This window comes from Macrotis lagotis, chromosome 1 (assembly GCF_037893015.1).
Source record: "Macrotis lagotis isolate mMagLag1 chromosome 1, bilby.v1.9.chrom.fasta, whole genome shotgun sequence".
In the NCBI taxonomy this organism is placed as follows: domain Eukaryota; kingdom Metazoa; phylum Chordata; class Mammalia; order Peramelemorphia; family Peramelidae; genus Macrotis; species Macrotis lagotis.
This window is the reverse complement of record NC_133658.1, coordinates 361921299-362040689: the sequence shown is the minus strand read 5'-3', so window position 1 is coordinate 362040689 and position 119391 is coordinate 361921299. Positions and strand designations below refer to the sequence as shown.

At 41.7% G+C, this 119391-nt stretch overlaps 4 protein-coding genes and 1 long non-coding RNA gene across 10 annotated transcripts; 2 read left to right on the top strand and 3 right to left on the bottom strand.

The window, feature by feature from the left end:
* Window positions 1–5840: 5840 nt before the first annotated feature.
* On the bottom strand, window positions 5841–27326 carry GRK6 (G protein-coupled receptor kinase 6). Of its 5 annotated transcripts, none has more exons than XM_074212255.1 (16): window positions 27225–27326; window positions 23069–23164; window positions 21007–21119; window positions 20625–20702; window positions 18945–19045; window positions 18658–18750; window positions 18274–18337; window positions 13699–13839; window positions 12686–12876; window positions 11918–11955; window positions 11745–11834; window positions 10658–10866; window positions 10427–10564; window positions 9853–9990; window positions 9557–9691; window positions 5843–8494 (listed from the first exon to the last, which is right to left on the bottom strand). In XM_074212255.1, the coding sequence occupies exons 1-16, from the start codon at window positions 27274–27276 to the stop codon at window positions 8441–8443; spliced, it is 1731 nt and encodes a 576-aa protein (XP_074068356.1). In that variant the 5' UTR covers window positions 27277–27326; the 3' UTR covers window positions 5843–8440. The 5 variants fall into 5 exon arrangements, with proteins under 5 accessions (XP_074068359.1, XP_074068356.1, XP_074068358.1 ...); XM_074212257.1 differs by lacking the exon at window positions 27225–27326 and adding an exon at window positions 26682–26773 and having other exon boundaries at window positions 5843–8496; XM_074212256.1 differs by lacking the exon at window positions 5843–8494 and adding an exon at window positions 8773–9233.
* A 19320-nt stretch (window positions 27327–46646) lies between these two features.
* Window positions 46647–59371, top strand: F12 (coagulation factor XII). 2 transcript variants are annotated; one of them, XM_074212251.1, is made up of 14 exons: window positions 46647–46734; window positions 48150–48192; window positions 49869–49968; window positions 51031–51101; window positions 51428–51535; window positions 52477–52611; window positions 53818–53922; window positions 54398–54563; window positions 54801–54955; window positions 56649–56883; window positions 57165–57301; window positions 57462–57605; window positions 58878–59026; window positions 59104–59371. In XM_074212251.1, exons 1-14 carry the CDS (start codon window positions 46678–46680, stop codon window positions 59263–59265), a joined length of 1767 nt encoding a protein of 588 aa, XP_074068352.1. In that variant the 5' UTR covers window positions 46647–46677; the 3' UTR covers window positions 59266–59371. The 2 variants fall into 2 exon arrangements, with proteins under 2 accessions (XP_074068352.1, XP_074068351.1); XM_074212250.1 differs by having other exon boundaries at window positions 49848–49968.
* Window positions 54510–59457, bottom strand: LOC141505940 (uncharacterized). Its single transcript, XR_012473725.1, has 3 exons — window positions 59090–59457; window positions 58901–58999; window positions 54510–58211 (listed from the first exon to the last, which is right to left on the bottom strand). It is a non-coding gene; the product is annotated as an uncharacterized LOC141505940 (long non-coding RNA).
* Window positions 59458–59487: 30 nt separating this feature from the next.
* PFN3 (profilin 3) lies at window positions 59488–63320 on the top strand. Its single transcript, XM_074212253.1, has 2 exons — window positions 59488–60044; window positions 61962–63320. Exon 1 carries the CDS (start codon window positions 59605–59607, stop codon window positions 60034–60036), a length of 432 nt encoding a protein of 143 aa, XP_074068354.1. The 5' UTR covers window positions 59488–59604; the 3' UTR covers window positions 60037–60044; window positions 61962–63320.
* Window positions 63321–73541: 10221 nt separating this feature from the next.
* SLC34A1 (solute carrier family 34 member 1) lies at window positions 73542–92248 on the bottom strand. Its single transcript, XM_074212249.1, has 13 exons — window positions 92142–92248; window positions 91536–91673; window positions 91112–91267; window positions 90709–90837; window positions 90098–90241; window positions 88188–88299; window positions 87227–87422; window positions 86528–86623; window positions 83344–83413; window positions 82769–82936; window positions 78894–79010; window positions 78621–78745; window positions 73542–78083 (listed from the first exon to the last, which is right to left on the bottom strand). The coding sequence occupies exons 2-13, from the start codon at window positions 91645–91647 to the stop codon at window positions 77580–77582; spliced, it is 1929 nt and encodes a 642-aa protein (XP_074068350.1). The 5' UTR covers window positions 91648–91673; window positions 92142–92248; the 3' UTR covers window positions 73542–77579.
* Between the last annotated feature and the right edge of the window lie 27143 nt (window positions 92249–119391).

The window sequence follows — 119391 nt, the reverse complement described above, 5'->3', positions numbered from 1 at the left end:
CTCCCCCCTTGCCTGCCCCCTACTCTCCGCCTTGCCCCCTGCCCTCCTTCCCCCCGCGGACCGCGCTACTTACGGCCCCCGGCATCTCCTCTTTCTCTATGTCCTCTTCTGGACGCCGGGCCGGGAGTCAGGGCCGGGGACCTGAGGGGGCCAGGGTTCCCGGGCCGGGGACAGCCCGGAGAGAGCGGGTTCCAAGCGCCAGTCTCGAGCTTCCTGCGCGCGGGCGCGTGCACCAACACACAGAGTGCACACTCACACATGCATGCACACACACACCCATGCACAGACAGACAGACACTCACAAGCCCGGAGCAGAGCGTGCGCGTGCCCAGCCCGGAGCCCGCGCGCGCACCGCGAGCCCTCCCCTAGCAAACCCCAAAGCCCACACCCTCCCCGAGGGAGGACTCCCCAAGACGCCAGGCTGGAGAGAGCGCACGGCTGGCCCCGGCTCTGATCTCGCCCTTACAGCCCCCCCCCCCCCCATACACACAGACAGATACAAACAGACACACACAAAACACAAAGGCACACACATAGACACACAGACACATGCAAACACAGACACACAGACACACACAGACAGATACAAACAAGACACACACACAGACACGCAGACACAGACACATACAGCCACACACACAGACATACACACAGTCACACACACAGACACACAGACATCAGACACACATAGACACACAGACACATAGAATGCACACACAGACACAGACACACAACCACACAAATAGACACAGACTCACACACACAGACACACACAAGCACAGGCACAGACACACAGAAACACACAGATAGACAAACACATCAGACACACAGAGACACATAGGCACACACAGACATAAGACATACACAGACACACATAGACATGCACACACAGACACAGAAACACACAAAGACACACAGACACATAGACACACATAGACACAGACAGGCACACACAGACACATGCAGACACAGACACACACAGTCACCCACACACAGACAGACACAGACACACACACATAGACACAGACACATACAGACATCAGACACACATAGGCACACACAGGCATCAGACACACACAGACACATAGACATGCACATACATGCACATACAGACACACAAGACACAGACACAGAGACACAGGAGAACAAAGCCACACACACACAGACACAGACAGACACGGACATAGACACACACAGTCACACACAGACAGACACACACACACAGACAGACATAGACACAGACACAGACACCCCTCCCCTCCACAAACCAGCACCCATTTGCATTGCACCTGCACCCACAGCATGAGGGCTGGGGGTTGGGGGATGATGAAAAAGAAGGGAAAGTTTGGAACAAAACAGAATGGAATAGGTTGTCAGTCGGTAGTGGATCCAAGCAACCTGATGTTTTGTTGATCAGCCTGGGCCGGGGGAAAGAAGAGAGCAGGTAGAGTGAGATCTGTCAAGCATCTCCTACCAATCTGTGGGTCTTCTTGATTAGCAATCAGCTTCTCTGCTTACAGCTGGATCACCATTTATTTCAATAATCCAAGTCAATTTGACAGACATTTATTAAGAGCCTGTGATATGTGAGAGCTATACTTGAATCCCTGCCCTCAGGGAGCTTATAGTCTAGTGGAAAATAGTGTACACAAGAAAATTCAATATAATTCAACTTGTATTCCCCAATTATGCGAATAATAACTTTGCTGATCCTTGACTCCCAACCAAGGCCTGAAGCCCACTTCACTCCTGACCCCTTCTGGTCCCTGAGCCTGCTAGTCTCCTTGACCTCAGAGACCTGCGGCCCTATTCCTAATTCCCCATCTCCCTTCCCAGTCAGTCTCACTTTTATCCCCCTTCTAGGTCTTTCCTGTTCACAACCTGGACCACAAGAGGGCGCCCCTAGAGCTTATTTATAAGGGGGAAAAAAACCCAAGAAATAATGTCAGGGCAAAATCATTAGAAGTATGAATAAATCTATGGAGTCCCAGACAAGACAGACTTCAGGTTTCTAAGTTTCTATAGTGAAACCTACCTCAGTCCTCCCTGACTTCTGATTCCCCCTCATAAAGGAAAACCACCAATTTCCTCAAGGGTGCGGAGGTACCCTATCCCAATTGGTGTTCTCTCATCTATGCCCTCTGGACCAACTTCACTGGTCTATTCTTCCAAATTCCAAATTCTCGGCCAATCAGAAAGCCTGCTGATGACTGGGGTAGGCTTGCGGTGGCCCCACCCAGAGTACTCCTTTAATTCCTTTAGCTAACTGATATTTTTAGGATCATGGGATTTGAGAGTTGTATTGAGATTGCCATGGCTAAAGATGGCACTTGCCCTGTCTCCTAGCTAATAATCTTTATATGTTTACTTAGGGTGAGCCTTAGAGAGGAGACACAGACTGACATCTGAATTGTACTCCAAGCCTTTCCAACATGGTTGAAAACTTGCTGGAGCTTGTGCTCAACAAACATAGTTTTCAAGATCCTGGAGTCATCCCACTAAGGAAGAAGCCTCATGGGGAGGAGATGATCTATGGCTCTTGGCAGCATATCTCTGAAGAATAGTGCAAAGGGTGAGTATAAATGAGATCATTGTCTGGAGATGGATTTGGGTCAGTCATAAAGTCAGAGCTAAAGACAGAAGGATGGACAGCCTGTATATGCCATTGGTACCCATGAAATGATAAAAAAAAATCTAATGTGGAAGTTTTTGATTTTTTTAAAATCATGGGTTCTTTCAGTAGGTAGTTTGGTGAAGCCTGTGAATTCCTCAGAATAATGTTTTCAGATGCATAAAATAAAGTACTTAGTAAACCAACTATACCTTGAAATAATCATCAAAATATAAACAATGTTCAGATACTTTGCAATTTATCTAGGGATGCCCTTTCAAGGAGCTCTATAGACCCTCAAGTGAGTGGACCTATTTACAGTAGGGCAGAGATAAAATTCTTACAGGATGTGGAGGTTTGAATAGGTTATTCCATGCATGATCAGAAGGAGTTATTCCATTGATGATATCACAGATTCATCGATCAGTTTTTAGAGCTGGAGAAGTAGCAATTGTCATCTAGGTCAACACTCTTCCTAGGAAACAAATGCCCAGAGACAGAAAGCTACTTGCCTACAGCCAAATATGAAGAGAATGACAGAATCAAGTTTTGAACTCAGGTCAAACTGCACTTGTCATGATGAACAAAGAAATGCAAACAAATCAGAGTGCTTTCAACAGACTAATAGGTTACTCCCACAGTTCAGAAGATCCTCCTTGACAAAGGATAACCCAATCCCAAGGGGCTTGCATAGTGGATGCAGAAGGAGGATGATTCTAGGGACATGGCAAGCATCTTGAAGTAGGAAACCAGAGATGGGAGGACAGATCCAAGTTGGCTAGGCAGGGAAAAGAAGCCAGATCAGGTTTGATGGAAAGGAAGTTAAGAATTGAGGTACCAAGATCCCAAAGAGGACAAAGAACAGATCCTAGAGGAATAAGGGAGAAAGGTGGGAGACTCACAATGTAAGAAATTGTGCAAATCCCTCACCTGTTTGAACCTCAGTTTCCTCAGTTGTAAAATGAGGATGAACTTGAATGTCACTTCACATGCTTAGAGTAGACATCTCCCTAACTCACAGACAGATTTGAGGCCTGTTGGTTCTCCTCAACTTAGATTAGCCTATCTGCTGAGGTGGTTTTACTGAAGTGTGGCTGCTGCTCAAGCTGCTAATTCCTGGAGCCACAGTGAGAGTTGGGCAACAGGTGGACACCAAAGTGGATGACAGTTTGAAAAGGGTTCAGCAAGCCCTGATGCCAGAGATTCCAGTTCTCCCTAAATACCCCATACTCTAGCGTTTATATTCTAAATGACACTGTGATAAAGTAATTTTTACAAATATTATCTCATAAAAACTAACACCCCCAATATTATCTCATTTTACCCCTATTGAGGTAGGTGCTGTTTATTAAATCCCTATTTTATAGTTGAGGAAATTGAGACGATCAGAGGTTAAGTAACTTGCTCAGGGTCACACAGCTGTTAGGTATCTGAGGTCAGATTTGAACTGAGTTTCTCCTGACTTCAGGCCAGTACTTTATCCAGTACACCAGGAGGTGAGGTGAGGTTACTGCTACACCAGGATTCAAGTCAGGCCTTTGAAGGGGAGGAGGAGGAGGAGTTAGATAGTTTTGCCCTGAAACACACTCACCAGCCTACCCAATTCTTAGGCATGTGGCTATAATTTCACTAACACTTTAGGTATACAAAGCACCTCTCGCTCAATAGCCCTGAAGTGAATAGTATAATTATCACTTCCATTTTGCAGATGAAAAGATTGAATCTTCACTTGCCAAATGTCACACAATAAATTAAGCATTTGACCAGACCCAGGTCAGAGCTTTCTCCACTATTTCTCTAGGGGTCCCCAGTCAAGTACCCAAAAACTTTGATAAAGCCAGGGAGGCAGAGGATTACTCTGATCCTGATGCTTTCAGGTTCATTCAGTCTTCTCCAAAGGTCCATGCTAGGATCTAACCAGAGCCCTGGCTAGGAGCAAAGAAAGCCCCTTTTCCTTAAAAGATGTGGTTTTCTTTAAGCAACCAGTGTGGGCAATGGACCCACTGTAAAACACTGGGGGTAGGGGTGAGATTTGAAGTAGCAGATACACCTTTGTTGCACACAATCATCAATAGAACCTGCAATAGAGCCAGAAAATATATCCTGGGATCCTTGAGCTATTTCCCTTCACATATGCATGAAGAAGGAGAAATAAGTTCAGACTAAAAGTTAATACTTGATTGGGGGAAGCTAGGTGGTGAAATGGATAGAACACTGGCCCTGGAGTGAGCAGGACCTAAGTTCAAATCCAGCTCCAGACACTTAATAATCACCTAGCTGATATTGAGCAAGTCACTTAACCCCAATGCCTTGTAAAAAGAAAAAAAAAAGTTAATATTTCCAAGACAGAACCATTAGAGTAATTACAGGACCTTCAAGGGATAGTCCAGCATAGTAGCATGAACCTTGGATTTTGAGTCAGGAAGTCTTAGGTTTGAATCTTAATACTTAACTATGTGATCCTGGTTAGGGGGTTTCACTTATCTGGTATTCAGGTTCCTCATGTGGAGAGAAAGTGTAGACCTTCCAAGATCTCCTCTAGATCCCCAAGCTCCTCCTTCTTACAGGATGTAAATGAAACCCAGAGAAAAATAATTTGATTACAGCCATACAGTGTAAAAGACAGGGCTGGGAGTAGATTCTTGGACTCTTGATGGGGAAATTAGACTGGGTCAAGGAGGTAAACATAGGGCTCAAGGGCTCCCTCAAAGGTAGGCAAGCTAAGAGAAGAGGAATCTAGCTGCAGTGTAACCAGGAAGACAGGGAAAACTTTGTTTTTCCTTCACACTCTTAGACTGTGGATTGTGGGTTTTACAACCTCAGTGGATCCTTGGAAGGATGCTTTGATGTCAAAGTGGTGGTGGGAGTGGTTGATTCCCAGCTCTGACAGTTGACAACTTTCTCAATCACTTCACTTAAGAGGGCATCAGCCCAATCTATATTTGAGTGGGAATGCACAGTAATGGGCAGTTCACTACCTCAGGAGGGAGGTCATTGTATAGGTCTGCTTATCAGAAAGTTTTCCTTATGTTGACCAAATTCCTTGACTTTTATCTCACTTCTTCCCAGGCCAGACAAATCAAATCCCTCTTTCACAGGAAGTTCCTTTTTTAAAGGATGATGATATAACCCTTCTGCTATCTCTTAAAATATCCCCAGGTTTTTTGATCATTTGTTTTATAGAATGTGGCCTCATCAGTCTAGATACCTTCTGTTCCCCCCCCCCCGCCGCCAAGATATGGTGCCCAGAACCAAACAGTAGAGATGTAGGGTTTAATAATATTTACATAGAACCATATAGCACCCATCTACTATGTGCCAAATGATTTACAGATATTTCATTTATCTTTACCACCACAGGAGGAGTCAGGTGCTATCATTCCCATTTTACAGTTAAGGAAACTGAGGTTAAGGGACTTGCTCAGTGTTAATCAAGTGTCTGAGGCTGGATTTGAAGTCAGGTCTTCCTGACTGCAGGTCTAGCTCTCCATTTTTTGGCACTACCAGCTGCATTTCTCTACATACAGAACCATCCTCTCTGATTAATGCCATCCTAGACCATATCCTGTTACACTGCTGACTCATTGAACTTGTAGTCCCAAGTCTACTACTCTATAACCTGTGCAATTTTTGGAAGCTCGGTAAAGTTCAAAACTGCTCATTTTAGCAGTGAAATTTCACCAAGTTCTAATCATGATTAAACCCCAACCATCTTTCCCCACTCCTGTTAATCTACCAGTCCTCTACACCTTTTCTATGAGATGTTCATAATGCTTAGAATCTTTCTTCCTTTCCCTTTTCACCTCTTAAAAACGTCCAAAGTTGATAATCCTCCCAGGAACAAAGCCTCCTTGACAGGCCAGCTTCTCTCCACAAAAATCACAAAGCTCCTTATTGTGAAACTAGTCCTCCATTTGTTGACTAGTGTGCTATATTGGTGGCACATCCCCAATGTTGACTATAAGCTTCCAGGGCCTGGTAGTAGAGTTTGACTTGGATGTTCTCTCTTCCACCATCCTGAAGAGTGTTTCACATACACAATGTGAATGTATTACATTTTACCTTATTAGGCCTATGCTTTAATATCAGATGTTTTAACCTGTCAATCTAAATGCACCCATGCTCACTTGCTTCCTGTCATCACATTCATAGATATGCCATCTATGAGAAAAAAACACAGCCCAGAGTCGAGTAAAGATGACGGTGTGGGGATTGACCTGCTTCTGGTTGGTGGCGCTTCATTAAATCTGTTGCTCACATTGTTGTGAATCCACTTGGTATCATTTAACTCACCTCTCCACAGCCCCCCCCCCCACTCCTGCCCACCTTTTCCTGTGGGGGGGCCCATCCCAGCTGTGCAAGGCCATCGGCCATGGTGGGGATCCCAAGAAAGAGGCAGGCTGGGCAGCTGCAGTTTGTGCTCTTATCATATTCACGTTTGCATGAAGGAAACAACAGAGACACTGGGTATCGTACAATGAATAAAAGGCATAAAAATCAGTCTTTACATATTGGAATATCAGTGCAGTGCAAGCAAATGCTACCACAGATATGGTGCCATATTGGGTAAGTCACAGTCCCAAGAAGCCTGGCTCAGTGGATGACAGGGCCCAGGCCAAGGGCAGGCACGCCACACGCTCAGAAACACGAGGAAGGGGCAGATTATTGCTAGGAACTTACACTGGGACAAGTGGATACTGTGCAATGTGGCTGGAATGTTTTAAAAACTCTCCTCTCCCCCCAAATCCTGGAGTGGGGGGGTGGAGGGTGGAGGGTGGAGTGGTGGTGCTGTACTAGGAGGGAGAAGAACCCAGGCCCACTTCTCTGGTCCCTGGCAAGATACAGAAGCCAGAGACCACCCCCCCCCCCCCAGGGGAGAGAAGAGGCCTCTTTGCTCAGTCCTGCCAGGGGGGTTATGGAAGAGATGCCTTCTGGGAAGACTAAGGGTGATATCCAGACAACCCTCCCCACCCCCACCATGTACTCCTTGCCAGAGGGTATGGCCCCACATGGTCCAAATCCCCAGGCAGTGGACACTGGGTCTGTGGGGGATCCTAGGGGTGGCAGCCACAGGCTAGGTCTTGCCTTCCTGAATGTGCTACCTCTATCCCCAAATGGAGGCTTATTTTGGGGCCTTAAGTTGCCCCAAACTTTCCTATCTGGAAGCAGGCAGGGAGGGAGTTTCCAGAAGTCACAAGGCTATGCCAAGCCACTGGAAACAAGGCAGTGGGATATGTAGGCACAACTGTCACTAGTTCACGGTGGGTGACACAGTGAGTGTGATGGGGGAGGGCCTGGGACCCAAACTAGCTGCCCAGCAGCCCTTGTGGGCCAGGTGGGGCCCTTTGGTTTGGCAATAAATCTTCCCCTTCTCTGCTCTGACCCAGGGAAGGGCCACAGTGAGTATTGTGGGCAGTGGTGGGGAGGGAGATGGCTCCTCTGCCCAATGATTTAAAAATCTACAGTTGATATATACATACATACATACAGATATATAAATATATAAAATTCCAATGATTCCTAGGGGGCAGGTTTGCCACCTCTAGGAAGGTGTCCTAGGGTACTCCGTCCAGGCTGGGTAGGAAGGAGGAATGGAGCAGATTTCTCCTCCCTGCTCCACCCTCCCCAACCCCCAAGGGTGCAGGAAAAGTACCCTGGCAAGCCAAAGATTTAGAACAATCCTGGCCTGTGCAGGGCTTGCTCGGCTCTGAGGCACCTCCATGGGCCTTTACAGACATCTTTAAGGACAACTGTGCAAAACTGTAAACAGGGCAGGTGGGCAGCTGCTACCGCCATCCGCCAGCAGGTGTAGGTGTCAGGCCCTCTGGGCTAGAGGCGGGTGGGGGACTCTTCCTCACTGTCGCTGCAGTTCCCACAACAGTCCTAAAAAAGGGAAGGGTGGGAGGAGGAGACATGGGGAAGACAGAGAGGGAAGCAAAGCAGGCAGAGTTGAACACGGATTCAAGAAGACTGTGCTCCCCACAGGTGCTGCAGATGTGCCAGCCCCCAGCCCTCAGGGAAGAAGCAGTGGCTACCCCGGGAAGACTGGAATGGGGGGGTGCTGAGGCCAGTTTTGGAACACAGTTAGGGGATGATGGAGCCAGGGAAGAGTAAGGAAGAAGTGGTGAGGAGCAAAGGGACCTAGGCCCATCTGGACTTCCCATGTGGTCTGAGGACCAGAATTTGGTCAGGGACCTGAAGGAAAGAGGACTACAGCCATGGGGGGATTAAGAGACAGAGCAGCAACAATGGTTTCCAGGCTACTGGTCCTAACTGGGAGGTGACAGCCTGAGGAGCCAAACTGTGATCTGGAATGTATTCACATTAGAAAGGAAGACTCCTTCCCCAGTCAAGCCACTATCTTCAAAGGAGGCATGGCAGAGTGGGATGGGGAAAGAGCAGCTGAACTCCTTCCCTGAAGCCTCTCCAACCAAGCTGGCGAAGGCAGGGCCTGGGCAGAAAGGGCAGCCAAGCAAGGATTAGTTGCTCTGGGGGCATTTAGAACGAAGCAGTGGGCGGGAGGGGGGGTGGGAGGGCACCAGGCGAGGACTCCTCTTGCCCACATCTCGACTACTGCAGCAGAAGGGATTAGGCCCCGCCGGGACCCACACACTGCTCACCTCTGGAAAGAGAAAACACAGCATGAATGAGGCCCCGGCAGGGAGGGAGGGAAGCCTGAGGCAGAGTCTATTTCCTCAGCCTCAACTTTCACACAAGGGCAGGAAAGGGAGCTTTGGAGGGGACTGTAATCAGGGTGCAGTCCCAGAGCAGGAGCAAGTTTGGAGGATACCCCAGGATAGTCACTTCCCCAAGGGTAGAGCCTGACTCTTGTGGGAGTCGTGGCTCAATCAGGACTGGTAGACCCTGGGAATGCCTAAATGACCAGCTCCAGAGGGAAGGTCAAACAAAGGCCACCTGAGCAACCAACACATGCCTACTTATTACCTGTCTACTGAAGAGTCGCTGGAGCAAGCCCTTTTTGGGCTGTGGGGAAGGCAAGCCCTTCCAGTCAAGGTCTGGGGGAACTGTTCCATCCATGCTGAATATATTCAACTCCTTAAAGCACTCTGTTTCAATCATCTGTGGCCAGGAGACAAGACCATGGTCAGGGGGCAGGACAGGGAATAGGATTCCATGGGGTCATGGAGCCTGGTGAGGCCAGGGGAGAGTACTGCTCATTCCCCTTCTTTCTTCTGTCCTTGTCCACTCCACTCCACCCCATGCCAGGCAGGCCAATGTACCTCATTCTGCCAAGGGATGGGCACGCTCCCTGTGGCAAACTTTTGGTAGAAATCATTGTCTGTGGACTCCAGTTCGACACCCTTGACTGTGGAGAACTGCTCAATATCCAGGACATCTTTGCAGTAGATAGCTTGGGGCTGGGAGGGAGAAGAGATAAGGGGGGTGTTCACTGGGTGATCCAGCAAGGCCAAGGAATGGGAAATGCCAACTGGTATAGAGGATGCATGGGGCTCCATAGCCTCTGCCTGGCGTTGGTCAGCGCCTTCCTGAGCCACAGCTGGCCAGACCTGGGGAAGGCTGGAAGCCAGGATTCGAGTCTGCAATCAGTCCCTGCCTTTCAATCCCAGTGTTCCAGCTTGTTTTCTTTCCAGTCACCCAAGGCCTCTGGGCTTCTGATCCCCTTCAGTTGTCAACACCAGTGGCCAGGAATAGAAGGGGTCCAACTCTGCTGGCCCTTGGTTGACCTTGGTGCAGCCCACAGAGCTGGAGCCCAGCCCAATCCTGCCCTGGTCAGTCCCTAAAGCTGGCTCCCACTCTGGGCCACCCAAGACAGAGGAGGGGTTAAGCACTCACATCGGGCTTGAAGGGAGGCTCAAGCATCCCAGCTTCCAACCGCTTAAAGTTGATGCGTTTGAAGATGGGATGCTCCTTGACTTCCTGTGCACCACCCCCGCGGCAGCCGAGCCTTTCCCGGGGGTCTTTGCACAGAAGCTGTGGAAATGCAGAGAGGTCAGGACTCCTAGGTTGGAGGAGGGAAGGAGGAAGAGCCTCCTCTGCCCCAGCCCTGGAAGCCCTACCACGTACCGAAGTACAGAGAGAACGGGCTTTGGATGAGAACTTGCCCGAGTATTCTTCCGCTACCTCCTTCACCAGCCGCTCCACTTCCTCTCGCTTTATCTTCTTCTTTCGCTGTTGGAAGGGTGACTGGCCCTCGATCATCTCATACAAGAGGCACCCCAGGGCCCACCAGTCTGGGCTGAATGTGTACCGCTCATTCTTCACCACCTCGGGGGCTGGGGGTGACAGGACACAGTGCTACATCAGTGCCAGGGTGGGGGGTGGGGTAGCCTGAGAGTCAGAAGGAACAAGGCTCAGAGAAAGGAAGAGACTTGAACAAGGTCTTAGAGCCATGAAACAGCAGAACCAGGGTTTAAACTCCGGTCTCTGGTTTCACATTCAGGGCTCCTTCTGCTTCTATTAAGCTGTGCTGTCTTATCCCCAGGACAGGTAACACAGGCTTAGCCTGGGACCTCGAGTTGCCCCCAGTTTGTCTTTCCATAAATAGGGAGGTTGGGTGTTTTCAGCAGCCACAGGGCCAGGTCAGGCTTCTTGGATCAAGGCAGTGCCACCCATGGATACTACTGCTGCTGGTCCACCATGGGCAGGGGGAGGGCCTGGGGCTGAAGCTAGCTGACCACTAGCTCCTCTGGCACAGTATCATAGAAAACAATTCCCTTGAGGCATAATGAAATGACTGCAGGATAAAGGCCCTCAAGCTGAACATCCTCAGGGCCAGGGGGTGAGCCCCTCTGAGAACCAACATCTTTCACCCAATAATAACGTATTTTCTTATTTGTTCTTTCTAGTTTGTTACTATCCCTTGTCCCTCATGGAGAGAAGGGTACAGACCAGACAAGGGTGGAGGTGGCCCACAGAGAGTCAGTCTGTCAAGAGACCAAGGGCACAAGAGTCTGTCTGGACTCAGCAATGATGGGCAGCAGTGGAGAGCCCAAAGGGGAGGGGGAACTAACAAGAATGGAGGAAATAGAGGAGAGGAAAAAGGCAGTTTTGCTGAAGATGAATAGGCTGACCTAGCTGAGTATATCTAAGCACAGGGAAGGTGCACCAGGCCAGAAAAGCAGCCTCCACCCATGAGAGAGAAGACACTCACCCATGTAGCCCACAGTGCCCACTCGACCTTTCATGGTCTGACCTTCAGGCACATACACAGCCAGTCCAAGGTCAGAGATCCGAATGTGGCCTGAAAAGGAGGGGATGGTCACAAATCATCTAGAAGAGCCAGCCTAATACTCCTCACCTCCCCAGCACCTGCTCCCCACTCACCATGGTCATCCAACAGGATATTCTCTGGTTTCAAGTCCCTGAGGGAGAAGAGGAAGGATTATTGTTCCACCTGACATAACTAGAACCTTGAGCATTCCCCAGTGGTGGGTAACCCTGCCCCTCTCTGATCCAGGCCTGGACCAAGTTTCCTGCCCAGTACCAGTCCCAAAATGTTCACAGACTGGAGGGTTGGAAAGAGCCTCACAGAACTCACAGGCTATTAGAGCTAGAACATGATGGAGACCAATTAGGCCAACCCCAGCTAGGGATGAGGAAACGAGGTGCACAGTGAATGAGTGACTCGTCTGAAGTCGCTCAGCTGATGGAAAAAGGACTCAGGCCTGGCTTGTCTCTGCCTAACCAGAGTTTGAATCCTGTCTAGTATGTTCTTTCGAGGGGACAGCCAACTTCTACTTCTAAGCCTTCAGGGATTGGGAATTTTGTCTCTAGGCCCATTGCATTTCTGTACCATTTTAATTTTTAGGAAACTCTTTATATGAAAGACAAATCTTCTACTTCCCTGAACGAGTCCAAGTCCTCCTCTGGGGCCCAAAAAAAGAGTCAATCCCTCTTTAATGACAAATCTTCAAAAACCTAAAGCTGGAAAACTCCTGAGAAAAGGACCTGGAATGGAGCCCCAGAGAGGGCCTTAGTGGGTGGTTCTAATCAGTCACAATCTCCAGGCTAGCATTCCTGCTTCCTTCCATGGATTCTACTAGGTGGCCATGAAGCCCTTCCTTGGACCCTCAGGCCTTTGTCCCAGCCTACCTATAAACAATCCGTTCTCGGTGCAGATCCTCCAGGCCACAGCAGATCTCGGCTGCATAGAAGACTGCACGGGCTTCTTCAAAGCCTGCTTCGCCCATGTGATAAATGTGGAATTTGAGGTCTCCCCCATTCATCAGGGTTAGCACCAGGCACAGGGCGTCCTTTGTTTCATAGGCATATGCCAAGCTCACCTGCAATACCCAGCAAGTGACATAGGTGTAGTAACAGGGGAATGTTAGCCCAGTAGCCTACACTCTCCTCAGTAGCTTCTGGGTTACCCCTTGTCTTGGGCTCTGTATTTAGATGGCTACATGAACCACACACTGGTGGAAGCTGGAGACCTCCTTACTTTAGGATCAGAGGTTTGTGTCAGTCCTGGATGGGCCTGTCTTTCTAACAACCTCACTTCATAGTAGAATCAGGGAGAGACCCTTATGGATACCAAGATATCTGGAAGTTGTTGGCCCAAGGCAATTGGCAGGGCACCTAGGTTTCCCTTCTTGAAGTCTCAGATTGGGAGGTGGTCAAGACTACATTGATCCCAACACTTCTTTCCCAAAGTGTGTATTTGTGTTTATGTGAATGTGTGTGAGAGTGAATGTGCCAAGCCTTCCTTGGAAAGCAGAGCTAGATACAAGCATGGCATGCATAGTGCTGGCCAGTTCCCTGTGGGCCAGATTATAATTGCCTCATTCACACACTTCCCAGGTGTGATTAAGAAACCACCTTGGGAAGTGAGGGAATGGATGCCTTATGCAGAAAGACCACAGGTTTCCCCAGGCTCAGAGCCATGGCCTCTTGGGTAACATTTGGAGAGGCTGGCCCTGGGGGAGACCACTGTGCTGCTAGCATGGAGGAGTTGTTGTCCCACATGTATCTCAGATAAAAAGGCAGCTGAGGCTGGCAGAAAAGGGCTGGGGCTAAATCAGGGTGGAAGAGTCATGCCAAGGGCAGGCTCAGAGGCCTCTCTGGGAGGGGACTAGGGGAAAGGAAAAGGCCTCCTCTGTACTTACTACAAACCTACTGTTCACTTTCTCCAGGATCTGCTTCTCATTCAGGGCCATGGCCTCTCCTTTCCTCTTCTTGATTCGCTTCTTCTCTAGCTTCTTACAGGCATACATCTTGCCTGTTGCTCGCACCTGGCATGCACAGACCTAGGGGATGGAATACCCACTGAATATGTGCTCCATTCATCCCCATAGGATCCATCTTCTGGGTCTTTCTGGAAGCCCCCAATCCAACCCCCTAACCTCAAAGGAAGAGGCAGTCTGTGCCCCCTCACTCAGTCTCAGACCCATCTTCAATCAGTTTCCAAACTCCATTTGGTCTACTGAGCCCTGAACATCCCAGAATCTAACAGAGAACGAGGTTCTTTTCCATTTAAAATCTATTCTGGCCCAATCGAGTAGGGAACCAGAGTGAAACATTATTCAGTAGAAATAATGATGTCAATGACTTATGATCTCATCAATGGGATATTCTCTAGCACACCTCCTCTATTCTGCCTTCTCATCCTGTGTGATTTTTGTCCAAGTCTGGCTTTTGGTCCTGCACATTAGAGCTATCCAACCCCTCCGGAAGTCTTTTTACATCTCCTGGGTACAGATGTTGCACTTGATCCATCCAAATGTTCTCCATCATCTGGATGATGTTCCTTCTGTTATTTTCTGTGCAGAGGTCATTTGTGTGTGTGTAAACTGCATCTCTCCATGGACCTTGGCACATACATTTTTGATTCTTTGGTAACTGTGGTATATTAAGATCCACAAGTACAGAGCACAACTAGTAGAATCTTTGTCTTAAACAGTTGAGGTTGTGTGTTAGGGAGAAGCTTAGGGTCAATGAAAGGATCTAGTTATTAAGCAAATGCATCTTGGTCTTCTCTCATCTTCCTAAATCTTCTTCAATTATGGTTCTAGCTCACAGTCCATCCCAGTACTGATGTATTAACTTTACTGCACTTGTCATTCATGTGGTTTTTCTTATATAGAGAGGCAATATGATATAATGGATAGAATTGACCACAGAGCTAGAAAGAACTAGGCTCAAGTCTCTGACACGCACTTGATTGTGTGCCCCTGGGTGGGTCTAGAGACTATAAAGTGGCAGAGGTGCTGACTAGTACTTGGAGAGGGAGTTTCCTCTTCTGAGAGTATACCATACTAATGAAATCACAAGTTCAGCCTTTTAACTCTATATGGATTGTAAGACCCATCTCTTTTGAATAAGGAATTGATCAAGGAGTCCCAAAATGCACCAGGGCTGGATTAATTGGCATGCCTTTTGTAAATGTGGAACAGCAAAGATGAGTATCTTTGGCAGGCACTCATCTTCCCATTTTTTGTCTTGTTGATGTGAATATAACCATTTGTCTCAAGAATGTTAATACTGGGGGCAGCTAGGTGGAAGCTAGAGAACTGACTCTAGAGTCAGGAGGATTTGAATTCAAATCCAGCCTCAGACACTTAATAATTACCTAGTAGTGTGACTCTGGGCAAGTCACTTAGCCCCACTGCCTTGCAAAAACCAAAAAATAAAAAATTTCTCCTAAAAGAACGTCAATACTGAGGTAGTTCAGTTATATGAATATCAATGCCATTCACTAGTGACTGGACAAAGGTCACAATTTGGAAGAATTATAGTTAATATTGATAGAAAATCTAAAAACTGCCTAGAAAACACCTCTTCCTTTTGAATGCTTTGCAGGGCATCTCCACAACCTTGGTGAAATCCTTGAACAAGCCTCCATGACCTTCCTATGCTATGGATGTTAATAATCCATCATCTCTGTAGATGTATATAGCAAGGTCCTTTACATAGGGATGGGGCAATGCTTGTTGGAAGAGTGCCTTTAAGGCTGCATCTTACTCTACCAAGCCAAGTAAGTTTGGACTTACTTTTCTATTTTTGGTATCAATGGGTATGACCCTTGGCAAATGGCTTTACCTATTTGCCTCAGTTCCCTCACCTGTAAAATAGGGGTTATTGTCAAATGAGATAACAACTGGGAAGCCGCAACCACAGAGCTGGGAACATGGGAAGTGCTATATAAACATTAATTATTGTTATTAATTATATGACTTTGAAGAAAGGATCTGCTGTGGGAAATTGCATTCCCTTTTCTGTTAATATCCCATGAGATTTTAAGAAACCATTTTAGGGATCTTCTTTCCCTTACCAGGCAGCTTGTGGGATGCTTCTCAGATCCTTCGGAGCTTCTCAGGATCCTGCAGCTTCCAGCATAGATAACCTGTGTGTATCTTGGCCTGCTCCAGACACTTTTTTCCAGCTTCATCTTCTTAAGTGCCATTTTCATTCATCTTATAGAGACTGAGGTATTAGGATTTAAACGTGGTGGTTTTACTGTCATTGATGAAAATGGATGATCCTAACACACCTGCTCTACTTATCTACTCTATTTGTTGTCTCAGGCCAAGGTTTCTAAAGACAGGTTTCTGCCTGTACTGCTTTTCAATGTTCAGTGAGGTGATGTTGTTGGTAATCTGCCATTCTCCTCTGTAGGGTTTGTGAATGCACTTGGTGTTTGTATTTTAAACCCCTTCCATCCTGGCTACTGTGACAGGAGATGCAGTGCTTGTTCAGTAAGGCCTTTTTGTTCTAGGTTTCTTTGGCCTTCTTGTGGTGGTGATTGTTTAAAAAAATGGTGAAAAATTGAGACCCCTGGTTCCCTTCTTGATATCAACAACTTGCTGAAAATAAGCCAGGCTGAAGTTGGTGGATATGTATCCGGCCCTTCTCAATTTTGGCTTTTCTTCCACGCTGGTGTAGATTTTCGATCCTCCCTCCCTAGTGGATGATCTGACAGCACAAAGGCTAATTTTGATATGATTCCCATAGCAATAACCAGCTGTTCCCTGTCAAGGTAGTCAATTTCATTTCCTTCTGATGTCGTTGGGTGTCTGCCTCTTCCAACGCATGCCTTCTAACTTACCTACTGAAGTATTCATAATATATAGACATGAGACTTCTGAGGAGTCTATAAGTCTTTCGCCTCTTGTTTCTTAAAACTCAATCATATTTCCCAATGTATTTAGGATTATTGATTTAGACTGGGAAGGACCTCATTGGCATTGAGATCAACTCCATTTTACAGATGAGGAAACTGAGGCCCAGAGAGTTTAAGTGACTTGCTTAAAACCAATGGTAATGAGTACCAGAGATGAGCCCAGCTCCTCTGATACTCTAGTCAGTCAAATATTCTTGCACTGGATCATGCTGTACTACCTTTCCATTCTGAATTGTAGTCACCAAATATAAAGTCCTGGATTGACTTGGTTTGGAGGATCTTATCTAGTTTAACATAAAATTTCACTATTCATTGTCCTTAACAAACTTTATCATATGAGCTATAAGCAGTCTCTTTGTGATGGTCTTTTTGCTTATTCTCATTAAGATCATTACAATGAGAGATGACCAAGCATGCCATTAAATGTTTCATGTTGCCTTTGAATACACAATTAAGTCAACTCTGCCAAGTCTTTATTTACTTCCCAAAGGAGAACCAGTGAGCCACCTTTCTAATTAGGGACAATTTCCATTTGTGATCTACCTTCATTTATCTGAAAAATGTCAATAATTTCAATAACATGTCCATTCACAGAGATCTACTATTGAGAGAACCTAAAAATTAGTGTTTATGGATACTCTAAAAATGGATCTTTACCTCTTCGCCTCCTTTTCTGCCATTCTACAACCATTAATAGCAATGAAAATGGGACCCACAGGTCCAAGAGTCATTTTACATTTTTTTCTTTCATGAATTGTTAAGGTCAATGAATTCATTACCTAGCAGACAACCTACTGGATTAGTCCTCAGGTAGAAGACTCTGTCTCTGGGACTGGATTCAAAGGTGGAAGAGCCTCTGTGAACTTAGGGTCACCTTCAAACACTGATGAGGCATCCCTAGTAGTGGTGGTGATGGTAGTAGTACTAGCAACAGCCACTGCCAATCTTCATTTCTGCTGCTTCTCTAGTGTTTCAAGGTTTACAAAAGCAAAACAATCCTCTAAAGGAGGTAGGGAAAGATCTATTTTTCCCATTTTACAGAGGGGAAATTTGAGGATTAGAGAGTAGCCTAAAGTCCTAAAACTATTAGACTTTAAAGCTAGGATTTGGATACAGATCTTTCTGAGTCCATGTCCCACATCATAAATGAAACAAGGATTCTTCCACTTAGTTGCCATGGTCAAGTTTTCAGCTCCTCTTTCCCTAAATGTCCTGAACTTGTCTCCTCTCCTAATTCCCAGAAGTCAGGCAGAGTGACAGGGGCAGTGCAGGAAAAGGAACAAGGATACACCTTGGTTCAGGTCTATCAGATAAGTAAACCAAACTAGGTGAGAGTCTGAAGACCTGCTGCCACTCTTTCTCACCTGGTTATATCTGAAACTCAAAGGGCACTGGCATTTCCAGAAGTTTTGGGGACTAGTGAATGAGAGAGTGCAGTGGCATATACAAAAGGAAATGTCTCCCTAAAAAGGGTATCAAGCCCCTACTAAGAGCTGGTGCCCTCACTGCCATCCAAAGGATGAATCTCCTCATAGATTCCGTTTCATTCAAGGACACTCACCTCCCCAAAGCCACCCTTGCCTAATACACGGTACTGGCGGAAGGTGTTTTTGGTCACTGGTTGCCTGCAGAAGAAAAGATGAAAGGAGGATTACTAGAGGCTCCTGAGGTGGGGAATGGGGTATCTACCTGGGCATTGTTAAGGTGGCAAGGCTATGGGTGATGCTGGAGAGTAAGGGCAGGGGAGAAGCAAGTCTATGGGTGGAAATGAGGAGGAGGTGGATATTCTGTCTCTACTTTCATGAACCCCATCCAACATCACAGGCTGCCTCTGTTAACTGCCCATTATTCATACTCCCTCCTCTCCACTGCTCAGTACACACACTATGCCCCATGGGACCACACCCTGCCATATTTTGTGTAGGACAGAAGTAGTTATCCTCACCTTTCCATCCATTTCCACTGTAAGAATCGATTGAAGTAGATGCTGTCGAGGTAATCCGCAAAGGGGGCCACGCTCAGGAATTCATGGGTCAGCCTAGGGGTGGGGTGAATGCTGAAGCCTTGGCTGGCTTCACTCATGGCAGGGAGCCCCCAGATAGTGGGATGGGGTTGGCAGCTTTCCTTTTCCTCCTTGTCCCACTCTCTGAGGATGGCACTTGGGCTGTCCCCTCCCTTGTAGACTAGCCTCCCCCCCATTTCCACAGAATAGAGGGACAGGCTGACACTCACCTAGTGAGCTCTTTGAAGAGGTCTTTGCAGGGACCCTGCTCAAGTTGCTCAGCACAGGCACTCACCAGTTGGGAAGGAACTTCGGGGATATGGTCTGTACACTGGGGAGTCCGGTAGAGGCAGAGAAGAGCCATCATGAAGGGCTGAGCTCCTTATCCTACCCTAACCCCCAGGGAGCTCCCACAATAAGGAAGAGAAGCTGAGTTTTCTCCTAAGCCACACTTGCACTCAGGGATTGCAGGCCCTACAAACTCTTAATCAACTATTGGTCAGAGTCCAAACTTCCGATCCCTTCTGGAATACTTTTAGATCCTCCCTGACAGGGAATCATCCATTTTTTAAAAAAAACCATTTATTAACTGCCTTTTTTCTTTCAGGCACTGTGTTTACTGCTTGGGTTACAGAGACAAAAGGTGTGTGTCCCTGGTCTCAAAAAGCCTGCATTCTACTGGCAATTAGGAATGGTCACAGACTTTTACTCATTCATTATATTTGACTTTGTCAATGTTTAACACACTAAAACTATGGATCCATAGAATGACTATATTATACATCATTTTCTTTCTCTTTCTTTTAAAGATAAATATTGAAATAAAATCTCTGGCTCAGTCCTAGGTTCCCAATTGACTGTTTGGTGTATTGGTGGGTACTCATGTGTTAATAAATGGTTCATTTATTATCCAGGGGGTCATCCACTCTTGGCTTCATCTGGTGATGAGCTCACTAACCCCAAAGGTGGCCTGCATCACTGCTGTGCAGATCTATCTGTTAAATCATGTTGGATATTGAGCAGGGGCCTTGAATGAAGCTCCAGGGGACTCTGCTCTGCTCCAGCAAGATTCCAAGCAGACAGCCAGACCCAAGGGACACACAGGGGACAGACCAGGATGGCAGACAGTGATTGCCTTGTCATTTCTTATCTCCACTTCTGACTTTGCACACAAATACTTTATCTGGAAAGTAGTGAGTTAGTCTGACTACTTGGTCTTCATGCATGGGGAGGGGGTAGGCAGGAACTGAAGGGAAAGAATATAATATCCAGTTAACTAAGGATGACCCTTTTTAGGGAGGGCAGTGGGTTTTAATCTGAGATCTTTGAATTTGTTTTTAAAAAATTTTTTTTGCTTTTTTTTGCAAGACTTGTGACTTGTCCAAGGTCATACAGATAAGTAATTATTATTACATGTCTGAGGTCATATTTGAACTCAGGTCCTCCTGATTCCAGGGCCAGTGCTCTATCCACTGCATCACCTAGATGCCCCTTTAAAAAATATTTTTATAACTATTTCAAATTGGTTTCTTTTGTAGTCCTATGCATTTTCTTTTACACATTTAAAAAATGCTTCTAGATATAGTTCATAGGCTTCACTAGATGACCAAAGGGGTCCATAATATCAAAAAGATTAAGTACCTTTTTTTGTGGCAAGAACATTTTAGAAGGTGCTAGGAACTGCCCAGCTCTCAAGGTTTGGAGGAGCTCCCAAACTCTAGGGGTCCTCCTGGTTCCTGTCAGAAAGACTCTAGACTGAATGTTTCCACAATTCTGCCTCCCTCCCTCCAGGCCTAAGGCCAACCTCCCATCACTATCTAAATCAAACCTTTTGGCAATGACAGACCCCCTTCATCTTGAAATGAAGCTCTCTCACTGGCCCTAGTAGGTCCAGGTTGCAATTTACTTACCTTGGGGTTCAGGTAGTTCTCCATCAGTCTCTGGGCAACCTCTTTCCGCTTATCATCAGGGGTCACCTCATATTCAGCCTACAGGAAGAATGACTCTGAGACATATAGGTCTTAGCCTAAGAAAGGCAGGAACTATAGAAGGGGCCAGGAGACTTATACTCAGGGGAGGAAGACATGGTTTTCTGGACTGGCCTTGAAACTAGAGTTCAACAGGGGGTTGACCAAGGAAGAAACTGAAGATATCTCTACCCTGAAACATCTGGTGGTAGAAATGGCTTGCTTAGATTTCCAGGCCCTTGGCCTTGGGACAAGAGACCCTCAGGAGGGCTTGCTTCCCTCACCCTGGTCACAGGAACACTTGGAAGGCAGGGAAAACCCTTACCACCCCATCCAGGAAGCCGATGCATCGGGATAGCTCCGGCCGTGTCTCGCAGAACTGCCGGAAGAGCAAGTGCCCGATGGGCTGCCTCTCACACAGGCTGTGGTAGTCCCGCTCTACAAAGAGAGGCAGCATATCTGTAGCCACCAACAGCCCAGGCAGCACCTCACCTCCCTGCATCCCCAGGCCCTCCCCCCCCAACAGAAGTTGGGCCAGGAGAAACTCAATTCAATTGGACAGGGCTCTTGTGGTGGTCAGGTAATCTGGGATTCCCAGCTCTGAAGAGGTGAGACTGAAGCCTGGTTCTTCCCCTTCTCTCTAAATAAGTCACTTCACTTTTACTTATCCATTGGATAAGGAAAATGCTACTTATTCATCTAAATTCTATGTGCCTATCAGCCAGATGGAGGGAAAAGAAGTCCATGCTTACTTCATTGTAGACCTCAGGTCCTCTCTGACCTGAACAGGCCATGGGAATGAGATGAGAGGAGGAGACCACCTCTGCATCCTGGGGGGGGGGGGTACTTTAAGCATGGTGCCACTGGGGAGGAAGTAGGGGTTTTCTGTGCAGTTTTTGAGAATACAGAGCTCAGGAGCAGAGAGGTATCCCCTCAGTCTCCAATATTAGAGGGAAGGCATAGGTGGCCCTGTCTAGTGGCCTCCAGGAAAGTCCTCTCTCCCCCTTCTAAAACAGACATTGAGACTGTCTCTTCTGATATCCCAGCCTCAGCCCCAGCTTGGGGGGCAGCAAAGAGGGATTTAAGCTTTTGAGGCCAGGTCAGTTTGGAGTCAGGATGGAAGATGCCCAAGAAACCATCACCCAGTAGGGTATTTCTGATCCCCACCAGCTCCCAGGAGCATGGGAGGAAGGCACAAAGCTACTTGCTACTTCTAGGACTCAAGACAGGCTATGCTCCCAATAGACAGCTGGGGTCAGAGCTCAGTCTTCTTTCCACCCATCTAAACTCCCCATCCTATGAGGCCTGGTGGGATCCAGTCTACCTGCTCCCCATGATTCTTGTCAGAGGTTGGCTGGCCTCTCCAGCCCTTTCTCTCCCCTACTTGAGGTGGCTACAGTGATTCATCTGAACCTGCCATGGAACAGTAGTTGGTCAGTTGGCAGGGGCCCGGCCCAAGCACCTTTATGGAGGGTAAACTCATCCTGAGAATGACGGGCCACATGACTAGGGTAAGTGGCAGAGGCAGGGAGGGTTTGACTAGCTCCAGGCTCCAAATCAAGCACTTCTGCTAGACTGTTAATAGTAACAGTGTTCACATTTGTAACGCTTCTAGGTTTACAAAGTATTTCTTTACCACAGCCCAAAGGAGATAAGCAACAAGTCTATGAGGAGTCCTTATGATCTCTGCCTCTGGTCAAACCCGGCAGGGGCAGCCCAAGACAGGGAGCTCCCTGAGGGCAGGGCTGGCCCCCTTCTTCGTCACCCAGGAGTACCCTGCGCAGATGGGATGCCCTGGCTGGGAACACTCCCCGCTCCTCACTGGTCGCACTTCCCCCCTTCTGCCCTCAGAGAGCAGGCCCTGTTCTGAGAAAGAAGCGCTGTGGTCGGTCCCCTCCCTCCCCTTCCCTCTGACAGTCTGCCTTCCTCCTAGGAGGAGTCAACCTTCTGTGCAACAGGGCCAGGGCAGCCAGCAAACACTAGAGCCCAGGAAGCTCTAACTTTGGGGTGGAGCAGGCCTTCCCCCCACCCTGGCTCAGGAACTGAAACCCTCCGGGGGGGGGGGGGGAGGGAGCGTGGGTAGTGCACAGGGCCTAGCTTCCTGCCACACTCCCTCCCTAAATGGGGGAACAGTTTGTCCCCAACCAGACCTGATAACCTCAGCAGGTTGGGTTCAGATGAGCCCCAAATGGGGCAGAGGTGCAGGGGTGACCTGGCCAGGCTCCTACCTCCCAGGCCAGAACCACCGGTAAAATGACAGGCGTGGGGTCACACAGAATAGAACTGAGCTAGGGTCAGGACCTAGCAGTTTCCGTCAGCTTACCCTGGTGCCCCTCAGGCAGGGGCTTCAAGGAGCATCTCCCAGGAAAGCCTGGACCCTTCCTTACCCACACTTTGACGAAGATCCTCACACAGGCTGATATGGGGGAACTGAAGCATCTGTCGCCATTTCTTGCTTTTTCCCTTTCTGTTGCCACCACCACCTGGAAGGGTCATGAGAAGATTAGGAAACAAGGTGATTGGGTTGGGGGTTGGAGGGGGGATGATTGTTCCTTATTCCCTGGGCCTGGGGCTGCAAGCCTCCTCAGCCTCCTCCTCCCCCTCTTCACTTCCTTACTGGGGCACATGCTAGCCATGGTCCACCTCTACCTACATTCTTCCTCAATCCCCTAGGAGCTTCTGGAGGGGAAGATGGGATTTATACAACTTGTACCAGGCCTTCCCTAGGGGAGGCAAGGTTTGGTCTAAGGTTCAGGGTGACTTCTGGGCCCCATGGGAATAAGTGAGAGACACAGACAAATGCTCGAACTTGGCCTGGTACCTCACAAGCCCTACAGAAAACCAAAGGATCATAAAGAATTTTGTTCTACTTATCTCAGATAATTTATTATAAAAGCTTGATTTTTCTGTTTGTGTTTCTCCACTCCCCACCCCCAAATTGAAAAAAATTAACAACAGAACATTGCAGAATAAAAGAAACACTGGATTTAGAAGCTAATTTTAGTTCCATTATTATCTGGGTGATCTTGGGCAAATCACTTTGTCTCTCTGGGCCTCAGTTTCCTCACTTGTAAAATGAGGAAAGTGGACAAGATAATCTCTAAGCTCTAAAATCCTAAAACCCTATGAAATGGAGGAAACAGTGATAGACAAGGGAGCTGAAGCTCTAGCTACTGAGACAAACCCCTCAACTTTCTCCCTTAGGGGATTCTGAAGGAGCTACTAAACAGGGATGGTCTATGGATAGACACTGGACCATGGACAAAGGCCAAGACAGAATGTGAGTGGGTCAAAACTACTCAAGGCTGGGGCAAGGAGCTTCAAAGAGGAAGTGTCTGATAATGTCCGTTGGGAAATCCTTCTCTTCCACCCCTGCCTGTAGGGGCCTGCCCTCCGATGGTTGCTTCACTCAGTAACAAGGGTGCCTGTAGGCTTGGCCCCTCTATCAGCCTCAGGCCCAGTTACAAGGCTTTTGGAACAGAATAAAGGTTTTCCCCTACCTCTAATAGGGTGGGCTATGAGGCCTCAAGAGGAGACCAGAAGAAATGGGAGAGGCACAGGGGAAGCTTCTCCAACAAACCCCCACCTTCTACAGGTCATTCATATGTTTCAACCACCCCATCTTCCCCTTCCCCACAAGCTACTTCCTCCCACCCCTCTTTAGGCCACATCAAGGTTGCTGCAGAAAGTCTCATGCAAATATCCTGTCCCCACCCTATCCCCTGCTTCTTCCTCTTCCCCACCCAATACCTAGGCACCTGTCCCCTTTCTTTCCACAGCATATTCTCAGGGGGAGGAAGAAACTATAGTAAGGGGAAGAGAAAGGTGAGGAGAAAGCTTTTCCTTCTTAGGAAATTCTGGGCTTAAAAATTTGGTCCTTGGGAACCAGATGAATTTCAATTTTAGACTCTACCCTGGGATCCCACAACTGTCTATGTTAAGTTTCACAAGGTTCCTAAATGAAAGAATACCCCCCCCCACACACCCCCATCACAGCTGGAGCTACCATAATATCACTTAACTCTTATCAATTCATTTCCTTCCTCTGGCATTCCAGGTTAGACAAGCCAATGTTCTCACTCACCCAGGCTATATACATTTATGGCCAGAGCTACTCTCACCAGCCCCAAGCCCTAAAGGCATTGAGTTGTCTATAGACCATGGCAGAAGGACCATCTTGGTCAGGGCCCTGGCCCCTCCCCTCCCCTCCCCTTAGGATAGGGGGATGATGAGGCAGAAAAAAGAAACCAGAAGATGTCTCTCAGGGGATGGGAGGAAAGTCTGGTCTGGCTGACCTGATAAGGGAGCTGAGATAAGCCAAGTCAGGCTGCCCAGTGCTATGTGTCAGTCAGATGCCTCTTGGGTGGTCATTTAGCATTAGTGGCCAGCATCCATCCCTCAGTGTACCAGCACATGCCCAAGAAGTGCTCTCTCACCTGATCCCAGCTGGATCACTTGCTGAAGTTGCCAATATAAAGGCCATTACAATCCCCTACTTCTTTTTTGTCTACATCCAAAGTCTATGCCCAGCCCTGGAGCCCTCTGGCAGTAAGACAATCTGTCCACAGTGTCTGTTGGAGAGGTGCTGGGCTCCTGTAGCTAGAGAAAAGGCAATACTAGCCCAGAAATCTATTAAGCAGACCTATGGAGTTGCAGAGGCTGGGGAAGCAAGATAAAGGAGAGAGCTGGGCTGAGGGGGTTAATGGGGGCTAATTATTGGGAAACAACCCAGGTTCAGGTGGCTTGAGTTGAGGAAAAACTTAGAAGGAACAGCAAAGGCAAAGAAGCTATTGATTGGAAGGTCACAGTGCTCTTGGTACCCTGTGTCCAGAGACTTCAAGTCAAGAGAATATATGTGTGTGTGTTAGAGAGAATTTCCTCACTAGAAGTCCCTACACTGATAAGAATAAAAAATCACAGGTCTGTGGCTCCCCCCCCCCCCCTTTCTTTAAACAAGGCTTTGTACTAGAAGGCACTCAGGACAAAATTAAAACCAGTTGATGCCCTTAAGTAGCACAAACCATATGATTCACAGGTTTAGAGGGAAAAGAGATCATTTAGTCCATTTAGCTCATTTTACAGAGAAAGAAATTTAAGTCCTGATATTATATGACCTGCCCAAGGTCATTCAAGTAACAAGTAGGAGAGCTGAAAGATGCAACTGGTCTGGTAATGGTGAAGGAGCTTGGCACCAGCAATGGCCACTACCAACTGGATCCCCATCCTGGGATAAGCAAGACAAGTTACATCTGCCCTGAAGCCATGTAAATCTTTTATTCCCCAACATTTTCAGTAGGTATGTGGTCTCAGCTTTACCTTTGCAGGGAAATGTGGGCCCCAGAGGTCACTCAAATATACACAACCTACCAGGGGGTCCTGCAGATAGCTTGTTGGGGGAGTAGATTCCTTGTCCATAGCATGGTTATAGTTAGACCAAGCTGGTCACTGAGCATTTAGGGTGGACAGGTCCCTGCCTGTACATAGCACTATGATGGTTATGAACTGCTGGAAGAAAAATTAAGATCAGAGATTTAGGGCTGGAAGGATCCTGAGGTTAGCGTGCTTATTCTAATTCTCTTTTATGGATGAGAAAATTGAGGACCCTGGGAATTTAAATGGCTGGCCCAAATTCACCTAGCTAATAAGGGACATGGCCAAGATTCAAACTCTACTCCAAATTTAACATGTATTTTACTACACTACACACACACACACACACACACTGACACCCACCACCAAAGAATGTCTACTCATCCTTGAAAAACTTTCAGGTTCCCACCATATGTTCGTATCGAGCCAGTGTGTCTCCCCCTCCCCTCCCCCCCTTAAGGACCATTTTGGCAGTGTTTGAGTCCTCGGGCCTGCAGCATACCTAAGTGTAGCGGAGAGGCCCCAGCACAGGGCCCGTCCACTGGAGCTGGAAAGCTCACCTAAGCCCTAAGCCAGCTCGGAGCCCCGCTTCCCGGAGGAGTCCCCAGGGTCTCCCCCAGGCGTGCTCACCCTGCCTTTGGCATCCTCCAGAGGTCAGCCTCTACCTCTCCGGTCAGCGGGGCGAAGCCTGCTCCCCCTCCCGGGCAGCCTGGGCCCCAAGCTCACCCAAGCGCCCCAAGTTCCACGGCGCTCGGCCGGAAACAAGAACCCCGGGTACAAAGGGGGGCGCTGCGCTAGAGCCGCATCCCGCGGGGGGCCAGGCCCGGGGGCCTGATGGGGAGGGCACGGGGCAGACAGAAGCCCCAGGGGCCTGAGCCCCGGGGCTGGACTCCCTGCTCTCCTTGGGGTCACCCCGAGCAGCGTCGGGGCGGGCGGGGTGCGGGGGCAGAGGAGGCGGGGGCCCTCCCCGGGGCGCGTGGCCGGCGCGGCGGCGGCCCGGCCGAGCATCCGCGTGTGGCCGCGGGGTCGGGAGCCGCCCGGCCCCGGCGCGCGGAGCCCAGGGCCGCGGTCCCCGGGCGGCTCGGGGCTGGGCCGGGCGGCCTCCGCCTCCGGCCCGAGTCCCGACGCGACCTCAGGCCGTGGGACCCGAGCCCCGGCTGCAGCCCGCCTCACCTTCCCGGGCCTTGAGCAGCACCGTGTTGGCTACGATGTTCTCGAGCTCCATGGGGCCGCGCCGCTCGCCCGCCCGATGCCCCGCTCGCCCGCTGGCTCGCTCGCCGGCCGGGATCGCAGTGACTCCGCCACGGCCTCGGCCTCGGCCTGCCGGGCCGCAGCAGACGCCGCCCGCCGCCGCCGCCGCAGCTCCTGCTGCTGCAGCTGCAACTGCTGCCGCCGCTCCTGCTGCCGCTGCAGCTGCTGCTGCTGCCGCGGCGGCCGCCCCCCCCCCGCCGCCCCCTCCCTGCGGGGGGCCGCGCCGCCGCCGGGACCGCCCTCTCCCCGCCCATGTTTACGTCCCGCCGCCAATCGGAATCCACACGCTCCCCGCGCCGCCCCGCCATTGGCCTGCATTTCCCCGCCGCCCCATCCCTCTTACGGGGGACTAGCCCCGGGCCAAAGGCGTTGCGGGAGGAGGAGGAGGAGGTGCTCGGGGACGTCATCTCAATTCGGTTGGTCTGAGCGCAGGACGCGGTAGCCGGGGTTCCGGATTTCAGGATCCTGGTTGGCCGGTGGTCTGTCAATCACGGACGAGCCCTTCGCCTTCGGAATGTGGTTGGGAGTCAGAGAAGCCCTGCCCATTGCTTGAGACCCACCCCTCGAGCTGGCTTGGCATTCTGATTGGAGAGAGGATTGTCACTCAGTTTCAGGCCCGCATTCTAATTAGAGATTTTCGTAAGGGGCGGGCTCGCTGGAAGGCACGCCCCTGAGCGCCGGCTCCTCTGCCCCGGGGGTGGTTTTTCCCAGGGCTGGGGCGGCGCCCGCCTGGCACCTGGGGGAGGTCCTCCGGTGGCTCACCTCCGGGGGCTCGGCGTCCCGCGGGAGGCGACTGCCCTGCTGACCCCGCCTTGGCCCGCTCCCGGGGGGCCTGGGGGGCCTCCGCCTTGGGCATGCCCCGCTCCGTCAGCTGCAGCGCGCTGCCCAGCACTGCGGAGGATCCTCTTTGTTCCCGGCGCCCTGCACGGACCTCTCCCCGCCGTGGCAGGGGAGTCTGTTTCTCTTGCGTCCCCCGCCTGCCCGCAGCGCCCTTCCCGGAGCACACCCAGGCCTCTCCTGCTCTGCCCAGCCCCGGAGCTCCGGCCCGGAGAGGTCTGGCGGCTGCAGGGACGGGGGTAGCCTGGCTCGGGCGGTCCGGGCCCAGCGCCAGGATTCAGCAGGAACTTAGGGCACTGCTGAAGGGGAAGGGAGGTCGTTTCCATGTCGGCCCCCTCGTGACGTCCTAAATGATCTCATCTTTTCTGGTTTCAGCCTCAGTTGGAGGCCTCTTAGGCTTCCACGATCATCTGGGGTGTGCTCCATCTTCCTACATCTGTGAAGTGGGCATCATGAGCTCATCAAAGTGGGTGGTCGCAGGCTGCATTCTGGGTGGGTCAAAGAATGGTGACAGCTGGAAGGGACCTTAGTGCCCATTCCCCACCTCCATTCATGTCACAAATGGGAAAGTAGAGTCTCACTTTGACTTGTCCGAAGGCCTTGTTTACCTCACCTGTTGAGCACCTTTAGAGTGTGGCTATTAAAAGGGGGTAAGCTAGGGCGGAAAGAGCGTTGAATTTGGAATCGGGAGACCTGGTTTTCTCAGAGCATCAGTTAGCCTCTCTCGCAAAAGAAGGATGAAACTTGAATGACCAATTTCATCCTTAAAACCCTATATAAATGTGATTTCTTACTATTGTTTATACTCAACACCTAGTTCATAATAGGTGAACAGTAATTAAAATGCTTGCTTCTGTTGATTAGAGCCTTGCTAAGAGCAGTTTTAGAATTAGAAAGGAGACCAGCCCCCTATAATTGGAGGAATTGAGTACCCAAAGAGGGATGAGTTTTGGCTTTGCCAAAGGGCATTCAGGAAGTAAGCCTGGCTTTAAATCATGGTTCTGTATCATTGAGTTAACAAGTATTTGTTAAATTTTGGAGGAAGAACTTGGTTCTCTTATTTATTTATTTTTACAAAGAAATGGAGTTAAGTGACTTGCCCAAGGTCACACAGCTAGTAAATATCAAGTGTCAGAGGCTAGATTTGAACTCAGATTCTCCTGACCCCCACACCCAGTGCTCCATCCACAGCCAGCTGACACTAACTGTGTGACCTTGAGCCTGTCACTTAACCCTGATTGCTCCATTTGCAGGGCAAGCTGTAGTGGTCCTGATTCAGATCTGGTCACTGAACCCAGATTGCTCTGGAGGAGAAAATGAAGCTGGTAATTTAGCATAGCACCCCCTCACTCGTGGCATCACCTCCCTGATATCATGATCTTCTAGAATGAAGTACAAACATCATCGTTAGTTAAGTACCTTTGCTATTCAGTCTTTTGCCCTATACTTCCTGACCCCATTTGGGGTTTTCTTGGCAGAGAAACTGCCATTTCCTTCTCCATCTCATTTATGCAAATGAGGAAACCTAGACAAAAGCAAGTAACTTGCTACATGACTAGTAAGAATCTGAGATGGAATTTGAACTCAGGTCTTCCTGACTTGCTTCACTGCACCACCTAGCTGTCAGGGCTGAAATTACAGTGGAAAAATAAAAAGTATCAACTCTCAGGTTTTGCTGTCTGTTGGGGAAGACAAATGCAAGCAACTATTAAAAAGCTATGTACAAGATAAACTGGAGAGGGTCAATTGAGGGAAGATGCTAGAATTAAGTATTGGTTAAAGTCTCTCATAGAAAATGGGAGTTTACCTTAGACTTGAGGGAAGCCAAGTAAGCTAGAATAAAGAGATGAGAAGGGAGAGAGTTCCTGGCCTAAGAGACAGTCAGTGAAAATGCCTGGGTAGAATGTTCAAACTTTCAAATCCAGTGTTCTGTACTGCCTCTAGAAATAGCTGTTGTAGTCTTCTTCACTCAGTGTCTAGGTCTGCTTGGTCACTTTCCTCAAAGAGGGACAGAGGAGGACCCTGAGTGCTAGAGGCTTATAGTACTTGACCAACTGTGTGAATGAGGAGCTTCTGATTGCTCTCTTGGAAGCTCATTTCTCACTGTCCTGGAGAAGGAACTCAGTTCGCCAAAGTTGCTATCTTTTTTCTACATTACTTTTAATTCTAAATAAATCTTTTCTCATACCACATCCAGATAAATAGCTAGGGTTGGAAGATAGGGCACCCAATCAAGGCTTCTCTCCCATTTTGGAATTTGTCCTTGGAAAGAACTTCATATGCAGATATTTCAGGCCAACCTTTCAGGCTTTTCCTTTTCCAGGTAGACAGGAGAGAAGTTACCTCAGAGACTGGGAGCTGTTCTTGACTGGGTTAGGTGCTATATTATAGGGACAACCTTCCATTGGTGCTATTGCTGCTACCCAAGCTGGGCACAGCCAAGGAGGACCTGGGATGGATTTGGAGAGCTGTCATAGCCATGTGGGAACCTGGAGCAGTATGGGAACAGCAAGATGGCACCAAGAGTTTCAGTACAGACCACAGGATACAGCTAATACTGACAGTGACTGTGAAACTATGTTGTGAGACAGCAAGGAGTTCCAACTTCTAGTTTTCTCTCCCTAGTTTTGCTTCTGGATCAACTTCTTCCCTTATCTGACTCACTTTGCCCCAGGTATTTAAAGGTGCAGAGTAAGAGTTATCAGAAGGGGATCTATTGCTCATATACAATAACATTCATGTATTTCAGTAAATACTATGGCCATTAACCATTAAATTGAGTTGATTGCTCACAGAATGTTTTCCTGCTATGGGGTAGGGATTAAAAGCTAAACTGAGATTTTTCTATTTTTGTAATGATTATATTCCAGGTATTATTCTGGGGTTTTTATGGAACCTGGGATTAGGCCTGATGCTCACAGGCTTAGGAAACTCAGGGCAATGAGGGGAGTGGGGTGGGGGTAACCTACTTGAACTCAGAAGTCTAAGAACCTTCTATAACCTTTGGAAAAAAGTCATACATATATATATATATATATATATATACACACACACACATATATATATATACATTACATATAAATATATACATATATATATGTAGTGGATGAAACCTGGCACATGGTGCTGTATTTGATACTTCCTAGCTGATTAACTAATTGATTAATTAATTAGGTGATAGTATCCTTCTACATATGATGAAGTGGATAGAGTGCTAGACCTAGAATCAGGAGGACTTGAGTTCAAATCCAGATTCAAACTTTTTAACTGTGACTCTGTGACCCTGTTCAAGTTGTGTAATTTTGCTTGCCTCAGTCTTCTCATTTGTAAAATGGCAAGTCATCCCAGTATTTCTGCCAAGAAAATCCCAAATGGTATCATGAAGAGTCTAACACAACTGAACAATAATAACAAATGCTTCTGCAAAGGATGCCAAAAGCAGAATTAAAGTGTGAATGGATAAAAATTTGACATCACCACTAAATGTCTTCCTGTCCTTAACACCTGTTACACATAAATGTGTATTGGATAGAGGATAGTCCACAGAAAAGTCAGAATTTGTGAAGGACTCAAAAGAACATATAAAAAGTAAGGTAAACACATAAATCACTTATAGCTCACAAGTTCTCATTAATAGGGGTATTGAATTTGTGTTTCTAGAAGGTCAATACTTTGATACCCCAGTGTATTTCTGGGTCTCCTACCCTTCCAGACCCATAGTGCTATTTTATGAGGAAACATACTTTAAGGTTATTCCTTTCCTACTATGCCTGCACTATCTTCTCTAAGAAGTAAGCTACTCCGGAATTCTCCCTTCTTTCCATAGAAGTCAGGTCCCTTAACTCTCAAATTTGAGGTTGTGAGACAACCCTGAAGGTTTAAATTCCCCCCCCCCCCCCAAATAATTTCCTTTTTCTCATACAAAGGCAGACTCTGGGGTCAAGTTATCTAGAATATTTAAATGTATCTTCTGCACAGGAGGCTTGGGAGAATTGTTCAGAAGGTCTCTTTTCAGGTAATCTGGTCAAACACATGCCTGTTTCTGAGCTCTTCATACTCTAATCATGCCCTGTTTGCTTTCATTTCTTGATTTGGGAGGAAATAGTTCAGATTAAACATTTAGGTTAGAGGAGGGATAGTCAGGCTGTTGGTTCTTCAGGTCCTGTAATTTTTCTCTTGGGCCACATAAGCCCATCCAACTAATCATGTGCATCTGCCCTATGGCAGATGGGGAGAGGAAGAAGAAATCTCTTTTCCCCCTCCACCCCCTACCCCTTTCCAGAATAAAGCTATAAGGGAAATATAGAAGAAAGGATTACCATATTTCCCCATGAATAAGACACACCTTAATTTTGAGATCTGAAATTTGAAAAAAATGTATTACATAAAGTTATTGAATTCAAATTCAAGGGCCTTCTGCTCATAGCTTTCAAGCATCTTTTGGGCAAGTCTGGTGCATTTATGTATGCTTATTCCATTCCATTTCATGAACCTGAATTGTGTCCTCCTTTGAAATCAATAACTTCTTTTTCCTCAGTAGTTCTTGCCTCCTGCTGAACCATCTTTGTGGACACAGGAATTCCAATTGCCCTTTGCTCTTCAATCCATAGCTTCAATTCTCTCTCTAAATCAGGCCATTTTGCTAACTTGCCTCTCAATAGTGTTTCTCCTTTTGGTAGTCAGTCATGGATTGTTTTCTTGGAGAGGGACCAAACTGATGTTCAGTAGCATGATTTCCATTCGAGTTTGAAAACTAGATCACTTTGAACTTGAATGTAGCACTGTACAAAAAATCTTTTCTGAGCCATTTCTGGGCAGAACACAGTAAAACATAAATTAATATACTGGTAACAAATGTGAAGCAATGAGCACATAAACAGTAAGTGGGTTTTTATGGAACAGTAAGTGCAAAAAATGGGAAATGCAAATGCAAAAAATCTACAACCACTATATAAAATGCTCTCAGTTTTTAGACCCCAAATTTTTTTTTAAAAGGGTATGTCTTATACGTGGGAAAATATGGTAAATAAGATATACAGAGGGGTGACTGCTAGGATAAGAGCACAGACTTCTAATGGGTGTAGTTGATAAAATTATCTTGCGGGTAGTACTGATAGGAAATTAACCAGGAGATATAATTTGCCCTCTTAACATGGTGCCAATGTGTATGTCAAGATTCTCCATTAGGGAGGTGCCTTCCTTCCTTACAATTAGTTGTAGGAAAATTCCCTAACACTTTCCCCATCTAAGTTAAATAGTTACTGTCCTAACATGTTAAACTGGAATACTTTGGGGCACATTTGGTCAATATGCCCTTTTCTAGAAAACTCTTTGAGCACTTGAGGGAAGACTCTGGCTGTTGTCCTCTTCCTACTGCCTCCCTTGCTGATTTACACTGAGTCCTAGAAGTATCTAGAAGTATTTCAGTGTTTATTGACACATGCCAAATAAACCATCTATTGAGTGATTCCAAACCATTCAGGCCGAATGGGCTTGAAGCTTACATAGACCTTCCACTCATAATTGTTCAAATTCAACAAAGTTTTTTACCAAGTTCCTACAGTTTCACACCTTTAAGAGTGCTTGTCAGAGTCTGTCCCAACTCACCACAATAAAGCTTAGGAAAGAAATGTTTAAAAAACCCCTAAATTCTTAAGGTAGAAAAAAGCAAAAACCCCCAAACCAACCTTTCATCTGCAGAGGTAAAATCCTCAGGTAAACTCCACAGATTGACTTGTGAAATGAGTCTTTGGGGTTTTTGCCTGAGCTATCTGAACTCATGCCACAGGGATAGAAGAGCAGCCCAGGTCTAAAAACCCCAAATTAGCCCATTTTGACCTACATGCCAGGGCAAGTAGTCTAGCACCAAAAAGAATCTGCTCAAAAAATTATAAGATGATTGAATCCTTAAGATGTATAGGACCTCCCTCAAAGGAATTTGAAACTTGGCACCAGAGAAGAGATTTGAAAAGACAGCTTCCCTCCCTTTGTGGAAGTAAGGGGTCTATGGGTATTGAATACTGAAATAATGTCAGTTTTTTTAGATATATTCATTGGTTTTACTAAATTTTTGTTCTTCTTGAATTTTTTTTTTGACATAAGGGATGACTCTCTGGGAGGATTAGTTTGGAGGCAGAAAAGATTTATTCATTTTATATATATATATGTGTATACACACACATATATATACATGCATTATACACATATGTATTTAATCTCACAAAAATATTTTCCTTATCTAAAAGGGACATTTTAAAAATATATTTTATTTGAGATCTTTTATTTTTACATGATTTAATTTCCTTCTTGTGTTCTTCCCCTTTCCAGAAAGCTATTCTATAACAAATAATTTTTAAAATGAGGAAGAGAAGAAAATCAAGAAAATCAATGAATACATTGATTTGATATGCAATGTTCCATATTCATGGACTTTGTTTCTCCTCACTTCTGCAAAGGAAGGAGAGGGGAAAGTATTAGTGAAGATTTTCTAACTCTAAGTCAGGTAGAAGTCTGGAACAGAAAAAATGTTTCTAGAGAGTAGGAAGCAGGTTAACTGGTAGTCTGCTTTATAGTCCAAAAGAGTTTTAGTCCCTGGAAACAAGACTCTTCTGTCAGCTAAGACAGACAATTGGCAGAAGTAACTTTCCACAAAGAGAAAACAAAGGGTTTTTGTTTTTGTTTTTATCTAGTACCATAACTGTCTGTGGAATGGCTAACCTCTCTCACTAAAAGAGCTAAAACTTAAATTTTTAATTTCTAAACCAAAGAGATTGTTGAAGCCCATGCATCTTCTTATGTGAAAGAAGTAGCACCTTAGCTGAGGACTTCAGATGGTGCTGGAATTCTTCAATCAATTAATAATCATTTATAAAAGGACAGGCTGGTTAGGTGCCAAATAATGTCCTATCCCCCCACAGTGTGGGGAAACAAAGGCAGGGACTGGAAAACAACCTCTGGTCTTGAGAAACATTGTCAGGGACAAGGACAATGGATATGTGCATACTTACACATAATGACATTTTTTATTAAATATGTACATGTCTATATAATACATATATAATGGAATATATGTCACTATATATGTACACATGTATATAATGACACATTTCTTTGTAGATGTGCATATATTCATATGATAAATCTATATAAGGATATTTTATTTTATATATATATATGCACACATATGTCTTTGTATAATGCTATAGTTGATATCATCATTCATAGTTCATATACCCATATAATGACACATATTTCATTGTGGTCATTCAGTTGTTTCAGTCATATTTGCCTCTTCATGGCCCCATTTGGTGTTTTCTTGGCAGAGATATTAGAGTGGCTGAAATTTTCTTCCACTCAACTTACAGATGAGGAAACTGAAGCAAAGTGACTTTCCCAGGGTCACACAGCTATTAAGTGTCTATGTAAGGATTTGAACTAAAGATGATGAGTCTTCCTGACCCAAGGCTTTAATAATCTAGTTATCCTATATTTTATTATATGTGAGTATATATATATATATTTTATGCATAAATATTGAAAAGCTTCAAATAGAAGGATGGCTTGAGCTGCATCTAAAGGAAAACTAAGGAGAAAAGTTCTACCATGAGATCAGCTCAGGGCAGATCAAGGAGATACAGTTCTGTGCTACCCAAGGCACTGCTGACTGTAGTATCAGAGACTTGTTTCTCCTCCGCACATGTGGCCTAGAATGTTGGCCTCTCTGTGAATGTTCCCCGTGGCAAGTGTCCTCTGGCCATTGGTATATTGTGTGTGATATAGGAAACATAAGACTATTTTTCTTACTATTTCATTCAAAAGCTTTTGCTTTGAACTATATCTTCTGACTCACTAGCCAAAGTAAAAACACCTGCGGGGAGGGGTCATGAGTCAGGATTTTTTTTTGTTTATTTGTTTTTGTTTGGTTTTTTTGAGTTAGTGCATACTATAGAGTACCTTGAATAGGAGATAAATTTCCTTAGAGTTTCTTGTACCAAAGATTACTCACAGGATTATAGTATTTGAATTCCTCAAAACTTATGTGCCTTGCATAGGGAAGGACCTTAGTATTTATGGAACTGAATGGAATACAATATTTTTAATACAATTTTATTTTTATACAGTAGATATGCCCAAGTAAACAATACGAAGCATAATTCTCCCCCCCCCCCAAAGTTAAGCAAAAACTAATAGACTGTTTGGACAGAAAGAAATTACTTGGTAATTTTTATTTTTGAAGTTTACCATGGTTTATTTTATTTATTTATTTTTAGGTTTTTGCAAGGCAAATGAAGTTAAGTGGCTTGGCCAAGGCCACACAGCTAGGTAATTATGAAGTGTCTGAGGTTGGATTTGAACTCAGGTACTCCTGACTCCAGGGCCAGTGCTCTATCCACTGTGCCACCTAACCACCCCACCCATGGTTTATTTTTAAATAAATTTTTATTTATTCTTTTTTTTTTATAGCACCAAAATTTACCCCAGGATCTCTCCCTCTATTTCCTTCCCAGAGAGTGATCCCTTTAAAAAATGCTTTTTAAAGAGAAAAAAATCAGCAAAACTCATGAATACATGGAAAAAAATCTGAAAATATGTGCAATGTATTGTACTAAGCACCTCCCATTTTTGTAAAGGGATGATTGAGCATGTCTTCTCATAGCTTTTTTCCTATCATTTTTTTTTTGCAAGGCAGTGGGGTTAAGTGGCTTGCCCAAGGCCACACAGCTAGGTAATTATTAAGTGTCTGAGGTCAGATATAGCTTTTTTTTTAAAGTAATGTTTGTTCTTTATAATTTTACTTTGAATTTCACTTTGAATTTTTTTTGGGGGGGGGGGTCTTTCCATTTACATTGTTGTAATCATTTTGTATAGTTTTCCTGGCTCTGTTTACTATTATTTCATATAAACCTTCACATAGAAAAATCATTTTATATAGATTTTTTCCATGCTGCTGTTTATATTATATTCATCATTTTACAGTATAATAGAATCATAGTAATTTGAAATGTATATATTCATTTAACACAATGTTTATTCCTTCCCCAGTGGTTGTTCCTAAATTTTTGATCACTACAGCAAATATTTTTCTATACATGACAATTTCTTATCAATAGTCTCCTTAGGGTATATAAGCCTAGTAGTAGACTCTCTGGAACAAAGGGCACAGTAACTTTATTTGCACAAATTACTTTTCAAAATGGTTGTAATAATGCCCAGTTCCACCACAGTGCATTAGAGTGACTATCCTCTGAATCAACCTCTCTACCAACTTTTTCTTTCTGTGGATTTATCATGTGTAACAGGAAGAAATATAACTAAGTTACCAAAGAAAGGATATGTACTTTGAGAGGGGCAACTGGGTGGTGCAGTGGATAGAGTATCAGCCCAGGAGTCAAGAGGATCTGAGTTTCAAGTCTGGCCCCAGACACTTACTAGTTGTATGATCTTGGGCAAGTCACCCTGATTGCCTTGCATCCAGGACCATCTCCAGTTGTCTTGATTTATATCTGGCCCCCTAAACCCTGATGGCTCTAGAAGAGAAGCATAGCACCCCCTCCCTCAGATCCAATTCATGTGCATTCATGGCATCAACTCTCTGATGTCATGCCCTTCTTTGTGAACAAAGGATAAACCACGTATTTTGATAATTTGAAACCAGCTTTGTTCATTATATTTAACTGGAGAATAGCTTTTTCATTTACATAGCAGTCATTAATTTTTTTTCGTATCTGCTATCTTTACTCTGCATAGATTCTGACAATTCTATATTCTTTGAATATTTTGTATTTGTTGTTTGTTATGGCATAGTAATGGAGAAGAGAATTGCTATTAAAGACTTCAAGGGGGGCAGCTAGGTGGCACAGGGGATAGATCACCGGCCCTGGAGTCAGGAGTGCCTGAGTTCAAATCTGGTCTCATACACTTAATAATTACCTAGCTGTGCGGCCTTGGGCAAGCCACTTAACCCCATTGCCTAGTGAAAACTACTACTACTACTACTACTACTACTACTACTACTACTACTACTACTACTACTACTACTACTACTACTACTACTACTACTACCAATAATAAAGACTTCAAGGCATATATAGCATATTTATAAAATTCTAAATAATGCTATTTGGGATAATGAGTTGAATGATAGAATCAAGATCTACTCTCCCCATCCTGTGCCTTCTTGCCCATTGCAGAAAAAAAAACAGATAAAAATGCTGTCCTCAGTTACCAATGATCACTATATTGCTTGATATGACCTTTTCTCAGTTCTCTCCTGGATGTCTCTGAGACAGTGAAACTGTTGGCTACAGCCTCCTGGAGAGGAGCTAACTCTACAGCTGAATTGCTTTATCGAATCAGCCTGACAGTGGCTTGACCCATCCAACTAAGACACTCTCCTCTTCAAAGATCCTGCCAGAGTGACTGATCACTGATGCCACACCCAGAATTAACTTAATGAGATTCCTCCAGGCAAAGGACATCAAGGTCCTGTAGTTCATGAGCTGTGAGTTTTCTTAGCCATGTTTCTTCTTTAAAAAAAAATATTTTTGATGTCTTTAGTCTTATTAAAAACTATTAAAAACTGTGGTCTTTTTTATATTAACATAATTTTCCCAATATACTTCCCCTCCTCCTTCCAGAGGGTCCTTCAATATAATAACATTTTAAAAGGCAAATTAAAAAGAGAAAATCAATTTAATACATTGAAAAGGCTGGAACCTCCAAACCTCTGCAAAGGGATGAGGTAGGTATGTCTTCTTATATTTCTTCTTTCAAGTCATGCTTTCTTTTTATCATTTTGCAACATTCACTTTTGATTTTTGTTGTTCTTTCTGTTCATACTATTGAAGTCATTGTGTATATTGTTTTCTTGTCTTCTTCACTGCATCAGTTCATATAGATTTTTCCTTGCTTCTTTGTATTTATCACATTCATCATTTCTTATAGAAAAAATTCTATTGTATCTATGTATCATAATTTGTTTAGCCATTCCCCAATTGACGAGAATTTATTTTTGTTGCCAGTTCTTTGCTATCACAAAAAAAAAATGCTACAACAATTATTTTGGAGTGTATGGAGACTTTCTTCTTATCGATAGCCTTCTTGGGGATCTAATAAGGGAGTCTCTAGGTCTCAGGGTAAAGACCTTTAGTCATTTTATAGTTGGGTAACAATTCTAAATTGTTTCCCAAAATGATTGTTCTGATTCCCAACTCTGCCAACAATCACCAGTATGCCTATGTTCCTACAACTCCTTCAATATTGACTATTATCATTTTTTTAGTTATTTTCTCCCTAATATTCAGGGTGCAAGGTGAAAAAATCAAAGCTTTGTGCTTTTCTTTTTAATAGTGATTTGAAATATTCTCTCATGTGACTTATTAATGATTTGCAATTCTTCTTTTGAGAACCTTTGTTTATATCATCTGACCATTTATCTACTGGGGAATGACTTTTAGCATCTCATACACAAATTTATCTTTATCTTTTATATACTAACCCCTTATCAAAAAAATTTGTTGCAAATATTCATTCATTCATTCATTCCATTCTTCCCTTTTTATTTTAGGCACATTGATATTAACTGTGCAGAACTTTTCAAGTTTTATGTAATCCAAGTTATTTACTTTATTGTTTGTGATTGCCTTTATCTCCTATTTGTTTAAGAATATATCTCTAGCTGTGTGGCCTTGGGCAAGCCACTTAACTCCATTTGCCTTGCAAAAACCTAAAAGAAAAGAGCTCTAAGAATATAAATCCTAGGGGCGGCTAGGTGACACAGTGGATAGAACACCAGTACCAGGCCGATCTGAATCTAAGATACTTGACACTAGTTGTGTGAACTTGGGCAAGTCACTTTAACCTCATTGTCCTACCCCCCCACCCCCCAAAAAAAGAATCTCCTAGAAATATTAGTTGCCATGGGTAGGCCAAGTCAATATAGTGAAAATAACAATTCTGTATAAGTTAATTTATTTACTTATTCAGCACCTATCAAGTTATCAAAGAATTATTTTATAGAGCTAGAAAAAATATCCATCTGGAGAGCAATGGATTAAGAAAGAACTTCAAGGAAATCAATGGAAAAAAAAGGTGAAAGAAGGCAGCCTATATTACAAAGTGGTAATCATGAAAACAATTTGGTACTGGCTAAGAAATAAGAGTGATGGGACAGTAGAATAAATTAGATACTTAATACATAACAGAAAACACACAATATATATATAGTAGTAAATGCCTATGCCAATCTAGTGTTTGATAAACCTAAAAATCCAAGAGGTAAGACTTACCATTTAATGAAAATTGCTGAAAAAAACTAGAAAGTGACTTGGAAGAAACTAGGCATAGACCAAATCTCATACTATATAAATCAAGATAAGATCAAAATGGATAAATGAGTTAGACAAAAAGGATGATATAAGTAAATTAAAGGAGCTTGGAATAATATACTAATTAGATCTATGATAAAGGAAGAATTTATGGTCAAACAATAGAGAGGATTCATAGGAGGATAGTTTTGATTACATGAAATTGAAAGTTTTGCACAAAATTAATGCAGAAATTAGAAGGAAAACGGGAAACTAAACAAAATAAAGGCCTCATTTCTCAAATATATAGGCACTTGAGACAAATTTATGAAAAATATGAGACATTTCCTAGTTGAAAAATGGTCAAAGGAAATGAACAGGTAGTTTTCAGAAGAAGAAATCAAATATGAGAAAAATTCTCTAAATCATTAAAGAAATGAGAATTAGACAACTCTGAGATTTCACCTTACACCTAACAGACTGACTAACTCATCAGAGAAAAGGAAAATGACAAATGCTGGAGGGGACGTGGAAAAATTGGAACATTAGTATACTGTTGGAGAAGCTATGAACTAGTCCAACTATTCAGGAGATCAGTTTGAAACTACTCCCAGCCAAGGGCTATAAAGCTGTGCATATCCTTTGACCCAGCAATAACCACCACTAGGTGTATATCCCAAAAGACCAAATACTCCAAATATAATAGTACATGACCATAAGGGTAATGGGTTTATTTATATAAAAATATTTATAGCAACTCTTTTGTGCTGGCAAATAATTGGAATGGTTGAACAAGTTGTGATATGATTGTAAAAGAATACTATTGATTCTAAGAATGAGAAGGAGGATTTCAGAAAAACTTGAGGTAAATTATATGAATAAATACAAAGTGAAGTGAACAGAACCAGAAGCAGCAATAGTATAATGTTCATCTGTGAAAGACTTAACTACTCTGATCAAGACAATGATCCAAGACAATTCCAAAGGAACCATGATTAAAAAATGCTATCCATTTCCAGAGAAAGAACTGATGAACTCAATGCAGTTTGAAGAATACTTTTCCCCCTTTTTCTTTTTTTTCCTTTTTTTTTGGAGGGCAGTAGTTGAGTGTATTTTGCAACAATGGCTGGTATGATGTTTTGGAAATATGTTTTGCATGATTTCACATATATAGCTCATATATTACTTGTTTTCTCAAGGAAAGGCAGAGAGGAGAGAGAGAATTTGGAACTCAAAATTTTTAAAAAATGAGTATTAAAAATTTTTACATGTAATTTGGGAATACTTAATGAAATTATATATGTATATTCATATTTATAATCTTACCCATAGCTATAAGATATAATCTGCTTCTCTTATAATTATTTTATTGTAGGATCTTTAATATTAAGGACTTGTATCAATTTGGACTGTATTGTTTTGTTTGATTGAATATTGTATGATGTTGGGTTAAATTTAATTTTTCTAGCTCTTTCCTAGCAGTTTTTATCAAATAGGAAGTTCTTTCCCAGTTGATTTATATTTCCTGGTTAATTATACACTTAGTTATTGATTTCTATTATTTCTGATTCTTCCTTGATCTGCTTCCCTATTTTTTTTTTAGGTTTTTGCAAGGCAAACAGGATTAAGTGGCTTGCCCAAGGCCACACAGCTAGGTAATTATTAAGTGTCTGAGATTGAATTTGAACCCAGGTACTCCTGACTCCAGGGCCAGTGCATTATCCACTATGCCACCTAGCTGCCTTACTTCCCTATTTCTCAAAAAATACCAGATAGTTTTGATGACTGTTGCTTTATTTTATAATTTGAGTTCTGGAAGGGATAGTCCCCTGTTTTCACCACATCTTTTCATTATTCCTTTGATATTTTTATTCTCTATCTTTTGTTTTTCCAAATGAATTGCTAAGTATCCCCTTTGACAATTTGACTGCTGTTAACTTAAAAACTATAATTAGCTTTGTTAGTATTGTTTTTTTATTATATTGGCAAGGTACAGCCATGACTCCTGAATATTTCTCAAGTCATTTAGGTTATTTCTTAAAGAGCACTTTTTAAAAATTTCAATTTCATTTTATTTTCAGTTCAAAATTTTCTTCCTAATTCCATTCATTGAGAAAGCAAGAAAAGTAGAACTTAATAAAATATGTATAGTCATGAAAAACAAATGAATTAGCCATGGTCCAGAAAGAAAACAAAAAAAAAAATAGATGAAAATATCCTTAAATCTGCACTCTGAATTAGATAGCATATTTCACTATGAATCCTTGAAATTGTGGTTGGTCATTGTATTGTTCAGTTACTTAGTCTTTCAAAATTAATTATCTTTATAATATTGCTGTTTCTGTATAAATTATTCTCCTGCTCACTTTACTGTCAGTTCTTATAAGACTTCTCAGATTTTTCTGAAACCATCACCTTTATAATTTCTGACAGCACAATAGTAGTATTACATCATATTTATGACAAATTACGGCAGCTAAGTGATGCAATCTATAGAGCACTGGTCTTGGTCTTAGGAGAACTAGAGTTCAAATCCAGTCTCAGACACTTGCCACTTACTAGCTGTGACACCTTGGGCAAGTCAGTTAACTCTGATTGTCTTGAATCCAGGACCATCTCCAATCATCCTGATTCATATTTGGTCACTGGACCCAGATGACCGGAGGAGAAGGTGAAGCTGGTGGCTTAGCATAGCACTCCCTCACTCAAATCTGAATCATGTGTTTGTCATGGCATCACCTCCCCTGAAGGTATGGTCCTTTTTGAGTACAAAAGACAAAACATCATACCAGAATTTGTTCAGCTATTCCCCATGATAGGAATCCCCTCAGTTTCCAATTTTTTTGCCACCACAAAAAAGAGCTGTTATAGTTTTTGTACATATGGATCTTTTTCTTCAGTTTCTTTGAGGGAAAAGATTTATAAGAGATATTGTTGATTCAAAGGACACATATAGCTTAATAGTTTTGGGGGCTTAGTTCCAAATTGTTTTCCAGAATTGAACTAGTTCACAAATCTACCACCATTACATTAATACACCTGTTTATGCACACCACCCTCCAGCATTTGTCATTTTCCATTTTTTGTCATTTTAGCCAATCTAATGAGTGTGATGTCAGAGTCATTTTTATATCTCAATAATTAATCTATTTTAAAACTATTGCTATTATAGTTTTGATTTTCTTCTCTGAAAACTATTATTTTTTTATGACAATGGGGCTAAGTGACTTGCCCAAGGTCACCCAGCTAGGTAATTATTAAGTGTCTGAGGTCTGATTTGAACTCAGGTCCTCCTGAGTCCAGGGTCAGTGCTCTATCTGTTGCACCACCTAGCTGCCCTCAAACTATTCATAGCAATCTGACCATCTATCAGTTGGGGGAATGGCTTTATTCTTATAAATTTGATTAGTTTTCTATATGTTTTAGAAGTGAGATCTTTTTGAGAGAAACTTGCTTGTACAAGTTTCCTCCAGTTTACTGCTTTTCTTCTAAATTTAGCTCCATTGGTTTTCTTTGTGCACAACCTTTAAAATTTTATGTAATCAAAATTATCCCTTTTAGCATAAGGAGCACTTTCAAATTGAATTTCTACAAGTAGTTTCCATGCATTTGTAGATTAAGCTTCAAATATTTTATGTGTTTTTATAGTCATTTGGAACTTTTTTCTTTTTATTATTGCCTTCTGGATTTTTTATTATAGTGAAATACTTTTGATTTTTGAGAGTTTACTTCTGTAGCTTGCAAATTTGTTGAAGCTCTTTTTTAATTGAGTATCTTTGTTGATTTCCTAGGGTTTTTTTTTTTTTTTTTTGGCAAAGCAATGGGGCTAAATAAGTAACTTGCCCAAGGTCATATAACTAGGTAATTATTAAGTATCTTGAGACCTGATTTGAACTCAGGGCCTCCTGACTCCAGATTTTGTGTTCTATCTACTGAGCCACTTAGCTGCCCCTTCTCTAGTGTTTTCTAAGTAAATCATCATGTTATCAGCAAATATGGATAATTTTATTTATTTTCACACTTTTAATTTCTTTCTCTTGTACTGCTCTTGCTTGTATTTCCAGAACTATATCAAATACTAGTGCAGAGAACATAAATCATTATTTCTCCATATTACCAACAAAATCTAGGAGGAAGTGATAAAAGAGACATTACAATTTAAATAACCATAGATAATATAAAGTATTTGGAAGTTCACTTGCCAAGACACTTAAAGAAACTATATGATCACAATTATAAACTACTCCACACAAATAGAGATAATTCTAAATAACTGGAGAAATACTAATTGCTCAGAGATCAATCAAATCAATATAATGAAAATAACCCTACTATCTAAATTTACTTATTTAGTGCCATACCAATCAAGCTATCAAAGAATTACTTTACAGAGCTAGAAAAAATAAGAAAGCTCATCTGGAAGAACAAAAAAAATAGAGGAATAAAAGGAAAAAAATGCAAAAGGAAGGGGCCTATCAATACCAGATCTCAAATTATACTACAGCCTATAATCAAAACAATATGGTACTGGGTAAGAAATAGATTAGTGGAATAGATTAGGTACACAATATATAATAATGTGAATAGACATCCTTGTTTGACTCCTGTATTATTTGGAAGGTTTCTAATATATTTTTATCACATATTATTTGATTTTAGTTTTAGGTAGATAATTCATGATATTTTTATTTATTTTTTTGCAAAGTTGGAAAGTACTTTATTTTTTTTCTTTTCTTAAAGGTTTTATTTATTTTGAATTTTACAATTCCCCCCTGATCTTACTTCCCTCCCCCCACCCCCCCACAGAAGGCAATTTGCCAATCTTTACATTGTTTCCATGGTATACATTGAATTTCGTGATTTTTTTTAGTTTTTGCTAGGCAGTGGGGTTAAGGGGCTTGCCCAAGGCCACACAGCTAGGTAATTGTTAAGTGTCTGAGGCCTGATTTGAACCCAGGTACTCCTGACTCCAGGGCCAGTGCTCTATCCATTGCACCGCCTAGATGCCCCCCCCCCCCCACATATATTGAGACAACCATGTGCTTTGGAATTTTTTTAAAATTATAGCTAGGTCTCAGTTCAAGTAAATCCATTGAAGTTGTTCCATATACTCAAACTCATCTTAAAGGTCTAATTCTGTAAAATATAGCAGTTAATTCTAGCCCAATGTAAATGTTTGGGTTTAATTCAAATATGATCATTTAAGGGGATTTATTATTTGTACTAATCTGACCAATTTGTATGTTTGTGTTTTCCCAGTATTGAATCATACTTACTTCCCTGGTTTAAATCCAACTTGATGAATGATAGTCTGACAGAATTTTAGTTTAAAAAAATTAATAATGTAGGTCTATTCAACTTAGATCAATGTATACCATGGAAACAATGTAAAGACTAACAGACTGCTTTCTGTGTGTGTGTGGGGAAGGTTGGGGGGGGGAATTGTAAAACTCAGAATAAATAAAATCTTAAAGAAAAAAAGAAAATTGTAAAGAAAATAAAAGTTAAGAATTAGAAGGCAGGGGGCAGCTAGGTGGCCTTGGGTAAGTTACTTAACCCTTGTTTGCCTTGCAAAAACTTAAAAAAAAACCCCAAAAGAATTAGAAGGCAGATCCTTGGTGGGATTCCAGAGTTGATGTTTCTTTTCTACCATTCTACCTCCTTACTAACTCTATTTTTATAAATGGATGAAAAAGGCAAGGTATTTTTCCCAAAATCCAACAGGTAGTGAGAGGCAGAACTAGAACTTGGAGTGTGGCAGGGGATCCAGAAAGCCTTGTTATCCTCTCTGTGTTCCTCACTTGAACCCATTTGTGACTCACACCGGCAGGATAAAGAATCCCAGATGGGGCAGCTAGGTGGTACAGGAGATAAAGCACTGGCTCTGGAGTCAGGAGGACCTGAGTTCAAATTCAACCTCAGATACTTAAACAATTACCTAGCTGTGTGAACTTGGCAAGTCGCTTTACCTCATTGTCTTGCAAAAACAAAACAACAACAAAAAGGAATCCCAAAGATTTCCTCTACTGTGGCCTTATTCTCTCTCTCTGGATAAACCTAGCTTAGTCCTGCCCTCCTCAGAAGGCTGATCTTTCCCTCTGTCAAGAATACATTGGCTCTGGGCCCTGAACTTGGATCAGGGGGTGGGGGTACAGCCTGTTTGGAGTTTATCTTTGACTCCAACTCTTCCCTTGGACCTTACCCCATCATATTGATCCAGACACACATACACCATGCAGTTCCTACTACTCCTGGGAACCCTAATGTTGGGTCTGAAGCTGGCACTTATGGTAAGAGAGCCCTGGTAGTGAACAGGGTTCTAGGAATCTCTGCAAAAGGGCAAGAGATTGGGATAGGTGTGTGGTTTTCAAGTTCTGGGAGAAAGTGTCAGATAGGGTGATTCTGAGATGAGAGTTGAGTTAAGAACTCTTTTGGGGGAGGGAAGAGGAACTATGAGGAATCAAATAAGGGCAGAGTTATGGTTTCAGAGAGCTGAGTTAGGGGGTTTGGGGTGGAGAAGGGACTGTATTATAGGTTTCCAATGGAAGAGAATTGAATTTCAAGAAATCCCTAAGGAAAGCATGACCTTTTTGACCTTGGGTCCCTGTCTTTGTCCCTGGAGCTGCTGATTAGCTGTTCACTGGGGAGGGAAGAGAACCAGAATTCCCAACACTCCCTTCCCCTCCACTTTCTTCAAGTATCTGGAACCCAAGATTGGGAAGGCTACTTCTCTGGCCTTTTCACCAGAGAATCCTAAGTGTCTCTCAGTGGGAGACATAAGAAATAAGACACAAAATGGCAAGATGGTAGAAACATGACTAAATAGCAATCTCAAAAGCTCTGGGGTTTTTAGTTCCAGGAAACTCAATATGAGTCAACAGTGTGATATAGCAGCCTAGGAAGCTAATGTGATCTCAGGTTGCTGTAAGAGATGCAAAGTATCCTGAGATAAGGAGTTTGTCCTGATCAAATGAGATAATATTTGTAAAGCACTTTGCAAACCATAGTTGATTGTTATTAATGTACTCTGTGATGATTAGCCTGCTTCTGAAGTGTTGTAAATATTGGTATTATTTTGCCTGGGGAGGAAGGGAAAAAAGACTCGGGTTGGCGACTAGGACAGTTATCTTCAGTTACTTGAGGAGCTTCTCCTGAAAGGATTAGATTTGTTCTGTTTTATTCCCAACAAGGAGAAGTTGGAAAAATGGATATAAATTGCAGAGGTAAATTTAAGTTTGATATAAGATACAGTTTCCTCTCAGTTTGAACTGTCCCAGAGTGGAATGGGTGACCTATGAAAGCAGCAAGTTCCCTCATACTGTAGATCTAGCAAAATCTGGAGTGAGGGGGCATTTATCTGGTATGTTATGAGAGGATTTTGTACAGGTAAAGATGGAATTAGGTAAGAACTCTTGTGATTCTGGGGGTAGGTGAAAGGGTTGGGGTTGGGTTCAGGTTCCCCACACTGGGCCTCTTGAACTTGGGCTGAAGAGGCTAAGACTGGGAACTAAGGAGGATGAGTCAGAGCCTAGAGGGAGAAAAAGAAATGGGGAAGCTCAGGGTCCTGACCTGGGTGTGAAGTAGGTGGGGTAGAAGTGTAGTCTTGATCTTTGAACTGGGGGAGAGAAAGGACATGAGGGGGAACCCAATGAAGAGTTTAAGGGATGGCAGGGGACCTAGCTTCTCTTATTCTAACTTCCCATAGACTCCACCCTGGAAAACTCCAAAAGAACCCAAGACCACATCAGGTGAGTCTTCTCAGCTGCACTTCTGACCAAGTGGCCAAAAGTGGGGTGATGGTGGTGGGGGAGATCTAGGAAGGATCCTCCCTTTCTTGAGAAAGGGCAATTTTAGATAGACACCCAAGGGTGAGTCTGGATATTTTGGAACATTCTAGCCCCAGTCTTTGAGTGAAGGCCCAGGTCTGGAGGCAGTATGTAAATGAGTTGTTGCTATTATTGTAATTATGAGTGGGGAGGGAGGATGACTTTATACTTCCTCAGCCACAAACACCCACACCCCTCAGTCCCTTCTTAATGACTCCTCCCTTCCTTTTTTCTGGGTTTCCCACTCCCCTCCCCCAACTTGGGTTACCAATTTGTGAAAATGGCAAACATCAAGCACCTGTTTTGTGTAGGCAATTGTGCCAAGCACTAGGGTTGGGGGCAGGCTGGGGTGCACCATGGGAAAATCAGGCTCTGGAGACCTATATTCCCATTGAAGCACAATTACTAGTTATGTGAACATGACCAAATCACTTAACCTTTCTAAGATGTACTCAGTTTCCTCATTTGTAATCAGTTCATCAATCAATAAACATTTACTTTGTGCCTATTATACAGCAGGCAATAAATCAATCCAGCATTTATTAAACTCTTGCTATGTATTGGATATTGTGGTAGTCAATGGGAAACATTTATTCTACCTTGAAGTTGTGAGGAAAATATGTAAACTGCAAAGCACTATAGAAACTGAAGTTTATATTATTCTGTTTTCTGCTTTTCAAATGTTTGGAGAATACAAGTCAATGAAGTACAGAGGAATCCCTGCAATCTGCCACCACCCAACTTTTCCAGAGCCATCAGTCATCACTCTGCTAGCCTCTTTTGTGTTATAAAGATCCTTTTCTAGTTCTGACATTCAATGTATTCTCCCAATTCCGACCTAGGAGTCAGAAAAGATTGAAACTTATCCCTCCTTTCATTCAATAAATTCTAGTGACTTACTTTCAGAATGGAATATAAAAAACTGTTCGGTTTTTAAAATCCTTTAAAAAACCTGGTTCCTTCTATCCTTCCAGTTTTCATACACCTACTGCTCCTCCACATACTCTGTGACCTACAGACACTGGCCTAGTTGCTATTGCTTGCACAGAATCGTCCATCTCCTGACTGGACATCTTCATTGACTGTCCCCTTACCACCATCTGCCCTAAAGTCCCATCTTCTACAAGAGACCTGATCCTATCTTATTTTTTTTAAGAGGCAATAGGGTTAAGTGTCTTGCCCAAAGTCATATAGCAAGTATCTTGAAGCAAAATTTGAACTCAGGTCCCCTGACTAAGGCCCTTGCTCTATCCAACTGTGGCTCCTAGCTACCCAGATGCAATCGTCCTTAATCTTAGTGCTTTCCCTGAGATTATTTTCAATTTATCCAGTATGTATATTGTTCATATGAATTTATTTGCATGTTATTACCTCTATTGAGTTCTGTGAGAACAGGGATTGGTTTTGGGGTTTGGATTTTTTTGCATTTCTTGTATCCTCAACAACTTTACTCAATGAAAATACAGGCATATTTTGTTAGTGCTTAACTTTTGTTGACTTGACATATGTCTTGTCCCACTAACTAGATTTCTAGCTCCTCAAGGGTAGGTCTGGGATCTTCTGTAGGAGTTCATTAGGTCTTTGTGGGTTAATTGCAGTCCTCATCACCAGCGGGGATCCATGTTACTTCCCCTTCCAATATCGAGGACAGTTGTACCACAGATGTATCAAGAGGGGCCACCCAGGGCCCCATTCCTGGTAAGTTCCCGGCTTCCCTCTCTCTTCTGGGTTGCATTGTCTTTGTCACAATATTCTCCAAGGCTTCCAAATGAAATGATTATTCCATTCAAATAAACCACCTTTTTTCTTCTGGGGAAGATAGGAGGTGGGTTATAACGAAAGATTTTATTTTGAGTTTTACAATTTTTCCCTTCTTGTTTCCCCTCCCTCATGCCCACAGAAGGCAGTCTATTAGTCTTTACATTTTTCCATGCTATACATTGATCTAAGTTGAATGTGATAAGGGAGAAATTATATCCTTAAGAAAAATAAAGCATAAGAGATAGCAAAATTATATAAGAGAATAGGTTTTTTTTCCCTAAATTAAAGGTAATAGTCTTTGGTCTTTGTTCAAACTCCACAATGATGTACTCCATTGCAGATAGCCTAAAATTGTCCCTGATTGTTGCACTGATGGAATGAGCAAGTCCAACAAGGTCGATCATTACCCGCATGTTGCTGTTAGGGTGTACAATGTTTTTCTGGTTCTGCTCATCTCACTCAGCATCAGTTCATGCAAATCCTTCCATGCTTCCCTGAATTCCCATCCCTCCTGGTTTCTAATAGAATAATAGTGTTCCATGACATACATGTACCACAGTTTGTTAAGCCATTCCCCAATTGAAGTACATTCACTTGATTTCCACTTCTTTGCCACCACAAACAGGGCTGCTATGAATATTTTTGTACAAGTGATGTTTTTACCTTTTTTTCATAATCTCCTCAAGGTATATGGTGTGTTACTTTGATATTCTACTAGTTGTATGGTCTAGGACCAGTCTGAACCTATTTCCTAAACTGTAAAATGGAGATGATATTTACACTCCCTTCCTACAAGGTTGTTGACTATAAAGATTTGCAAATCTTTAAATTCTATCTAAGTGAGAAGGTTCAGTTGTTATCTCCTTGTTCCAGGTCAATAGCCTCAGGAGAGCAGGGATCCTGGTATCCTGCTTCCCTGTAGTTCAGTGGTGGTGGTGGTATCTTTTGGGAATATACCATATGAATTTTTTGACCAGGGATGAACCCCTTTTTCTGCAGGTGTGCAACTACTGACAACTATGATCGGGATCAGCAGTGGGTCTATTGTCTAGGGTTCAAGAAAGTGAAAGGTACTTTGGGTTGAGCAGCACTCCCTCCTTTCCAATCTCCTTTTATTTTCTGATCCATTCCAGACAATTCTTGAACATCTTATCTGTGGCTCCCCCCCCCCAAGCTAGGAATTGAACACAACTCAGAGTTTATCTCTCACTTCTCCAAAATGAGGATCCCTAGATATAGCTTTCTCCAATCCCAATCCTCAGGCTGAGAAAAACCTCCTAGGGTTACCATTGAAATCATTCCATTCTTGTGGTCATTACCCTCCTCCAACCCCTTCTCTATCCCATTCTGGGACTCTGGATCCTCAGTTTTCATATGCAAGGGTCTTCTTCCACAGATCACTGCAAGCACAATCCATGTCAGAATGGAGGGACCTGCATCAACACTCTTCAGGGAGCTCGCTGTCTCTGTGCCCCACACCTCACCGGGAAGCACTGTCAAAAAGGTACCAATTCACTTGAGGTCCACTGTACCTGGCTAGACCCTGAGTTTGAGTACTCAATACAACCACCCCCAGAGGGAGGATGGCCCCAAGATCTATGTATGGTGAATGAGTTTCTACCTTTAGGGACTTCATCCTGTTAGAATCTAGATGGTAATAGAAATTTACATATGTATGTATATAAATATAAATAAATAATATATTATTCTCTATATACATACATAGAGAATATCGTAATTATAAATTACAAAACACTAAGATTTTCAAAGTGCTTTACAAATATCTTGTATTCTCACAACCACCCTGGGAGGGATGTCATATTGTTACCATGATTTTCAGATGAGAAAACTGATTAAGTGACTTAGTCAGGATCACACAGCTAAAGTGTCTTAGTCTGGAGGTGAACTCACAACATCCTGACTTCAGATCCAATGAGCTATCCATTGTGCTACAACAACCTCAGAGATATAAATACCTGGTCAAGGGTCTTGCCTCTTGGGGCCTATTCCTGGCAATTTTTTTTAGGGGGGGTGTTGCAAGGCAATGGGGTTAAATGACTTTCCCAAAGTCACACAGCTAGGGAAGTATTATGTGTCAGTGGCTGGATTTGAACTCAAGCCCTCCTGACTCCAGGATCAGTGCTCTATTCACTGTGCCACCTGCTGCCCCTATTCCTGGCATTTCTTGTCATATTCTCACTCCTTGCACAGCCTTTTAGCATAGGCCTTTGCAGCTAAGCCTGGAGTCAGGAAAACAGCTTCCTAATTCAAATCCAAACTCAAACATTTACTAACTATGTGACCCTGGGCAAGTCACTGCTTGCCTCCTTTTCCTCATTTCATCACTCCAGTACCTTGCCAAAAATAACCCAATGTGCTCATGACGAGTCAGAAAGGATTGAATATCAAGAACCTAATCTTAAGCAGCATACTTTCTGTCCCCAGAGAAATGCTACCAATCTCAACTCAGTCAGTTCTTTGATGAAAATGAGACATGGCTTCTTGCAGAGCCTATGAGAGTGGTCAAATGCTGGTGTCAGGGCCCTGGTGCTGTCTGCAAGAGGCTGCCAAACAGCCAGGGTAAGGATTGGTGTGGCATAGTCACAAAGGCTGGAAGGGGCAGTGTTGGGGGTGGGGAAGGGACAAAGTCCCAAGCCCAAGGACTAAGAACTCAGGAATCAGAATGTTAGGATTAAAAGGTACCATATGTTAGAGCTAGAAGAACAGTGTCAAATATTGATTTCTTAGATAAATCTATATATTCACTTGTTGTGAATTCCTATTTACTGTGTCTGAAGCTTCTGAGTTCTCCATTTTGCCAGCTGTAAAATGATATTTGATTATGGTGTTTCTAAAGAACTTTCAGCTCTGACATTGATCTTTTATTTTCCAAGGTTTTTTTTGTTTTGTTTTGTTTTTTTTTGCAAAGGTCCTTCCAGTTTTATCATTCCATGTTCTGACCTTATTCTTCTCTTGGTTCCTTCCTTCTACTTCTGAGACTAGATTCTAAGGTCCCTTCTAGTTCTTATGTAATGTGTTCTAAGTTCGATTCCATGTTTTGTTATCTAATTTCCCTTTCACTTTTAAGTCTAAGCTCTAAGATCCCTTCTAGGTCTGACCTATTTCCTGGGCCTTATGGCCTTTTCAAGCTCTAACATTATTTATACATCCTAATATTCTAAAGTTCTTGTCCAGTCTAATGGCCTTTGTTCTAGGACTCCAGTCTTCTATACCCCAAGGCACCTTTTAGCTCTAATATACCATGTTCTTTTTCTTGATTTTTTTCTAGTTCTAAATATTCTATGTTCTATGACTTCTATATTCTATATTCCAAATTTCTTCTGGGTTTTGTGTTTTAAGGTCCCCCCCCCCCCAGCTCTAAGGTTCAAAGTTATAAGAAACCTATATCTGATGCTATGTTCTTCTGGCTCTAACAAAAGGTGCCTTCCAGCCCTAACATTTTGTATCCTAAGTTCTAAGGTCTTTTTGAACTTTTAACTTTGACATCTTATATTCTAAGATACAATTTACCTCAAGTTCTATGTCCTTGAATTGTTTCTAAATCTAACATTAAGGGCCCTTCCAATTCTAGACATTCTATGTTCAATGGTCCCATCAAGGTCTGATACTGGGCTCTGGTCTGACCATTGTGAAAATGAGAGCTATTCTAGGACTCTGGGGGGAGGGGGTTAGTTATTGGTAGAGAGAGGTTGGTCAGGGCTGGAGAGGGACACGACTCATCCTTTCTGCCAAAAGATTATACTGAGAACTCTGCCCTCTCTCCAGCCTGCCAGAATAACTCCTGTCTCCATGGAGGGAAGTGCTTGGAGGCAGAGGGCCAGTCTATCTGTCATTGTCCTCCAAGTTATGCAGGGTATTTTTGTGAAATAGGTAGGTACTGGTCCCTTTCAGACCAGGGCATCCAAGGTGGTTTGGAGGGGAGATAGGATCACTAAAGTAAACAGAGGGGAAGAGAAGCACTGAAATATCATCCCCTCTCTCATATATATAAGTTATATTATAAGTTAACAAAGGGAGAGGCATGTGATCTAGTGGAACAAGAACTGGATTGGTTTCTCTTCTACCAAAAAAGGGGATTTGAGCTAGATGATTTTTAAGGTTCTTTCCAGCTTGAAAACCCATTTTTCTAACCTATGACACCCAGATTCTAGTCCCGATTCTTGCTGTATGCAGGTCACTTTTCTCTGAAAGGAAAGAAAAAAGGGGGGGAGGAGGGACAGGGAAAGAAAAAAGGGGGGGACAGGGAGAAATGATAAAAGTAGGGTGGGTCAACTGGAGGAAGAGAGTTCAGTTTGGAGGAGCTCCCCTGGTCTCTTAATTTCTGGATAGTCCCTTTTTATACTAGACACCAGGATAGGATGTTATAATGGTCGAGGACTCACCTACCGGGGTACAGCACAGACCACATTGTCAGGAAAGCATTGCCAACCCTGGTCCTCAGAGGCCACATTCCGATATCTGTCCAAGGAACAGGTGCTGACAAGGGGTTTGGGCCATCACCCCTATTGCAGGTGAGGAGGGCTTTGGGTTGGGGAGGGCTTTCATGAAAAATGGGGGCAAGCTGGGGAATAAGGAGATGGGGAGGAGGTGAGAGAGAGACAGACTCAGACAAAGTCAGGAATGAAGAGGGAAGTGAGGATTTAAGGAGGAGTCTGTGTGGAGCCCAGACCAGGAAAGAGATGAGAAAAAGGACTGGTGGAGATTGTGAGTATGAGGATGGGGTGGACCCTTACCTGTACTGTTTTCAGGAACCCAGACAATGACACTAGGCCCTGGTGCTTTGTTCTCTCTGGAACTGGGATGAGCTGGGAGTACTGTAGTCTGGCCACATGTCAGCATCCAACTCAGAGTCCAGCCATTACATCACAGCACCCAACTACTTCTGCTCCTTCATCTTTCACAGGTAGGGTAGGGGCCAAATATTACCATACTAGGAGGGGACAGAGGTAAAGGGGGTGGACATTCATATAGAAAGAGAAATTCATATAAAAAGTGTGGAATGATAGAGGACATTGGATGAGCACAGACCAGATGGACAGAGCTGTCACAAAGGAGAGAGTAGGCAGAGACAGATCTGAAGGCAGAAGTATACACTGAGATGTAATGGGCACAGAAAGGCACAGGCAAGCAAGATGCCAGAAAAGTCATGACTCTGAGAACAGTCAGGTTATGGTGGGGGGAGTACTAGATTGAGTATAATACAAGCATAGGGCTGACAGTGAAAGTGAGCATAGGATGGCTGTAGAGGGAACAGAATAAACACAGAAAGAACTTTTTAGAGGAACTCTGCTGGACACAGATAAAGAATAATAAAAAGAAAGCAGGCAAACTATTATGGCATGAGATGGGCACAGAAAAGGTACAACACTGGCTCTGATAGAGGGCATAGTCTTTGGGACAAAGAAAAACTTTGGTGCATTGTGAAGAGAGGGCATTGGTGGACACAAGATGGGTAGAGGTGTATGGGTACAGGTATAAGAGGACAGGCATGATAAAGACAGTGATTACAGAAGATACTGATTGGGCCAAACAGGAGGAACACATATTGACAAGACTTGAGCAGAATAGGTAAAGGTGACTGAATGGATACAGGCAAATGGAATGGGACAATAAAGCATTGAAAATATATGAAATACAATCAGAGCAATATAAAGGGGTCAACCCAGGCAGAAGGCACAAGACAGATAAGAGTAATAGAATAGGCACAAGAGGATGTTGATGGGTAAGAGGGAAGTGAGGGGGTGGTCAGCATGGGGATAAATATGTATAAAGGGCATAAAATAGGTATTGGCATGAGACTGGCATTCATAGAAGGCATGGGAATGACCCAAATGAATATGTGATCATAATTATGGTAGGCAAAAAGAGAGGCACAGGTTGGCACAGTTTGAACCCTAAGGGGACAAGACTGGCAAAGAGAAGGATGACAGGTAAGAACATAAGCACCAAGTCAGTCTATGGGCAGGACTAGCAAAGGGTACAAGAAATATTACAGGACAAAAATTTTTTCTCTTAATTTTGTAACTTCCTGGCCACCTAGTAAATCCTTAATAAATATTTGTTCAATTTAATTAAATTGAAAATGCAGATAGTTGTTAGAAGAAATGGCACCATCACAGAATGGTCACAGAAAGAATAGGACAGGCAACAAAATGGGATGAACACAGGAATAAATGGTAGTGCTGGCAGAGGGTAGGCCCAATGAGGGAAACTGGATCAGCAGAGGGTACCTCCCTCAAAACATTAGATGATTTCAAAGATCTCATTCAATTAGTATTGTAACAGCTTTTCTCAGGGGAGGGAATGCATCAGAGTGGCTTCAGAAGGATGGAAAAAGACTAGGAAAGACAAAACAATGGTAGAGGGAAACTAGACCAAAGTCGTCATGGTAGTGGAAGAGGAAGACAGGGAACTCAGTTTGGGGGGCTTCTGCTCCCCATTTAGGGGCATGGGGCAGAACAAGCAATACAACGTTAGGGGTACAGTTATAAGATCACAGTTAAATCAAGGGGGTACACACTGTGAGCATAGGAAAAGGGAACAGCAGTGTTCCTGGTGGGCATCAGTCTTCAGTCTGGTGCTTGGGTTCCTCTCAGCATTTCCCAAGGAGAGCCTCGTGTCCCAGCCTTCTCTGTGGAAGAGTGTATCTGTGACCTGCGGCCAGCGACAAAAGAAGAGGCTCTCTGAATTGAATCGCGTTGTGGGAGGGCTGGTGGCATTACCAGGAGCACACCCCTACATAGCAGCCCTGTACCTGGACCAGATCTTCTGCGCTGGCAGCCTCATTAACTCCTGCTGGGTTCTTACAGCAGCACATTGTCTAGAGAGCAGGTGAGTGACACCAGGACTCCTCGGTTGGAACTACTTCAAGATTTAGCTATTCCTTGGCGGCACTGATCCAGAGGAGACCTGGGAGTTTGAACTTGGGATGGGATGGATACCGAAAGAGAAGGCTTAGGGGTTTCCTCGCTTTCAACCTTGTACCCTTCCCAAGCAGAGGCTCAGAGATTTAGGTTTGAAGATCAGACTTGGGGAGGTGGAAAGCAGGGGTTGTGTAGGACGCTGGGTTTCCTAGCGGTGCACTGCGAAGCTGCCAGTCAGTGCTCCCACAGGCCTGCCCCCGAACTGCTGAAGGTGGTCCTGGGCCAAATGCGATACAACGAGAGCGGGCCGCAGTGCCAGGAATTCTCGGTGCGCGAATACCAGCTGCACGAGAGTTTCCGGAATGACACGTTCCAGCACGACATTGGTAGGTGCGGGCAAACCGTGCCCACGGCCGAGAGGGTGACCTCAGCCCAACTCGGTGCCCCAGTGCTCCCCTTAGACAGGGAAAAAGGGCTGGAGATGCGGGGGGCCAGGCCTCTGAGCAGCACTCAAAGCTCTGTCTTGGTCCATTTCTGGGGTCTTAGCGCTGGTGCGGCTGCAGGAAACAAAGGACGGCGGTTGTGCGCAGTTCTCCCCCTTCATTCAGCCAGTATGCCTCCCCAATACTCCGGAGCCTTTGGGTGACGCTGTGAGCTGCCAGGTCGCCGGCTGGGGTCGCCAGTATGAAGGTAGTAAGCAGAGGGCAGTGAAGAGGTTTTTACCCTTAGATGGGTCTGCTTGGAGCAGAGGAGGCCAGGAAGGAGCCTTGAGGGAAGGACTTGGTGAAATTAGTATGCGATAGATGGCAAAAGATGGTGCGGCCACATAATGGATAAAGTTGCCTTTGAAAACCCAGATTCATATAAAAAATGAGAAAAGTCCCACATGGTTTAAAATATTCATAGCAGCTCTTTTTGTAGTGGCCAAGAATTGGAAATTGAGGGGATGCCCATCAATTGGGGAATGGTTGAACAAGTTATGGTATATGAATGCTATGGAGTACTATTGTTCTATAAGAAATCATGAATGGTTGGATTCCAGAGAAGCATAGAATGACTTACAGGAAGGGAGCAGAACCAAGAGAACATTGTACATATTAGCAACATTATTGTGAACTGATCAACCTTGAACGATGCAGCTCCTCTCAGCAATTCAGAGAACTAGGACTTTTATGAACAACAACAATCACATCCAGATGAAGAAAACAAAACAAAAAAATACAAAATAGTAAAAACCCAGATTCATCTTCTGCCTCTGCTGGGTACTACAGCCATCTTCCAGAGCAGGTGCTAAATCTGCATTGGTGGGAAGAAATGTATTCACTGGGAGTTCACTGTACTGAAGAAATTAAGATGGCAAAGGCCTTTGGTTATGTAAATGTGGACCTTGGGAACCAAATTCAGATTTGAAGTGAAGAGAACTCAGAGACCTCTCTGGATCTGACCTCTATTAACTGGTTGTTCTTGGGCAAATCATTTCCCCCTTTGGTCCTCAGTTTCTCCACCCCCCAAATAAAGGAATTAGACTATGATTTCTCTAGCTAGCTCAGAATTTGATGATCCTATGGCAGAGGGGTAAAAAGGATCATAGATCATCAAGATCCATATTGATTTTCTCATATGATTTGGGAGGCCTTGCTCTGGTACAGGGGAATTCCAGCATTTGTTTGGGTTTTAAAGAGTACTTGGTTCACTCTAGATTCAAAGACTCTGGGAGAGATCCTATTGCTCATATCCTAACTCAGTTTACAATCTGAGAATGACTTTCTTGAGTACAGGACTCAGGATTGCAGTGGGGGAAGAGATAAAAAGAAAAGTAGGAAGAAAATGTGAGTCCACAAAAGAACTGGGAGAAGGGGCTGGCATCTAGTAGCTCCTGACCTTGGAAGGTTCTGATTGAGCTCTCCACCCTGCCAAAGAACAGTCTGGTCACCTCTCCCTACCCCCCTTTCCTTGCTGCAGGGGCCGAGGACTACTCTAGTTACCTGCAGGAGGCCCAGCTTCCGATCATTCCCCACAAGCTCTGCTCTGCCCCAGACGTGCTTGGGTCTGCCGTCAAACAGGACATGCTGTGTGCTGGTTTCCTGGAGGGGGGAACAGATGCTTGCCAGGTGAGCAGATAGGTCACTTGCAAAGGGGAGCTGGGAGGCAAGGGACAGGAGCAAGACACTGACCTGTCTGTGACTAGGGCGACTCCGGGGGACCCCTTGTGTGTGAAGAGACAGAGGGTCGGCTCACTCTGCGTGGAGTGGTAAGCTGGGGTGAAGGCTGTGGGCACAGAAACAAGCCTGGAGTCTACGCCAAGGTTGCTGCCCACCTAGAATGGATCCAGGAGCACACCACCTCCTGACAGACCCTGTACTTAACTCCCCTTGGCCTGGACACACAGTGTCAGTGGGCATCTGGCAATGGGGCGGGCTCAGAATGAAGAATGTGAGACAACATTACTTTGGCTTCTGGGTCTTCTCTTAGCGCCATGGGGCATTTGAGGGGTTTGTCCATTTTCTGGCCCCAAGCAAGTTCTGGAAGAGGAAGGAAATGTTGAGTTCAGAACACATTTTGGTGTCACAGTGGGTGCTAGTGTCACAGAGGGCTCTGAAGTCACAGTGGTAACCAAGAGAACAGCAGTGGGCACTAGAATACCCCTGGGGGGTGAGAGAGCAGGGCAGGGGTCCTCCATCTCCCTGGAATGGGTGACTGGAAGACATACATCAGCTCCATACTGCGAGACCAGCGTATCGATGATGTGGCGGTGGTGGGGCATTCAGACAACCGCTGCGTGTGGGCCTCGAGACCCGGAGGCCTGCTGGCTGCCATTTCCCCGCAGGAGGTGGGCATACTGACAGGCACTGACCGACGCAACTTCTTGCTGTCTGGGATCAGTCTGGCAGGCCGACGCTGCTGCATCATCCGCGACCACCTTTTAGAAGAAGGCGATGGTGTTCTGGATGCCCGGACTAAGGGACTGGATAGTCGCTCTGTGTGTGTGGGATTCACGCCCAAGGCCCTGATAGTGCTCATGGGCCGACGGGGCGTACATGGGGGCACGCTCAACAAAACAACTCACCACCTTATCAGGGACCTGCAGTTCCAGGAGCCAGTGTCCAGGAGCAGGGAATAAATATACATGTAATATAGCCTGAACCCTATTCTGGAAGTGGGTCAAGAGGGTAGGTGGGCTAGGAGCAAGGCCTCTTTCCCTGGCTGTCCAGAGGAGGCAACTCTTCCCTTTTAGAGCAAGGGCTTATTCAGAGTGGTGGCCCTGGAGGTCAGAGATGCTCATCCTTTTGTTCCAGTGATCAGAGAGCCTTCAAGGTTCAGGGAAATCTCACAGCCAAGGCAGGCCACTGAAGGTTTTCAGGCACTACTAGACTCACAGCTCTCTCTAGAACAAATAAATACCGGTGAGTCCAGGGCTCAGCGGAACTTCTGGGGTCCTGGGAAATCAGATAAGTATAGACAACAAGCATTGGGATTAGGGAGTGGAAAAGACTTCTTATAGAAACATTTTTTTTTGAGATTTTATTTTTTTTCAATTAATAGTATTTTATTTTTCTCCAATTTTAAGTAAAGATAGTTTTCAACATTCATTTATGTAAGATTTTAAATTTTAAATTTTTCTCCCTCCTCTTCCCCTTCCCCAAGACAGCAAGTAATCTGATATAGATTCTACATGTATAAACATGTTAAACATATTTCCATATTAGTCATGGTGTGAAAAAATAATTAGAACAAAAGAGAAAAACTACAAAAAAGGAAAAAAGTTTAAAAAAAGTGAAAATGGTATGTTTTGGTCTGCATTCAGACTCTGCGGTTCTTTCTTTGGATGAGGATGGCATTTTCCATTCCAAATCTTCTGGAATTGTCTGATTACAGACTGAGAAGCCCTAAGTCTATCAAACTGATCAGTACCCAATGGTGCTGTTAATATGTATGATATTCTCCTGGTTCTGGGTACTTCATTCAGCATCAGTTCATATTAAGTCAGTCCAGGTTTTTCTGAAATCCACCTGCTCATAATTTCCTAAGCATAATTCAGGGTTGTCCAAAATACGACCTGTGGGTCACATGTGACCTGCAGGGTGATTTTATGTGATTGCCTGTGGATTTGCTAAATGCTTTAGTAAAGGAAGCTGAGCTACCACTGAACTCTCATTAAAATAGCAAATGAAAATATATTGTCTATTTCAATAAAAACTTTTTAAAGTAAGACTGGACAGCCCTGTCATAATTTGTTCAGCTATTTCCCAACTGATGGGTATCCCCTCAATTTCCAATTCTTTGCCACCATAAAAAGAACTGCTATAAATATTTTTGTACATAAAGGTCCTTTTCCTTTTTCTATGATCTCTTTGGTTTACAGATATAGTAATGATATTGCTAGATGCACAGTCTTTCAGGTATAGTTTCAAGTTGCTTTCCAAAATGTTTGGATCAGTTCACAAATCCACCAACAAAGAATGAGTGTCCCAGTTTCCCCATATTCCCCCAACATCATTTTCCTTTTTTTGTCATGTTAGCCAATTTGATAGTACCTCAGAGTTACTTTAATTTGCATTTCTCTAATCATGAGACTGTGAAGAAGGGACCCAGTGACCTCCTTCTTCCTGAGAAAAGTATTTTATTAAGCTCCTCCTATGTATCAAGGACTGTGCTAAAGCTTACGGATATCAAGACAGAAAAATAGTCCCTGCTCTCAAGGAATTTGAAGTCTAATGTGGGACACTATGCAAATAACTGTTCAAATATGACATGTATAGGAACATATAGAAATGTAGATTTATACAGAGAAATTGGAGATAATGGAGGGAAAACACTAGCATTTAGGAAAGTGGAGAAATGCTTCTTGCAGAAAGTGGAATGTTAGCTATGGAAGAAGTTTCCTTCACTCCCAGGCTCTAGGATTCAAAAGTTCCCTCCCTCTCATAAGCTTCCATCTGGGAGTGGGGAGAAACCTAGCTGTTTTATTCTGGGAAAAATAATTCATAATTAAGCCTTTGTTTCTCTTTCTCCTTTATCTTCATTTTCTTCTTCTTTCCTCTTCAGACTATGGGCTGCAAAGTATTGGGAAGAGAAAGATGTTGAACCTCCTGCTTCCTCATTTCTAAATGAAAGTGTTCCTTACTACTAAATGAAGCTGTTTTATTTGCTATTTTACTAGTACTGTCTTACTATCCTTAACCTCCTGCCCCCCCTTTGCTTCTTGAAACCACCTGGTGGCTGCTCCTCCTTCCCTACCTTGCTCTGTGTCCTCATTGGGAACCTTGGTGATCTGAGCAGAAGGGAACATGTAGAATGGTACTGCAATTTCAGTTCCCAAATCCAGTTTTCCTTTGGAGAAACTTCCATGACTTCTAGAGTTGGAATGGACTTGAGATCCTTTACCTGAACAGGAGCCTGTTTTCTAGTGTCCCTAAAAAGGAGTTATCCAGCTATACTTAAAGGAACAGGAAACCCTTTTTCAATGTGTTGGGAGTCCCCTATTGTAGGAAATAACCAATGCTGATCTGCTGATTTCATCTTTGTACCTTTCCCCATCTGGTCTAAATTCTGCCGTGGGTTAAGCTTCAGACTTAGTTATGATCCTGTTTCTTGATCTGGTCAGCCAAAATCTTACAGTCAAAAATTTTAGAACTGGAAAGAACCTCTCTTTTATAAAGGAGGAAATTAAGTTCTAGAAAAGGGAAGTGACTTTTCCATAGTTAACATAAAATTAGTTTCTGAATTGTCCCTCAGTTTAAAACTCTACTTATTGACACATTGTTCTTGGGTCACTCAGTTCTGAAGGGAAAATTCTCCTTTTCAAATTGAATACTCATTTGTCACAAAAAATAATTAGGAAATAAACTGTGGCTACATCTAATAATATATACAACATCCTGTCCCATCTCCCTGCTAAAATAAAACTGATCATACTATTTGACTCAGCAATACCAATACTAGGACTATATCCAAAAGCATAAAAAATGGGAAAAATCTTACGTATCCAAACATATTTATAGCAGTTTTTGTGATAGTGGCAAAGAACTGGAAATTGAGGTACCTATCTATTGGGGACTGGTTGAACAAATTATGGTATATAAAAATTATGGAGTACTATTGTTCTAAAGAAACCATGAATGGTCAGACTTTAGAGAAACATGGAAAGAATTACATGAACTTATATTGAATGATAGGAGCAGAACCAAGAGAACATTGTACATATTAACAATAACAATGTGAGTTTATCAAATATGGTGGATGCAGCTCTCTTGGCAGTTCAGAGATCAAGGACACCCCTGGGAGATCTGTTATGGAGCATGCCATCTACATCCAGAGAAGAAGAAAAAAGACCAAGGAACCCATCTCTCTGCTAAGAGTTATTCATAATTTATTTTTAAAATAATTAAATTTTTGGTTATTCTGAATTTGACAAATATCAGTTTGCATTTCTATAATAATGGAAAAAGTATACTATGAAATCACATCTCATTTTATATACGTATGTATTTTATATACATATGTATTTTATATACATATATATTATATACATATATGTATATATCTTAGTTTTTATAGTATTTAATAACATTTAACATTTAACAAAGCTAACAATTGGGAACAATTTTGGGCTTTCTGCAAAGGAGAATACCATCTGTATCCAGATAAGGAGCTGTGGAGTTTGAACAAAGTGCAAGGACTATTCCCTTTAATTTAGAAAAAAAAAACAGCTTATTGTCTGATCTTGTTACCTCTTAGACTTCTCTTCTCTTTAAGGATATGATTTCTCTCTCATCACATCCAATTTGGATCAAGGTACAACATGGAAACAAAGTAAAGACTGACAGAGTGCTCTCTGTGGGGGGGGAGGGGGGAGGGAAGCAAGATTGGGGAAAATGTAAAACTCAAATAATATCTTTAATAAAAATAAATTTAAATTAAAGAAAACATTTAACAAAGCTATCTCACTATCTACTTTCTTCTGAAATTCTGAACTTCTGTTCAACTTTGAGCACTTTAAAAATACTTCATTGATGATGCTCTTAATTTTTTCCTGTCTTACTATGATTGCCTCCTTGTGCTCCCAATACTCTCCCAAAGTTAAAAAAACTTGTGACTAATAAAGTATATTTTAAAAATATATTTTATTTCATTAACTATTTCCCAATTAGATGTAAAAATTTTTACATTCATTTTTAAAAAAATTTGTATTTTGAACTCATCTCTCACTTCTGCCTTTCTCTACCCTAAGTCTTGCAAAACACACATGTTGCAAAAGAAAATGTGTGTGGGTACACACATATACACACACATACACAGAAAAATAAAAGTATACAAATAAAAGTATACTTCAACCTAGCCTCAGAGTTTATCAGTCCTCTCCCTCAATATAGAGAGCTTTTTTCTGGTTTTTTAAATTTGTTTTTTAGGTTTTTGCAAGGCAAATGGGGTTAAGTGACTTGCCCAAGGTCACACAGCTAGCTAATTATTAAGTGTCTGAGGTCAGATTTGAATTCAGGTACTCTGGACTCCAGGGCTGGTGCTCTATCTACTGCACCACCTAGCCACCCCTAGAAAGCATTTTTTCATCCTGGGTCCTTTAGAATTGTCTTTGATCATTGTCTTGATTGAAATGACTAAGTATTTCAGAGTTGATCATCCTTATAATATTGCTGTATCTGCGTACATTAGTTTACTGGTTCTACTCACTTCACTTTGCAACAGTTCATATAAAACTTCCTAGATTTTTCTAAAACTATTGTCATTTCTCATATCACAATAGGATATCACCACAATCATATACCCTAACTCCATCAAGTTTAGTATCTTTAAAAATATTCTGAATTTAACAGCTAATAAAATGAACATTTCCATATACATAGTAGGACAGAAAACATTGCACATGAAACTGTGAATCTAATCTGATAGCTTGCCTTTTCTATTATTCACATTTCAAAGTAAGCTAGCGATATGTAAAGCTACAATCTTCCATGCCTTTGACTTGACTCTAACCCAAGAAGATAAGAGATAATGCTTATAGGAATCTTTAGCCATTTCAGATATCTTTTTATTTCTCACCGGCTGTACTCATTTTAGACTTCTTTAACTTCTTCACCAAGTCCCCAGGAAATCTCATGAGATCCAAACATCTTTCCTACTCACATCTCATCATACCTTCTGCCCCTCTGATTGAAGAGTGGAGCCATAAACTCCATTTAATAAAGAACAGGACAAACATATTCTCAGACTTCTCGTTTCCCACCTAACGTGGATTTCTTTGAATTCTCCACCATACCTTTTCACCAAATACCTCTCCCACCCCACACTTTTCAGTTTTCTTTTAGGTGTTATCTTCTCCCATTCAATTGCAAGCTTGAGGTTGAGGACAGCATTTTTTCCTCTTCCTTTTCCTCATCATCTTTTTTCCTCCTCCCTTTCTTCTTCTTCTTCCTCCTCCTCCCTTCTTCTTCCTTCTTCTTTTGTGTTCTTTACATACACTATGCACAACATGGCACCTTGTGGTGGTGGTGTACAGTGATGTCTAACCTCATGACCCCTTGTAGGGTTTTCTTGGCAAAGATACTGGAGGGGTTTGCTGTTTCTTCTCTTGCTTATTTTACAGATGGGGCAATGTAGGGTTATATGACTTTCCCAAGGTCACATAACTAGTATTTGATGCTGATTTGAACTCAGGAAGATGTCTTCCTAACTGCAGGTCCAGTGCTCTATCCACTGTACCCTTGGCACAGAGTAAATGCTTATTAAATGTTTATTGACTATTGACTGTTTTGAATAAGAAAAATATCTTAAAATACATGTTAGAATTGGCAACCAAGTCACTACCCCATTTCTCTTGGAATTAGTGTAATCCCTCACAGAGAATTCAAGAATCTAAACTGATAGGAGCCCATGAGACTGCAATTACCATGGAGTAGATGCTAGTTTAATCATTTTCAGGGGGTAAAAAGAAGCTTCTCTCTCTCTCTCTCTCTCTCTCTCTCTCTCTCTCTCTCTCTCTCACACACACACACACACACACACACACACACACACACACACACACACATCAATCTATCCAAAGGGCTTTCCTTAGGGAAAAATATTTCTTAGTATTAGTAGGGAAATTTAACAAGGTTTTAAAAATATTCTTCCACACCTAGTAGTGGAATCTCTGGGTTAAAGGATATAGAGTTTAATCACTTTATTTGTAAATTCCAAATTGCTTTCCTAAATAATCATACTAATTCATAGCTCTAACAACAATGTAACAGTGTGCCAGTCCTTATATTTCTCTTTCAACATTGACTGTTTCCATTTTTTTGTAATCTTTGCTAACTTGCTGGTTGTGATGAAAAACCTGAGGGTTATTTTGATTGTGCATGTCTCTTATTATTAGTTTAGCATGTTCTCTCTCTCTCTCTCTCTCTTTTTTTAAGATTTTTCAAGGCAATGGGGTTAAGTGGCTTGCCCAAGGCCACACAGCTAGGTAATTATTAAGTGTCTGAGGTTGGATTTGAACCCAGGTACTCCTGACTCCAAGGCCGGTGCTCCATTCACTGTGCCACCTAGCTGCCCCGCATGTTCTCTCTCTTAAAATAATATCAACTGTATCTTATTCTCAGAGTTCTAGAAATACTCCTGAGGAATTGGGACAGTTCTACTTTAGTGCTTCCAGCTTCAATATCTTTGTTTACCTATCCCTATTACATTAATGGTTTGGAACATTCCTTTTTTTTTTTTAGGTTTTTGCAAGGCAAATGGGGTTAAGTGGCTTGCCCAAGGCCATACAGCTAGGTAATTATTAAGTGTCTGAGACTGGATTTGAACCCAGGTACTCCTGACTCCAAGGCCAGTGCTTTATTCACTACGCCACCTAGCCACCCCTTGGAACATTCTTTTACATGATTATTAATAGTTTGAATTTTTCTTTTGGAAAATGTCCACATTCTTTGATACCTCATCTATTAAGGGAATGGTCTTTATATTTGTGTTAATTGTCTCCATATTTTAGACATCAAACCATTATCTAAGAAATAGGATACAAAGATTCCTCTCACTAACTGCTTCCCCTCTTATTCTAGATGAATTAATTTTGTGCTTTTGTGTACTCTAAAAATATTTCAATCACTCTATTTTCTTTTTCTTTTGGGGGGCTATCCTATTGCTATTTCCCCCTCATCCTTCCCTACCCCACTTCATTTCCCACTGAGCTACTTTCTGGGATTTCATAATGTCTAGAAAATAATTTCAGAAGATGAAATTGACTTTGAAACTCATACTTTTTCAGTACTCTCTCTCTAACTGAAGAGGATAAGTGGGTAGATATCTGAGAATTTCCCTCAGAAATTCAGTTTGAGGAGGACACCCTGGTACTCCATTTCTTCATTTCACACTCAGTTGCTTTCCTGGACTTCATGATCTCCAGAAAGTCATCATTCTGAAAAATGAAATCAGGTCTGAAACCTGCACTTCCAGCAGCTGTCTTATGCTTTTCTTTGTATCCCCAGCTATTAGCACAGTGCCTGGCAAATAGTAGATGCTTACTTAATAAATGTTTATTGGTGACAAAACTTGACTTTTCCTCTTATCTCTATTCCCTCAAATAAAAAAAAAAGAAATCAGAACCCTTGTGAAAATAGACAGTCAAAGCATATTATCACCACATTGACAATATTTAAAAATATATTTTGCTCAGCACCTTAAGATCATCACTTATTATCAATAAATATAGTCAAACAAAACAATCCACTCTTGGCCATATCTGAAACAAATATCAAGAAGTGTGAAGCAAATTTCATCTTTCCTTGGAATTGTGGTTGGTCATTGAATTAAAGAGTTCTTAAGTCTTTCCAAGCTATATTTCTATAGAGAGGTGTGTGTGTGTGTGTGTGTGTGTGTGTGTGTGTGTGTGTGTGTGTGGTTGTGTTAATTTAATTATTGAGTGTGTCTTGGTAGATGGACTCCCAAAGTGGATTTGAGAGTGTATTCACCTACCACAAATTATAAGTAATGTTTTCCAAGGCTGAGTGGGAAACAGGGTTGCTGTTCCTTCTTCACCTCACTCTCAGGAACAACTGTTATTTTTCTTTATAGTGCTGTTGTTTTAGTATATTCTATTCTCTTGGTTTTGTGCATGCCAATCTGTATCAATAGACATATCAGAAGTATTTCTGGAACTGATCTTTTAATAATTTCTTATAGTACAAAAATATTCCATTAAAATTCATATACCATAATAGCTTTAGACATCTTTTCAATTGATGAACACATTCTAGTTTCCATATCTTTGCCACAAAAAAGTACTTTTTTATTTATTGATCCTTCTCCCCCCCCCCTTTTTCTTAACTCCTTGGGGTAGTAGTCTAACAGTGGCATCATTTCTCATCTGGTTGCTCTTCTGGATTTCATCATGTTCTCCAGAAATTCATCTTACTGAAAGATCATGTCAACTCAAAAACTCTTGCCTCTTTAGTCCTTCCTAGGTTAGTTGTTGTCCTTTGTGCTTGAAGAAGCCCCAAATGACATCACTATGTTGGGGTCAAAGTCCAGTGTTTCCTACTGTGACTGATCAGACTAATTCTAGCTCCAAAGGCTCTAATGCAGATGGGGCATAAAGTCAATAAAAACATTTGGAGTGGGAATATCTCTAAACTTGCTCATCTCACATTTCTTTTAAGCTCTTGAAATTCTATCTTGCTCATAGATCACAGCATTTTCTCTAATGAGGGCATGCTGTGCTGGACAGTTCTGTGCCAGTGTGTCTGCTGAGTTACAATAAATTCCAGAGTACATCAGAGAGACATTGAGAATGTCCTTATAATGCTGCTGCTGGTCTATGTGTGCTTGCTTGTCTTGTGTGAGTTCTCTGTAAAATAGGTTTTTAGGCAAATGTAAGTTTGGCATTTGAACAACATGGTTAGTCCATCCAAGTTACACTCTCCTCAAGATTTTGAGTGCTTGGTAGTTCTACTTGAGAAAGGACCTTAGTGTCTGATATCTTTTCTTGCCAGATGATCTTCAGAATTTTCTTAAGATAATTCAAATGCAAACAATTTAGTTCCCTGGTACGGTACTGGTAGACTATTCAGGTTTTGTAGGCATAAAACAATGAGCTCAGCACAATAACTCTGTAGATCTTCAGTTTGGTAAGCGGTCTAATACTTTGCTCTCACACTTTCCTTCAGAGCCTCCCCAAAATTGAGCTAGCTCTGGCAATTCATTAGTCAACTTCATCATTTATGTGGACATCCCTGGAAAATATACTGTCAGGGTAAATTCAATATTTCTTCATGTGCTGTACCACATATGGATAGTGTGGTAGTGGCTGCTGGAGAACTTTTTTTCTTGGATTTGTCAGGTCAAAATTAGCACAAGCACAGAGACTTGATCTATATTTTATCATATTTCAGTCTCAGAGCCTTCACTGAGTGCACAATCTATGAACAAAAAGTTGTATACCAACTCTCCCTTCACTCTAGTCTTGCTTTATAGACTTTTCAAGATAAATAATTTACCATCAATGTGATAGCTGATCTTGATGCCATTTTTGTCCTTGTTGAAGGTATCTGATAGTATCACTGAAAATATTATGCTGAAAAGCATGGGAACAAGTGCATCGTCTTGCTTCACTCCATTGGTGACTGGGAAAGCATGAAAGCATTGTCTGTTATCCAGAACCTGCATGACATCATGAAAATGATGTATAATACTAGTGAATTTCTCCAGGTAACCAAATTCTCTTTCCACTTGGAGAGGGTAGGAGGTAGTAGATTTTGGAGAGCTCCTCCTAGATCCTCCATTTAAGGAGGAGAAATAGGGCAGCCATTTCATTATTTCCTATCTAGCTACAAGTCTTCATCATTCTTTGCCACCTCCCTCTGCCCCACACTCATTCTCTCCCTACTTTCTTCTTTCCCAAACATGTCTCCTGATACTTTACAGTTTCTTTTTATGAAATCTCCTTTATTAAATTATGAGTTCCTTGAGCGCAGTTTTTTTCCTTTCTTTGAATTTCCTGGCATATTATAATTGCTTAATAAATGTTTGAGTGACTGACTGTGTTATCACTGGGTCAAAGGGAATAGTTCTGTGATTTAGAGGATATAGTTCCAAATACTTTCCAGAATAGCTAGACCATTTTGCTATTCCTACAACAATAAAATAGTATATCTGTTCTTCCATTTTCTTCTCTAATAATTTTCATTCTCTTTATCATTTTTGCCAATCTGATTTGTATGAGGGGAAATCTTGGAGTTGTTTAAATATTCTTATTCTCTTGTGAATGATTTAGGATATAGTTTACTTTTGGGGGGGGAATCGTTTATTTCCTCCTACCAGTTATCTGTTGGGGGAATGATTCTTGTTCTTATATATTTGAATCACTTATCTGTTTATCTTATATATTAGATCTACATTAGGAAGACTTGCTTCAAACATTTTTCCCCCAGACAACTGTTTACCTTAAAAATTTAATTGCACCAATTTTGTGCCAAAACTTTCTAATTTTATGAATCAAAATTGATTTCTATAACTTTTATGTTCCTTTCAGTCACTTACTTGGTCAAGAGCTCTTCTGCCTATAGTTGAAGACATCTTTCTCAATCCTCTAATTTGTTTATAATATGACCTTTTATGTCTGGGACATGTGGTCATTTGAACTCTTTTGTGGTATACATAGTAAATGTTGGTTGAAAATCCAATTTCTGCTAGACTACTTTCCTGTTTTCCCAGGTTTTTTTTTTTTAATGAAAAAGAGATTCTTCCATCTAGTAATTGGGGTCTTTGGGCTTATCAAATACAATTCTACTATTTTCATTTGCTTGTACCTACCTTCATTCTATTATTTTCATTTACTTCATTTGCTCATTTTACTAGTACCAAACAGTTTTGACAATGACTGGTCTTCAGCATAGTTTGAGATCTGGCACTGCTACTCAGTTCCTTCCCACTTTTTTCTATTATTTCCCTTGAGATCCTTGGACTTTTTTTATTCCTCCTGATGAATTTGTTATCTTTTTCTTGCTCTGAGAAGTAATCCTTATCTAGTTTGATTACTATGGCAATGAATAAGTAAATTAATTTAGGTAACATTGTAATTTTTATTATATTGGCACAGCCCAATCATGAGCAATTATATGTCTGTCTTCATTTCTATAGAGAGAGGTGTGTGTGTGTGTGTGTGGTTGTGTTAATTTAATTATTGAGTGTGTCTTGGTAGATGGACTCCCAAAGTGGATTTGAGAGTGTATTCACCTACCACAAATTATAAGTAATGTTTTCCAAGGCTGAGTGGGAAACAGGGTTGCTGTTCCTTCTTCACCTCACTCTCAGGAACAACTGTTATTAATCCTGCCTTCTCACAACCGTTAAGTGTCATATGGGCCAGCTAGCTGCACCTTTTGCAGAGTCATTCAATTATATAGCTCAGTAGAGTCATTGGTTTTGACTCCATGGTCAATTAGAAGACTTTTTGTCATCATACATTGCAATCTCCTCAGTAACATGGAGCTAGGAACATGCTCTCTATACTGTTCCTAGTCCCCAAAGTTTTCATGTGGTAAATTGAACTGGAACCAAATCTCCAAATACCATATACCAACATTTTGGCTGTTTTTTGAAACCCATAAAGACCTCTCTCCCCTCCCTCCAATTGAAATCACTTGTTGCGCTTTCACTGATGGGGGAGGGGGAGGAAGATGGAAGAAATCTTTCTTCAGAAGGATCACACCTGTGCTTCTCTCTCCCATGCAGCTCTAGATCATCCAAGCCCCTGGCAGATACCTGGGAGAGGATAAAGGAGAAGAATCGAGGATTAGATAAGGGAAGAGGCGGGATTGGAGCATTACACAGGCTTTTAAATATAAGGCTGATTTATCGCCCCAAGGTGATGAAAGATTAGGCTTCTGTATATTCATAGAATCACATAATCTCATGGGTACTAGGATGATAGGCAGGTCATCCTGGCCCACTTCTAGCCATCTTTATAGGGCTTCTAATAATTCCAGTTTCTGATTGAATACTTTCAATAACAAGGAGATCCCTACCTTATAGGAACAATGTAATTATTTGCTGGAGGCTCTTGTAGTCAGAAAGACTTTAGCTACTTGCACATAATCTTATGCAGATACACAGAGTCAATCATGGTGCATAAAATGGAGGAGTCCCTGAGGGTGATGCCCATCTTTTATGCCAGATTCTGTTTGGGACAGGCAGGTGTGTGTGTGTGTGTGTGTGTGTGTGTGTGTGTGTATTCATACTTCAGGAAGGTTCTAGGGATTTGGTGAAATGGTACATGTCTGGCTGCTGGTTCTCCATATGCTGTCTATCTTAAATCCTGGGCAACAGAGATGGCAATACTATATAAGTATCTCAAAAACATCCCAGCCCCTGTATTTCTCTTTGTATCTTGGTGAAACTTTGTGTTTGTATTTCTATTTGTATTTCTTTTTGTATCTCAGTGAAGCTTCCAAACAATACAGCTTCTCTTGGTCAGGTTGTATCCTCTTGAAGCAAGTCCTAAAATCTTTGGTTGCCTCCTGATGTCTTTACCTAGCTATTATTTAACCCATTTATCCTCCATAGAAACCATCTGTCTCTGTCTCTCCTCCTTTATTCTCTCTTCTCCAATCTTCCTCCCCCCCCCACTTCAAGTTCTAACTGTCCTTCAAGGCCTAGCATATTCCATATTAGAAATGAGTCCTCACTTCGCAGCACTTTATACTCCTCTTTTGCACTTAGCACATTCTAATTTTTATTATATTTATCTGGTATGTGTCTTGTCTCTCTTACCAGATTATAAATTCCACGAGGACTGGGATTTTCTTATTTCTTTCTCCCCAGGTACTTAGTAGATATGTTTGTGGATATGTTTGACAGATGCCTGATAGAATGGAAACATGAGGACAGCTAGATAGCATATTCAATAAGAAAGTTGGACCTGGAGTCGGAAAGAGCAGAGTTTAGTTCTAGCCTCCAACACTTGGTAGCTACATGACCTTGGGCAAGTCATTTAACTTCACTTTCCACAATTATAAAATAAGAAAATAGTATCTTGAAATGATCAAATGAGACAATTTATTTAGCATAGTACTATAGAAATGCTAACTATTAATAATTGTATTATTGAGAATAAATGAATCTTCTATAATTTTGATCATAATCTTTGATAGTTTTAAGGAAGAAAGAAAGTAGGGGAGCCTTGGGAGGAGTTGGTGAGGACCAGATTCTAAAATGAGAGAAGAAAGTTGGAAAGGTAAAGACTAGGGAAAGTTGGGGGAGAATACTTGGGATAGAGTATACAGAAACCTAGGGAGTCTCATAAGGCCGAGCTGGGGAGCTGTGCATCTGAATTGTGCCCTCTCGCCTGAAGAGAAGAAGGACTTGAGGCAGGGTGCGAGACAACAGCTATGACAGAAGAATAGAATTCCAGACTAGGGGTCTCTAGATAGCAGAGGCTGACAGGATTCCTAAGGGAATTAAGACCTCAGTCTGACTGAGTTAGCTCTTCCATCTTAGAAGGCTAGGCTCTGAACCCATCTTGCCTGCTGGCCTTCTAATGAGAAGGGCAGGTAAACAACTAGGCCTATCCCCAGGGAGGGAGGGAAGGGATCTCTCTCTCTTTCCCTTTCTCTCTCCCTCTGTCTGTCTCTCTCTCTCTCTCTCTCTCTCTCTCTCTCCCTCTGTTTCTCTCTCTCCACACACACACACACACACACACACACACACACACACACACACACACACACACACACACCCTCCATGGGGGGCTTAGCATTTCTCTTGTTTCCTTATCTGTTCCTTGCTCCCTCAAACTTTCAGTTCCCACTGAAATGCCTCCTTCTTCCTCCTTTCCACTTTTTAAGTATTCTCTCACTTCAGTATCTCATGCTAACCATGAACATGGATAACTTTTATAGTCCCTAGAGGTCACCCAAGTTGTCTGGGATGTGGGAACAGATGCATCTTCTCATCCAACCTCCTGGGCTCTGGCCTGGATTGACCTACTCTAAGACTGGACCAAGCTGGGGCAGGTGGATGGGGGAAACTGTGATTAAAGGTAAGAGGATGAAGTTTCCATTGTGCTTTTGGATTCTGTGAATCCAAAAATCCACAGGACTTGGCTCTGTGCTGGCATGGGGAATTTTAATTTGGGTGGAGGGAGCAAATGAATGGCAAGAGGTCATATGTCTGGGCACCAGGATGCTCTCCCTTCAGGATTTCCTTTGATGCAGATTTGTTGCCCTTCAGTTAGTGTGTCCCCAAACTCTCCTGTATATCTGTGAAACCCAGAGTTTTTCTGCTTCCTTGGAAAGGGCGGGGCTGCTTTTAAGAGACTGAAGAAAATGGCATTGGAAAAAGATCTCAATGAAACCTTTTTTTTAAAGGGGTGTCTATTGTGAACTTTGGAGCTGCCCCATATATTAAATTGAATTATGCTGATTTTTGTAAGAATAGAAACCCTCATATCTGTACTTCTTTGGCTTTCTCCTGGTGGGAACTAGGGCTGGGACTGGGTAGGGGTTTTTTCTTTCTAAAGTTTTTTCCCCCTTATCCAAACCAATCTGTTACTCCACAGGAGGCTTCTTAAGTGGCTGAAAGTGGGTCTGACATTGTAGAATGAACCATTGATTGTAGGAATGAAAAGATCAAATTCTAATTCTGTCACTTATTATCTGGCTAACACTAGGCCCATGGCTTTACTAACTCAGGGTCTCCATTTCCTGATCTATAAAATGAAGTTGTATATGATAATCTCTATTATCCCTTCTAGCTCTAAAGTTATAATCCTTTTAAAAATGCTTTGATAATCTAAAGTGTAGGTAGATGGAGTCATAAAGGGAAAAAAGAGTAGTTGAAAGACTTAGTCATCTAGGGATGGTTGGATTGGGAATGGTCTGGCAAGGTTCTGTCATGTTCCACGAGTCAAGCAGGGGCAACATCCAAGAAGGTTCCTGAGATTCAGAAAAGTCTAGAAAAGTTAGTGAGGAGAAGTTAGGTATCATAGTGGATAGAGTACCAGTCCTGAAATCAGGTAGGACCTGAGTTCAAATCTTTTCTGAGACATTTAACTAGCTATGATCACTCAGCTAGTTAAATGACTGAAACAGAATTTGAACGTAACTCTTATTTGAACTTAACCCCTGACTGCCTCCAAAAAAACAGAAGGAAGGAAGAAGGAAAGAAAAAAATGTTAGTGAAAAAGGAAAGGCCCAGGATGTTTGAATGTAACTTAAAAGGTAAAAGTGAAAGCAGATGACTGAGGCCCTTGTCCTGGTCAGTCTTTTTTGCTGATCCAAGGCTTTTATTTGGATTGCTGTGACCCATCTCACCATTTGTGGTAATAAATCTTCCTTTCCTAGTAAAGGGAAGGCTAAGTGATGGACCAAGTCAGTATTGTTATTGTCATTATTCTTATTTTTTTTAATTTTTGCAGGCAATGTAGTTAAGCAACTTGCCCAAGATCACACAACTAGGTAATTATTAAACTAGGTAATTATTATTAAATTATCTCAGGTCCTCCTGACTCCAGGGCCAGTTCTCTATTCACTGCACCTCCTAGCAGCCCCTGTTATTGTCATTTTTGCTATTATTATTATTATTATTATTATTATTATCACTGTTACTTACAGAAAACTGAGAGGCAGTGTGATGCAGTAGATAGAAAGCTAGCCTTGAAGTTAGGAAAACTTCTAGGACTCTAGACCTAGGTCTGGCTTCTTATGGCTATATGAGCCCAGGCAAATCCTTTATCTTCCAGGACAACTCTCTAAGAATACTCATGGCAGAGAAGACAGTAGCTTGGTTTGGTAGAGATGGTAATGAGACCAAAGGTCTAGTGCTTATCCTGCAGTGATCTGCATATGGGGAGATTCCTTTACAAAGGTCCTCTGGACTGGCTTCAAGGGAGTACTGGAACCCTTGGCAGTTTGTCCAGGTCATCAAGGACTAGGGTCCAGGGTGAGGCTTTGTACAGGACCAGAGAGGGTTAGAAGAGAGTCTAGATCTCTCCCTTTTTAAACATATATAAATCATCAAAGTCGTATGCCTTTTTCTTAGTGTTCTTTCCCTCTTTAATTTCCTGCTAAAATTTTGTTTTCAACTCAGCTGCAGTTTAGGGAAATTAAGGGAAGGAATTTTATTTTTCCCCTTGAGCCAAATGGGCTGGGAAAACTTAAGGGAGGGAGGCTGATAATTGGGCCAAGACTTAAACACTGTTGACCTAAGGCCCTCCATCTGTGGAGCCTGGGTCAGGTCAATTAGAAATGAAAGAAACCCTTCAGGGAGAGGAGGAATCTAGAGCCAATGTGGGACCATCTCTTCTTCTCATCTGGGGATCTTTGCATCCTGCCAAGGGATCTCCCACACCCTAGTGACTGCCAAGGGTCTGGTCCTGTCTCTCATTGGTCAACTTAATCTTCTCTGTTCCAGCCTGGAGGGGCCAAAGGTATGAAGGATGAGATAGAAGGAAGTTGGCCAGCCCCACCAGCATTAAACAGGGAAAGTTCTGGGTCCTGAGAAGCAGTTTGATGGGCTAGTGATAATAGCTGAGATGGAGGCATGAATAGAAATATGAAACTGCTTCCATATTCCAACTCTCAGCTCTGTTCAACTTGACTCAGATCTGAGCTCTCCTTTAGTCAGGTCTTAGAGGACATATTGGGTCATCTAGACCAATTGCACAGTGGGAAGAGAGGGGTCTGGTCAAGTATTGGCCAGGAAATGACAAGGTAACTGGGGAGGAGAGAACTCCCAGTGTTGAGAGTGTGCTTATGCATGTGTACATGTATGGTGAAGAAGGAGGAGGAGGAGGATGAAGGAAGAGGAGAGGAGATGAGTAGGATGGGGGGGGTGATAAGGACAAGGATAATGATAAGGTGGAGAAAGAGGAAGAGTCTGGAGGTAATGTCAAGTCCCATCTTCACATTCCATTTCTTGCCTCTTGCCCTCCCTAAGGGCAGGATACTGGGGTATAGGACCTATTGTGCCTTGGATTTGGGGCAAACCTGAGCAGGAGTGCTGGACACCAAACATACTGGGTGGGTTAGGACCTGCTCTCTAGAAGTCATCCTCTAATCCTGCCTCAGGAGCTCTGAAGGGCCATGAAAATCACTCAACATTATTTTATTTAATGAAGGCAGGTCTCTCTTCTCCCAGGTCCCCCAGCATATGAGGACACACAAATGCACACATATAAAATACACATGCACACAAATGTGCAGAAGTAGATTATGTAGATATTCATCTGGCACCAGGTATAAACATGCACAACATACATATGTGCATGTGAATTCTTCTCCTGTATCATGCACTCAGATACAGAAATATGCACAGTCATCAGAAACATTGACAAAGGAACACACAGAGACAGGTATCTGTGATATAATAACAAAGTGGACTGAGTCAGAGACCTGGGTTTGAATGCTGACTCTACCACTAACTGACACTGGGTAAATCTCTCTGTCCTTCTCCAGGCCTCATTTTCCTCATCTATAAAAAGAGGTTGTGGGACTATGGGAGTTCTCTATCAGTTCTAACATTTGATGAGTATGTGTATGTATACACAGACACTAACCATATCCACTCATATGCCCATGCGCATACCCAAACATACATATATTTGCATACACATACTTTGGCATGAGCCCTTTGCAGGAATGGCTCCCAGGATTTCCCCTTAGACACCCATTAGAGCCTAGTAGCATTATGCTGGGAGAGTACCCCAAGCCGTGGGGAGGGTGTGCCTGGGGGGAGCTCCTCAAGATAGACTCGAGCAGGTAGTGGGGGGGAGCGTGGCTCAGGGCGAGTACAGCAGAGGGTGGCACGAGTGATTAACTGGTCAAGGGGCTTTAAGGAGTGCATCCAGTGGGGAAGGAAATCCCAAGTCTGGAGCCACTTGGGCAGCCGGGCAGGGCTCCGAGTTTGGAGTAAGTTGACCAGGGTAACGCAGGCCATCAAAGCCCCAAAAGGGGCCCCCACGCCCACCATGGCCCGCCAGCCTGCCATAGAGACACCAAACACCAGTGAGGGCAACAGCAGGAAGCAGATCAGCAGGTAGAGAACAGCAAACCAGCGATACTTGGCAGTGCGCCGACCCAGGGCCTTGGCCATGTGAATGGGCAGCCGTGTGCATGGGAGAGGGTACCACAGCAAGATGCCCGAAATATTGAAAAAGAAGTGGCACAGGGCAATCTGAAGTGAGGGAAAAGTGAAGCACTGATCAACACAATTTTCCTTCTGGCACCCTTCCCCTCAGCCGCAGGATGTCCACATTCTAGCAAAAACAGGTAATCCAGATTCTAATCTTGTCTTTACCACTGACTAGTTGTGTAGCCTTGATTTAGTTACTGACCCTCTCTGGGCCTCTGTTTCCTCATCTGGAAGATGCTTAGGGAGGGGAGTTTGCACTAAGTATAAGGACCTTTCCAATTCTGATATTGTTGTATGTATGGTATGTTCTAAGGTTCTTTCTAGTTCTAATATTCTATGTTGTAAGGAACAATCTAGGTCTGATTGCCTATGTTCTAAGGAACTTTCAAGCTCTGACATTTTACATTATGCAGTTTGTTCTTTCTACTTCTGTTGGTCTCTGGTTCTGGTACTTTCTAAGCCTCAGCTGCTCTTAGACTACCCATGTCCAGGATAATTAGTACTCGTTCCTCTGGATAACCCCATCCCTACTTCTTCTACCCTGGTCCCAGGCCTACCTCCACCTCCCCCAATAGGTACCTGGAAGGCACTGGAGAGTTTTTCTTTGGGGCTGGCAAGGGCAGCAAGAATGGCAGTGGTGGTGGTGCCAATGTTGGAGCCCAGGGTGAGGGGATAGGCCCGTTCAATGCTGATCACACCCAGGCCTAGAGAGGGGAAGGTGTAGAAGGGTCAATTTCTGAGGGATCCTGAATCACCTTGGTGTTACCAGTCCCTCCCATCCTGGGCTCCCTTTTAAAATTTCCTTTCCTAATTTCCCAAACTTTCCCACCCTCCCAATGCAGGGACACTCACCAATGAGTGGAGTGATGGCTGAGGTGAACACGGAGCTACTCTGTACCACAAAAGTCATGCCAGCACCCACCACCATAGCGAAATAGCCAGTCACCCAGGTGAAAGGATATGGGAAATCTGTAACAAGGCACCCCAGCCCATCCCCACAGCCTGTGTTAGAGCAATGTCAAAGATCATGGAGAATGACTCACTCTAGGATTCAGGGTATATAAAAAAAATGAAGAATTAAGATTTACAGAAATCAAGTGACTTGTCCCAGGTCACATAACTGATAAATAGTAAGGATTTAAATACATGGTTTTTTAATTTGAAATCTATCTTATTTTCACTAAACGGTGTTTGGTTAGTGAAGAAGAGCCCGTTCAGAAACATTCCTAAGAACATTCTGGCATTGGATGGTAACTCAAAAATACATTATAAAAATAGAGGAAACACAACTGGTGGCTGTTAAATTTACCTCACAAAGTGCTGATGGGTCTATAGCTGGAAATTAGAGGGGGGAGATTATAACAATAGCTCACATTTTCATAATGGTCTAGGGTTTACTGAATGCCTGGTAGCCATGAGAATTATTGGTAAGTGACCACTAAGAGTCATTGAAATTGGCTCCAACTAGACTAACCTTATTTCTTCTTTTAGATAGAGTTACTAGTCCAAGGGGATGCTAAGAACATGGGATTCCTGGACATCAGCTAAGCATTTGACACAGTCTCATGGTATCCTTGGGGACAAAAATGGAGTAAATTGTGACTGGATGAAAAATGGAGTTAGATAGAATTACAATTGGTTGAATGACCAGAGTATCCAAACAGTAATTAGAGGACAGTCAGTCTAGCCAAGTCTGGCATCTTTGTTGTTATTGCTGTTCCTCCACACCTGTGATTTCATTAGTCAATGGAACCCCTCATGAGAAAATTCTATCAATAGATACATATGTAGACAACTCATCATTAACCCATGGCCTTAGACAAAACTATTTTTATTTGTTGATGAAATGAGAAATCAACAAGGAGAATTAATCAAGACTGTATAATCAGCAAAGTTCTGACTACAATAAACACAAAAATCAATAGCTTTTTAAATATAATTACCCTTTAAATATAATTACCCTTCAAAATAGCAACAACAAAGCATAAAACATTTGGGAGTCAAACTTTTGGTCTTATAGAGTTGACTAGGGCCTTGAGAAGTTACGTGATTTGCCTGTGGTCAGAATTAGTATGTTTAAGAAAAAGACCTGAACTCAGGTTGTTTGGCTTCATGGACAGCTCTATATCCTCTATCCCTGACTAGAACATAGTATTTAATTGATACTTGATGAATCAAATGGAATTGAACTTGTAAGGAGTCTCTAGTTAAGAGCTTCAGGGAACCTGTTTTTGAACTAGTTATGACAAGGATACTCTTAAGGTCTCATTTTTGTTTTTTGTTTTGTTATTTTTGCAAGGCAGTGGGCTTGTGACTTACCCAAGGTCACATGACTAGGTAATTGTTAGGTGTCTAAGGCTGGATTTGAACTCAGGCTCTCCTGACTCCAGGACTGGTGCTCTATCCACTGTACCACCTAGCTGCCCCTCAAGGTCTCTATTAAAAACATTGGAATTGATTGCGTAGTAAGGGAGACACTGTCACAGGATCACCCAACATGGCTTTCCCTCATCAGAGAGTGTGTTGTGCTCTTTGAACAAGACAGAATGGAAATAGCTCAAAGGAAAAGTGTTCTATATAAGTTTAGGGAATCCACCCCAGGCATTCATGTGGACTATTTGTGCCCATCCTGTGGTAGAGTATTCTGAGCTCTTACTGTTTGATCAGACTTGGTTGGACACTCTCTAACTTCTAACATATTGATGCCATTTGATCTTCTTTGATAATGAAGGATAAAAACAACCTTATGACAACCTTGGTTGATGGTATAAGTATGTAAAAAGATATTCACAGGTTAGAAAGATGGTTCAAATATAATAAAAATAAATTACTACATTTGGATTTTAAAAAAATCTAGCATAGAAAGTTCTGGCTAGCCAACAGTTTATATGAAAAAAAAAACAAAATTAAAATCAAAACCAAAACCTGAGGTTTCAATGGGCCACAAATCAAAAAGGTTTTATGGCAACCCCAGAATAATATTCTGAAACATGGAATTGTTAGTCTCACTGTACTCACTCTCTGTTCAGGCCATATCTGGATTATTATATGCTGTTCTGAATTTTAAGAAGGGCATCAAAAAAACTTGAGGACCTCTAGTCTATTAATGCCCCAAGGCATTGATATCTAGGGGCACACAATGAAATTCTATTGAACTACCTCAATACATCATAATTTTCTTCCTGATCCTGTCCTGTGCATTGCAGTCTCCCCCCCCCATCCCCTTTTGCCTGACCCATACTACCACACTGCAAGAGTAATTCCACCCCAACCCCATCTCCTGAAACCTTTGACTTTCTCCTTTTAGGATCTTCTCTGCTCTACCTCCTCCTGTGGATCAAGGGACTGACAATAAGAGGTCATTGGTTCTGTTACAAGGACAACAAAAATTTTCTTGAGGAATCCTTCTCCTCTTTGACTCAGCTGTGTCAGATCAGAATGGATTGTCTTCTACCCTATCCCTACCTCCAACTGAATTTGTTCTGGGCATCAAAATTGTTAGCTGTAGCATTCCTTAGAATATGGGACACAGACTTTCAGAACTGAAGGTATGTCAGTTTAGACATACCAAACAAAAAAATTTTAGAGTTAGAATAAAATTCATGAATTCTTTTATTTTATAGAGGAGGGAACAGGCTAAACAGGGGGAAATGGTTTTGTCCAAAGTCACATAAGTTAAGAAGGTAGTAGGCATTAGAAATCAAGTCTCCTTTGGGTTCTCAGAATCATGTTTCATAGGGTACTTACAGAAAGGATGTCAGAGATAATCTAATTCAGTCCCTTTATTTTACAGTTAAAGAAGTAGTCAAGTGTCTTTTTAATGTTATAAAGGAAATAAGCAGAACTGGGATTTGAACTCGGTTCCTTGGTTCCTCCGCTTTCAAAATTCCCACTTTCTATGCTACACCTCAGTTTTGACCTCCAGGGAGTTTTAAATGAGGATTAGGTAACCTTCTTCCAGGGATGGGAAGTACAAGTACAGATTAGAAATTCACATGGTCAGGTGGCACAGTGGATAGAGCACTGGCCTTGGAGTCAGGAGTACCTGGGTTCAAATCTGGCCTCAGATACTTAATAATTACCTAGCTGTGTGGTCTTGGGCAAGCCACTTAACCCCATTTGCCTTGGAAAAACCTAAAAAAAAAATCACATGGTCCATGCAAGAGAACATGGATTGACAGTAGATAATACTGGATCTCACTTCATGACCTGGGGCTCTGGTACAGGGGATTCAGTGTGAGAAGGGAAGGCTAGCTATGACAGCTTCATGTTAGCTTCTAGGTTGAGGCAGTTAATGGATTGAGCATTGGACTTGGAGTCAGGAAGATCTAAGTTTAAATGTGACTTCAGACACTACTTGTATGACCCTGGTCAAGTCACTAAACTTTGCCTTAGTTTTCTCAACTGGAAAATGGGAATAAAATTAATTTCTGGTTATTTTGAGGCTCAAATAATAATTGCCTGGCAAATAGAAGGTACCAAGTGAATGCTTCTTCCCTTTCCTTAGATTAGGGAAAGGAGGGAGGAGTCCTACTAGAGCCTGTTAGAAGGCTGAGTAAATCTGTTCTCCCCAATTCAACCCAACCCAACCCAGACTTTCTTTTCACTACCTTATCAATCCCCTGACCTTGGTCTGTTTTCTGTGATACTGAAGCACATTTCTACCTTACCCAACTGAATTTGCCCTATTCCTACTTTTCCCTAAGTTTTGGCCAGTGCCTGCTCACCAGTGTTGATGACCTTCTGGACGACTTTAGCTACCTGTCCCTGGAGCACAGAGTTCAGCAGTTTCACCAGAAGGATGAGGCAGGTGCAGAGCACAGTAAGGGAACCAGCAAGTAGAATCAGGCCCACAGCCAGGTCGGGCAGCAAGGTGTCCACAAACAGATGCTGACCTGAAAGAGTTGGGGGTAGTACTGCTGAGAGCCTGGAAACCTCCCTCCAGGAAAGCCTCTTGAGGCTACATAGCTGGTCAACCCCCTTAGCCCCGACTAATGCTCCAACCTAAACCTGATTCTTCTAACCTAGAACTTAATCTGACCTCACAACCAGGCCTCCAACATGAATGTCCAGTTGGTATGCTCAATTTAGATATGTCTAGGAACTACTAGTGTAGGGCAGAATCAGTCTTTAGTGCTTTTTAAGAATCATATGGGGCTCTTACTTTTTGCTCTCAGATCAGGGAGCATCAGGGGACTATACTTCAGCCTCCCGGGGCTAGGCTCTAGAGGTTGCCCTTCTCCCCACCCTTCCCTCTGTTCACCCCCCCCCCACCAGAATCTCCCATACTTAAGTGACCTACATTTCTCCCCAGTGGTGTTCCCCAGGATCCAGCTGATATTGGCCTCTGCCCGGGGCATGTCAGTAAGAACCTGAAGAAGGGGGTAAGGGCAAAGTCAGGGAGCTAAGGAGAGACTGACTTTACCAAAACTTGCTGAACCAAGTCTGTGCTCTTTAGCCCTTCTTTTGGAGTCTGGGGAGCAGATGGGAGCAGAATGTAGCAATAAGGTGATAGAAGAAAAGATTGGAAAAGAGTAAGATTGGGGTGAGACATGAGAAGTAAAAAATCAGCTGAGGGAATTGGGGTGAATAAGAGGATGGAGATGTGTTGTTGAATGGGAATGTGAATTAGATAAATGATGGGGTGAGGAGGGAGAGGAGAGTGGATAGTAGGAGAAACACCTGGTCTTTTGAGGGGATGGGGGAGTCATCTGGTTTCTCTCTGTGGCATAAAAGACCAAGTTTAAGGGTAAATGATGTTAGAGGTTTTAATTGCCTGTGGAGAATACCTTCCTGACTTTACCAACCTTGGCTGGTTGCTGTGGTCAGTAGAGACAGAGGGGTGTGGCATTAAATTTGAGTCACTAACCTTTAACTTTAGAAATTGCATTCTTTTAATCTCTTTGTTTTCTTTGTTACATTTTATGAACCAAGGGTGCCTCTTTGTATTCAAATCCCTGAGATTGAATCACTAGACTGACTTAGATTTGGCTTGGAATAGAGTCCAATGAAAAATGGGAATGATAGAAGGGATGAAGGTGATATGGGAATAAGATGCTGGTGCAATGAGAATTGGGGTATATTAATATGGGAAAGAGGGTTGGGGTTAAGATGGTGCTGATATGGGGACAAGACAGAACAGAAAAAATGAGGGTTGGGGATGAGTTAAGGATGGGAGGATATGGGAATCCAGAGGTTAATTAGAGCCTTCCTTTTGGCATGGTACACACCAATCAGGGTAAAGGAAGTCTCCTGCCATTGAGTCCTAAATCTATGCTTTTATGATTCATTTTTAAATTATTCATTAATGATGCTATCCCCTCAGGTTGTGATTTAATAAAAGGCATTCATTTTATGGGAAGAGCATTATCAGGAGAAAACTTTCACCTTTCACATTCCCAGGTAGTCTGGGTCTAACAGTCTGGCTATTTAGGTCACAAGGCCAGAACCCTGGTGCCCTCTGGAGGCAGCCCCAAGACTTGCAAGATCAGGACTCACAAAGGATTGAGCTTCGTTTTAGTTTCTCAGCAAAGTGGTTGATGGTTACCATTTAACCTCTGAAGCAGTTGCTCCAACACCTCACCATATTGTTTGTTTTCTCCCCAGTACCATGCTTGCTAATGCTTCCATAGATCTGAATCTGGTTCTTAGACCAGCTCCTTGAAGGGAAGAGGTGAATCTCCTTCTCTCTCTTCTTCCTCAAAGGTTCTGCTTACTAGACCCCATCTCCAGAATAGGGAACCTCATATAGTACAGACCTCAGTAAAAACTAGGCAATTAATGTATGGACTGAACCCAACTCAATCCTGACTAGTCAGGGTGGAACATTAGAACCAGGGCAGTGGGGTTTATGCTTCTAGTAAGAAAACTCAAATGATTCTCAATATTGAGAGATCCTCATTTTTAGGAGTTATGGACTCACCTCCAGGTGCCTTCTCCTAGATAATTCCCACCTTTGAATGTGGTATCTTTCTCTTAGTTCTCCTTCCACTTTTTGACCTACTCCTGTGCACCCAAGGTGGATATCCCATATGGCATTGTCCTGGGCCATCTTTTCTATTTCTATACTCTTTTTTGGTCATCTTGTCAGTTCTCATGGGTTCAGTCACCATCTCTTTGCATCAGAGGTCAAATTTATATTCCAAGCTCTAATTTTTTTCTTTTACTCCAGGCTCACATGATTGGACATTTTGTAGGAACCCAAAACTTGACATGTCCAAGAGCCATCTTGTATTTCCCTCCCAATCCATTCCTCCAATAAACTTCCTTATTCCTGCTGAGAGGACTATTTTTTCAACTAGCCGAGTTCAAAACCTTGGAATCAGCCTATACTCTTTCCTCTCCCTCAAAACTCAATGAGTTGTCAAGTCTTTTCACTTCACCTTCATAATATCTTTTGCATCCATTCACTTCTCTTCACTCATAATCACTAGCAATGATACAGCACTTCAATGTATGCGAAGAGCTTTACTAATGTGACCTCGATTTTGTCCTCACAACAACCCTGGGAAGATTCTATTATTATTCCTATGTTACAGATGAGGAAGCTGAGGGAGACAGAGGTTAGTGACTTGCCCAAGGGCCACCCTTATGTGTCTGAGGTTAGATTAGAACTCACTTTTTCCTGACTCTGGGTCTAGCACTTTATCCATTCCATCACTTCACTCTCTCTATCCTAGCTTAGGACATCTTTTTTTCGCTACTAAATTAGCCTCCTAGTAGTTTTCCTTCTTCCAGATTTCCCCCCTTCTAATCTCTTCTCCATAAGGTTGCTAAATTGCCATTCTTAAGACTCAGATCTGCTTATATAATTCTTTCTCAAAAATTGTCAATGTCTCCCTATTGTCTCTGAGATAAACATAAAATCATCAGTCTGGCCTTGAGAGCTTTTGCCAATATGACTCCCAATCTCTTTTACAGCATTGTTTTATATTCGACATTATTCCTGCACACTCTTGTATAGTCAAACTGGTCTCACACATTCATATCTTTGCTGAGATGATCTTTTGTCTGGAAAGTTATTCCTCCTCACCTCCACCTTATAGGGTCTCCAGCTTCTTTCAAGGCATACCTCACATGCCACAACCCAAACAAGGACTTTCATGATTGCCCTTTCCTTGGCTATCAACTCTCTCTCCCTCCCTCTTGTAATGACTTTGGTACTACTTGGTACTTACTTATCTGGATACACATTGTATCACCTCACTTTGATCCATGAGTGCAGATAATGCTTCTGGTTTTGCTTTTGTAATCCCAGCACAAGGCGGTTCTTAATAAACATGATTAAATTGACTTGAGAACTTACTACCTTGGGATTTACCTTGAGCTAGGCTTTATCCCTGCTGTCCACTGACTGGTCCTTACCTCTAAAAGGTCAGGAATTTACCTCTGGGTGAAAGGAGGGATTGGATTTCTGATTAATGGTGAGAATGGGACTGGGACTCATCTGGGACTGAGCTTTACCTGTGAAGGGGTTGAGGACTCACCTCCAAGGGACTGGGGTCACACCAAATCCGAATGAGGCTGTGATTTCGAAGTGTTTCATCTCCTGTGGCGATGCTATTGATCACAGATTTGTCTAACTGGAGTGGGGAAGTTAGAGACACTGAGAGGTGGTATGAAGAAATTTGACCCCAGATAAGAAGGACCTTGGACAAGTAAGTATCAGAGGTAGGATCTGAACCCAGATCATCTGACTCAATTGAGTTGGTGTTCTTTTCCTGTATCATGTTGCCTCTTAATCCTCTCATTTTACAGGTCAGTATAGTGAAGCCCAGAAAGGTTACATGATTAGTCCAAGTTAGAAGGTAGTAGAATTCAAATTCACTTTGTATTCAAACCTTTCTCTGATCCCAACATACCATGTATAGTTACTAATAACATCTTGGAGAGCTTTTTAAGGTTTACAAAGTCTTTGCCTCACAACTTCCCAATGAGGTAGGTAGTACAAATAATATTAATCCCACTTTACATATTAGAAAACTGAGGTTCATTGAGGTTAAGTATGTGGCAGTTAGGACTAGAACCCAGGTTTCTTATCTTCAATCATAGTACTTTTCATTATGCTACCCTTCCTCTCCTTTGAAAGCCTCCCACCAACACTCAGTAGAAGGAGATTTCTTTAGAGGGGAACAACAGAGACCCTGCCCTAGCCCAAGAATGGCCCAGAGATCCCCAATCCACACCTGGATAATTAGTCGGGTGAAAGGTTCAGTGATGATCTTAAGCAGGTCTGGAGCATCTTGGCCACCTCGAATTTTGAAGGAAGTAACCACCAGGTGGGTGAGGTGGTGGAGGTACCCTGTAGCTACCTCCAGGGGCAGCAGGACAAGAACTGATAGCCAGTTAAAGCAATCATGGACTGTGGCCCCTGCAAAAGCCCTAGGATGGGAGATTGGGGAAGGACTTTGAGTCTAGAACCAGAACTGGAAAGTAAGGAAGAAGTGGGGAAGCATATATTTTGGGAAATATGTGGGTCAACGGTTGAAAGGGATAATATGGGGAATGGGCAAAGATAGGGAAGTTTGGGAGTATATTAGATCAGCAAACTTTTAGAGTCAAGATCAGAAAGGGAATTTGAGGACCAAGGCAAGGTTGGGAGGGTGTTTCGAGAAGCATTTGGTACTTGGGGAATCTTTTGGGAGGTTAGGATTAATCTGGATTAAATTGGGGGTTGGGAGAGTTTGTGGATTGAGTTGGAATAGGTAAATTTAAGGAATGACTAGAGATGGAGGATTTGGGGACCAGAGAAAAGATGAGATTAGAATTTGGGGATCAGATGGAAGAGTCTGGATGAGATAAAGGCAATTTATTGGTCAGGATTAGGCTGAGGAAATATAGGTGGTCAAAGTCATTCCACTGGTGTTTGGGATCAAGATCAGAGAAGGAGGCATGAGGCCTGAGGGGGTGTTTGGGGCATGGATCAGAGATAACAAAGAAGTTGTGGGGCTAGGATTATGAGACAGTAGTCAGTAATGACTGAAGATTGGAGGCCAGTCTTAGGAGGAGCTAGTTGGGATAAGGTTTAGGGTAAAGTGTCTGGGAAATGGATAAGAATGTGGCTTGGAAATGGATCAGGGTAAAAATAGAGACCACAATGAGCAGTTCTATGGTCCCAACCAGGTAGTCTGTCCTTGTCCTTCTCACCTTCTGAAGTCACTCCTATCTCCAGCCTGCATTAATGCCACAATGGTGTTGGTGACAGACGTGCCAATGTTGGAGCCCATGACAATGGGAATGGCAGACTTGACCTCCAGCACTGTGGGCAGGAGAGGAGCAAAATCTTAGTTGCTACTTCCAATATTGCCATTGTCCCCCTCCCATTTCCTACAGATGATGAAAAATGTCAGACTGCTCCTCCTTGGGTTGGTCCATCTGACAATTCTCTACTCCCAACCTACCCCACACAGGGCTGCATTCCTATCCCCCGCCACCAAGAATTCCCCATTCCTTGAGAACCTAGTATTTTGAGCCTCCAGTCTCATTATTCTGTTCTGTCTGTCTGCCTGAACACCAGATCATCAGTCTTGCTTCCCAGCTGAAAAATGAAATGAACTTTTATCATTTATGTGTGGGGTTGAAAAATTCTTATTTTGTTTTGAGGGGAGGGGAATCCTGTTTGTACTTGCTTTATATTTCCTTGTTTTTGCCTTGAGCAGTGAGAAGAGAGAGGAGGGGAAATTAGTTAGTGAGTCATTAAGCTAATGTAGGTTGAACCCCACCCCCCAATAACAGAGGAACTTTTCTAATTGACTGAGAGTGAGCTAGGGATATGTGGGGAGCATAACCCATGATGCCCAGGTGGGCAAGTTCCTATATTAAAGCATGGTGCGGGGCAGTTAGGTGGTGCAGTGGATAGAGCACCAGCCCTGGAGTCGGGAGTACCTGAGTTCAAATTTGGCCTCAGACACATAATAATTACCTAGCTGTGTGGCCTTGGGCAAGTCCCTTAACCCCTTTGCTTTAAATTAAAAAAAAAATTTAAAAACATGGTAGGTCTGAGGCAAAGAATGTTCTTCTTTGTGGGGATTTAGATGCCCCTGATATGGGGTTCATGAGTGGGAAAGGATCATGAGCCAAGCCAGTTTAGGGGAATAACTGCTTGATAAAATCACTCAGGAAGTTTAAGGGAATCCTTTAATGATCTCCACTTATTTCCAAAGTTATAGATTTAGTTTGTTGAGTCATTTTTCAGTCAAGTCTGACTCTTTTTGACCTCATTTAGAGTTTTCTTGGCAAAGATACTAGAGTGGTTTGCAATTTCCTTCTCCAACTCATTTCACAGAAGAGGAAACTGAAGCAAACAGTTAAATGACCTGCCCAGAGTCACATAGCTAGTAAGAATATGAGGCCTGATTTAGTGTCAGAAGATGAGTTTTCCTTGGACCACAAAACTCCCCATAGATTAGTTTACTCCTCCATGTGAACTTTAGAAAATATCCTCTTTTCTCTTTTCTCTGCAGAGGTGGGAGAATACAGATATGGAGCAATGAATAGTTAATATATTGGTTAGCTGTGCTGAACTGCTTTTTTCTTCTTTTTTTTTGTTAAAAGGGATGGCTCTTTGAAAAGATCAAGTAAATGAGGGATAAATTGGGACAATAAGGTAAAATAAAAGCAAAATACATTAATTAAAAAGCTTTTTTTTAAATACCCTCTTCTGGGAGCAAAGAGGGAAGAGTAAGCAGATCTAAGAATCATAAGTTCAATGTCAATGGAAGGAGAGAAGTTAGGAATTAAGGGCAACAGATCTTTTGAGACCGGGGTCTAAGCTGGATTAGGGAACAAGCAGCTCTAGAGGGTTCAGTGCTTTGAGCCAAGGTCACTACTGTCTGAAGACTTTTAGAAAACAGGAAAAAGTTCAAGGTTCTGGGGAGGAAGGGTAAAACATCAACTGGATGACCCCAAGGAGGAGCTAGGATCCCTGAAGGTGACTGTAACAATGAAGGTTGAAGCTACATTCTTCATCCTGATTCCCTATTCCTTCTTGTGCCTCTGCCTTGATGTTCTGTTCACTCCCTGTTACCCACAAGCCCTAACCCACTCTCCCAACTCACAGCCTGAGGAGACCATGCTGACTATGATGGAAGTGGATGTGCTTGAGCTTTGCACGAGGACAGTCACTAGAATCCCCACCACCAGCCCAGCCACAGGATTGGACAGGATGGCATTGTCCTTGAAGATGTCACCAGCCACCTTCCCTGGGGGGCAAAGAAGGAGAAAAGTGTTGGGGGGCAAAGCCTGGCCTAGAAGGCAATTGCCATCATCAGAGACCTGTCTTCTGCTCTCAGTTCCCTCAGCCTCCCAAACCTTCCTAACCAAAAGATCGCTCAATGTCCATTGAAACACAGTCTGTGTAAGGGGGCAGCTAGGTGGCATAGTGGATAGAGCACTGGCCCTTGAGTCAGGAGTCCCTGAGTTCAAATCCGACCTCAGACACTTAATAATTACCTAGCTGTGTGGCCTTGGCCAAACCACTTAACCCCATTGCCTTGCAAAAACTTAAAAAAAAAAAGAAAAGAAAAGAAACCCAGTCTGTGTCCTGGTCCTCTGAGTCAGAGACTCTGTCTCTCTTGGCCCAATGTCCCTAAGGTCCTGCTCTGAGTCCCATGGGATTCTTAGAGCTCTCTTCTAACCTCGCCTACTCTCACCTTTCTCTTTTACATACCCCCAGCAAGTTGGAAGGCTGAGCTGAGCACATCCAAGGAGCAGACAAAGAGGTAGAGGAAGACAAGCATCACGGGAACCTTGAGAAGAGTGACACAGGCAGAGCGGAGCCTCTGGGATGGCCCTGATTCTGAGGAGAAACAGCCACAAGGGTGAGGTTCTCCCCTCTTTTTGTTTCTCTTCCCCCCCCCAACATTTTCAGAGGACCTAAGTCCTTTCCCAGACCACTTATTTTGGCTCCACTTTTCTCTGACCCACCCTACAACAGGGTTTTTTCCTTTGACTTCAATGATATAGGCCCCCTCCCTCACTTCCATCAGAAGGACCAGCTGGGCCTTCTGTCATCCTCACTCCTTTTTGGAAACAATCCAATCCCTTTCCCAACCCCCTTTACATCCTTGTACCTGACTTCTGTGTGTCCTCCAGGGCCAACTTGGGGGGAAGTGGGTCAGGTTCATAGCGTTCCAAGGTCTCTCCGCATAGACAGCTACACTCAGGAAGGCCCCCAGGCCCCATAGTGGGGAAGGCATAGGCTGGGCTTCCAGGAATCCGGTGTAGAACTAGGGAGAAATTCTGAGGGCTAGGGCTGGGGGCTACCTGCTGGGGCCTTAGACCATGGAAGAGTGTAGTGTATGTGAAAGGTAAATGGAAAATAGCATACTACCCCTGGGCAACCATTTGGGAGCAGACCCTTGGAGACCCCCCCGGCCTCCTGAGAGGTGATCAGATTCAGGCAAAATCCATGATCAGGGATCCTCGCCATCCCTGCTCCCCTTCCCCTCCATAGGTAAAGCAGGAAGGCTGAATTCAGAGGTATTCTGTCCTTACCCTGAGGACTGGGTGTATAAGCAAAGGCTGCACCTCGGATCACACATCGAGGACTGGCAGCTGGCAGTGGGGAGAGGGCAGGGCCCATGTGTCGCTCTCTGTAAGGCATCATCCTGGGTACCACCACCAGAGAAGTCCCTAGGACCAAATATTCCAGTCTTCAGGCTCTCCCTTCCCCAGTGGAGAGCCCTGAGCCTCCCTCATTTCTATACTCTGTTTTTCCTTTGTATGCTTCTTTGGAGTAACAATTGGGGTATAGACAAAGAACCAACTCCTCTAATACACACTTCCTGGGAGCTGGGGCTGGAGGTCTTTTGAGGTTGGTGTTAACTGGGTTTGGGGATTGATGGACTTTGGGACTGTGGTGGGACTCGAAGACTTTTGGGGATACTGATTGTTTGGGACTGAGGGTCAGAAGTCAGGGGGCTAAAGGGAAGAGGCATTGAGAGGCTAAAAGACTGGGATGATATCTAGGGGACTGGATAGTGGAAGAAAAGGGCAAAGGTGAGTGGGACCCCAGCTGAGTCTGGGAACTGGGAGGGAGTGATGGTAGGGAACCTAGAGGAAGCTGAAACCACCTGAGCTTCAGCTTCCTTAGCCACTCACCTGCCTGCCTAGAAGCTGGCCTTGACTCTTCTGTTATGACTCCAGAAAGCTGAGTGTTGAAAATCCTTGTAGCCAAAGCAGGAGGGTTTGGGGGGGGCTGAGAACTTTTATAGTCTTAGGTCAAGATCAAAGTTCCTCAGGACCCCAGCCACCTTCTACAGTTACCTAATTAATCTCCTCCCCTGAAATTCCTCCCAGTTAATTGCTAATCGTCAGGAGGAGTATTTGCCTATGGGGGTGTCCACCCCTGGATTCTTTCTGGGCAATCTTCCTATTCCCCTCCATGACCAGAATTGCCTAGATAGTAATTCTCTGTAGGCCTGTAGTCTTCTGTTACTGAAACTCCAGACACTGAGCTCCTCACCTTGAGAGTTCCCATTTTTAGCACCTTTCAGCTCCTATCTCTTACCCTTTCCACAGAGAACCTTTGTAGACTCCCTCCCAACTCTCCTATCACTTCCCTTTTTACTTCAAATGAACTGTCTCTTGGCTGTGCATTTATGCATATAAGTCTTTCACATGTGTGAATCTCTATATATATGTGTTTGTGTAGATATTTTTATGAATCCATTTCTGTCAATGAACATTTATTAAGTACCCACTACATGCTAAGCAGTATCCTAAAGCATTTGCTATATGTGTATCTATGAGCTTGCATTTATGAATGTATCTATGTGTAATGTGATACAGTCTCTACTTGAGAAAGCCCCACCCAACCTGGAACTTGGACTGGAATGAGAATTAGGAGTGTGACAGATTTTTGGAGGTATGAGGATCTGAAGTGGGTTAATCTGAAAGGAAAGAAAATCTAGAGAATTTGTTTGACCTGGGTCAAACCTACCCTTATCTTCTGGGCACCTGATAGAGACCAGAAGCTTTGTGACTGGAGGACCAATTGGGGTATAGACAAAGAATCAGCCACTTAACCCAGAAGGGACTAGGAAAATGGACAGGTTAAGGAGAAGCAATAGGGATAGCTTAGGGATAGAGATGATTTTACTGTTAGTATGATGATTAGGTCTAGAGCAGAAATTGTGAACAGGGGAACATGAAGCTCAGAGTGTTGAAGGTGAAAGGAACCTTTGAACACAGAATTTTTTAAAAAAATTTTTTGAATATATTTTCTTTTTATATTATATATTATTCCAAATATATTCCTCTTCCTCACATGAAAAACTGTCCCTTGTAACATAGATTTTTAAAGAGGGAAAAAAAGAATTCATTGAAATTAAATAACATCAATCATGTTTGACAGAATGTACAATATTTCATCTCTATATTTCCTCACCTCTGCAACAAAGAGAGGTTGGTATATTTTCTTATCTCTTTCTTTGTCTGAGTTTGGTTTTTGTAATTATACAGGTTGAATTTTATTTTATTTTTTGGCAGATCAAAGCATACTTTTGTTTTTAAATTTTTTATATTTTATTTTATTTTTCCAATTACATATTATGAAACATTCATATTTATAAGTTGCACAACTTTCTTCCAGTCTCCCTTCTCACCCCCCTCCCCTCAGTGGTGAAAATCTAGTGAATGTTATACATGTACATTTATGTTTAATATGTTTTTAGTTATTTTATATATGAGGAATTAGGACTAAGGGAAAAGAAAGAAAACCATGTAATCAAAAAGAAAAATATAAAGGAAATTTAAAAAAAATTAACAAAGTGTTCATTCAAATTCTGTGTCTCTGCCCCCCCTCCGTCTGTGAATATTGTCCATAACAGGTCTCTCAGGTTGTCCTAGATCTCTGAACTGCTGAGAGGAGCTATAGCCATTATAGTTGATCAACTCAGTGTTGTTGTTAATGTGCACAATGTTCTCTTGGTTCTGCTTCCTTTGCTCAGCATTACTTCACATACTTCTTTTCATTGTTCTCTAGAGTCCAACCATTCATGGACTCATGTTATATAGAACAATAGTACTACATAATATTCATATGTGATAATTTATTCAACCACTCCTCAATTGATGGGTATCCCCTCAATTTCCAATACTTTGCCACTACAAAAAGTGCTGCTACAACTATTTTGGAACATGTGGGACTTTTCTCATTTTTTATGATTTCTTTTTTTTACTATTGCTATTGCTGGATCAAAGAGTATGATCAATTTTATTACTCTTTGGTCATAGTTCCATATTGCTCTTCAGAATGGTTGAATTAGTTCACAGCTCCACCAACTGTATATCAATCTTATTCATTTGAAAAATGCCTATTCATATCCTATGACCATTTATCAATTCGGGAATGACTTATAATTTTATAAATGTGATTCTATTCTTTATATATTTTAGAAATTAGACCTTTATCAGAACCCCTAGCTGTGAAAAATTATTTCTCATTTTCTGTTTTCCTTTTAATTCTGACAGCATTGGTTTCATTAAGGCAAAAACTTTTAAATTTAATATAAACAAAGTCATCCATTTTGCAATTTTTAATGTACTCTATTTCTTGTTTGGTAATAATTTTCTCCCCTTTCCAAAGATCTGACAGAGTATTTCTTGATCTATTTTTTTTACAAGGCAATGGAATTAAGTGCCCAAGGTCACACAGCTAACTAATTATTAAGTGTCTGAGGCTGGATTTGAACTCAGGTACTCCTGACTCCAGGGCCGGTGCTCTATCCACTGCGCCACCTAGCTGCCCCCCCCTTTAAAAATTTTTTATTTATCCTGTACCCGTTTTGATCTTATTTGGGAAGAGGGTGTGAGATGTGGGTCTGTGCCTGGTTTTTGCCCTACAGTTTTTCAAGTTTTTGTTGAATATTGAGTTCTTATCCCAGAAGTTAATGCCTTTGGGTTTGTCAAATGTTGGATTACTATAGTAATCTGCTATATATAATATAATATATATGAAATATATAATCTGCTATAATAATAAAGTAAACTGCTATTTCTTTCGGACCTACTTTAATCCTCTGGTTCATTACTCTATTTCTTTAATGACTGCCACATTATAATATAATTTTAGGGGGCAGCTAGGTGGCACAGTGGATTGAGCACCCGCCCTGGAGTCAGGAGTACCTGGGTTCAAATCTGACCTCAGACACTTAATAATTACCTACCTGTGAGGCCTTGGGTAAGCCACTTAACCCCATCGCCTTGCAAAAACTATATATATATATATATATATATATATATATATATATAATTTTAGATCTGGTATGGCTGGGCCACCTTCCTTTGCATTTATCAAATGTTTATTGGGTTGAATCTAATTGAATTGAGTTGAATTAAGATAAAGTGAACATGAATTGGCTCATAGAATCTGGTTCATATTCATTCAATATTCCCTCAATAGTTATTAACTACCTGCTGGGTATAGAGTACTGTGTTCTGAATTGGGAAAGGTACAAAGTTTAGGTTGGTTATGTTCTGTGCTCTCATGCAACTTCTAGACTAATAGAAGGATGATAACACATACAACTAAAAATTCTGCTACCCAGAAATCCATGACAAATGCTCTGGAGAGGAACAAAACCAAATGCCATATGAGGTCTTAAGGAGAAGATTGTAAGGATCAGGGGAAGCTTCCGGGCAGGAATGGGTGGATTTTAGATTAGATGAAGGATGGGTAGGAATTCCATAAGCAAAGACAGGGAGAAAACCTTCTCAAGGCAAAGGGAATGACCCAAGAACAGGCACAAAGATGAGAGAATTCTGGGCATTTTCAAAAAGTAATCCATAGTAACAGAGATCCCAAATTGAAAGGACCTCAGAGGCCATCTAGTTCAACACCTCATTTGACAGATAAAGAAACTGAGGTTCAGGAAAGTGAAATCACTTGTCCAAGATGTCAGGATCAGGATTTGAACCCAAGTCTTCTGACATAAGAGTCAGTACTGTGCCTCACAGCTTCATTTTTTTTTTTTGGCAAGGCAAATGGAGTTAAGTGGCTTGCCCAAGGTCACACAGCTAGGTAATTAGTAAGTGTCTGAAGCCGGATTTGAACTCAGGTATTCCTGACTCCAGGGCTGGTGCTCTATCCATTGTGCCACCTAGCTGCCCCAACACAGCTTCATTTTTAAAGATATACTACAGGTACCTAGATCTCGAGCTGGAAGGAATCTTAGTGATCACTGATTCTCTCTTTTTTTTAATTTTATAAAGGTTTTATTTAGTTTGAGTTTTACAATTTCCCCCCAATCTTGCTTCCCTCCCCCCACCTCCCACAGAAGGCAGTTTGGTAGTCTTTACATCATTCCCATAGTATGCATTGATCTAAGTTGAATGTGATGAGAGAGAAATCATATCCTTAAGGAAGAAACATATAGTATGAGATATAGAAGAATTACATAATAAGACAATTTAAAAAAATTAAATTAAAGGTACATAGAAAGTCTTTGGTCTTTGTTCAAACTCCACAATTCTTTCTCAGGCTACAGATGGTATTCATCATAGATATTCCAAAATTGTGCTTGATTGTTGCCCTGTTGTTATGAACAAGTCCATTAAGGTTGATCATCACTCCCATGTTGCTGTTAGGGTGTACAGTGTTCTTCTGGTTTGCTCATCTCACTCAGTATCAGTTCATCAAATCTTTCCAGGTTTCCCTGAATTCCCATCCCTCTTGGTTTCTAATAGAACAATAGTGTTCCATCATATACATATACCACAGTTTGTTAAGCCATTCCCCAATTAATTGACATTCTCTCAGTTTCCATTTCTTTGCCATCACAAACAGAGCTGCTATAGAGATTAAGAAAAAAAGGTGAAAATAACACCTGTACAAAAATGTTCATAGAATTGTTGGATCAAAGGGTATGCACATTTTTGTTGTCTTTTGGGTATAATTCTAAATTGCTCTACAGAAAGATTGGATGAGTTCACAGCTCCACCAACAATGTATTAGTGTCCCAGATGTCCCATATCCCTTCCAACATTGATCATTGTCTTTTATAGTCATATTGATCAGTCTAAGAAGTGTAAGGTGGTACCTCAGAGATGTTTTAATTTGTTTTTTCTCTAATAATTAGTGATTTAGAGCATTTTTTCATATGATTATGGATTGCTTTTATTTCCTCATCTTAAATTGCCTTTGCATATCCTTTGACCATTTGTCAATTGGGGAATGGCTTGTCTTTTTTTTTTTTTAATTTGACTCAAGGGAAGGTTAGGTGGCATAGTGGATAGAGCACCGGCCCTGGAGTCAGGAGTCCCTGAGTTCAAATCCAGCCTCAGACACTTAATAATTACCTAACAGTGGCCTTGGGCAAGCCACTTAACCCCATTTGCCTTGCAAAAACCTAAAAAAAATTTGACTAAGTTCTTTGTATATTTTAGAGATAATTCCTTTGTCAGAAACACTAATGTAAAAATTGTTTCCCAGTTTACTACATTTCTTTTGATCTTGGTTACATGGTTTGTCTGTGCAAAAAGCTTTTTAATTTAATGTAATCGAAATCATACAGTTTGTTTTTAGTGTTGTTCTCCATCTCTTCCTTGGCCATAAATTGCTTCCCTTTCCATAGATCTGACAGGTAAACTATTCTTTGATCTTCTAGTTTGCTTATAATGTTGTTTTTTTAGTCTAGATCCTGTATCCATTTTGATCTTATCTTGGTATGGGGTATGAGGTATTGGTCTAATCTAAGTTTCTTCCATACTAACTTCCAGTTTTCCCAGCAATTTTTATCGAAGAGAGAGTTTTTAATCCCAATAGCTGGACTCTTTGGGTTTATAAAACAGCAGATTACTATAATCATTTCCTGCTACTGCACCTAGTCTATTCCACTCATCCACCACTCTATTTCTTAGCCAATACCAGACAATTTTGATGACTGATGCTTTATAATGTGATTTTAGATCTAGTAGGGAGGACTAAGCCATCTTCTTTTGCACTTTTTTGCATTAAATCTCTGGAGATTCTCGACTTTTTATTTCTCCATATGGATTTACTTACAATTTTTTCTAACTAATTAAAGTAATTTTTTGGAATTTTGATTGGTAGGGCATTAAACCCTAGTTTAATTTTGATAGAATTGGCATTTTTATTATATTAGCCCTGCCTGTCCATGAACAGGTGATATTTGCTCACTTATTTAAGTCTGATTTTATTTGTGTGAGAAGTGTTTTGTAATTGTTTTCAAAAAGTTTCTCACTCTGCCTTGACAGGTAGATTCCCAGGTATTTTATATTGTCTGAAGTTACTTTGAATGGGATTTCTCTCTCTAGTTCTTTCTGCTGTATCTTTCTAGTCATATATAGAAATGCTGAGGATTTATGAGAGTTTATTTTATATCCTGAGACTTTGCTAAAGTTGCTAATTATTTTTAGTAGTTTTTTAGATGATTATTTGGGATTCTTTATGTATACCATCATGTCATCTACAAAGAGTGAGAGTTTTTGTCTCTTCCTTCCCTATTCTAATTCCTTCCATTTCTTTTTCTTCTCTTATTGCTGAAGCTAACATTTCTAATATGATATTAAATAGTAGTGGTAATAAAGGACATCCTTGTTTCACCCTTGATCTTATTGGAAATGCCTCCAGACTATCCCCATTGCATACAATGCTTGTTGATGGTTTCAGAGTGGCTGTTGATTTCAAACCACTAATTTTACAGATGAGAAAAACAAATCATAGAGTAATTAAGAGTTCTGCCCACAGTTGCATGGCTAATGAAAGTCTGAAGTGGAATTAGAACCAAGTCTTCATATTTACTATTCTGTTCATTACATTGTGCTGTATCATTTCTAGAGCATAGTATAGGAGTCACATAAGGTAAGTAGTATAGCATTAGATCTGGAGGACTTTGAATGACAAAGGAATTTCTATTCTATTCAGTAGGTTATAGGGAGCCAAACCAAAAGAACAAGTTGGCCAATAGAATGTAAGCTCCTTGATGACTGGAAATGTCTCATTTCTGTAATCCCCAGCAATTACCACAGTGCCAAGCACACCTAGTGAGCACTTAACAAATGTTTATTAGTAATTGATTTTTGAGTAGATGACCAGATCTATACATAAATAAAGTTGTTCTGGTAAAATATGTAGGTTGAATTGTAAGGGAAAGACAGTGGAGATGAGAATCCATAACTAGAAACAAACAGGGCTAGACTTCTTGTTTGAATGAGGACTTTATCCTAGAGGTGATGAGAAATCATGAAAAGTTTTTGAACAGGATAGTCACATGATCAAAGTTGAATTTTAGAAAGATTACTCAGTTTGCTTCTGAAAAATGTATGAAGCAACCTCAGCTAATTTTGGCTAGGGACTTTAGCCCCAGGATACATCAGCCCATCTGTGGGGCCAAGCCTGGATTAATGATTGTTTGGGTTTAGCCAAGGGGGACCAGGGCACAGAGATTCTCCAACAATTGACCCTACCTAGCTTCCATTTACCCAGAAAGAACATCCACAGCTTACCTGGAGCAGGCTCAGGCCCTGAGGAGGAAGTTTAGAGGGTCAGAGGGGTGTCCCTGGGGCAGCTAGGTGGCACTGGATAGAGCCTTGTCCTGGAGACTTCAAATCTGGTCTCAGACACTTGATACTTGCTATCTGAGTGACGTTAGGCAAGTCTTTGCCTTGCATGTAATCAAAACAAATCAAAACAAAAAACCAAGGGGTTATCCTTATAGGGATATAAAAAAAGAAAATGAAGAATGGCAGGTCCTGCATATGAAATTTGCAGGTAGTGTATTTTTTTAATTCTTTATTCAGAAATATCTTTATTCATGCCTTTTGTCGTTCATTTTATTCTTGTCCCACAACTCCTCTTTCAGATTGAATCCTCTCTTGTGACAAAGGAAAGCAATTAAGCAAAGGCATCTAATAAAGAGACCTTGTCTGACAGTGGAGAGAATGAAGCCTGAAGTCAACTAAATTCAAACCTACTGTAATTCTAAATATACCCTATATTTTACCTCTAAACCAGACCCCAAACCTTAATCTTAATTCTAAACCCTTAAGCTAACATCAATCCTAACCCTCAAACAAAATGAAGTGAGCAGATCTCGCCCCCACCCCCCATACACACACATCAATATTGTAAAAACAAGCAGTTTTGAAAGATCTCTGTTCAATTCAGTGATTAACTGCTGGCCACCTCATGACAGAGAAATGAAAGTCTCAGAGTACAAACTGGAGATTTTCCCCATTCTGACCCTCATTCAGTCTCCTCATCCATAAAATGCTGAAAGGAATACTTGTATTTCTAATTTGCAAGATTAAGAAGGAACCTTTTTTTTTGTAAACTTAGAACTTAAAGAAAACTATGTAAATATGAATTCTTCTTTTGTTATGTAATGGAGAACTGAGTAAGATAAAAATGGGAAAGGAAGTCTGGAGTCAAAATGTGTGAAAGGTCTTGTGTCCTGGGTATAGACTTTATCCTAGAGGTGATGAGGATCGTGGAAAGTTTTTAAGCAGGAGAGTCACATGATCAAAACTTCTGTTTAGAAAGATTTCCCATTGGTCCACTGAATCATAGGATTCAGAGCTATATAGAACCCTGAAGATCATCTATTCCAACCATCTTTTTTGATAGATGACAAAATAAAGGTTCAGGAAAATGAAGCCATTTACCTTTGGACTCATAGGTAGTAAATAATAGAGTATATGGCAGTGTGTGTAATAGAAATGAATGGGGGGAGATTGGAGGCAGGAAGATTAGGAGGACCTTGACTAGGATTGGAGCCCTGTGAATGGACAGGAGAAGACAGAGAGAGACATACAGTCACTCACTCACTCACTCACTCACTTCAGATTCTCCTTTCTTCCTTCCCTTCCCTTTTCTTTTCAGCTGTACTTGTCTTTCCTGGAGAAAAACTAGATTTGGTCAATCTATCAGCAAGCATTTATTTTACACTATGTGCCCTACATTGATTGAATAGTAGGGCAGGGAATAGGAGATGTTGGAGGTGACCTAGAGGTTTCCCACTTGGGGTCTAGGAGAGCATTTCTCACTTTCAAGGCTTTACAATCATCTCTTCTCCCATTCTCCCCCCCTCCTCAGCCTTTCTGGCCCTTCCCCTTCCTTTCCCTTTTATGTGTGGTCTTCCCTCATTAGGATGTAAGCCTCTTGAGGACTCAGAATGTCTTTCTTTTTGCTTGAATTTTGTATCTCATAAGCTTAGCATAGGATCTGACACATAGTAAACATTTAATAAATGCTTGTTGTCTTTTTTTTCCTTTTTTCAATTAAAAAAAATTTTGCTTTCTCTTCCTCCCACTTCTTTGCCCACCAGGGGGAAAATAATATTGAACTATTGGTTAATACAGCAATGGTTTATACAGAATTTAACAAAACAATTTCCCACATTATTCATGTCCAAAAATGTGTGTATCAGTCTGCATATTTGGTTAATCACCTCTCTAGTATGAGGTGGGTACTGTTATCCTTTTATTACTACTTGGTGGGATGATTTCCAGGTCAGATAATTTCACACCCAAGAGGGACCTCAGTGATTATCTTGTACAATTCTTCCAATTTATGAATCTACCCTACAACAGCCTGAAACAAGTGCTTATGTCTCTGATCTGGTCCTTGGACCCCGAAGTAAAGCAACAATTTTCTCCTCCACTGAAGGTTCCCAGGAATGGGATGAGGGCAAGTTTATATGAACTTCAAGATCTATTAGGTGAAGGTCTGCTGACCCTCTTGCTGATCATTGCTCTGGCTCCAGGGAGGTTTGCCAGGCTTCAGTGGTTCTCCAGCCTGGGCAGTAGGCCAACAGTCTGTGTTCCCCTCTGGGGAGCAGAGTTCACAGATCAACCCCCCTGTACAGTATATTACACTTCCAATAGCTCCCACCACCACTCCCCTTTCACTACCATGGGCAACTAGGAGACATCACTTGCTCTCTTTCATATTGAGCCATAGACCCAAGGAAAACTGTGATGGGAGCCTTTAGTAATTTAGTAATCCATCTCATAATTATAAAATATTCCAGTTAATAAATTCTGAACAAAATCCCTAAATGAATGTTGACATGTTTGGGGTGCCTACATAAGTAGTATACTTTCATGGAGAGGTCAGAATTAAGCCAAAAATTAAAACTATGAAAAAATTTAATGGTCTCTCTGGTTTTTTTTTTTTTGGACAAATTTGTATTCCTTGAGACTCAAAGTTCCTTTACTAATGAGCTATAGTCACTTGCCTGGAAGAATGAATCCCTAAGGTATAAGAAACTTTTTTAAGATATAGACAAAAGATATATGAAAAAGGCTTAATAAATTTGCAAAGTGAGACCAACACATATGCATACACACACACACACACACACACACACACACAGTGAGTGACCTAGACATATAGAGACTGAGAAAGAGAGAAGAAAGGAGAGTAGAGGAGTAAGGAGAAAGGGAAAGGGAGAGAGACACATACATGCAAAATAAGTGATTCCACTATCTGATCAGTGGGGCAACCTCCACCTTGCACATCAAAATGATTATATAGTCTTTTTCTGCCATATAAACTAACCAGTCTCCCTGATTTTCCTTTATTTGATTTCTTAATTTTTGATAATGTCTTTGTTTTTACATCTTTATCCTCAGGTATACAACCTTCCCTCTTTCCCTGCCCAGTGAGCCAATCCTGGTGATGAAGAATTTAAAAAAATAAAAAAAGAAAGAGAAAATAGGCTTTTCAGCACAACTAACCAACACATTAATCTAGTCTGGCAGTGGGTACAATGTCATGTAGACACTTCACCTTCAACATCTCCCAAACTGAACTTGTTATGTCCCCTACTCCCACACTCTCACCTCTTCTGAACTTTCCTGTTACTGTTAAGGGCACCTCCATCCTCCAAGTCACTCATGCTTGAAACCTTTTTATATCATCCTTCACTTTTTGTTCTCACACATCAATGTGCTAGTAAACGTTTAACAATCTGTTCTTGGAAAAGTACACAGGACACGCTTTTAAGTTAAATCTGCATAATTTATATTTTCTCTATCACTTTTCTAAGTCTAGACAATCAACAAAAACAATAAATCAAGCTCTGTAAAGTTTTGTGGATTTCTGAGGTGGTAACTGAAAATTTAACTGCCTTGAACAGTTGGCTCTCACTCACCACACATGTCATTTTGCCCAGTGTTGTGGTTTTTATCCTCACAACTTCTCTCGCTTCTGCCCCTTTATCTGTCTTTTTTTGTTTTCTAATTATATTTTTTTAAATTTTATTTAAGACAATGGGGTTAAGTGACTTGCCCAAGGTCATACAGCTAGGCTATTATTAAGAATCTGAGGTCAGATTTGAAATCAGGTCCTTCTGACTCCAGGGCCAGTACTCTATCCACTACACCACCTAGCTGGCCCCCTTTATCTGTCTTTACATGACCTCCTCCCTTATACAGACTCTCATTAACTCTTGCTTAGATTATTACAATAACTTTCTAAAATGGTTCCCTTCCTCTTGCCTCTCCTTAACCTACCATCTACTAGTTTGCCAATGTGATTATCCTGAGGTATAGGTATGTTGTGCTTTGTCCAGGCCCTGATGCAACCCCCATAGAGACATATATACTGAGGTCAGGGGTCATGGTAAGAATTTAGCTAGGTTGAGAAGGAAAAAAACAAGGTTGTCAAATAGACATGCTTCAAGTCATATAGATCCTGTGTGGACTTTTCCTTGATTATGTCTTTTATACCATTTCTTATGTGAAAGGAATAATTGATAATATGTTACGGCCTGTTTATGTCCATCATGAGTCACCTACAATTAGGTCACCTATAATTTTGATTCTTTGAAAATTGTGGTATTCTATGATTCATAGGTATAGAGATCATCAAAAGAACAGTGATGTTCATTCAACTGAGATCAATGTATACCATGGAAACAATGTAAAGGCTAACAAACTGCCTTCTGTGGGGGGTGGGAAGCAAGAATAGGGGAAAAATGTAAAACTCAAAATCAATAAAATCTTTCTTAAAAAAAAAAGAGAGAGAGGTGGGGAGGCTAGGTGGTGCAGTGAATAGAGCACTGGCTCTGGAGTCAGGAGTACCTGAGTTCAAATTTGACCTCAGAGACTTAATAATTACCTAGCTGTGTGGCCTTGGGTAAGCCACTTAACCCCATTGCCTTGCAAAAACAGAGAGAGAGAGAGAGAGAGAGAGAGAGAACAGTGATGTTAAACATATCATTGAAGGTGTTATGCAGTGTCAAAAGCAATTGAGTCTACTCTTCAAATTCTCTTCAATTATTACCCACCAATGGATTATGTGCCTCCTCAGCTATATGTTATCTCTTACAACAGGTGTTGTTTATCCATTCATCTTCTGTTTGGCTCTTTAGTCCAGGTTCCTTTGATTGTCCACACTGAAGAAATCAATGGAGTTTAATATAAATGATATAGTATGCTAGCCACCTCACACTTATCAGATTGGCTAATGTGACAAAAAAGGAAAAATAACTGTTGGAGGGACACTAATGGATTGTTGGTGAGGTTGTGAACTAATCCTACCATTCTGGAGAGCAATTTGTAACTATGTCCAAAGAACTATTAAACTGTAAAACTTTTGTTTCAGCAATATCACTGCTAGGTCTGTATCCCAAAGAGTTTTTTTTTTTAAGGGAAATTAACATATCTATACAAAAATATTTAAAGCAGCTCTTTTTGTGGTGGCTGAGAATTAGAACTTGAGGGAATGTTCATCAATTTGTGAGTGATTGAATAAAGTGTGATCAAATGATTGTAATGGAATATTATTGTGCTATAAAAATTGACAAGCAGGATGATTTCAGAAAAACCTGGAAAGACTTATGTGAAATGATGTAAAGTGAAATGAGTAGAACCAGAAGAACATTCTACACTGTAATCACAATATTATATGATGAATAATCGTGAATTACTTAGCTATTCTCAGCAATACCATGATCCAAGAAAATCCCAAAAAAATCATGCTGAAAAATGCTATCTGCTCCAGAGAAAGAATTGACATTGCCTGAATACAGACTGAAGCATTTTCACCTCTCTCTCTCTCTCTCTCTCTCTCTCTCTCTCTCTCTCTCTCTCTCTCCCTCTCTCCCTCTCTCCCTCTCTCCTATCACCCTTTTGAGTCTTATGCAAAGTGACTAATGTGGAAATGGTTTACATGATTGCACATATATAATCTATATCAAATTGTTTGCCACCTTGGAGGTGGGGAGAAGAAGGGAAGGATAGAATTTGAATCTCAAAATTTTAAAAAGAAATAATAAGTGTTAAAATTATTTTATATGTAATTGAGGGAAATAAAATATTACTTTTTTAAAGTAGCATGCTAATCATACAAAACAAGGATATGTAGAGAACCTCACCATTTAGATGGAATTTCTCTTTCATTTGAATTATACTCTGGATATATCTTCCATAATAGAGGTTAATATTTGGTGAGCACTCATCTCCCTGTTTTATGTATTGCTTAATATTTATAGCTATAAAATCTTTGAATGAATTTCTTTCTGTGGTTGAATCCATCAATGAACCTTGCATGTCTAACATTAAAAAATCTTTTTCTGGGTCCAGGGAGGCTGGGCTTAGATAAATGGTGAGATTCTTTTCCCCCACACTCTTCAACTTGTTAAACTCCTACCTTGACATCTGAGAAAAAAGACCTTAAAGCTTAGATTTGGGGCTTATGTTTAGGTTTCCTCAAAGGGAGAAAAAGTTACTTGATGTTTATCTCAAATTAGTTTGGAACAGATTTTTTTCTATATAGAAGAGAAATACTAACAAATATGAAAAGACTTTACTGCATATTGATAGAACAACTTAAAAACCAGCTTCTAAAAGAGTAAACTTAACTACTACAATCTGCTGGAAGTCTGATGCTTAAGCCACATGTAAATAAGAAGCAATGTATATGATTGTTGATTGAATATTTTACATTTTATCTTATCTCTGCACTGTCTGCCCAAAAGGGCAATTATAAGCATGCTCCAAGGGATGGCTCTCCTGACATGATTTTTTGGGGGGGGGGAGGTTGCAAGGCAATAAGGTTAAGTGAATTGCCCAGGGTCACATAACCAAGTAAGCATTAAGTGTCTTAAGCTGGATTTGAATTCAGGTCCTCTTGACTCCAGGACCAGTGCTCTATCCACTGCACCACCTAGCTGCTCCCCCCTGACATTATTATTATTATTTTTTTAGGTTTTTGCAAGACAATAGGGTTAAGTGACTTGCCCAAGGCCACACAGCTAGATAATTATTAAGTGTCTGAGGTTGAATTTGAACTCAGATACTCCTGACTCCAGATTTGGTGCTCTATCCACTGGCGCCACCTAGTCACCCCCTGGCTATGTGTATAGAGAGGTATGTCTTGCTTCAGAAGAGTCTCCAAGACTATATTTTGATCTCCTGGATCAAATTCTTAAAGAAAATCAACAAACAGGCGACACAGATTATTCTCCACATATTAATTCAACACTACCACTTCTGGAAAGGACATTTAATTACTTGCTACTTTCAGCATCCTTCCAGGCCCAAATCTTCCTTTCTACTCATGATTCTCCTACTATATTGCTTTTTCCTATTAGATTATAAACTCCTGGAGAACAGTGACTATCTGTTTGTATCTCCAGTATTTAGTAAAATTTGTGACACATGGTAAACATTTAATAAATGCTTTGTCATTCATTCATTTTAAAGTGTTTAATGTTGGGTATACTTTAGAAAATTGTCAATTTTTGTCATTGTCAATTTGACTATGAAAGTCAAGTTATTTTTCATATTTTTATAAAGAATACGTTTGGGGGCAGCTAGGTGGCGCAGCGGATAAAGCACTGGCCCTGGAGTCAGGAGTACCTGAGTTCAAATCCGGTCTCAGACACTTAATAATTACCTAGCTGTGTGGCCTTGGGCAAGCCACTTAATCCCATTGCCTTGCAAAACAACAACAACAACAACAAAAGAATACATTTGAAGTATGCACAAGTCATCTTCCTAAGTACTTTATAAAGTTGAGAAAGGTGTATAGGTCGCTTTTCCCTTCTTAGTTACACCTTTTAGGGGGCTGGCCAAGTTTTGGCTTAGCAACTAATTGAAAAACTACTCACCACATAGTAAGTGAACAGTCAACAGTCATTAAAAACATGTGTATAAGGGGCGGCTAGGTGGAGCAGTGGATAAAGCACCGACCCTGGAGTCAGGAGTACCTGGGTTCAAAAACATGTGTATGTTCCTAAGTAAAGAGCAGAACCTTCATTATGCATGTCTGGAAGTAGGTTGGTCAAACATCCATGTGGGAGATTGTATTAGGCAGAGCATTCCACCAATACTCCTAAAGACTGGGCTGTCATTGGCCAATCCTTCATTAAAATAACATTATTTTTTCATGTTGGGTTTTTTTGGTAATTAAAAAAATTTACTTTTAAATACAAAATAAGAAAAGAAAAAACATCACCATGTACACAGCAGACAATAAGAGAGAATTTAATGTGAAACAATAAATTTCTGTTTTAAGAAAACATATAATAAATGCTAAACATTGTTTTCAAAGCTGTCCAGCTTTTCTCTGCTTCCTTGTTGGTTCTCTGCTATGTATTTTTTTACTTTTTTTCTCCATTTCTCTCTCACACCCTAAAGGTTAAAATTAAGCATGAATCTGTATACGTATATATGGATATCTATAAACATACACATATATATACATATATACTCATACATGCATATATATATATATGTATATGACTATACTATGCTTATTTCCACCTATCATCTATTTCTCTGAAGGTGAATAGCATCTTCCTTTATAAGTCCAGGTCTTTCATGTTTTTTTAAATCAACCAGTTCATCATTTCCTACAACACAGCAAGATTCCTTTTGGGATTCAAACAGCATTTTCCTTCATTAGGGTCTTTATTGGATATTTACAATAATGAGAATGACTTGGTTGCTCAAAGTTGTTCTTAAAGATTTTTCACATTATTTTCAATAATTTCCTCTCTTTAATCAATTTCAAAAATTGATCCCTGAGTACCTTCAAAATTGTGTGACTTCTGCTTGTATTTCTTTTACGTGTTCAGTTAGGTTCAGTTGTTCTTCCCAAATGAAGTTTTTAAAATATTATTTCCACATTTTCTTAGGTGCTAGAATCCAAATATGATGTACCTGTTGTAATTGATGGTGAGAATAAATGGCTATAAAAATTCTAGCAACTATCTTTTGGTCTTTGAACTCCTTTCTGTTCCCTCCATTAAGATTCTTGGAATAACCTGGTTTAGTTGGTTCTCATGCCAAGATCTCTATAAGCACGTTTTTCCCTCCACTGCTTTTTTGCTATTTTATGAAGTGATATTGCTTGTAATCTTATGCCATTCTGCTCTGTATTGTTTTGTAAATGAGTTTTTCTTTTAAAATTAGTGTTGCCCTTGGCTTCCATATCTCTCCTATTGGCAAGGAGATGATGTTGTGTTTTTTTTTTTGCTGATTGCAGCAGTTTCTGGGTTCTTTTGGCCTCTTGACTATAACAGCTGCTTAACTTTCCCTAATAGATGATAACATTCAGTCAATGCCATTATTTTTCATCCATTTCCCATTTTTATTAGTCAACAGTTGATTTAAAAAGCTGTTAAGGTGTACTCAGTTGTCCTTTATCCTTTTTTCTAATGCAGTGGTAATTTTGACCTTTGCTCTAATTAGTCAATGGTCCAACTAAGACAGCTGATTCAGGAATGACTCCAATGTAAGTAACCCAGTCACTTCTTCTCTGTTAGGATTATATTCCATTTTTGTAGATTTGCTATTCTTTGGAACTCATTATATCTCATAACTTCTGATTGAATTGAAGGAAATATTCAAAATATTGAAGTGAGAGACTTTGGTATAGTCTTCAAGTCTTTGGATGGTTTCTTTCCTTAATTCTGAACTATATTTTTAACATGTATTTCTCCATCCTTCCTTAAGTTCATCTTCACACTGAAGTCACTGTGTAACAATGTATCTGCTGATTTAGCTCTGAAGGATTTAAAAAGTTTGAAAGATATAATTTCTAGGTAATTTAATAATTTATTAGCACTATCAACATGTTTATTAATAAAAAGGATGGTCATTTAGCCATCTTTCTCTTAGACCAAAGACAATCATGGCAGCAGACTCACAACTTAGATGACTGTTAGAAGAGTATTATTAGAGTAGTTTGGTGCAGGAGATAGAGCGCTGGCCCTGGAGTCAGGAGGACCTGAGTTCAAATATGACCTCAGATACTTAATAATTACCTAGTTGTGTGGCCTTGGGCAAATCACTTAAATCCATTGCCTTAAATAAATTTTTTAAAAATTTTAAAAAAGAAGAGTGTTATTTTTGAGGATGGCAATCAACTCTGGTTGGTTAACAATTAATGAGAATGAATATTACAAGGAAAGGTTGAACCTATTCAAATAAGCCTTGATTTCGTCATTTACTTAAAATTTATTTATTTATTTAAGGTAATGTCTATTACTATTGTACATCATGCAACACTCATATATAACAATTCTATGCATTGAGAATAAACAATTAATCTCCCACACTCATTTTACCAGCTATTCACAATATGACAACTCACTGCTGCCCCAACATGCCCTAGTCATATTCAGAAAGTGTTTTCAACTCCAATCAGTAGTTAGTACTCAGAAAAGATTACTAGTCTGCTTTGTTCATTCATTTCACTCATGTCCAACTTTTTGTGACATTATTTGAGACTAGGCAAAGATACTGGAGGGGTTTGCCATTTCCTTCTCTAGCTCATTTTACAAATGAGGAAACTGAGGCAAACAGGGGTAAATGTCTTGACCAGTGATGAGTCTTTTTGACTCCAGACTGACATTCTATCCACCCATCCACCTAGCTGCCCCCACTAGCCTGCTATATCTCTTCAATAAAACATAATCCAAGAAAAACTAAGAATAACAGTATTAGCTAATATTTATATAGTACTGTGTGCTAGGCAGTATACTAAATGCTTTATAAATATTATCATAACAGCTCTGGAAGAGAGGTGCTATTATCCTTATATTACAGTTGAGGAAACTGAGGCAAACAGGTTATATGACTTGCTCAGGTTCATACAGTTAGTAAAGTATCTATCACATTTGAACTCAGGTCTTCCTAACTCCAGACTTAGTGCCATCTCACTGTCAAAATGTTGCCTTCTTTAGAAAGTTTCTGGCAAGGACTGAAACACAGTAAATAAGACTTCATAGAAGGCTCTTATCATGATATTTGTTTTCATGAAATAATTTATTTTAAAGTTGATTTTTGTTGTCTCTTATCCTAAAGTTTAAATTGCTATTTTAAAAATGTTTTCTGTTCCATTTTCAGTACAAAGAAAGCAGAATGAAATGTCATAGTGCCCTGTTTTTTAAAAATTTCAGATATAAAAACTCTTTCTTGAAATAAAAACAGTATCTTTCTATCAAATATAAATAAAATTATAGTTAAAAATGAAATCAAATGGAGCTTATATTTCAATTGGTGATACAAATATAAGAATATTTTCACTTTGAAAATTTCACTATACTTTTCCTGCTACTATATTACATAATGTTTCATCTTTCATTTTTGGATTCCATGGCATCAGAAAAGTGATGCCAAGGCAAGCAAGTGAACTGGATTTGAGTGATGGGGTACTGAGCTAAATCACCAGTCTCACTTTCTCCTCCAGATTCAACTGGGTCTAGCAGTCAGATATGAATCAAGACACCTGCAGATGATCCTGGATGGAGGGGCAGAGTTAAGTGACTTGCTCAAGGTCATACAGCTAATAAGAGTCACGTGTCTGAGGCTAGATTTGAACTCCTGTCCTTTTTCCTAGGTCACCCACTATTTTATATACTAATTTAAATACATACCAAAAATTAAGCATGAAAAATTAAAATATTCCAGTCTACAAACTGTCCAGTCTCTAACATAATATTATATAATAGAAGACATTATTTCATACCATTTGATGAGCTAGTGGATATTCACACTTTGGTGACAACCATCAATCTGTCCCTTCTTTAGACAGGAGAACTTTTTAATTTAAATTTAATATAGTTATAGTCATAAATTTACTGATTACCACTGTTTTAAATAGTGGTTTATTTGATGAATTATTAAGAATTTTGTTAAACTATCAGAAGTTTTAAGTAGACAATGCAATATACATTCTAAATTCTAAGAAGTAAATATATCACAAGAAATTAACCTCTCAGAACAAGGATATTTTGCAAATAATATTAAAATTTAAAGATTAAAAAATATTTTAGTGAAAACAAAAAGGGTTTTTGTACCCTTAATAATATAAAATACTTTAAAATTGTTGATGTCAACTTTATCTCCTTACTATTGATTTTTGTTTATGTTTAATAATGTAACATCATTACATTACTGATTACAATATGTTTTTTAAATTTTCTTTAATTTATTTACACATTACTAAAACATTCTTGTTTAAGAATAAACATAATACCCCCTCCCCCACAAAAATATAAAGCTTCATGAGAAATAAAGTGAAAGAGAAAAAATACATTTCAGTCTGTGTTCTGATCCCATCATCTCTGTCTTGGATGGATCATATTCTTTATAATAAGTCCATCATAGAAGTTGCTTCCATATTTTTCCACAGTTGCTGTTGCTGATTGTTATTCCCTCAATGCATTCCTCCTCACTACTATCTATTATATTTTCTTTCTCCTTTCACTTTGTCCTTCTTAAAAAATGTGCTGTGGGGCAGCTGACTGGCAGCAGAGAGAGCACCAGCCTTGGGGCCAAAAGGCCCCAAATCTATATCCCACCCCAGAAACCCAGGAACCACCCAGCCCCATGATCCCGAACAGGTCACTCAATCCCACCACTTTGCAAAAAAGAAAAAAGAAAATGTGTTATATCTGACTATCCTCCTCTATCATCCATATCCCCCTTCCCCTCCCCTGTCCCTCTGCTCTCCTTTTTTCTTCTAGATGTCTATATCCTATTGAGTGGGTATGCTGTTTCCTCTCTGAGACATTTCTGATGAGAATGAAGGCTCCCTCATTCTCCCTCACCTTCCCCCCATTCCATACCATTGCAAGAGCTACATGAAATATCTTTTACATGAGATATCTTGGTCTATTCTACCTCTCCTTTCTCTTACTCCCTTTCACCCATTGACTCCATTTTTTGCAATATATCTTCAAATTCAGCTGTCTCCTATGCTTCATCTATAAAATCTCCTCCTATCTGCTCTATTAAATGAGAGGATTAATATGAGTATTATCAGTACCATCTTTCCATGCAGGAAAACACACAGTTCATCATCATTAAGTCCCTGAATTCTGTACTTGAAGATCAAACTTTCTGTTCAGCTCTGGTTGTTTCAACAGGAACATTTGAAATTCCCCTGTTTCACTGAAAGTCCATCTTTCCCTTGGAAGAGGATGTTCAGTTTTGCTGGGCAGTTGATTCTTGGTTGCATTCCAAGCTCTTTTGCCTTCTGGAATACTATATTCCAAGCCCCATGAGCCCCTAATGTAGATGCTGCTAAATCCTGGGTAATCCTGACTGTAGCTTCATGATATTTGAATTGTTTCCTTCTGGCTGCTTGTAATGTTTTCTCTTTGACTTGGAAGTTCCGGAACTTGGCTATACTATTCCTGGGGGTTGTTTTTTTGGATCTCTTTCTGGGGGAGATTGATGGATTCTCTCAATTTCTATTTTACCCTCTGCTTCTAGGATATCAGGGCAATTTTCCTGGAGAAATTCTTTACAAATGAGGTCAAGGCTTTTTTCCTGATCATGACTTTCAGGTAGCCCAAGAATTTTTTTCTTTACCCCCCCTTTTTTTTTTTACCTTTTCCATGTGTCTCTTGAACCTCCTGTTTGATGTCCAGATTTTCTGTTTAGCTCTTGTATTTTCATCATCAAATGGAATTCTTCCATTTCATTAAATGTCCATCTTTTCCCCTGAAAAAGAAGGATCAACTTTGCTTCATAGTGGATTCTTGGCTGCATTCCAAGCTCCCTTGCTCTTCAGAATATCTCCTTCCAGGCCCTTTGATCCCTTAATGTTGATGCAGCCAGGTCCTGAGTGATCCTTACTGTGTGGCTCCTTGGTATTTAAATTGTTTTGTTCTGGATGCTTGCAGGATTTTCTCTTTTATCTGATAGTTCTGGAATTTGTCCACAACATTCCTTGGTGTTTTCATTTTATGATCTCTTTCTGGAGGGGATCGATGTATTCTTTCAATAACTACTTTGCCCTCTGGTTCCATAATATCAAGGCAATTTTCTATGACTAAATCCTGTAATATCAAGTCCAGTCTTTTTTTCTCTTCAATGTTTTCAGGAAATCCAATAATTCTCAGGTTGCCCCTCCTTGATCTATTCTTGAGGTCAGTGGTTTTTGCTGATGAAGTATTTTACATTTTCTTCTATTTTTTTCTATTTTTTGGTTTTGTTTAACAGGCTCTTGCTGTCTCAAGAAGTCATTAGTTTCCGCAGGCTCCATTCTTTTTTTTTAGAGAGTTTTCTTCATTTACCTTTTGCAACTCCTTTTCCAATTGGTCAATTCTATTTTTGAAAGAGCTTTCCATTTGACCAACTGAGGTTTTGAGAGAATTATTTTCTTTTTGTGTTTGCCCAATTGAGGATCTGAAAGAATTATTCTCATTTTGCATTTGTCCAACTATTTTTTCCAATGATTTGTTTTCTTGTTGTAAGGTGTTAATTGACTCTCCCAACTTTTCCAATTGATTTTTAAACTCCTTCCTTATTTCTTCAAGGAAGTCTTTCTGTGCTGGAGACCAGATCATATTCTCCTCAGAGGTTCTAGGTCTCTCTGAGTTAGGGTCTTTTGCTTCCAAGAATTTTTCTATTTTCTATCCATGTTTTCACTGACCTTTCTTCATTTTCCTAAGACCTTGAGTTGGGGAGGGACTGATTCACAGAGGTTTGGTGTTGGGATCCCTAGGGGCTTTACTCACTGAGTTCAATATCTCCAGCTGGCCAGTTGGGGGTGCTAGAGGATTTGCTCACTGAGTGTAATTTCTCTGGCTGGCCAGGAGGAGGTGCTGGTTGCTTTCTCTGGAGTATCTGTGACCTTGATTGAGGCCCTCTCCCTTAGCCTGGAGGGAGTGATTGAAGCTATTAAATACCCTGGGGTGAGGTCAGCTCTCTCCCTATTGTCAGCTGAACTGGCTCTTCTACTCACACACCTGTGCCCAAGGCCATGGAAAACAAACCCTGAGGTAGATGTTCTTTTCTCCTGGCTTTTCTTTCTGGGTTTTGTGGATCAGATTTCTGTTAAGAGGTTTGTTTCATATCCTAGATGGGGAAAGATCAGGAGACTTTGGAACTCTGCCTGTCTTCTCTCCACCATCTTGGCCAGAAGTCCTCAGCCCAATAACTTTTAAATGATCTTTCCTAGATCTGTTTTCCAGATCAGTTCTTTTTTTTTTCAATGAGATAGTCACATTTTCTTCTAGTTTTTGATTCTTTTGGTGTTGAATTATTGTGTCTTGGTTTCTCACAAAGTCATCAGCTTCCTTTAGCTCCATTCTACATCTGAAGGATTTGTTTTCCTCAGAGAGCTTTCTTATCTCCTTTTCCATCTGGCCAGTTCTGCTTTTTAAAGCATTCTTCTCCTCAATAACTTTTTGAACTGTTTTATCCAATTGACCTAAATTGGTTTTTTTTAAAAAAAAATTTTAGGATTTTGCAAGGCAATGAGGTTAAGTGACTTGCCCAAGGTCACACAGCTAGGTAATTATTAAGTGTCTGAGGTCAGATTTGAACTCAGGTCCTCCTGATTCCAGGGCCAGTGCTTTATCCACTGTGCCACCTAACTTTTCCCCTAAATTGGTTTTTAATGTTATTTTCTTCAGCATTTTTTGTGATCTCCTTGACTTAGCTGCTAACTTTGTTTTCATATTTTTTCCTGTATCTCTCTCATTTCTTTTCCCAATTTTTCTTCTATCTCCCTTACTTGATTTTCAAAATCTTATTTTGAGCTCTGTCATAGCCTGAGCTCAACTTCAATATTTCTTGGAGTCTTTAGATGCAGAAGCTTGGACTTTATCATCTTTACATAATGTATTTTGGTCCTCCATGGGACCAAAGTAATTCTCTATGGTAAGGTTCCTTTTTTTCTGTTTACTCATTTCCCCAGCCTGTGCCTGGTTTTGGGGTGCTTCCTGAGCTTTTGAGTATTATTGGGATACCCCCATAAGGACCTCAGTATGTGAGGCTCTCACAGCTAGCTTGGTCTGTTGAATGGCCACAAGCTCACTCCTTTGGGGCCCCCAGACTGGGACCAGGGTCTGAATATGGTCAAAACCCCAGAGTCCTAGGGACAGCTTGGTGGGGTAGTGGGTAGAGCACTGACCCTGGATTCAGGAGGACCTGAGTTCGAATCTAGCCTCAGACACTTAATGATTATCTGGCCATGTGACCTTAGACAAGTCACTTTAACCCCATTGCCTTGCAAAAAAAAATCCCAGAGTCCTGTCCCAGGACAGAGGACAGACCTAGGCAGTCTCCCTCCACTCCCTTACCTTGTGTGGGCTGAGCAAGCAGGAAGCAGCTACCAGGTGGCTCCTGCTGGGTGGCTCCACAGGCCTGCTTCCATTTTCTGGGATCTGTGCTGTGCTGAGGGCTACAGCTGTGCTAAGGAGGGCCACACTGTCCTGGGCTTTGTGCCTACTCTGGCAGAGGTCACCCTGCTAGTCTTCCAAGTTGTGCTTGATGCTCTCTGGGATGACAGGGCAGGAAACTGCTTCTGCTGCTAGGAGCTGGGGCTCCCAGGGACCTAGGCACCCTGAGGTTGTTGCTGAAAGGCTGAAGCTCCTTTGCTCTGGCTGCCCCTCCAACCCCTCAGAACAGAGCTTTCCCACTATTTTCCAAGTTACCTTGGGCTGGAGAATTGCCTCACTGGATCTTTCTGTGAGTTTGGTCTCTCGAAAATGTAGTTAGAGTCATAATTTTAAGTTTTTGAAATATTTTAGAGAGACGTCCCAAGAGAGGCTGTTCTCCTACCACCATCTTTGCTCTGCCCCCTACAATATATTTTAAAGATAAATTCAAAATAGTAGTGGCTTATTTTGTGAATTATTAAGATTTGTGGTAAAATTCCTAGAATTTTAAAGTAGGCAATGTGGTACATATTATAAATTTTAAAAAGTAATACATGATTGTCACAACAATTAATGATTTAGAACAAAAATGACTTTCAACTAATATAAAATTAAAAAATTAAAAAATATTTTCATTGAAGCTCAAAGGAATTTATATTGTTGATAAAATAAAATATTTTAAAATTGTTGATTTCACCTTTAGCTTCCTAATATCTATTTTTGTGTCAACTTCATAATATGACATATTAGTATAGTAGTACATACATGTATACAATTTACAAATGAACACACTTTTTATTAATAGGGATGCACACCGACTTAGGGCACCAAGAATTAAAGTGAGTTGCCCATGCTCACACCACTAGTATACATTAGGATCAATCTGTTCAAAGTCAAGCTGCTTCTTTCCAGCTCCTTACATAGAACTGAAATTTGTCTCCTTGCAGATTACATATCCCCTACTTCTGGTTCCCCACCTCTTCTCTTCACCTCTGAAGCAACAAAGAAAGAAAAAGTATATTTCTAAATTAAATTATTATTTCTAAGGTTTCAAAGACAGTCTCTAATGGAGTCAAGAAGGCCTGAGTTTGAATCCTACTCAAAGACTTACTGACTGTATGACTGAATGCCCCAGTTTCCTCAACTGTCAAATTGAGATGATAAAAGCACCCACCTCCCTGGGTCATTGTAAGGATCAAATGAGATAATAATTTGTAAAGCATTTAACACACTGTCTGATGTTGTTCCTTCTGTTTACAAAGAGGATCAAAGATATCAGAAGATGGTGTCCTGACATGCACATGAATGGCACATAGTAATTGATTAATAAATTCTTGTTTCCGTCCTTTCTTCCTTTTATGGTTGGTCCCATCCCAAGGGTGGGAATGTGAAAATTGGAAGGAAAATACTTGGAATAGGAGTATGACTTTGACAGATCACTCCTGTATTTACCCACTTCATCCTGCTGTTAGAGAAAATATCCTTAATGTTTTGGGGTGTCATTTTTCCTTCTCCACATAGAAGACTTTGTGAATCCAAAGAAAAGTGTCCTCAATAGAGTTCTTAGATCAAAGGTGGATCTGCTGCCAAGGAGTCTTGGAGGAGGGCTATAGAGGTTGCTGGGAAAAACATGCAAAGGTAGCAACCTGTTCTATTATCCCCAAAAGTGCCCGACAGAGCAGTAGTCTGGCCCTAGGATCCCCAGCAGCATGAAAGTCCTGGGCCACAGTGGAAAATCCCAATGCCTGCATCCTGATGCACCAGGAAATGGAGACCCCTCCACCCCAAAGTGGAATTAGCTACCTTAACTCCCAACTGGAAGCTTTTCCAATATGGTGCTCTTCTACCACTAGCTTTCATATCACATTTCCACTGCCTTTGCAACACCTTTACATATATAACCCAGGACAAATGACTGACTTAATTTAGGTATATTTCAATGTTTCCATATCCCATACCATAAAACCCATTTTACAGAGAAGGAAACTTCACTTGATCCTTCTATTTCCCACTATGGTCCTCTGTCTCTTTTGCCTTGAGATAAAAGGTAAAATTCTTTGAGAAAGTTATCTACAGCAGTTGCTTCCCTTTCCTCTCCTCTCACTCTCATCTTAATTCTTTACAAGTGACTTCCAGTATTATCATTCCACTGAAACTGCTCTCTCCAGAGTTACCAATGATCCCCTAATTGCCTAATCTATTGACAATTTTTCTCAGATTTGATCTTCCTTTCATACTCAGTCACCCTTCTCTATACTTTCTTTTCTCTACCTCTTCTGGATTTCCTCCTACCTATCTGAAGGATCCATCTCTGTTTTCTTTGCTGAATCCTCATCCAGGCCATATTCATTAATCATGGCTATCCCTCAGGTCTCTGTCTGGGCTTGCTTCTCTTCTTCCTCTATATTATATTATTTTGTGATCTCACCAGGTCCCATGGATTTAGTTATTAACTTTATGCTAATAATTCTTAGATCTACCAATCCAGTCCTAACTTCTCTCCTGTCCTCCAAACTCACATCTCCAAATACCTTTCTGATATCCATATTCATCTAATATCAAACTGATATCTACTACACATTTTAAATACCTCATATCCAAAACTGAATTATCTTCCCCCTTAAGCTTTCCTCCCATCCAAACTTCCTTGGTCAAGGACTCTATCATCCTCCCAGTGCCTCAGTCTTGCTATCTAGGCATCATCCTGTTTCCCCAACTCTTTCTCACCACCCCCACCCTCAATAATTAATCTGTTGCCAAGACCTGTTGTTTTCACCTTTGAGTATCTCTTGAATACACATCCCTTCTCTTCTCTGACACTGGCATCACTTGATTGCAGGCCTCTTCACCTCATATCTGAACTGTTGCAGTAGCCTATTGGTGGATCTGCCTACCTCAAGTCTTTTCTTACTCCAATGCATCTGTAAAAATGATTTTCCTATAGTGCCAGCCTAACCAGCCTACTTAGGAAACTCTAGGGTCAAATGCAAAATATTCTATTTGTCTTTCAAAGCCTTTCATAACTTAGTCACCTTCTCCAAACTTTCTGGTTTTAAACCTTACACTCCTCAGAGAATCTTTGATCCAATGGCCTCCTGGCCACTCCATTGCTCAGCTCTGGGAATTTTCTCTGACTGTTCCCCATGTTTAGAATGCTCTTTCTCTTCACTTCTTATCTCCTGACTTTCCTGCTTTCTTCAAATTCCAATTAAAATCCCACTTTCTAAGGAAGCCTTTCTCAATTCCTTATAATTATAAGGTACCCCTCTTTCAATTATTTCCTATTTATCCTGGATATGGCTTGCTTTTATCATAATTATTTGTTTGTTGTCTCATCCATCAGACAACAAGCTCCTTAAGGACAAGGACTCTCCTTATCCTATGTTTCTTTGCATCCCCAGCACTTAGTACAATGCTAAGCACTTATTAAATACTTATTGATTGACTGATTGAAGCAGAAAAAAATTACTAGCCAAGGGTTATGCAGTTAATATGGGTCTGAGGTTGGATTTGAGCATCTTATTGATCCCAGATGCTATACTCCACCCACTGTGCCATTTAGTTTCTTTGGGATTCAGGGCAAAGCACCAATAACAAGGAAGTTTTGGGACCATGCAAAGAGCTTCAAGAGATGGAGCCAACAAATGTTGAAGTTTCTGGGAGATAGAACCTTAAGGACTCAGGTAGGAGAAATCTTATAGCTATGACGTGAGACAGTTACCATGGAAGCCTCAACACTCTCCCACCTTGGATTA

Coding starts and splice junctions, on each gene's coding strand:
- PFN3 (XM_074212253.1), top strand. CDS start 59,605: ATGGGTGACTGGAAGACATACATCAGCTCCATACTGCGAGACCAGCGT.
- F12 (XM_074212250.1), top strand. CDS start 46,678: ATGCAGTTCCTACTACTCCTGGGAACCCTAATGTTGGGTCTGAAGCTG. Junction 56,884..57,164: donor GCACATTGTCTAGAGAGCAG/GTGAGTGACACC, acceptor GTGCTCCCACAG/GCCTGCCCCCGAACTGCTGA. Junction 59,027..59,103: donor GGGGAACAGATGCTTGCCAG/GTGAGCAGATAG, acceptor GTCTGTGACTAG/GGCGACTCCGGGGGACCCCT.
- SLC34A1 (XM_074212249.1), bottom strand. CDS start 91,647: ATGATGCCTTACAGAGAGCGACACATGGGCCCTGCCCTCTCCCCACTG. Junction 86,624..87,226: donor TCACCCGACTAATTATCCAG/GTGTGGATTGGG, acceptor TCCCCACTCCAG/TTAGACAAATCTGTGATCAA. Junction 82,937..83,343: donor GAACACCACTGGGGAGAAAT/GTAGGTCACTTA, acceptor CAACTCTTTCAG/GTCAGCATCTGTTTGTGGAC.
- GRK6 (XM_074212254.1), bottom strand. CDS start 23,177: ATGACCCTTCCAGGTGGTGGTGGCAACAGAAAGGGAAAAAGCAAGAAA. Junction 21,120..23,068: donor GGATCTTCGTCAAAGTGTGG/GTAAGGAAGGGT, acceptor CTCTCTTTGTAG/AGCGGGACTACCACAGCCTG. Junction 20,703..21,006: donor TCGGCTTCCTGGATGGGGTG/GTAAGGGTTTTC, acceptor TTCTTCCTGTAG/GCTGAATATGAGGTGACCCC.